Source organism: Prionailurus viverrinus, chromosome A1 (assembly GCF_022837055.1).
Source record: "Prionailurus viverrinus isolate Anna chromosome A1, UM_Priviv_1.0, whole genome shotgun sequence".
In the NCBI taxonomy this organism is placed as follows: domain Eukaryota; kingdom Metazoa; phylum Chordata; class Mammalia; order Carnivora; family Felidae; genus Prionailurus; species Prionailurus viverrinus.
The window spans coordinates 30,839,719-30,983,897 of record NC_062561.1 but is presented as its reverse complement, the minus strand read 5'-3'; positions in this window follow the sequence as shown (position 1 = coordinate 30,983,897).

The following is a 144,179-nucleotide window of genomic DNA, read 5'->3' as shown; positions in this document are numbered from 1 at the left end:
AAAATTCATTCAATTCCTTTGGATGTTATTGTTATTGTTTAATTTGGCAGGTCTTCTAATATATCCCATTTTGGAATATTAAGTTATAATACACATTGATATATACTGTTGTTAATTTAAAAATGTTTTTAAATGACAGTATGGTCTATGAAGTATAAACCTATGACTTATGAAAGTATAAGTTCAATGGCTACTTTGAAGTGATGGATTAGTTTTATCTTTTGACCTTTTGAAAAGGGTTGGCCAGTGAACACATAATATATATTCATTCTTTTATTTATTCATTAAAGTACCTATATACACCAGGCCTTTTTCTAGAAAAATGCAAGATATGGGATTAATTAGACAAACCCTATTATTCAAAATTAAAATCAAGTGTAGTGAGATTAATTACTAAATAAATGTAGTAGGTAGGAAATGGAAAAGAGGTTAAATAGAAAAAGCAGTGGGCTTAAGAGGCAAAAATGGATGGATAGCACAAGAAAAGCTTTAGAGACGAGGCTATTAAAATGTTTGAAAAAGAAATATTGGTAGGATAACAATGTATGTGTACATGTTGGGGGGTGGCTGGCAGGATAGAGCATGATGGTAGGTATTTAATACAACAACAAATGCGAACACTTACATTAAGTGTGAATGTAAGTTTCTTTGTTATGTTGGAGAATAGACAGTAAGATTGAGAAGAGTTTCATGCAACTTACAAGGTTAAAAATGCACCCAATGGGGGCCAAACCATGGAAGCATTTGTGGCCTTGATACATAGTTTGGGCTTTGCTGTGTGGAAATGTGGGGCCATTTAAGGGATTTTAGTTCAGGGAGAATTAGGATCAGATTTATACTATAGAAATATCTATGCAGATATATACTTCATGATAAAGTTGAGTCCCTTAAGGTGAGAATCAAAGAAGACTTCCACAAGAGTCTATGTATGATATAAAAAATAGCCCAAGAAGAGTCGATTATAGTAGGCTGGACAAAATGGAATTTAAAAGTCAATATGCTTGAACACTGACTATAATTGCTACTTACATTACGACGTTTGGAAAATGATTTAATCTGTCTATTCTTGGATCCCATTTGCAAAATGAGAATCACAGTATATATTCATAAGGTTATTGTGATGATTAAATGAAATAATGCCTATAAAGTCCTAGGATAGACCTGAAACATTATAAGTCTCAATAAGCGTTGATTTATTTTATTAGAAACACCCCAAACGAACAAAAGGGCAAAGCAGAAATAAAAATGGCAAGTTGAAAAATATTTCATCTTCAAAAGTTCTCAAAGATCTGCAAATAAATTGACACCAAGGGATAATTTACACCTGACAGATTAGCCAGCATTAAAAGAATGGTTAATACCCAGTGTGAACAGATAGATGAGACTATGAACCCTTAAGCTTCAGGTGAACAGTGTGGTTGTTCTGGAAGGTACATAGATCTAAAGCCTGAAAAATGTCAATTCTTTTACCAACAAGTTCCACATCTGGAATTCTATACTGTTAGAACTAAACAAATAAATATGAAAATATAAATAAAGATGTCATTTGTAGCATTGGTCATGGTAACAAAATACTGGAAACAACCTAAATATTCAACAACTAGGAAATGTTTAAATAATTTATGTTGTAATTTATGGAGTAAAATAATGTTTAGCCTTTTTTTTCAATGTTTATATATTTGGGGGGGGGGGCAAAGAGAGAGGGGAACAGAGGATCTGAAACAGGCTCCACACAGACAGCAGAGAGCCCAACTCTGGACTTGAACACAAGAACCATGAGATCATAATTTGAGCCAAAGTCAGATGCTTAACCAACTGAGTCACCCAGGAGGCCTGATGTTTAGCCTTTAAAACAATGAAATACATGGATATTTATTGCTGTGTGAATATCTAAGTGGTGTTTGGTTTTTTGAAAAGCAGGTACAGTGTAAGCTAATTTTATACTAAACTCATAAACTTACAATCACATATAGTAAATTGGATAGATTTGACTAAATTTATGGACTTATTAGAAGTTGGTAGAATAAAAGAATGAGGTTTAAAATGGAGAAATGTGAAGGGAAAATTGATTAATGAAATTCCCTTTGGAAACAAGAAATTCTTTTCATGGTATTTGTGTTATGAAAAAGGAAACAATTTTCTCAAAGATTGAAATAAGGTGAAGATATATCATGTGATCTAATAATTTCCTGACCCCAGGGAAAACAACATCAGAGTTTTTGTTTTTGGTTTTGTTTTGCTTTTCAATCATTGTTGTTTTCATTTTTTGCTATCCAGCCTGGACTACTGCATTCTTTTCCTCTCCAGTACTCTGGCTTTCTCTACTTTTCCCTTTGCCACACATACTCTACAGGCCTTAAACATGCATTTTTTTAATTAAATGTTGGGCCCAAGAGGTAAAGCATGACTTTCTTTGTTACCTCAGCTGTTTTTGCTAAATTGTTAATAAGATCCTTTACTAAGAGAAAGGAAGGCAGAAGTGTAGGAATGTTTTAAGAGCCTAGTAAAAAGATGCAAAACACACTGAAGAGGTCATCAATCTAACCCACATTCTCTCTTTGGGGCCCTCCTTTCCAGGTCCCTAGTGATATAACTCGTCTAGGTTGGCTGTAGTAAACCCAACTCCCTCCAGTTTATTTTCTGGGGTTTTATAAAAGTTATGGGGAAAGACAGGCTTTTTTTCCTCTGGGTGTATGAGTTAAAAAGGATATTCAATCCTGGAACTCTTGGTAACATTTTTTTCTGTCATGGGACTAGACATTACCTGAAAAATGAAGCCAACACAAAGGACCAATAAGGAAGAGAGAAAATAGATATATTCATATGGTATGTTTGAACACTTGTATCCCAACATGTTGAAAGATAATGCTGTTCCTTGACTAGTGGTTCTCAAAGTATGGTTCCCACTCTTGGCAACTTGGAAAGTCAAATTATTAGTTCCCATCTTAGACCTACTGAATCGAAACTCTTAAGTAGGCCCAGCAGTTTTAACAAGACCCTCAGGGGATTCTCAGGAATGCTAAAGGCTGAAAGTCACTGCCCAAATTTTCAAATACATGAGCCATTATATACCTTATTTATGTCTCTTTCAATTGAAAAGTGCCGATTAACACAGCCACTGGGATAAATTGACTAGGTGGGGTTGTCACAGCTGATTAGTATTATAGACCCAAAGAAAATTGAAATCATTTTTTAGCGGCATCAAAATGTATGGTTATGTGATTTCTATGGCAACTTTCACCTGTCTAGATGTATGAACAAAGATGGTAAATTATAAGACTTTTCAGAGAAGCTGTCTCAGAAAAGCAAGATCAAGGAGTGGGACCTTAGCTGAAGGTCCAAGAAAGAAATGAAACCATGGAGGAGGTGACAAATGAAGATATAAAGGTAAAATAAAGGGACAAGTTATCAGAATGACATCAATCAATGTATGTAGAAGGCTGTGGTTAATCATCTTTATGTCTGAATTTGAGTTAGAGCAGTTATAAGAGATAACAGTACCTATGGTAAGGCTTTAAGAACAGATGGCAAGAGTTGTTGGTGTTGATTCCTGGGATTCCTGGGTCAAACATGGAGGCATCCACAGAAGTTCAGCCAACTGAAAAATTTCAAAATGAGCAAGGGAATAGTTAGGACATAGGTAAAGAAGAGTAAAAGGTATTTTGAGGGTATCACAGCTGGATGAAATGAGCCTCAGAGGTGGAAATAGTTTTGTAAAAGTGGACAGTTTGGGTTAAGAAGTAACACAGGCAGAACTGTGACATGGTCCGTGGAAGATGTCACATGGAATGCAAGATTATAAACCTCTACCCAGAAGAACTAGGAGAAGCAATGCTTCAAGGTCGGGGAAAGGAGGCAGGGTTTCTTGAAGACCCAGAGTTGGAGGCAGCATCTTGGGATGCTCAGTAAGAAGTGACACACCCATTGTCTGGAGAGAGTGTTGTGATGTTAAAAGAGGAGAGAGAAGAGGCAGGAATAAGCATGCTCTTTTTAGCTTCCATTTTCTCTGCTAAAAATAATATTCAGGATGGAAGCAAGTCAAAGAGGAAATTGAAGATGAAGAACACTTCTGCTATGTTATCGTGCATTAACATTTACCTTAGTCAATCCATGATTGTAGTTGATCTATTTCTATAAATAATTTCACAGGAGGTTCAGTGTGTGTGTGTGTGTGTGTGTGTGTGTGTGTGTGTGTGTGTGTGTGTGAGAATAATGGGGCACATTTACTTGCCATTTAGACAAATTGGCTTTGGCATTTAGCGAGTGGTAAATGCTGGCTGCCATTTCTGTCAGTTCTACCTCTGAGGCTTGCAGGGGCAGTAGTCTCATGCCTCTTTACGGGTTTAGCACCTGTGGCCACCCTCACAATGGAGGGCTAAATTGTAAGTAGCTTGGTTTTTAAAGAGTGCTCGTTATGATAGACATCAGTGGATCACGATTCGTGTTGAGAAACTTGTTTCATGTTGTGAATGAAAATAACTCGTTCAAATATGGTGTAGATAGCACAAAGCCCTAAGTTTGTACATGTGTCAAACCATTCTCTGGGTTAATAGTAAGCGGTCATCTTTCTAGCCCTTTCCCCAGAAAATATTCTTAAAAATAATCCTGGGTCAATGACACGACAACCTTAGCCAAAAAGAGGCGTATTATTTTCACCAATTGATCGGACTTGTCTAGATTTTACACTCTTGAGAAAAGGATAAAAATAAAAGTCGAAGAAAGCACGAATCAGAAATGTGGCTTTCAATTTTTTTCTTCATAATATAATATATTCAGTAATGTTTGGTTTTTTTGTTTGTTTGTTTTGGCAGTAACCACTGCCAGGGTTTAGCTCCACAGACCCAGGCCAACAGAATAAACAAAATAATAAAGTGTATTCTATCCTGAAAGTTGTATTTAAGACGGATTCATTTCTGCTACATATTCATGGAAGTCTACTTGTCCTTAAGCTACAATGTTTTTCTTCCCATTTAGGCAAGCACCACATATGTAAATCTAGTCCCACCACATTAAAAAGCACATATATTAAGAATGTTAAACATTCTCTATACATCAAAAAATGTTTCTGAGTGGCTCCCAGCAGAGCATGTCTATCGGCAGCTAATGAGTTTTAATGTATGATTTTCTTGTACCTCGCTTTTCTTTACACATCAATCTGTTCATGGCATCTGTCATGCAAACAGTAACAGGGAAACCGCTGGGGCTGTCAAGGAAATGACACCTTTCTCCTTTACCAGAGTCTGAAAATGATGCCCAGATTTCTCTGAAATTCTCCAGGCAAACTATGTCTTTCTTTTAAAACCAATACCATCTGCCCAGGCAGATATTTGTGAGCCAATTGTCACATAAAAGATTTTAGCCGATTTCTAACGTTCAAGCTTGTTGCATTAGGTTATCAAGCTTTTGCTTAACTAGATGACTTACCTTACACATTTCAAATTGAACATAGGTATCAGAGAACATAATGTTATGGGTTCATCTTAGCCAAACTATAGAATGCTTACAGAAGGAGCCTTGGCTTATATTTAAAAATAAAATCACTCAGTATTTGTTTCAGCTTACATAGACACACACACACACACACATATATGCACACACATATATATGATTTTTGAATTTTTATGTTTTTTTTTTCAGAATGGAAGTTGACATTTAAAGTATTATGGTATATACTATCAATGAGTATAAATGAGTATTGTTCATTTCCATATTTCTTGATTAAATTTTTATTCAGATATACATTTAACCAATATAATATAATTAAGTACAATCTCAATAAAACACTCAGCTGCAGTGAAAAGATCCCCTCTTAATCATTTCCAATTACATAGCTAATTGTATTCAGCAGATAATTAATTCACAAGGGTATTCTTTTTTACCTGATTCAGCTAGCTAATTCAATTAACCTAATTACTTTCCCCCCAATCCAAAAAGTTCCTTAAGTATGTATCATTTTAGACAAAATAATATATATGTTTTCTACCAGCGTGTGTATGTATATATATGCCATATAAATACACATATACACACACACACACACATTATATATCATGTCATAACTTTTTTCAGTTAAAAATTGTATCATATTGCATAAATATATTTGTAGCACAAATTTTATCATTGCCTAGGAATTCCCTCTGTGCATGTATCACATAAGTAGCCTCCTTAAGGAAGTGTTTTTGAAGTTGGTGTTTTGCTGTTGCAAAAAGCATTCTGATGAGCATTGTAATAAACTTTTCCAATTCAGTTCATTTTTATAACTCCTCAAGGGTTATGACTGATCATTAAAAAGGTGTGACTAGTTTAAGAATTTTTATGTGTACTATCATATTCTAATAATTGCAAAATTAAAATCCATCACTGTATGAATGTTTCCATTTCATCACAAACTTGTCAACATTCGATATTTTAATTAGTTACTTCCTGATAATTGAAAAATGTTCTCATCATTTTGTTTCCTTAATAACTAGTAGGGTTTAATGTTTTCCTTAAGTTTCCAGAACAATTTATTTGAGTGTGTGTGTGTGTGTGTGACTATTGTCCTTGCCCATTACTCCATAAAAGTGTTGATCAATAACTGTGTACTTTTTAAAGATATACATATTTTATATATTATATAAATCACACAGATTTTCCTGATTTCCATTTTCATTTTAGTAAGGTTTATGGTCATATTTTACTTGCACAGTTGGTCAATCATTTCTATCAATATTGTCCTTCATGGTTTCTATTATTCTTTATAGCTTGTTATCACCCTTAGAAAATTTCTCTCTGCTCCACAATTATATAAATGTTCAACTATATCTTCCCTTAGAACTTTTATAGTTTTATTTTATACACCTGATTTTAATATCATTTAATAATAAATCTTTCAACTATTTATTTGAAATATCATATGTAGTATATGCCATATTTTTTATAAATCATGCAATATAAATCTCTGCATTATACCCCTTAGGCTATTTGTCTAACATATTCCTATTTTGACAACGTATTCTTTTGTTATTTCACATACTTAAGTCTTTATTTTTTTTTAGGAAAAATTCTTTCCCCAATATCCTCCCTAAATCTATTCCTTTTTGTTTGTAGGATTCTATAATTTTTCTCACATGTCTATTATGCCAGGTCAATTTTAGAATAATTTGATTAAATTCTCAAGAAACAAAAAAGGTTGTCAGTTTTTTACCTGGATGTCATGGAAACTTCTAACCATCTCCTATTACCTATTCTCCCTTCTTCCTTTTGTATTAGAAGACCCAAAATGTTAGCTTCAGACAGGCTGTCTAGCCTTACAACTAACTTTTTATGGCTATATGATTAAATCCATGCTTGTGAGAGGCAGCAATGAGTAGTGAGTGCAATTTCTGAGTCCCTTCATTACGATCTGTTTGTTGCCTTTGACCATTCATCCTATAATTGATACATGGGAGAAAAAAAAAAAAAACTTCTCTTTTATTTAAGACAGTAGATGATATTTCTTATACTACATTGGCCCAAAACCTAACCAACAGAATTGTATTCTCAGATGTAGGAGGCTAACAAAAAACACAGAATATGAAAGATTGCCTTAGCAATTGTTTAGGAACTAGAATGAACACATATGATGCTACAGGCCCTCTATCTGGTCACGCATTTTATGGCAAGGAAAAGCACTGGCAGAACATTTGCCTGTGATAACCTGGAAGCTAGTTTCATTACCTACCAAAGCCATACTAATAGGGGCACTGGTTAATAAAATGGAGAATGACAGCACCTTGTTATTTTTAGTAAAATACAGTGAAAGAGACACGTAGGCAAAAATTGGCCAATCTGTAAGCAGAGATGGAGAAAAAACAGGCTCTGTTTATGGGAGGCTCTGTCTGCCAGTGTGGACTGAAATTTAAATTGATTGAATGTTCAGAAATCTGAAGCCTTAATGGGCTGAAAGTTCCAACTGCTTCTGTATGGAAACAGCAGGAAGGAAGTTCAGGGCCCCCAAACAGACTGGAAGCAAACATCAGATTAAGGATATGGCCTTCAGACATGAAGTCATGGTTACAAATCCCTCAAGGGAGCCCCAATTATAGGACAGAGAGGGATGGCTGACTAAATTCCAAAGCCATCCGAAGTCAGAAGAGATTCAGCAAGCTTAGGAAATGGTACCAGAAGAGATCGTTGCAAATGGTTATTTCACATATTACTGACTAGAAGCAAGTAGACCAGAGACTACTACATTTTGGAGGGAATTGTATTGCCAAATAAATTACAAGACTAACCACAGAAGCCTATGATTGTGCTGGCTCCAAAGCAACTCTTAGGTCATCAAATTCCACATTCTCCAATAGCCACTGAAAGAATGGCTGCAGGGCATAATAAGTGAGAGAAAACCTGCAAAGGGAGTGCCATGTAGGGGCTATGAAGGACTGCTGAGAAGGAGGTTCCCTCTATAGAGATTGGCAAAATAGGATTAACCAAGGAAACTACTCCCTCCGGGGCGAAGAGTCTTCCTCCAAGCAGGATTTAATGACTGTGATAGACAGCTCAATGTCCCTATACCTTCTACTTTCCAAATAAAAGTTTATTTAAGCTTTCTTGCTCCTAATCTTTCATGAAAATTGGTGCGTCTGTCTTTGATAATATTAGTTTTCCAATTCTTAGTACTTCTTCATGGAATTAATGCAATGAAAAGAGCATTCAATTTCTAGCTGTGAGCTAGGTACAGAAAGTGTGTGGAACACTGGGTTAACTTTCTAAATAAAGTGTGTGCACGTGTGTGTGTGTGTGTGTGTGTGTGTGTGTGTGTGTGTGTGTGTTTATCTATGGGACACAAGCGCACTGACACAGACTAAAAAATATTTCTCTGCTTCTATTCTTCCATTCTTTTTAGTAAGCATGACAATTTTAAAATTTGGTCTCAGATTTTTGATACTTTTCCACTGAAAGTATGTTCCATATCTTCTCCTCTTGAATTTGGTGAGACTGGTCTGTGTTTACCAATAGCATACAATGGAGATGACACTAGGTGATTTCTTAAGGTTTCTTAAAGTGATTTATTAAGGCAATGAATTTTCTGCCACATTCACACACACACACACACACACACAAACACAAAGTCTCCCTAAGGAGCATCAGTTTGCCATGTAAGCCAGCCAAATGCCCAGAGGCTGCCATGTTGAGAGAAAGCACCAGCTGGTACATGTGAAGGGACCACATGGAAAAGTTCTGGGATAACAAGACAGGGGAATGTCTGAGCAGCCACCAGCTGCTCCATCACCCCACAGCTCTCTCTAACTCCCAATTTCTTATCACTCCAACTGCGAGAAAGATGCTAGGCCAAAACCACCCCGATCCATCTCATTTCCTGAGCCTCTGAAAGTTTGAGAAATAATAACATGACTGTTTTCTTTGAAGCCACTAAGTTCTTATTTGGTTTGTTACTAGAGATTCCACCCTATTTTGGAATAGCTACAGGCTACATTCACTCCCTAGTCTCCTTGGCAGTCAGATGTGGCGACATGACAAAGTTCCTGCCAATGAAATGTGGGCAAATTCTGGGGTATCTCTGTAAACATTACTTGCCCTAATGTCTGTATCTCTTTCTTCCAGCTGAGTGGAAAATAGGAGATGTAAAGCAAATTTGAAAGCCACATGCTAGGGATGACAGAACCATTCTAATACCCCCAGACCTCTCACCTCTGGATGGTAAGACTAAGGAGAAATCAATTTCTTTCTTACTCAAGTCACTATGTTTTGATGGCTGTTAGAGTACTTTAGCCTGTATTGAAATAAATGCAATGACACCACAGTAGAAGTAGACATCTGTCAACACTGAAAAAAGACATTAATACATATTTTCTCAAAAATGCAGACATCAACCTCCATTTATTCAATTTATCTTTTCTTTCTCAAGGGAAGTTTTATAGTTTGTTTTTTATGTAGTTATTATGCACATTTTGGTAACTTTGCCCTAGGGTGTTTTATATTTTTGGTGTTATGATGAGGGAGATCTTTTGACATTTTCATTATATTTTCTAAGTGGTTATTGGTATGCTATAAAAACAAAGATTTTTAGCTACTGGTATTTAGTCAATCAACTCTATTGTTCAACCTCAAATGATCAATTGTTTCTTTTTGTTTTTATCAGCATGATGAGATACTATTTACTCTTGCTCTCTGGATGACATTGTTATTGAAAACATATGATTGTATCTGCTAAGCCTTTTTTTCCTAATGGTAAAAAACACAATATTATACACACATCTATATTTTTAACTTCTTACTATATTTTTAAATATACACCACGGTATCATTAATTATGTACACATTGTTGTACAGATCTCTAGACTTTTTCACCTTGTATAACTAAAACTCTATATCCATTCAACAGCACATCCAGATCTCCCCCTCCCTCCAGCCTCTGGTAAACATCACTCTACTCTCTGCTTCTATAAGTTTAACTACTTTAAGAACCTCATAGAAGTGGAATTATGCAGTATTTGTCCTGTGTGACTTATTTCACTCAGTATAATGTCTTTAAGTTTCACCCATGTTGTCGCATATGACAGGCTTTCCTTCTCTTTTAAGGCTGAATATAATTCATTATATATATACTGCATTTCTATCTTGGTTATCGTGAATAGTGCTACAATTGACAGGGATGTGCTAGTAAGTCCTCAAGATTCTGTTTTTAATTATTTTGGAAAAATACCCAGAATCAGAATTGCTGGATCACGTGGAATTTCTATTTTTAATTTGTTTGAGTAACCTCCATTCTGTGTTCCTGACAAAGAAATTTATCCCAAATGAAAGAACGGGACAAGGTCACAGCCAGAGAACTAAGCAAAACATATGTAACTAAAATGAACTGATAATTTAAAGTAATGATCATAATGATGCTCAATGGACTTGAGAAAAGTGTGGAACACATGTATGTGACCCTTAACACAGAGGTAAGAGATAAGAGCAGAGATAAGGGATACAATAAAAGAAATGAGAAACATGCTTGATGGAATGAACAACAGGATGGAAGAAACAGAAGAACAAATTAGTGACCCAGAAGAAGAGTAGTGGAAAGTAATCAAGATGAACAAGAGAGAAAAAAGAATTATGCAAAATGAGAATAGACTTAGGGAACTCAGTGATTCCATCAAACATAAAAACATTTGTATTATAAGATTCCCAGAAGAAAAGAAAGAGAGAGGGGCACCTGGGTTGCTCAGTTGGTTGAGCATCCAACTTCAGTGCATGACTGGTCATGAGATCATCACTTTGATCATGGTCTTACGGTTCATGAATTCAAGTTCCACACCAGGCTCACTGCCTCACTGCTGTCAGCACAGAGACTGTTTCAGACCCTCAATCTCTCTCTCTCTCTCTGCCCCCCCACTCCCCACTTGCTCTCTTTCAAAAATAAACATTAAAAAAAGAGAGAGAGAGAAAAAAGGGGGCAAAACATTTATTTGAAGAAATAATAGTTGAAAACTTCCCTAACCTGAGGAAACAGATATCCAGATCCAGGAGGCAAAGTGAACCCAACAAAATCAACCAAGAGTGAGTTAAAACTTAAACAACAACCAACACAAGATACTGCTATATGTAGAAGTGGGTGTATACAAACACAATGGTAACCATATATCGAAAACCACTAATAAATATGCAGAGAATAAAGAGAAAAAAATCTAAATGTATCACTAAAGAAAATAAGCAAACCATGAAAGACAAAAAAGTATCAAAGAAAATCTTCAGAAATAATCATGAAAAAAATAATAAAATGACAGTAAATACATATCTGTAAATAATTACACTGAATATAAATGGACTAAATGCTCCAGTGAAAGCCAAAGCCAAAGCCCATCTTATAATGGGTTATAAGATCTTTCTCTATACTACCTATAAGAGACTAATTTTAGACCCAAATTCACCTTCAGATTCAAAGTGAGAGGATGTAAACTATGTTAGTTAACTTGACAATAAATTATATATTTTTTAAAAAAGGAATATAGTCAATAATATTGCAATAACTTGTATGGTGGCAGACAGTGGTTACATTTATTGTAGTGAGTACAGACTAACATACAAAATTGTTGAATCAATATGTTGTAACCTGAAACAAATATAAAATTGTATGATAATTATACTTGAATAAATGAAAATAAATTTTGAAAAATTAAAAAAAAGAAAACTGTCATGAAAACTGATGTTAAAAGAAAGCCAGAGTAGCAATATTTATATGAGACAAAATAGACTTTATAACAAAGACTATGCCTAGAGACAAAGAAGGACACTAACAATAAAGGGGACAATCCAAGAAAAAAAGCCAATGCAAATATTTATTCAACCAACATGGGAGCAGCCAAATACATAAAACGGTTAATAACAAACATAAAGGAACTAATCAATAATACAATAATAGTAAAGAACTTTAACACCCCACATACATCAATAGATAAATCACCTAAGGAGAAAATCTACCAGGAAACGACTTTGTATGACACATTGGAACAGATGGATTTAACGGATATATTCAGAACATTTCATCCTAAACAGAACACGTATTCTTTTCAAGTGCACATGGAACATTTCCCAGCATAGATCACAAAGTAGCCCACAAAACAAGCCTCAACAAATTCAAGAAGATCGAAGACATATCATGCATCTTGTCTGACCAGAGGACTATGAAACTAGAAGTCAACTATGAAATAAAATACATGGAGGTTAAATAACATGCTACTAAACATTTTTTTGGGTCAGCCAAAAAATAAAAGGAGAAATAAAAAAGTACGTGGAAACAAATAAAAATGAAAATACAACAGTGCAAAACCTTTGGGATGCAGCAAAAGAAGTTTTAAGAGGGAAGTTTATAGCAATTTAGGCATACCTCAAGAAGCAAGAAAAATCTCAAATAAATAACGTAACTTTACACTTAAAAGAACTAGAAAGAGAAGAACAAAAAAACCTAAACCAGTAGAAAGAAGGCAATAAAAAGATTAGAGCAGAAATAAATGATATAGAAACAAACAAACAAACAGAACAGATCAATGAAACCAGAAGCTGGTTCTTTGAAAAGTAAGTAAAATTGATCAACCTCTACCCAGACTTAAGAAGAAAAAAAGAAGGAACTCAAATAAAATCACAAATGAGAGATGAGAAATAACATCACAGAAATACATTTATACAATTAACATCACAGAAATACATTTATAAGAGATTATGAAAAACTACATGCCAACAAATTAGACAACGTAGAAGAAATGAATAAATTGCTAGAAACATATAAACTACTAAAACTGAAAGAGGAAGAAATAAAAATTTGAACAAACTGAAAACCAGCAAAGAATTTGAATCAGTAATCCAGAAAACGCTCAACAAACAAAAGCCCGGGGCCAGAGGGCTTCACAGGTGAACTGTACCAAACATTAAAGAAGAGTTAATAACAAAAAAGAGAGAGACAGAGAAGGAGAGAGAGACACTTAATAGCTATTCTTCTCAAGCTACTCCAAATAATAGAAAAGGAAGGAAAAGATCCAAATTCATTCTATGAGGACAGCATTATCGTGATATCAAAACCAGATACAGAAACCACTCAAAAAGAGAACTGTAGGCCAATATCCCTGATGAAAAGAGATGCAAAAATCCTCAACAAAATACTAGCAAACTGAATCCAATAATACATTTAAAAAATCATTCACAACGATCAAGTGGATTTTTTCCTGGGTTGCAAGGGTAGTTCAATATTCTCAGATCAATTAATGTGATACATCACATCAGTAAGAGAAAGGATAAGAATACTATGATCACTTCAGTAGATGCATAAAAAGCATTTTAAAAAGTACAACATCCATTCATGATCAAAACCCTCTGTAAAATAGGTTAACAGGTAACCTATTTCAATATAATAAAGCCATATATAAAAAACCCACAGCTAACATCATCCTTAGTGGGGAAAAACTGAGAGCTTTTCCCATAAGGTCAAAAACAAGACAAGGAGGTCCACTCACCACTTTTATTGAATATAGTACTAGAAGTCCTAGCCATAGCAATAAGAAAAGAAAAAGAAATAGAAGTAATCAAAATCAGTAAGTTAGAAGTAAAACTTTCACTATTTGCAAATGGCATGATCCTATATATAGAAAACCCAAAAGACTCCATGCAAAAAACTGCTAGAACTGATATCCAAATTTAATGAAGTCACAGGATACAAATCAATGTACAGAAATCTGTTGCATTTCTAAACACCCATAATAAAGCAGCTGAAAGAAAAATTCAGAAAACAATCCCACTTACAATTGTACCAAAAGAATAGGATACCTAGGAATAAACCTAACCAAAGAGCTAAAAGACCTATACTCTGAAAAGTACACAACACTGATGAAAGAAACTGAAGATGACACAGATGACTGGAAAGACATTTCAACCTCATGGATTGGAAGAACAAATATTGTTAACATGTCTGTATTACCCAAAGCAATCTACACACTTAATGTGAACCTTATCACAATACCAAAAACATTTTCACAGAATTAAAACAATCCTAAAATTTGCCTGGCATGAGAAAATACCCTGAAGAGCCAAAGTAATCTTGAAAATAAAAAAGCAAAGCTGGAGACATCTGGACTTCAAGTTATATTACAAACCTGTAGTGAGCAAAACCTTATGATACTACCAAAAATACAGGCACATAGATCAACAGAACAGAATAGAAAATCCAGAAATAAATCCACAACTATATGGTCAATTCATCTTTGACAAGCAGGAGGGAATATCCCATGGAAAAAAAAAACAGTCTCTTCAACAAATGCTATTGAGAAAACTGGACAGCACCAGACAAAAGAAAGAAACTGGGCCACTTCCTTACACCATACACAAATAAAATTCAAAGTAGATTGAAGACCTAAAGGTAAGACCTGAAATTTTAAAAATCCTAGAAGAGAACACAGGCGTAACTTTCTAGAAGTTACTTTCTAGAAGGCAAGGGAAACAGAAGCAAAAATAAACTATTGGGACTACATAAAAATTAAAAGGTTCTGTAAAGCCAGGGAAACAATTAACAAAACTAAAAAACAACCAAATGAATGGGATAAGGTATTTACAAATGACATATCTGATAAAGGGTTAGTATTCAATGTATATAAAGAACTTATAAAACCCAACATCCAAAAAACAAATAATCCAATTAAAAACGGCAGAAGATATAAATGTTTCTCCAAAGACAACATATAGATGGCCAACATACACATGTAGAGATGTTAATCATCACTTACCATCAAGGAAATACAAAGCAAAATTACAATAACCTATCACCTCACACCTGTCAAAATGGCTAAAAACAACAACACGAGAAACAACAGGGTTGACAAGGAAACAGAACACTTCTGTACTGTTGATGAGAATGCAAACTGGTGCATCCATTGTGGGAAACAGTAAGGAGCTTCCTCCAAAAGTTAAAAATAAAACAACCCTATGATCCAGCAATCACACTACTGGGTATTTACCCAAAGAATACTAGAACACTAATTTAAAGGGATACATGCATCCCTATGTTTATTGTAGCATTATTTGCAATAGCCAAATTATGAAAGCAGACCAAGTGTGCATCAACAGAAGAATGGATAAAGAAAAGGTGTTGTGTATGTACATATACGTGTGTGTGTGTGTGTGTGTGTGTGTGTATTATTCAGCCATAAAAAAGAATGAAATCTTGACATTTGCAAAGACAGGTGGAGGAAGAGAGTATAATGCTAAGCAAAATAAGTCAGGGAAAGAAACACCATATGATTTCTTTGGTATGTGGAATTTGAGAAGCAAAACAAATGAGCAAAGAGGAGAAAAAGAAGAGAGAGAGAGAGACAAATCAAGACTCTTAATTATGGAGAACAAACTGATGGTTACCAGAAGGGAGGTCGGGGGAGAGGGTATCAATGAAATAGGTGATGGGGATCAAGGAGTGCACTTCTCATGATGAGTACTGGGTGATGTATGAAATTGTTCAATCACTATATTGTATACCTGAAAATATTATAACACTGTATGCTAACTGGAATTAAAATAAAAACTGACAAAAATTTAAAAAATAAAATGAAACTAATTACACATCTATAGTAATCAAAACAATATGGCACTAAAATAAAATATATAGCATAAAATATAAGAAAATAGAGAACACAGAATTAAACTCATGCCTATATGGTCAAGTGACCTCTGACAAGAATGCCATAACTAAAAATTGGGAGAAGAGTCTCTAACAAATAGTGCTGGGAAAACTGGATATTCACATGCCAAATAATGAAATTGGATCTTTATACTATACCATACACAAAAATTAACTCAAAATGGACTAAAGAATTAAGGGCTAAAACTATAAAACCCCGAAAAGAAAAGTGTGGTAGTTGATTTATCAACTTGATTGGGTCAAGAGCCATCAAATCGTTGGTAAAACATTTCCGGGTGTGTGTCTGACACTGTCTCTCAAAGAGATCAGCATTTGAATCAGTAGACTGATTGGCCGAAAAGTGTGATCAGTCGAAAAAAGACTGTACTCACCAACCCAGGAAGGCATCATGCAAGCACTGAGGGCCTGATCAGAACAAAAAGATGGAGGAAGGGGGGATTTGTCCCTTTATTTCATCAAGCTCAGACATCCATCTTCTCCTACCCCCAGACATTGACGTTTCTGGTTCTCAAGTTTTCAGACTCAAACTGGAATTTACATTATTGGCCCCTGATCCTTAGGTCTTTGAACTCAGGCGGGCTTTCCTGGCTCAGTGGCTTGCAGATGGCGGATCTCGGGACCCTCTGGCCTCCATATCCCTGTTGGCCAATTTCTACCATGAATCTCCACTTCTACTTATTTAACTACCCACCTTATTGGTTCTACTTCTCTGGAGAACTAATACGAACACATAAGGGGAAAGCTTTATAACATTGATCTTGGCAATATTTTTTTTTAATATGACACCAAAAGCAAAGGCAACAAAGTAAATATAGACAAGTGGGACACCAAACTAAAAAGCTTCTGTGCAGCTAAGGAAACCATCAAGAGAGTAGAAAGGCAGCCGGCAGAAGGGGAGAAAACCAATCATATACCTGGTAAGAGGCTGATTTCCAAAATACATAAGGAAGTCCGATAATTCAATAGCAGAAAACCAACGCAATTTAAAAATGGACAAAAGACTTGAATAGACACTTCTCCAAAGAAGACAGAAAAGTGAATAACAGACATAGAAAAAATGTCAATCATCAGAGAAACATAAATCAAAACCACAGGAGACACCACCTCACACTTCTTAGGATGGCTATTAAAAAGGGAAAAAGAAAACAGAAAATACAAAGTGTGGAATGTGAAGGATGTGAAATTAGAACCTTGTGCACTGTTGGTGCCTTCTTTTGATTGTGATGCTGATATTGTGTCTCAGGTACGAGCATTTCTGTGATGATGGGGATAGTAGATGGCCTAGAAAATAGAGCAGATCTTCTAGCAAATTTGTTTGGAAGATAAGTAAACTAAATGAACTTAGGAAAATATGGATTTCAGAGAGTTTTCATGACCCATGGCCTGACTTGGGGTTTGGAACCAAGGCTCAGCTACAGATAAAATATTACATAGTCATTATTCCTTCCCCATATTACAGAGAGAACCTTGTGAAGAGGGGCTATGGATGATAATCACATTGAAATATCAACTCCCTTTCCCATGTTTCACTGAGGATTTTCGTATAAGCTTAGATTTGATTGACTAGTATTTTGCTTTGAATTTTTTCATCTTCATTCATGTCATATTTGTCCCTAGAAACTCCTTATATCTAAATAAGTTTTTGTACAAAATTAGGGCAATTTGGCAAAGGCAATCTTTTAAGTGCCAAAATATTCTGAAAGACCAATAAAAAAAAAATTTCAGATTCTGGAAGGTATGAAAGAACATATATATGGAATTTTCTGCACCAAGTACAATTCTTTAGATATAGAGGTTACTTTAGGTTTCCTCTATCTTCTTGAAGCTTTTTTTCAAAAAGCCCTCTTTCTTTGAAAAATTTTCATAAAAATTTTTTAAAATGGGAAACTATGGTCAATTTTTTTTTTTTTTTTTTTTTTTTTTTTTAAAGAATTTTATTTATTTGTGAGACAGAGAGAGACAGAGCATGAACGGGGGAGGGTCAGAGAGAGGGAGACACAGAATCTGAAACAGGCTCCAGGCTCTGAGCTGTCAGCACAGAGCCTGACGTGGGGCTCGAACTCACGGACCGCGAGATCATGACCTGAGCTGAAGTCGGCCGCTTAACCGACTGAGCCACCCAGGCGCCCCACTATGGTCAATTTTTAAATTCCCTTTTTTAGAAGAGAAAAAAAACGAAGAGAAATGACAAATCATAAAGAAAATGACATATTAAAACTTCTAGGAATGGCCAAAAACTGTAGAAAATTATTTAACTTTATATATTTATATATGTATAATGTTTAACAATTATGCAAGCATACTGACATTTCTAGGGAAAATAGAAGGCTTACTTATTTCGTATATGCCACAGTCTCTGATTTTCAGTATCTATATATCCTCAATTCACATGCTACCATTTTGTTGTCAATAGGATCATTTTTACTGTGTCACCTCAATTTGTTGTCATAGGGTATTTCTTTTTTTTTTCTTTTTTTTTTTTTACATTTATTTATTTTTGAGAAACAGAGTGAGACAAAGTGTGAATGGGCGAGGGGCAGAAAGAGTAGGAGACACAAAATCTGAAGCAGGATCCAGCCTCTGAGCAAGAGGTCAGCACAGAGCCTGATGTGGGGTTCGAACCCATGAACTGTGAGATCATGACCTGAGCCGAAGTCAGACACTCAACAGACTCAGCCACCCAGGTGCCCCATGTCATAGGGTATTTTAAACCCTAAGTGACCTAGGCCTTTGTTCTGGGCTCCACAATATTCCTGGCTAATGAATAGCCAATGCCTTGGTCACGTAGTTTAAAAGAAAGTGAGCGTGAGATATTCAAGATGAGAGCACAGAGTGGCCACAGCATTCTTAACGTATGTTTGTTTAAAGTCACCTGAGTGCCTTTTATTTTCTTCTCAAATGTGAAATCTTTGTGTTCTTCATGATATTTTCCATGCTTAGGGTTATAAATCATTAATCTTGCCCTTATAACTTTTCTACATCTTTAACCACTGCTAAGGTAATGGAATGCAGGGGACTTTTGAGTCAAGCCTTAGTATTATTCCCTCACAATTTCAAACTATAGGAGATAAATATTTTTTTAATTTACATTAATGTCTATTAGAAATATGAGAAATACCAGTGCCATAGTCACAAGGACAAAAATTTACCTAATGAGAATCATACTACTTTTCCCCCTTTTCTGTTTTCTGCAAGCAATTCTAATAACAATAAAAAGTCACAACCTTGTCAATCCCTTTAGAGGTTCCCCCCCTCCCAGTGAAACATTGATTAACTAGTATGAGACATTTAATTCACATTAATGTTTTGGCAATCTGCTTCTAAGACTCAGTACCATATTTGCAGAAAACAAACTGAAATTGAGGATTAACCAGGAGGAAAAAAAAAAAAAACCCAACACCCCCTGGAGCATATTCCAGAGTAAATATAGACTCATCCTAAGCATTTTCTACAAATGAAATCTAAGTTACTTTGCTCAAGACCACTGATGCAATTCCATCCCTGGAACTGTCAGACCAGTTTGGAGAGATGATTTTGCAGAAACTTTTTTAAAAGGGCAAGGAGGTAAGAGTGTAAGTAAGCAAAACCGGGGTCTGTGTTTCACCTTTTTGCATAGTTGAAATCACTACATGTAATCCACTTTCTTTGCAGGGAGGGGGTGTGTTACTCACAGTCTTGGCAATTATCTATCGAAAGTAGTTTGCTCATTTTAGAGCCCAACAGTTTGAATCCAAAGCAAAGAAAAGCAGCCCTAAATAAATGCACCATTTGTTTTCGTTGATTTTGCTTTTCCTTGAAACAATATTGAAGTTTACTTTAGTCCCCTAGATTTTTCCTAAGAACATCCGCTTTACATATGCAAAAGCATCTCCCTATAGCATTAATAGGGCTTATGAATCTTCAAAGAGACTATGCTTTTTTATGCACTGCAACAGCCAAGTCTAAAAAGAAAGCTTTCAAGTTTGTTGACTCCAGAGCTGTTTTGATTTTGTTTTTCTTTTTCCATGCTGCCATAAATGCCCTTTTCCTGATTCGACACTGGGAATAAAAAAAGAGAATTCTGTCAGCATAAGTCACCCAAGGAACAACATCTGGGCTCGTCTTGCTTATAGTTTTCTAGCACCCTAGATATTCAGAATAACTGAACTTACTGGACCCCTACCAAGTTATCTTTCTCTGATGGCGGCTGTGCTGTAAATTCATAGTGAAAACTATTATATTCTCCCGAATTGCTGCAGCTCCCCAGATAAAATGGGAACTATTCCACAGATTTTCCTGTCAACTTCAACCTGCAGGTAGGATTTAGGAAGGCCGCACGCCCTGGTCTACCGAGGGAGAGTGATTTCCTCACTGGCTTCAGAGCACCCTTCCTCAAGCCCATCGGTAAAAAAAAAAAAAAAAAAAAAAAAATAGCACACACATATTCCGGTAATAAGGCTTTGCTGTAACAGGTTCGGAAAGGTTGTCTTTAGGCACTTTCATTTTAAAAAGTCCTGATAAGGTGGCTCAGCAAGGACTCACAGGAGTTGCTTGTTAAGTAGCCTTACAGCACGCCGTCGAGCAATTTGGCAGTGATCTTGTCACAGACTCATTAGCTTATGCTCTCTGTTGCTCATTTGCAATTTTAAGCTGGAGTTTCTCAGTGTGGAAAATACCTGCCACGTTAGGCCTCAGAAAGGCCACCATCTCCTGGAACTGGTCCTTGAGAGGGTCTTGGCAAATGGTATCACAATTGTACTCTCAAAAATATTCAGGTTCTATCAAATACTTTACGTAGTGATTGACTTAAATGGAGTCTGTTTGGTTAGGGTGTTAAGAATTGTATAAAAAGAGGTAAAAGCAGGGTAGAGAAAGGCCAAGAGGAGTAGAATAGGCGGCCAACCTTCCTAGTTGGCCCACGACTCAGGGGTTCCCGGATGTGGGACTGCCAGTGCTAAAACGAGGAAAGTCCCGGGCAGACCAAATGAGCTGGTTACCCTGAGTATTTTATTTTATTTTGTTATTTTATTCTTTTCCAGGTTTACAGAGGTATGATGGACAACATTTGTGTATATTCAAGGTGTACAATGTTTTGATATACATGTATGTTATGAAAATATTTCCATAATCAAAGTAATTACTCCAGGTAATATTCATCACATCACATAGCTCCTCTGATTCTTTTATTTTTTAATTTTTTTACATTTATTTATTTTTTAAGAAACAGAGTGAGACAAAGCGTGAGTGGGGGAGGGGCAGAGAGAGGAGACACAGAATCTGAAGCAGGCTCTAGGCTCTGAGCAAGCGGTCAGCACAGAGCCCGATGTGGGGCTCAAACCCACGAACTGTGAGATCATGACCTGAGCTGAAGTCAGACGCTCAATCGACTGAGCCACCCAGGCGCCCCAAGTTACTCTAATTCTTAAGTCTTCTCCAAATTAAGTCTACCTCCTACTATTTAAAGTCTACTTACAGGAAAAATTGTCATTTGTCCTTTAGCAAATACGCTTCCCAGAATGGAATAAAATATCCTCTGCTACCGGGGTACCTGGGTGGTTCAGTCGGTTAAATATCTGACTTGAGCTCAGGTCAAGATCTCACCACTCACGAGTTCAAGCCCCGCATTGGGCTCTGCAATGGCAGCTCAGAACCTGGAGCCTGCTTCAGACTCTGTGTCTCCCTCTCTCTCTGCCCCTCCCCCTGCTTGCTCGCTTTCTCTCTCTCTCTCTCTCTCTCTCTCTCTCTCTCTCTCTCTCTGAAAAATACACATTAAAAATTCCCTTCTACCGATTGTGTTAGTTAACAAATATGGTGAAACCCTGTTTGTCTTTTTAAATTCAAATGTACTCAAAAAAATTTTTACAAATAAAATTCTTGCGAAGCACATAAAGGACATTCTAGTTAACACTGGTTTCAATTCTAGCTGTGCTCCACATGCCACGCCAATGAAGACCCATATTTCAGAATCCAGGTTGACTGAAAAAGCATTGGTCATCTCTGCCTGCTCTAACAAGTTCCTAACTCCCGGGTAGAGATACAGAGTTGTGTAAATATAATTTCAAGAGAAAAAAAAAAAGCCTGGATATTTTATAGGCTATCAGTTTTGACAGTGAAAAGTAAAGATTTAACCCTCCCTGTTGCTATTGCCTCAAGGAACACTTGTAGAAAATCAACAAAAATAGCTTCCACAGGTAAAGTTTAGGCAATAAAAGAATAAAGCAACATCTGTGTCAAAGGAAACTCTAAGAAAGTTAAGTCTGTATAGTTTGACCTAAAAACCACCACAGCTTGTCTGAATTACACGGCCACCTGTCACAACTGTGCCTGAGATTCTTCTAAAACAGTAGGGGTTTGTCACATAAATGGAATGTGCAGGATTTAAATTATTGGAGACCATGAGGCCACCCCAATGAACGTGAAAGTTTTCAAAACAGAAATGACAGGGCTTAGTGTCTCCTAAAGCCATGGGATACTCCCTGTTGACAGCTGCCCAGAATTCCTACAGTGAGATTAAACATTAAAATGACAATATCATCACTGGGTGTCTAACATACAACGTACACCAATTAATAAGATTAAATTCATAAGTGTCCCCTTTTCAGATATACAAATCATTTGCCAATGGTACCTAAGATCACTGAGTCATGGAATACTACATGGCAATGAGAAAGAATGAAATATGGCCTTTTGTAGCAATGCGGACGGAACTGGAGAGTGTGATGCTAAGTGAAATAAGTCCTACAGAGAAAGACAGATACCATATGTTTTCACTCTTATGTGGATCCTGAGAAACTTAACAGAAGACCATGGGGGAGGGGAAGGGAAAAAAAAGTTAGGTGGGGGGGAGCCAAACCGTAAGAGACTCTTAAAAACTGAGAACAAACTGAGGGTTGATGGGGGGTGGGAGGGAGGGGAAAGTGGGTGATGGGCATTGAGGAGGGCACCTTTTGGGATGAGCACTGGGTGTTGTATGGAAACCAATTTGACAATAAATTTCATGTTTAAAAAGAAAAGATTATTGAGTCAGTTTTCGGTGTGGGCAGAGCAAGTGATCTACTGGATGGTGTGATTGGAGGTGCTATCAAAGATAATTCTCTTAAATATATTAGTGGTCTTAACCATAACCACCGAATGGAGGCTGAAATGCCACAACATGGGCAAACAACCCTTGGTTGCTTCATCTCAGGTTCCTCAGAAAAGGTGCCAATCAAAGTCACTCACACTCAGGGTGCATGGGGTTAAGGAAGTGCTTGATTTTTGTTCTCCATTCTCCTTACTGCCTCACTGTTCCTGGAGACAAAAAACTAACACATGAGGAGGGGAGCGTGAGCAAGGAGGAGGAGCCACATAATCCAGGAACTGAGAAAAATCTTGGAAAACCCCCTATCACACTCTCCGCATCCCTACTGTGACTGCTTTTCCAAGACACGCTCCAAGGCCCTTATCAAGTCATAGTGTTGGTACTTTCCCATACTGGACATCTCTTACTCTACCATGTTTTGGCCACTAAACTTCTTCATTTGTCTTAACTACCACCCATTTCATGTCTTATTTTGGCCCAGATTTCTAGTCCCTCAAAGGCTCTTTTCTTTATTTCTTTACCAGCAAATCCATTTTCTTTTTTTCCCTTAAAGGGGCACCTGGGTGGCTCAGTGGGTTAAGCACCTAACTCTTGATTTTGGCCCAGGTCATGATCTCATGGTTTGTGAGATCAAGCCCCATGTTGGGCTCTGCGCTGACAGTGTGGAGCCTGCTGGAGATCCTCCCTACCCAACCTCCCCCCAAAATAAACATGACAAAATAAAAAAATCAAATTCAGTATTACCCGTGGTGCCTACTTCCTTTCCAATGTTTTCTTAGTTCTTTCATTACATTTATTGTTCCATTTCTGATTCCTAAATGCAATAAATTTTTAATTCAGAGTATTAAGAAAATGCAAAAAATATATATATAATTTTATTATGCACAAAATCTGTAGATGCCCACAAAATCTGAATTCTCCTGTAAGTTCACCACACAAGGAAAATCACTGTTTACATTTAGCTTATATCCTCCCAACACACATGTGATCCTTTTTCTCTCATGCTCCTTGACAGGCAGTGTTCAGGCTGATTGCAGACCCATTGTCAACACCCATCTAAGTGCTTTGAGATGCTCTGTGATTCACACAAGTTAAAGCTAGAAGGAGTCTTGGGAATCAAAGAATCCAACTACTGATTTCACAGGCAAGCACCTTACCCTAGATCATCCAGTTTGTAAGTAGCAGAGTTAGAACTCGATTCACCTAAGGCCAGCATGTTCAGTTGCATAGACTGTGCAGTATATAGGAGCCCGTATATTTACCAGGCTGTGCGCTAAGGCTCAGTCCTGCACCATCTGGAGAGAGAGGCAGAAAAGCACCATCCCCTTAGTGATTCTCTCTCTGTCCCTCTCTCTCTGCCCCTTCCCCCACAAGGGCCAGGGATTGCAGCAGGTGGCGAGGAAAATGCCAGTGATTGTTTATAATCCACTGACAGCACTGTGTAGGCTAGCAATGAGCCTGAATCCAGGTATATTATTTCCCAAGTGGATGCTTTTTCAGGGCTCTATGCTTCCGAATGCATCTTTCTTCCTAATATGACATGTTTTTTAAAACCACTCCCGGTGAGATACTACTCTGTAATTTTATGAAGTTTGTTCTATACACACACACACACACACACACACACACACACACACACACACACAAGAAATCCCCCAAATCTCACAATTCAAGAGGGTGTAAGCAATACACGATGCACTGAATTGATTGATGATTAGAGTGCGCATTTGGAAAGCCGACCTGACAGGTCAATAATGAGCTCTTAAAGTTATCAGATGACAACGATCTTCTCATCCCCTCCTGAATATCCAACAAATTGCCTTATACTCTGCAAAGATTTGCTTAAATTAATTCCTATACCATATAAAAGGAAATACCAGTGTTCAAGGAAACATAAAGGTAATAATAATTCGTTGTGCCTTCTATGAAGAATAATTTTGACCAACCAAACTAGAATATAAGGGAAACATTTATAAAAATTAGAGAAAATGATAGTTAAAAGCATAGAGCTTACAACAAGCAATTCCTTCTCCACATCTGGACTCTGTTATTGATATTTACTAATAGTGTGATCCTGAGAAAATTTATCTGTGAAAAGGAAATAATAACAGTACTTCTTGGCACTTTTCCGAATGTTAAAAAAATAATGCAGAGTGTCGATACAGCAAACACTCAACTGTTAGCTATGATTATTACTGAAGTTGTGCATTCATAATTTAGATGCAGTTTTTATTTGCCTTATCAAGTTGGAATCTACCAATAACTGGAACATTTGTTTAAGGAGACTTATAAATAACCAAGGAGAAATGGTCTCTGAGAGTTTTTCTGTAGGTTTCTTTTTACACAGATAATTGATAAAATAGTTGATTTTTTGAAACATGAACTACAACTTGATTCAGAAAGTAAGAGAAATAGATGTTTGCCTTCCAAATTAAAACTGGGATATCTAATTTGGAGTAATTCGAAGTGTTAAAATATAGGGGTGCCCGGGTGGCTCAGTTGGTTAAGCATCTGACTCTTGATTTCGGCTCAGGTCATGATCTGACGGTTTAGGAGCTGAGTCCCATTTTGGGCTCAGCGCTGACAGCACAGAGCCTGCTTGGGATTCTCTCCCTCGCTCTCTCTCTACCCCTCCCCCCAACTTGCACTGTCATTTCCTGTGTCAATATTAAAAAAAAAAACTTTAAAAAATAATATAATAAAGGGTAAAAATATAAATACCATGAAAAAGTTTTAACGACTTTCTGTGTCTCAAAATGGAATCGATTCTTCATTTTTTTCAGAAAACCAGTCTAGTCTGTTGAAACTGCCTTATGATCTCCTCTGTGGAAAGCAAAAAGATGTAATAACTCATGGGTGATTTCGTTTGGGTTTGGGGGACCTTCAACCCATCACCTTGGTGCCCTTACTTTGTGAACAGGCACAAGGGATCTGTAGCAAGTTTGTATTCCTGACGTAACTAGAGGAGGAAGAAGCTCCACATCATCTCTCCTCCCCAAACTTAGACCTTAGAGAAAAATGGTTTCAATGTGTGCTAGGTAGAGAACTGGCCTTCTTGGGCTGATCGGCTAATCAACAAATTATTATCCCTTCTGTTTTAAGAAGATGTGGTTTGAATGGTTACAAATAAAAACTAGAAGTATTCAATTTCCTAAGTAAATAAAATTACTGTACATTCATGGAATGGAATATGCTTCAGCCTTTGAAAAGAGAGGAGGGCACCCGGGTGGCTAAGTATCTGTCTTGATTTCTGCTCAGGTCACGATCTCACAGTTTCAGAGCTCGAGCACTCTGTCAGGCTCCATGCTAAGTGGGGAGCCTGCTTAAGATTCTCTCTGCCCGTCCCCTGCTTGCATGCACATGCTGTCTTGCTCTCTTTCTAAAAATAATAAAATAAAATAATAAATAAATAGATGATAGATGGATAATAAAGGGAGGAAACAGTGCAGGTAATGTTATGGAATGATTCTTGCTAAGTGAAAAAAACAAGGAGCACAACAGCATTAAGAAATGATACCATTTGTGTAAAACAGGAGGGATAAAAATAATAGAAGCATGTTTGATCACATAAGCATAAAATATCTCTGGAAGAGCATACAAGAAATTGGCAATATTGATTATTTCTGCAGACAGGGCATGAGTGGCCGGGCACATATATGGCAGGGAGATATTTCCCTGAATATCTTCTAAATTTTGAACAACGTGACAGTCCTGCTTACTCAAAAATAATTAAAATTAAAGTAAAAGTGAAAGATATTGTTATACTTTTTCTCAAACACCGTCTTCTTCTGATGCAGCTGCCACCTCTTGCTTGTTCTGTTTTCTTCTAAATATCTCAGTGAATCTCACAGGATTTTATAGCATTACCCTACATAACAGGAGACCCTTCTAATAAAAATGTCACATTTCATACTGAGGCCTTCAGAAACTGTATATATAATTCAACTGTTAAAGCTTCATCAACATTTCATAACAGATTCCTGATATTTACCTATACCTTTCAACCTGATGTTTTATGAAACTTCCTCCTTTTTTGAAGAAACGGAGCCAGGGTTTTCCTAGACCGTGAACTGTGATTTATTTTCTTTGTCCTAGTTTGACCCACTTCTGCATCTTGGAGACTGCTAACTCTATGCCCTTGAGGATGAGAAAAAATAAATCCTCGCAGGTTCTTGGAATATAAATTACAAGTAAGTGAACAAGATAAGTGTAGTGTAGGAAATTGACTTTCCTTTTCCTGGTGTAGACTTTCAGAAGTCTTCCCTTTGTTTATTTCTAATCCATGAATCAAAGAACTGTGGAACTGAAGCAGCTTTTCAACAAGAGTACTACTTGTGCAGTTTGTAACATTTTAGATAATTATTTTAAACATTTTTCACCAAGGTTCTATTCAGAATAGGAGAGAATAAATTCATACCCTAGGACATTTGGGAATGGGGGGAAAATTCCAGTTGTTTGTTATCTGCCCCCCAATCAAACCTTTATACATACATCTATGTATGTCTAAATTTTGCAATTTTGCAAATTTTGCAATTTACATCACAAGAATGTGTAGCAGGGGTCTATGACTCCCCTTGGTCTGTGTTCCACAACACTATACATTTTAGTGACAGGAATTCACACATACCAGTTTTGAAAGTATGGTATTACATCAGAAATAATAGATTGCATCAGAAATAATAGCTACTAACAAATTTATAAAGTCCTCAGACATAGTCTTCTCATCTCATGAAACCACACATGAAATAAATATGGGAAGTCAGGAACCATTCACTAAGTACTTACTCTAGGTTAGTTATTTGCCCTTCATTACCTAATCCTCACAACAAATATAATAAAGCATTACTAGTGTTTCCATTTTATAGGTGAAGAAATTAAAGCTACAATAAATAAGTCACAATTCCAATTTGGGGAATGGGGAATTGGGAGTCTACTCCTGACCCAATTAGCTGGAGGGAGTTTGGGGCAGGACTCTATAGTAAACACTTGCCTGCCACAATGGCTCAGCGTGAGAGAAAAGGTGAGAGGTCGCAGGATGGGTAAATCCCACAAAATGTGTAGTATGTTGTGTAAAGTCATCCAGTTGTGAAACTTGGCAATCAAGGCTACTCCTTGAACTCTATTTTGAAATCTAAGTGCATCATAGATTACTACACACCCTCTGCCTGGAGGTCAAGATGAGTATGAGGAACTAGTCACTAGGCAGGTGACATTTCAACTCAGGTTTAAAGAATTAGAGCAAACTTGTCAAATAGACAAAGGGACAACCACGTGTTGCAGGACGTAGAGCATATCAAGGACATAAAAGTTATTAGAGAATATGTTCAGTAAGTGTTGAGTGAATGAATGCACTGGATAGTATGGCCCTGTAGAAATACAGTGTGGCTAGAGGAAGGCTGTTGTGTAAAGGGAATCACAGGAAGGAGTTACGTGATACAGGTTTTATATGGCTATGCCACCATGTTTGGAGTAAAAGCTGAAGGCAATGGGAGCTGAAGACAATTGAACTTCAAGCAGGGAAAATAAACATCCAGATTTGTCCTTTCGAAAGGTTATTCTGAAAGAAGTGTGGAAATCATATTGCACGGGAGTAAAATAGAGACTAAAGGCCATTTGGGGACATATTAGAACACTTCATGCAAGAAGAATTGACGATGAGAAATGACAGGGACCACGTTGAGGAAGAGGGGGTGACTTGACCATTACAAAAGCAGAGTTGCTTTCGGGGAACTCGTATCTTCAGGGAAAGAGATCATTTGGCTAAGAAATAGCTATTTCCATCACTGTGTGCAGGGTAAAGGGGCATGATTATGCCTTCACAGAATGTATATCCTTAGTCCTACAAATGAATTATTAATTACAAAGTAGCCTCACTTACAAAGTAGCATCAAAGGCATTTGGAATTTGTATATTTGAAATTTATTTGCACTTGATTAGAATTACTGGATTTATCAATTCTGATCAACTTTAAACATGACAGCTTGGTCTTACTTTGCTTTCTCCAAAGACTGAAGCTAAAATTATATCTATATCCATTTGTGTAAAGAGTAGATTTTTCTAAGTTTAATGGTGAAAAGTACTAAGCAATGCACCTCCTTTTGTCCCACAGGATGGATTTTAAAAGCAGGGGAAAGTCTTTCCTAAGGTTATCTGAGACAAAAACAACTTCAGAGCTAATATCATTCCTTCATTTAGACCTGAGAGAAAAGTTAGGAGAATTTGTCTCAATGGAGGCAAAGAACATCTCCGTGACTAGTGCATTGTTAGCCTGTTTGCTGGACTTTTTTTGTTTTCCATCTGCTCTTTTGCTTTCCTTATTTTATTTATCTGTGAATAAATAATTATCTCTCCCACCCTTTTTGTCTCCTTTACTGTTGATGTTCTGTTTTTGTCTGATTTGTTTCCCCTTGATTGTTTTCTTACTGCAAGCATTCATGCAAGAGGGTGATACATTTTTTTCACTTAATTATAATTTTCTTTATCATGCAAATTTCCAGATTAATAACGGCACAAGCAGATAAGAGAAAGTCTCTTTAGAGTTTCTGTAGTTTTACCACATAATGACACATCATTTAGACCAAATCACTCAGTTCTTTTATAGATACATATTGAAATCATCAGAAAGAAGTTGAATTATCATTTGGGTTTTAAAAAAATCACTAGGGGTGAACATTAATACCCAAGTGCCAGGTAGCAGTAAAGTTAGGACCAAAATATTCACAATATTTCAATGAGATATACTTCTCTAGTGACTAAAGACCCAGAATTATTATTCAATTTCTTTTTTTCATGTCTGAAAAAATGCTCTTTGATTGTGGAGATATCAAATGCCGTTAAATCAATAACAACCCTAAAACCTACATTTCCTTTTGAAACATTTTCAATATTAAAATTGTAGCCCCCTGAAACTAACAGAAGATCTTTAGGTGTTTCTGAAAAAAAACCTAGTTTTTGAGTATCCAAAGATTCAAATGGAATGATTTAAGTCTGGTGATAGAATGATGAATGAACATTATTATTGAATTTTCATGGTAGAATATTCGGAGATCCAATGAAAGAGTTTCTCCATCATCAAAAGTGAGGAAGTTGATATAAAAACTTAATTCAGGCATGAAAGCAAACTGTCTATATGCTTATCTATATGCTATACTACCCATGCAGGAAATGTGTATTATCATCCTTGGAGATCTTCTTGCTACAGACAAATATAAAAATTATAGACATGAGGCATCCGGCTATATTTTATGAAGCATACTGTATGTTTTTTTAATGCTTATATACAAAATCAGTATAAATTTTGTGGTTAAAAAAACAAAAAAAATCTTCCTTTCTGGAAGCTCATCAGAATATGTTTCTTTGCCTTCTCCTCTAATACAATAGAAGCTGCCCACATTCCCTGGCTCATGGCCCCCTTTCTCCATCTTTGAAACCAACAGTGATAGTTTGATTCTTTCTCATCAAGCATCACTCTGACCACTTCTGCCACCCACTTCCACTTTAAAAGACCCCTGTGATGACCACGGGCCAACCTGGATAATCCAGGATATTCTCCCTACTTAAAGTCAGCAGATTTATAACCTTCCTTCCATTTGCCACCTTAATTCCCTTTTTCCATGTAATCTACTAAATTCACAGGTTATAGCTATTGGGACACAGGCATTTTTGGAGGACTGGTCATTATTCTATCTGAAACATACATTTTATGCATTTCTCTCATTGGGAAATCTGTAATATCATGTAAATTACATAAAAGGTAATTTAAGTTTTGTCAAGTTACAAAGGATTTCCAACTTATATAAATTTGGTTTTCTTTAAGTAAAATTGTATAAATGATTAATGGAAATTACCTGTGTTCTTAAAATAATTAAAAATAATAAGGTGTAATGCTTACATACCTATAACTAATGACTCTATATTTTAATAAATATGTATGGTGGAATCAAACTTTAAGGGCAACTTTTGCAACATTTCAACCAAGGTAAAAAATTTTATGTTAGCGAAAGCTTTAGTGTAGTTCTAAGATCTAATTAAAATTCTATATTCTATATGTATATATCTATATCTGAGATCTACATCTATGTCCTAAATTACCTCATACCCTTGGAGAAAATTATGTCATGCATATTAGCACCTTGTTAATTACCTTCTGATTTTAAGCACTCTGGTCTTAATATGAGAAATTTACACAGATGTGTGTGGGTGGGGGAGAGATGGGGAAATGTATGCGTGATAGGTAATTTGTTTTCTTCAAAATAACATTTGAAATGACATCCTTAGTGAATAGTATATTTGCAAACATTAAGCAGCATTACAGTTTAACTGGGTTATCATGGTCTAGTCTACATTGCCAGGGCAATGGAATCTGGAAAATTGTGACATGCTTTATATCTATAGTTGTATGGCTTTCTTTATAGAGATTTTGCTGAGTACATTTTTGAGGCTCTTAACGAGTATCATCATTGTGGAAAATCCCAGGTTTCATTCCTTTAATTCTCAGGGCCAAAAGAATGTTTTGCCTTTAATGAACCACTGGTATATTTTTGTTGCACTGACATTGAATCTTGTGCCCGCCCAGGTTTTCTTCTTTTCTGGGCTGCCAGGGATCAGAGAACCAAATATGATGTTGATCTCTAGCAACTGGATGACACATTGTGTCATAAATCCATCTAATTTTTCCTGGTTTAGTTAACTCTCATTTTCATTTTTCCTACTTCTTTATGTCATACTGTAAAGTATTTTTCTGTATAAATTGCATCAAAATTATTTGGATATATAATCTAAAAAAAGACAGTGTGTAGAATTGAGTATTTTGACAACTTAGATGAAAAACTGAGAATTAAAAGTGAAGTAAGCATCCAGATGCTAAAACATCAAGGCTTTTGTCTCAATTAGCTACCCAGATTTTCTAAATGATACCTTGGCAGTGGTGGGGGTAGGGGTGAGAATTTACAGGTCTGCAAGTAGAGTAGCGATGAAAACATGTAAGAATTCTCTTCCTATAGAACCTGAGACCTTGATGGTCATAACGTCTGTCTTAATATAGTACAAGCCATGGAAATATTATCTTAAACTAATACTTTGGATAAAATGGTCTAATGAATATAAAAATACTCATCTTTCATTTACTGTGACTCTTCGCCAAACTTACAACATTAATATTGGTGGAATATTTCATCTGGTATGTGAAAAATATATTTTATATTCTATTTCCCCATGACTTTTTATTGACTTGCTAGGAAGTTACACACCCTTTTGAAATAATAAGTAAAAATGTAGAATCTTCTGGGAATCAAAAAAATGGGTAACTTTGCACACATCCATGGCTTCTCACATATACACCCTTGTTACACAAATATTCATCCTGAAGAATGATTATTTCAAAATCCTGGCAAGTAGAGGATAATCACTAACCACAGAGCACTTAAGAACACTCTTTGGCTTAGTAGTTAAGCTCTTCCTTTTGGGAGACCTATATCTTACTCTCAACTCCATTATTGACTGGAAGATCCAGCATTAGCAATGAATCCTGAATAGCAGCCTCACTAGGCTCTTGTTGGACATCCACAGGGAAATTAATTCCCTCACTACATCTTGGCTTCTCAAATTTCTTAATATATATACTAGGCAGAAACTATGGACAGAATTTCAAGTTTTTCAAGGAAAGATGTTTGGTAAAGGCAAAACATGCTATGAAGCATATGATTAAACATCAAAACATACACTGATGCTGCCATGTGGTGAACATAAATAATCTTCAACTTCTCTGAAGACAAGTTGGTATGATTCCTCAAGGTCAATCAATGCCACATACACTATCTCTTTATAAACTGAAAGACGATCAGGGTTCTGCAGCACTGAATAGGCTAAGACCAGAATATCTGTTATTTTTCCTCTATTTTGTTCACTTTAATTGTATTTTATCAGAATGGATTTAAAAATGAAATTATTTCATATTTTTAAATCATATTCAATGAGCTATCTTTGAGAGCCTCACCAATTAAACCTCCTCCAAAAATTTCAAAGCCTCACCACAATAAACATGCAACAGAAAATCTTGCTTAGCACATTTTTCTCTTTTAATGTAAATTGAATGGGCCAAATTTTATGGTCTAATTTGATTTTTCCACGCTCTTATAGACACAGTCACAGTCTCAAAGGGGTTTCATCATACTGAATTAGTGCAAACCAAAGTGCATTAAATGATAGGCATTGCAGAAATCCTACGTCAGATAAAAACACAGCATTTTCAATAAAAGGGTATCTATTTTCCCGCCTGTATGTTCAGAGAGACAAATAGTAGGCTTTTGGCATTACACCTTAAGGTCCTAAAGTCAAAAGCTTTATTATTGTTCAGTGATAGCTTTTAAAATGAAAGAAGAGGGTTTTGGTTTTCATTGACAATTGTTATAGGATATTAGAGGTCCTTGAAAACGCAGAGATAGGCATCCTTACCTGTCTTATAACGTAATACAACTAGCATCAGATCTGATAACTCAGGCTTTATTTTTTTTTTAAATTTTTAATGCTTACTTAGTTTTGAGAGAGAGAGAGAGAGAGAGAGCACAGGGGTGGGGCAGAGAGAGAAAGGGAGACACAGATTCCCAAGCAGGCTCCAGAATCTAAGCTGTTAGCACTGAGCCCTACTTGGGGCTCGAACTCACGAACTGTCAGATCATGACCTGAGCCGTAGTCCAGTCAGACCCTCAACCCACTGAGCCACCCAAGTGCTCCTGATAACTCAGGCTTTAGATCAAGGTCTTGTGACTACAGTCACAAGGGCTTTTACTCAGATCATGAAAGCAAGAATACTTACAATGTGGTCAGTATACAGTAGAATTTTTTTAATCTACAACATTAAAACAATAAACAAAGTTTCATTTGAAAGCTGAAGCCAGGTACCAGTGACAGACAGCTAAGTGGAATCTATGGCAGGGATGGATCAGATGGATCCAAGATAAATAATCCCATGACTCATTACTTTTCTTTTTCCGTATTTCTATGGAAACTTTTTCACCATATGCGGTAGGGAACCAACTATTTTTCCAATACTGATAATTATGAGCTAACCATTTCCCAAACAATATAGGACTCATAACAGGTTCTTATTTACTTCAGCATGATCCTTTCTCACCATCTATTATTTCCAAATTCTTAATAAGGTCATAGAAGTATTACACGGTGTTATGTGCATACGCACACGTATCTTTAACTTAAATTTGCCAGAATGAATTTAAGTATAACTGACATACATTATATACGCTTTGGGTGTACAAAATAGTGATTTGGTATTTACATACATTATAAAATGATCACCACAATGTCTAGCTTCTGTCACCATACATAGCTTTTACTCAGAATGACTTACTGGTTCTTGCATCAACTAATTTATTTAGTTTTTAAATTTTTTTAAATGTTTATTTATTTTTGAGAGAGACAGAGACAGAATGCGAGTGGGTTAGGGGCAGAGAGAGAGGGAGACACAGAAGCAGAAGCAGGCTCCAGGCTCTGAGCTGTCAGCACAGAGCCCGATGCGGGGTTCGAACTCACGAGCTGCGAGATCATGACCTGAGCCGAAGTCAGACGCTCAACCGACTGACCCACCCAGGCGCCCCTATTTAGTTTTTAATTTTCTTAAAGAAGTGCATTTTTCAGTATTTTGTTAGGCAAAAGTCCATGATTGGTCAATTTTATGAATTTTTGTATGCCTAAAGGCATATTTATTTTATCTTCACTTTTGAATAGTAGTTGTGGATTATGAACCTCAAGTTAAAAGTCATTTTTCCTTAGCACTTTGGAGATATTATCTCTTGTGTCTTATTGCATCTATTGTTTCTGATATTATTCTGTTTCTCATTTCTTTATGGTGACTTACCTCCCCTTCTGATACCTCTTAGCATTTCATCTTTATCTTTGATTCATTAAAGTTTCATCAAGCTGTGGTTAGGGTGTGGGTTTGCTTTTATCGATCCTGGCATTGATCTCATGTCTTGCTTGTATCCTTAAAATTCTTGATAGCTATTTTGTCAAGTCTAGCATTTTCATCCTTTACCTCCTGCTTCCTCCTTTGGATTTCTTAAAAATTATTTGGGACATCTGGAACTATTTTCTATTCCCTGCACTTTTACTTCATATTTCTTTTTTATTTTTTAATGTTTTATTAATTTTTGAAAGAGAGACAGAGTGCAAGTGGGGAAGGGGCAGAGAGAGGGGGAGGCACAGAATCTGAAGCAGGCTCCAGGCTCTGAGCTGTCAGCATAGAGCCCAACGCAGGGCTCGAACTCACAAACCACAAGATCGTGTCCTGAGCTGAAGTCGGACGCTTAACCGACTAAGACACTCAGGTGCCCCTACTTCATATTTCTACCTGAAATCCTGGTCAGGAAGGTGGACTTAGCAGATGGCAAGATCTCCTCTTCTCCCTCAAACATATAACAATGCTAGATGGAATATTGTGAGATACAGAAGAAAAAGAGAATTCTTTGCAGTCTAGAAACAAAGAGTAAACATTCAGACAAACTGGTCAGGAGTTCTAGCCATATACATGTTGCACGACTCATGAGGCAGCTTACATATGCTGGTTCTAGCGTAAATGTTAATGCCTGTATCATGCTGCAATTGTAAAAACAGTAGAGCATTGAAAGTGGCTCCCCACATTAGTAGTCAGAAAAACACATATAACCCTTAAAACAATGACAGACAGTAGTAAGCACAACATAAATGCTTTGTGTGATAAAACTTATGTTCTAAGTTCAACTTACAGGTTATGTGTTAACCATAAGCATGAATTACACATTTTATTTCCAATAGTCTAATCTGAGCACACATATTAAAATAGAGAACTTTTCAAACTTAACACTGCACAGTGTAGTGAGGAAATCTGCAAATGTGTTATCTACAGGTCGTAAAACTCATGAACTGAGAAACAAACATATTACCCAGTGTCTACGCACTGAATAACCATGAAACCATCCACAATCAAGACTCTTTAAGCTGGGACTTGCATACGACCTCCTATGGATGATTCCCATCAATAGCAAGAGACAAATAATAAATCATTTCAAAAAGTAAAACGCTAAGAAAGGCACTGTATAGGTTTAACAACCTGTAAAATTTGAAAGCTAGTGTAGATGTAAAAGCAAAGCCTAAGTTTCTATCAAAAATACAATCTAAAACTGCAGTTCTGAATTTTAAATCCCATAGTTAGTGATCCATCTTAGCATGACCACATACTCATTGACATTCCCATGTTCCTCCCATCTTGTTACTCGAGGCTGACACCGAATCACGATTAGTTGGGGGCTCTGGTTTGGAGAGGGTCTTTCCTACTAAAGCACACTGGAGGGAGTGAAGTTGGCTCTGGGGATGAAACAATCACAGGCTTTGGCCATCCAGGCTTGTCACTTCATTAACAGTACAATTTCCTAAGATGGTCATAAATTACTGTTGCCTTGGCTTGACTTATCTCTCTTTCCATCACTGCAGTGAGGAATGGCTATCTTCCCACTCTGTGAAATAAGCATTTTGGAAAGCAATGTACCCTGAGTCTGATATCTGAACCAGGGTATATCCCTTTATTTGGCTGAGAAGTCTTAATAGAAGACTTCGAGAAAGCTGCTGAACAAGTTTTAGGAACTTGTTCCTAAATATTTACAGGAACAGGAGCAGCTGCATCTTCTAGTTCTAAGACAGCCCAAAAACTTAACCTCTAGATACTCTGATTTCTGCTTATGCCCCCCTCCAAGGTTTGACTGAGTTTATCTTGGTTGTAAAATATTCGGTGAGTTTAATTGTGGGTAAAGCAGAAAACTATACTTCCTGAGAGTAACAAACACCTCTCCATACAAATTACAGTACTAATACAATTTTCTTCCTTCTCTACTTTTCTCACTCCTCTTCAAACTCCTATGCCTTCTAAATGAGTTTTTCATAAGCATGGAACTTATTCTTCTCTTTCTGGTTTTTCTTCCTAGCCAATTTCAGCTACATTCAGCTGTCACTTTTATATAAATAATTGCCAAATATACATCTCTAGTCCTAATTTTATTATTGAGCTCCTGGTGTGATTTTAAACTTTTCTTCCATATTTTTGCATATATTTCCTCAATTAACATAAAATCCAGCATATTCCTTTCCTTAAGAAATACATTTAGTTGTGCAGTTCTCTGTCTTTCCATTAAGGGCCACATCACTCTTTAGTTAGCCAATCATGAAATCTTTCATTCACTCATTTTTTTTGCCAACTATATATTTAATAGCTACTGTAGGATATGTGCCAGTGATAACATGGAAAATGAGACAGTTAATATTCCTACCCAAGGAGCTTAACATCCGTACCTGATGAAACAGTACATTACATAATTCTAGACCGTGTGTATGTGACTGTGTGTGTGTGTATGCATCCTATGTAGAAACAAAAAGTCTGCTGTGATGGAGATTGCTAGGGACAACCATAGGGCTTGTCAGGATAATCTATCACTTAAGAGACCATTTAAACTGGTATGTAAGGCCAGATCATAAAAAGATCCCATGAAGCATGTTCTGAATACAGACATCCCAGAAGCCAAAGTGAGTACAATGGTCCTGACATGGGGGAGAACATTTTATTCAGTTCTAGGAAGAAAAAGAGTAACTTCAGTGAGAATGAAATATGTTGGAAAGTTTGCCTGAGTGTGGGACCTGGAAATCTTACAATCTGTATAGAATTCTTAGTACACAACCAAGTCTGCCCGGGAGATACAAATTTTTGAACTTTCATCACCGAAAGCTTGGTAATAAGTGGATATGCCTTGAGAGAGTCCAGATAAGACATAGCTTAGGACAAACACCCTGTTTACTTCAATATTTAGTGGTCAAAGTGGAGGATCTCCCATCGGGCAGGGAGGGAGGTAAATGAGCATTCAATAAAACAGAGTACCGGAGAATTTTACTTAAAAAAGTATTTCAAGGAGAAAGAGCTGAATCTAAGGCTATTGAAATCGGGGAGTAGGGTAAAGCTAAAGCGCTATTTACTGGAATTGACAAAATGAGAGGTCACTGATGACAGGCAAAACCACACGTGGCACAGAGAAGAAGATTTCATTCACTGTATCCAAATTTTATCTTTAGTAACAATTTATATGGAAATCTTTCTAAAATGTGTTCTTCACTATTTTCTTAAATTGAGAAATCTTAATAATTTAATCTACCCCTAAAGGCTCAATCATCATGAGGTACATTAACTTTTATTTTTATTGCTGGAATTTGATGCTATGGAATTGGAATTTTTATTGATGGAATTAGGTGCATGGAAATGTCTATCTCCACTCTATCTCTAGAAGGGGATGTGTGTGTGTAGGTGTATGATGTTTGTTTGGGTTTTGAAATTTACTGACATTTTCATTCTCCTCTCTTAATGTTAGGCTGTATAGCATGACTTCTTGCTTTGTTGGTCTAGTGAAATAAATACAGAATTGATTAAAAATAAAAACCAAAAATACCAAGGTCCTTGTTTCAGTTAATATGTATATAACTGTGTAATTTGTTGAAATAAGAGGTTAAGGCAAGGCATCTCAACAGTAAAGATCCCTTGTAAATTTTTCCCCCACAAAATGGCTCTGAGAAGCAAATAAAATCCATGAAAGCATTGCTAAAACTATAAAATGTTGTGTAATTATAGACACTGGTGTCATTAGATACTGAATATTGCTAATTCTAGAAAGTCCATCTCAGTGAATTTACTCTTTGTACTCTTCTCTGAACTAGAAAGTTTGGTGAAGATTTTTATTATGAGTAGTCTAAAATAGGAGAAATCATTTTAGGTCAGGGGAGCTCTTGCTTTTTTTTAACTACAAAGGTTATTTTGGTCCACATACTCTCTTCCCCTTTATGAAAGTATTGTCAGGTTGTTAAGGTTGCTTCTAAGTGATATCTGGACATGAGTGGTAACTGTACTCAGGCTTTACTGAATGTTATATAATAAGATTTATAAAATACAAATGGCATTTGGGCTTTTCATTGCACTGTAATGCCTTCCCTTTTAATTTCCAAGATGATAGCGTAATAAATAAAGAAATTAGCTTTATCAGTGGCAGCTATTGTTGAAGTACTGGTTTTCTAATTCTAAATACCAATCTCATGAGCCCACGAGCTTTGTAGTACAGTTAGCTACTCAAGAAGATAATTGTTCAATATGCTAAAAGAGTAAAATTGAATTATCTAAACAATTGTCAGAATGGTACGTATAATGGCAGATTTTGTTCTCTTGTTTATTAATTTGCATAAAACTTTGTCAGTGCTCATGTGAAATGGGTGTTTTAAGGTGTAGAAGCCTTCTTACGAGCCAGTATTTAAAGACAATTTTCAAGTTTAATTAAGTGGGGAAAATAAACACTTCTAAGAATGACCTCTTAAATATGAAAATAACAAAGTAGACCAGGGTTTAGAGTGTCACCAAGTCAAAGTGCCTTCTTTCTCAGTCTGCAACACTTCTTGACTTTACAATATAGAAATATCTTTAAAGATTTATATTCCAAAGAAAAGCAATCTAAGACTTTAGTTTTGTAAATTATGGAAGCCATTTGTTTACTGTTAATTCGGGCTGCAGACACAGAATAAACTCAAAAATACAGTAATAATTTTGAAATTATTATTATAAGTAATATTTTGTAGGTGAAGTGTATACACGACATTAAGAACTTTTCCTTCATCTAGGTAAGTAACAAGGTCTACAAAGGAATATTACGCTATTGTTAGAGAATTACTATGCTCCCCTAAGGGAAGGTTTTGTTTCTTGTTTTTGTTTTCTCTACACTATCAGAGGACTCACTAGAAATTAAGCTCGGTAAATTTCTACCACAACTGAATTAATATTTGGATATAGGCTACAGCCATATGGCAATCTATACAAACTAACAAGTCAAGTTTGTGAAGAAAATTGGAATGGTGGCCATTCTGATCTTAATACCTTTTGAAACCCTCACTGAGAAATGGGTGTTACAGGTGTGAAGAATTTTATCAAAATCACTGCCTAGATGAAACTGGACCCACTCTGCCTGTGCTTGTTTGATTTGTTAAACACAAGGAAAAGACACAACTGCTGAAGAATGGGTAAAGAGAGTCTTTGTTTTAAGAACACCTTAGGTGCCCTGAAATGAATCTATTTAGGAGTTAAGATAAAGATACTTTAGAAATAAATGGAGAAAAATTGTAGAGCAGTGACATTAAATGTTGATTTTTGTCTTTCTAGTGTTAAACGCTATGTTTGCCATGTACTATAAATTCACATGACTGATATGTCTTCTAAGGTTTTGGCATGTTGCCCATCTGTGCGACCTCAAAGCCACCAGTCTTCAGAAAATCTGGGGAAAGCACACACAATTGGTGCCATTTACCTGTAGTTCGCTGGGAAAGATGTGTACAAAAGAGTATTATAAAACATCCTAAAGTTTTCTTGTCTTCCTTTCAATCTGGACCTGATTAAATAAATTTGCAGATGTGGTTGTTGGTTGTTGTCATATTCAAGTGTTTCATAATCAGCAGTTTTATAGAGTATACAATGATTTTTTTTTAATTTTTTTTTCAACGTTTATTTATTTTTGGGACAGAGAGAGACAGAGCATGAGCGGGGGAGGGGCAGAGAGAGAGGGAGACACAGAATCGGAAACAGGCTCCAGGCTCCGAGCCATCAGCCCAGAGCCCGACGCGGGGCTCGAACTCACGGACCGCGAGATCATGACCTGGCTGAAGTCGGACACTTAGCCGACTGCGCCACCCAGGCGCCCCTACAATGATGTTTTCATAGAAATCAGAATGTGTGTCTGTATCCCCCATGAGGTTCAGTGGGGCTTAACAATTCTTGTGGGTTTTATACCAATACCTTCCCTCCCAATTCTAAATTTTACCAGTATGAAAAGATTCACTCCTTACTTTCATTACAGAAAGGGGGAAATTAAGTCACGGTAAACAGTAGTTACTTTTCCAAAATCCAGAGTGTGGCAGGTAGAAAATACTTGAAGGAAATTTCTAATGTAATTTATATTCAGCCATAGCTCTTTAGTTGCTCTAACACTTGAGCAAAAATTTCCCCTAAGCCCTATTTTTCTTCAAGGGGTGAAATGAAACATTCTACAATACTGAAACAGATTTGTAGTTATTTCCCAGATGGAAAGTAAGGTCAATGTCTAACAAGGCTATTTAGGCTGAAAAACAAAGACAAATAGCAAATAATTCATAATTTGTCGAATAATAGAAGAAATAAATCTAATAATAAATTTACTTCTTCTCTTAAGATTCTAAAATCCTATGAAATATAATTAAGGATGGAATTAAAATTAATTACTGGATGGATAACTTCAAGGTAAACAATATGTACATATTATTTTCCAGACTGTAATTATTTAAAACGTGTCAAAGCCTATATAGTCAAAATTCTGAGGCATTTTATAAATTATAATAAAACAAACTTGAAACAGATAATTTTATTCTCTAATTTATATTTAAATTCCAAAAAGCATCCTAGGTATCTATTTTGTCACTATTTACATAAAAGAAAATGGAGCCCTTAAATAGATTAAGTCATCCACTCAACACTTCAAATTTACTAATAATATCACCAGGGTAAGTATGTTCTGAGTCTTAATCCATTGCTCATTACAGCACATCAGATAGACTCTTCGCCACGGTAATTTTCTCCCTCAAAAACACATCCATTCAATATTGAAATCAACCAATCTATGGTGGAGGGAAAAGACTGGCAACTCCCCATTGCAGCAACAAAAGTATAAAATTTCACCAAATTGTCAAAAACAACCACTTTTGGGTTCTGGAAATTGAATAAAGGCAAACCACAAATTGAATAGGGCTCACAAACAAAAAGCTGCTAGAACATCAGATAAGGAAAGCAAGGGTCTGTGTCTTTTCTCTGTGATGACCCTCTAACCCGCCTCATTTGGAGCCAAGAATTGCAAAATACTCGGCAAAAAAACAACCCTAACCAAATCCCTGCACTGAGAATATGGACCAGACTCCACCATGACCTCTAGTAGCTTAGGGCCATGCTCCTAGGATGACCACAGTTTTACTTAAAATGCCTGCCTGAGAAAGTCTGCAATTCTAAGTCTCTGCCTCCCTCTTTGAGATGTGAATCTTCCACCATCCCAAATCCTCTTATGGACCAAGGGGCTATCTCATCAAAACGCAAACATCCGTAAAGATAACTCTTGTTCTCTTCCCTCCTAATCCCTGTAGGGGTGTAAGTGCCTAACTTCTGTAGGTGTCTTGCTCCAACTTGCACAACTGCCTCCTGTCATAAAGATACAAGAAATTTGTTTCTCCTCTGCACGGTGCCAATTAACGAACCCAGATGGCTTAATCATGTGGACCAATATCCACCGTAACCCTTAAAGCTCTTCACTTCTTCTCCTTTAGCACAATCTGATGTTTAAAAGATCTGCTGCTTTTTTACTCTGGTGGAATTGATCTCATTTCTGTACTGAAGTCTCTTTCCCCTACCATAGTAGAATTTGAATGAAATCGGTCTTTATACACTGTAACTAGGATCTGGCTTTGTTTCTAACAGCACAGTAGATTTATCAGGCTTTGTTTCTTTTTAACAGCAGAGTAGATTTATCCAAGTGGGGCTAACTTTGAAAATCAGCAGCTTTGCTACCAGAGGAGGGTGAGCCGACATGAAGCAAAGAACAAAATCCACAGCCAGCAGCATTGTTAGTAAAAGTAGCAAGCCCAGTAGGAAACACATAAGAGGTTCCAGTGGAGATGCATGATAGATAGCCCAGAAATTAAAAGATCGCCACTTAATAAGAGATCCAAAGAAGAGCTAGATAAGCTCTTACCTATACACAGATAACTAATAAATGACAGGTAGGCCCTGAGAAGAACCAAGAGACCCAGCACAAAGTGAAACCTAAGGCAGGCATTAAAATTGCCTGAACTTTAAATGCACTCCTCAACCCACACACTGATCTATAGTTAGAGAGTCAAAGTCTTACAAGACTGAAGTTATTATTCTGCCCAATCATTGGCTAAACACTAAGCTAGGCATAGACAGAAGCAATCCCTAGGAATTCGTGTTTAAAAATAAGACTAAAAAAAGTACAGATAAGAGACATCAACGGCTGTACATCACAGGAGGAAAGAATTTGCAAATTAAATACAAACACTTTTTTTTTTTTCTAACAAATTCAGGGAAAAAAATATTGGAATGTAGAGCTTCTACTTTATAATACCTAAGGATTCACTTATCCAAAAAAGAAGTCATGGGAGTGTAAAAGCCCAGAGAGGTGTGACCCATCCACAGAATAGTAAAAGCAAACTGACTCTAAGTGGGGCCAGATTTGGGGTTTAGTAAACAATGACTTCAAATCAGCTATAGTTATGGGCAAAGAATTAAAAGAAATCGTGTATGAAGTATTTAAAAATATGACTACATTCACAAAAAATATGGAATTTTAACAAAGAAATAGTAACCATAAAAAGAAAGCAAACGGAATTTCTAAAGTTGAAAACTAAAATAACCAAAATGGAAAATACAACAGATGAGCTGAACAGAAAATTGAGTGGACAGAAGAAAAAAAAATGAGTAAACTGGAAGATAGAGTATTACAAATTATCCAATTTGAAGAACCCAGAGGAAGAGGATAGATAATATAACAATTATAAACATATATATATATATACCTAACAAAAATGTACCAAAATACATGAGGCAAAAAATGACAGAACTGAAAAGAGAAAAAATATATTTGGAGATCGAAAAAAAAATTTTAATGTTGGTTTATTTTTGAGAGAGAGAGAGACAGAGTGCAAGTGGGGGAGAGGCAGAGAGAGCGGGAAACAAAGAATATGAAACAGGCTCCAGGCTCTGAGCTTTCAGCACAGAGCCCAAAGTGGGGCTTGAACCCATGAACCATGAGATCATGACCTGAACCGAAGTCGGACGCTTAACCAAGTGAGCCACCCAGGTGCCCCTGTATTTGGAGATTTTAATATCACCTTCTCAATAATGAAAGAAGAACAACCCAGTACATCAGTAAGGATAAAGATTTCATCAACACTATTAACAAACTTGATCTGATATCTAAAAAACATTCCACCCACTGACCATAGAATACACATTCATTAAAGTACACATGGACTATTCTAATGGATAGCCTCACAAATTATAAAAAAAATAAAAAATAAAAATACAACCTACTTGAAGGAATGCGGGTAAAATATGACTTAAAATGGAAATCAGAGCATTATACACCTATATATTCTCAAGTCAATAGCTAAGCTTTTATCTTAAACTAGAAAGACCAAATTAAACCCAAAGCAAACAGAAAGGAGAAAACATTAAGATCATAGTAGAAATCAAGGAAATAGAAAATATAAAAAAGAGAAAATTAAATCAAGATTTGGTTGAGAAGAATCAGCAGAACTGATTAAAAAAAAATTTGCTTGACAAACTTAAAAGATTTTAAAAAAGACAAAAATTTCCAAAGCCAGTATGAAAAAGAGAGCACCATTAGCAACCTTGAAAAATTAAAATTTTAAGGGAATATTATATACAATATTGCACCAAAAAACTTAGAAAACATAGATGAACAATTGCCTAGAGACACACAAACTTCCAAAACTAACCCAAGAAAAAACAGAAAATCTTAATAGACCTACTGTAAGTAAAGAAGTAGCACTGGTGATTGTAAAACTTGCTGGAAAGAACAGCTCAGGTCAGATAATTTTGCTGGTGAATTCTATTTCAAGAAGATATAATATTTCAAGAGGAAATAAAATTTTAGGAAGTATTATTTCAAGAAGATATACCACCGATCTTACACAAAAGTTTTCAGAAAATACAGGAGAAGGAACACTTCTTAAATGTGTCCCCCCAAAATCTGTATGTTGAAACCTAATCGCCAATATATATGATGGTATTAGGAAGTGGTACCTTTGGGAGGTAAATGGATTGTAAGAGTAAAACCCTTAGAAATGGGATTAATGGCCTTATAAAAGAGACCCCAGAGAGCTCTTTTGCTGCTTCTACCGCATGAGAACACACTGAGAAGACAGTTATCTATGAACCAGGAAGTTCAAATCTACTGGTACCTAGACAACAAGACTCGGCAGCCTCCAGAATTGTGAGAAATAAATGTCTGGTGTTTCTAATCCAGTCTATGGTATTCTAATAGTCCAAATAGACCAAGACACTTGCTGTGTGGTAGACAGAATTGTAACGATGGTCCCTCTCCCCAAATTCCCCACTCTATTATGTCAACTTATAACTTAAGTGCTAGAAATGAGATAATTTTAAAAATGGAATGCATGTCCCAAGTCAGCTGACCTTAAAATACTGAGAATATCCAGGTGGGCTGGATCTGTTCACGTGAACCCTCCCAAAGCACTTTTTTCCAGCTAGTAGAAGAATAACTCAAAGCAATGGCTCCCGTTGACCATAAAGAAGAAAGCAAACAGCTATGCTACAAACTGCAGATGAAAAGGGCAGATGCTTTGTTGAGATTCACCCTCAGCCGACAGCCAGCAAGACAGTAGGGAGTTCAGTATTGCAACATAGCAAAGGAGTGAATTCCACCAACAAAATGAGAGTTAGGAAGAGGACCCAAGCCTCACAAAGGAACCATACTACCAACAGACATCTTGATTTCAGCTTATGAGGCCTGAATAGAGGATTCAGCTAACTGGTCCCATAACCCATGAAAATGAGACAGTAAATGTGTATGGTATCAAGCCACTACATTTGTTGTCATTTACTATGGTAGTAATAGAAAACTAAAATACTCCAATGCAAAGCTAAAGATGCCAATAAAAACGAAATCTACAGACCAATATCCATCATGAACGTGTATCCTTAACAAAATATTATTAAATTCAACAACATATGGAATATCATGACCAAGTAAGATTTATTCTGGGAGTACAAAGTTGGCATGCCATCATTGGTCTCCTGTCAGGCCCCTGACTGGTACAGTATTTAAAGAGTTAGCCAAGATGATGACTTAGGAAAAATCTGATCTCTCCTTCTCCCACAGACACTATAAACGTATGGCTACACACAGAGCAATTCCCTCTGAAAGAGATCCAGAAACTAGCTGAGTGACTCCTAAACACCAGATGAATGAGAAAATACCCACTCGCGAACAGTAGAAAAGTGGTTGTCAGCAACTGAAGGCTGGGGAAAGGGGGAAGAGGTCAGTAGGGAGTACAAACTTTCGGTTACAAGATGATACAGGTTTGAGATCTAACACATAGCATGGTGACTAGAGCTGACAACACTGTGTTGTACCATTGAAATAGTCTAAGAAAGTAGAACTTAATTTTTTCAGCAAGGGACAAAAAGATAAACATGTGAAACAATGGAGGTGCTCATTAACCTGAGGGGGGGAATCCCTTTACAATGTATACATATATCAAATTACACCATTGTACACTTTAAATATCTTACAATTTTCAATTATACATCAATAAACACCAAAAAATCTTTTTTTAATGTTTATTTATTTGGGGGGGGGGGGTGGGGGGGGAGAGCAAGCATGCATGCACGAGCAGGGGATGGGCTTCAACAGAGGGAGACAGAGGATCCCAAGCAGGCTGCACACTGTCAACACAGAGCTTGAAGATCACAGAGCATGTGATCTCTCATTACATGGGGCTTGAACCCACAAACCACAAGATCTTGATCTAAGCCCAAACCAAGAAGTGGTTGCTCAACTGATGGAGCCACCCAGAAGCCCCAAGACCAAAAATTATTTTAAAGTTGATATAACAATCTGCAGATGCAATTTTTTAAAGGCCTATACGCTGAATGATATAACATATTGAGAGAAAATGGATGTCTAAACAAATGGTCCCAAATCCCATGCTCATCAATGGAAAAACTCAATATTAAGACAGCAATACTACCAACAAAACTAAAAGGCAACCAACGGAATGGGAAAAGATATTCGCAAATGACATATCGGACAAAGGGCTAGTATCCAAAATCTATAAAGAGCTCACCAAACTCCACACCCGAAAAACAAATAACCCAGTGAAGAAATGGGCAGAAAACATGAATAGACACTTCTCTAAAGAAGACATCCGGATGGCCAACAGGCACATGAAAAGATGTTCAGCGTCGCTCCTTATCAGGGAAATACAAATCAAAACCACACTCAGGTATCACCTCACGCCAGTCAGAGTGGCCAAAATGAACAAATCAGGAGACTATAGATGCTGGAGAGGATGTGGAGAAACGGGAACCCTCTTGCACTGTTGGTGGGAATGCAAACTGGTGCAGCTGCTCTGGAAAGCAGAGTGGAGGTTCCTCAGAAAATTAAAAATAGACCTACCCTATGACCCAGCAATAGCACTGCTAGGAATTTATCCAAGGGATACAGGAGTACTGATGCATAGGGCCACTTGTACCCCAATGTTCATAGAAGCACTCTCAACAATAGCCAAATTATGGAAAGAGCCTAAATGTCCATCAACTGATGAATGGATAAAGAAATTGTGGTTTATATACACAATGGAATACTATGTGGCAATGAGAAAAAATGAAATATGGCCTTTCGTAGCAACGTGGATGGAACTGGAGAGTGTGATGCTAAGTGAAATAAGCCATACAGAGAAAGACAGATACCATATGGTTTCACTCTTATGTGGATCCTGAGAAACTGAACAGGAACCCATGGGGGAGGGGAAGGAAAAAAAAAAAAGAGGTTAGAATAGGAGAGAGCCAAAGCATAAGAGACTGTTAAAAACTGAGAACAAACTGAGGGTTGATGGGGGGTGGGAGGGAGGAGAGGGTGGGTGATGGGTATTGAGGAGGGCACCTTTTGGGATGAGCACTGGGTGTTGTATGGAAACCAATTTGTCAATAAATTTCATAAAAAAAAAAAGACAGCAATACTTCCCAAAATGAGCTATAGATTTACCATCATGCTTATCAAAATTGTCAAACTTTACTTACAGAAATTAGTTAAGTCATTCCTAAAACATATAGGCTCTGTTTCCTGTTAATCTACCTGCTCTATCTGTGGCTGCCTTTTCCCAGACTCTGTACTCCTGCCATATTAGCTTTTTCAAGTCTCCCCTATGCTTTATCCTAAGGCAGGCTTTTTGCATCTGCTATTTCCTTACCCTTGAATGTTCACTCCCACATTCATCTAACTTTTTCTAGCTGTACTTCAGATTTCAGATGAGATGGCTTTTCCTTAGTGAAAGCTTCTTAGGCCAATCTCTTGTCTCTTCTGTGTGATCTCTCATTACCACTTATCTCTCCTTCAGAGTGCATAATGGAATCATACTTATTAATTGGATAACTTGTTATTTAATGTCAGTGTCTCCTAAAATGTAAACCTCGGAAAGTGTTAAAAATAACTTCAAAGTTTCCATTCCCATGTGCTGGGAATTTAATGATACCACTGGCTTTGAGGAGATGTTGATCAGGGATTTCACTTCAAGTTCGATGTTAGTTATGTGGTGTTTGTCCTCAAGACCCACAGTTCCATGGTACTTTTGGCCATGTTCCCATTCGTTAAAGTCCAAGAGTGTTACCTGGAGAATATACATAATTGTTTATGTGTTTGATAAGAAAAAGAACATAATCTAAAAATGATCTCAATGGGAAAAAACTAACAGCTTTACCCTTAGGGTCAGGAACACGATAGGGAGGTCCACTCTCAGCACTGTTGTTCAACATAGTACTGGAAGTCCTAGTCCCAGCAATCAGACAACAAAAGAAATAAAAGCCATACAAATTGGCAAGGAGGAAGTCAAACTTTCACTTTGCATAGATGACATGTTACTCTATGTGGAAAAAGCAAGATTCCACACACACACAAAAAAACTGCTAGAACTGATACATGAATTCAGTAAAGCCACAGGATAGAAAATCAACATACAGAAATCAGTTGTATTTCTATACACCAATAATGAAGCAGCAGAAAGAGAAACCAAGGAATAGATCCCATTTACAGCTGCACCGAAAACCATGAGATACCTAGGGAAAAACCGAACCAAAGAGGTAAAAGATCTGTATACTAAAACTATAGATAGCTTATGAAAGAAATTGAAGAAGACACAAAGAAGTAGAAAAATATTCTATGCTCATGGATTTGAAGAATATTGTTACATGTTGATACTACCCAAAACAAACTATACATTCATGGCAATTCCTATCAAAATAACACCAGCATTCTTTACCGAGATAGAACAATTCTAAAATTTGTATGGAACCAGAAAAGTTCCTGAATGGCCAAAGTAATTTGAAAATGAAAACCAAAGCTGGAAGCATCACAGTTCTGGACATCGAGCTGTATTACAAAGCTGTAATCATCAAGACAGTATGGTAATGGCACAAAAAGAGACACTCAGATCAATGGAACAGAAGTGAGAACCCAGAAATGGACCCACAAACATATGACCAATTAATGTTTGACAAAGCAGCAAAGAATATCCAATGGAAAAGAGACTGTCTCTTCAGCAAATGATGTTGGAAAACCTGGACAGACCATGCAGAAGAATGAAATTGGACCACTTTCTTTTTTTTAATTTGTTTTTACATTTATTTATTTTTGAGAGACAGAGGGAGACAGAGAACAAGTTGGGGAGGGGCAGAGAGAGAATGAGACACAGAATCTGGGGCACAAACCCAGAACAGTGAGGTCATGACCTGAGCCAAAGTCAGACACTTAACCGACTGAGCCACCCAGGTGCCCCCAAATTGGACCACTTTCTTATACCATACATAAAAATAAACTCCAAATGGAAGAAAGACCTAACTGTAAGACAGGAAGCCATCAAAATCCTACAGGAGAAAATAGGAAACAACCTCTTTGACCTTAGCCACAGCAACTTCTTACTTGACAGGTCTCCAGAGGCAAGGCAAACAAAAGCAAAAATGAACTGCTGGGACCTCATTAAGATAAAAAGCTTATGCATAGCAAAGGAAAGAATCAGCAAAACTAAAAGGCAGCTGACAGAATGGAAGAAGATTATTTGTAAATGATATATCAGTTAAAGGGTTAGTATCCAAAATGTATAAAGAACTTATCAACTCCACACCCAATAAATAAATAATCCAGTGAAGAAATTGGCAGAAGACATGAATAGACACTTCCAAAGAAGACATCCAGATGGCTAACAGATACATAAAAATATGCTCAACATCACTCATCATGAGGGAAATACAAATCAAAACTAGAATGAGATACCACCTCACACCTGCCAGAATGGCTACAATTAACAACTCAGGTAACAACAGATGTTGGCAAGGATGTGGAGAAAGGGGAGCCCTCTTGCACCACAGTGGGAATGCAAACTGGTACAGCCACTCTGGAAAACAGTGTGGAGGTTCCTCAAAATATTAAAAATAAAACTACCCTAAGACCCAGCAATTGCACTACTAGGTATTTATCCAAAAGATCCAAAATGCTGATTTGAAGGGGCACATGCACCCCAATGTTTACAGCAGCATTATCAACAATAGCCAATTTACAGAAAGAGCCCAAATGTCCATTGACTGATGAATGAATAAAGAAGATGTGGTTTATATATACAATGGAATATTACTCGGTGATCAAAAAGAATGAAATCTTACCATTTGCAACAACATGGATGGAACTAGAGTATATTATGCTAAGTGAAATAAGTCAGTCAGAAAAAGATATATTATATCAATCATATGTGGAATTTAAGAAACAAAACAGATGAACATAGGGAAAGGGAAGCAAAATTAAGATAAGAACAGAGAGGGAGATAAGAGATAAGAGATTCTTAAATACAGAGAACAAACTGAGGGTTGTTGGAGGGGGGGACAGGCCAAAAGGATGATGGGCATTATGGAGGGCACTTGTTGAGATGAGCAGTGGGTGTTATATGGGAATGATGAATTTCTAAATTCTACTCCTGAAATCATTATTACACTATATGTTGATTTGAATTTAAATTAAAAATAAATATAGATAAATAGATAAACAAATGATCTCAATTTATAGTTGACTACTTAGTATCAGGATGATTTTCATTGATACCAAATTTAAAATAATGGACAACACCATTACATATTTTTAACATAATAAATGCACATGGAAACCCAAGTGTCATTAGATCATGAACTTCAAAACATCCTAGAGCTAACTAAATATGATTAGTTTCTCACAGTGAAGAAAGCATGGATATGGAAACAAGAAACTTGGTACCTACTTCCTCTATCCCATCTGTCAAGTATGTATTATTTTTAAAAGTCCTTCATTCCAGGTTTAGAGTAAGGAATAAAAGAGATAACAGGTTTCAAATCTCTTTATAAACTCAAAAACCATGCAGATGTCAGTCACTGTGCGTCCATTACAGAGAGGAGATGAAATAATTTTATGTCTCTAATGGACACAGACTTGAAACACATTTATGAGACTGTCTATACCTTCCACAGGAATTCTCCTGGCCTAGGGCTGCTTTAGAAATGCATTATTAGACCCAGAGGAAACGTTGTCATTCCAAAGGTCACGTGCATGCAGCAACTACAAGTGTGTTGACTTGCCCGTGCACAAGGTGTGAATGTACACACCTACATCACAAATTTAAGTATTGTAATTATGAAATACAAATTAAACCTTTATATGACACACTGAAATTATACACACACACACACACACACACACACACACACACACTCACTTTCTCTCTAACTGAACCGACATTTTTTTCCTCTTCAAGCCAGAGAAAGGGTGCTGATTGGCCTACCTATAAACTTCAAGTTTCAGTTGTCCTGTGAGATATTTAAACTGCCTGGTTAATGAGGGAGTAACGCCTACTAGTGCAGAACCTAATGCTTATAACTATTAATATTGACTGCTGCATCAGATTAGAGATTACAGAAACAGCTAAATTCATCACCTATAGCATGTCCTTTGAGAGCCAGGAAAATGTGTTCTCCGGTCTACCCCGGGAGCATATTCCAGTGATGTGAGGAAAGGCATAAATTTAGAAGTATTATGTCCTCTTCCTCATAAAATGCCTGAGCTCGTTCATTTTCATCTGAGCTATGGTGCAAGATCAAGGCACTGGCCAGTCCCATGGCATACAGAATCACTGCAGGACAAATCTTTATTTCACGTACCTGCGCCCTGCCTCTGATTCTTTAAGAGGCATCCAGCCATTTTGTGTAAATGTTGATGATAAGCTAAGCTTCGGCAGTTATTTTGGGGAAAGAAGATGAAGGTTTGGAATAGCGCAGATGAATTTAATGAATATCTAACTTGTGAGCAGGAATATCGGAGCTGACAGCAGCAAAATTACAGAATCAGAGAAGCCAAAAACATTAAAGCGTAACTAGATGACATCCTTAGGACCACGATTTTAAAGGGTGGCCTGGAATCTTCCACATATCAAATTAGTCATCAGGTCAAATTGCAAGTGAATTCACCTTCTATGTAAAACTTTGGAATTCCCACAGAGAGGACTTGGAAGGCAAACGTATCCCTAGGTGAGCAGTCAGAGCACCTGATTCCTGTATAATTACATGGAATGAGAATTTGATACATGACAGTAATTACCCAGCTGAAGGTGCAATTAGCCATTTGTGACCTCATTCTGAGTGGCAACTAATTAACCCTTAATGTCAAAAATGTCAACCTTCATCAAGACACCAAAGAGAAGTACTACACGATCAGCTAATACTTGTTCCAACCTATTAATGGGAGAATCTGTCATTAGAAATGTGAATATATCATTTTTACATCAGCATTTATGTTAAGATGTGGAATATGCTTCATTTCTTTTCTTTTGTGGCTGCGTTTCCCTTCTTTATCCTTGTGTGGGTAAAAATCCTTTTCTAAAATAAGAATAAGTATTCATATGCATATAAAATAATCATCTCCCCACGAGAGAAAACACAATCAGGAGGTATACAGTGAACTATAACTGGTCAGCGGCATGTGATTTCTCATGATTTTATTTATTTTTTATTTTTGTAAATGTTTATTTATTGTTGAGAGAGACACAGCATGAGTTGGGGAGGGGCAGAGAGAGAGGCAGACACAAAATCTGAAGCAGGCTCCAGGCTCTGAGCGGTCAGCACAGAGCCCAATGCAGGGCTTGAACTCACAAAATGTGAGATCATGACCTGAGCCAAAGTTGGAGGCTTAACCGACTCAGCCACCCAGGCACCCTGATTTCCCATGGTTTTAGAAATGGCACAGTGTGTAAAGATATTTAAAACTATGCTATCATTATTATCATTCAACATCTCTCAAATATTGGCCTCACTGGGAACTGATTGTGGTACTTTGTTCTTGTAGTAAATGCTAGAGATTTAAGAAACTTCCTCTGGGATTAAACCTAAAACCATCGGGGAAGCCTAAAACCATCATCCTTTGTAAACCACCAGACACTGGTCCATGACTATTAGTACTCTATTCTTTCGTCTTGTTATTTACTACCCCATAAAAACACGAGACTGGAAAATCTACATAATGTATGAGTTTGCTTAAAATAAAAAAACTGCTATACGTTTTCTTCATACTCCTAAGGTTCATAAGAGTAACCTCAAAGACAATCTTTCCATTAATTAGCATGGACCTGTACCATTTGTTCTGAAATGAATCCAATTATTAAGTAAGACCAGCGTGGCAAACATTTGTATTAAAGATTGAAAACAAAATCTAGCACTGGTATTTCATTGTTTTCGATTCATCACTGGAAAAGTATGATATGTGCAGCTGAAATTTTGTAGGCTATTTGATTTGATTCTTCTTTCTCTTCAAGGTTGTTTCAAGGGTCTAAACTTAATCCAGGTTTTTTTTTTTTTCCTGCTCCTCCCTCCTTTGTGTTTTTTTTTTCTTTTTTTTTAACAGGGAACTGAACTGTTTTCCCTAGCACCTTACAAACCTGTGTTTTGGAGTACAAGACACAGAAAAAGTATGTAACAAGTCTAACATCATATTCTTTAACTTGTATAGTGGCAAAGAGTTTGAATTACTGAAGCTAGAAGTTCACAAAGAGTAACCGATTAAAACTTGATCCAAATAATACTGACAACTTTTATTATTATTTAAAATCATTCTAAACACCTATTTTAGGGGTGCCTCGGTGGCTCAGTCAGGTAAGCGTCAGACATCAGCTCAGGTCATGATGTTAGGGTTCATGAGTCTGAGCAAAGCATCAGGCTCTGTGCTGATAGCTCAAATTCTGTGTCTCCCTCACTCTCTGCCCCTCCCCCACTTGTGCTCGCTTGCTCTCTTTCAAAAATTAACAAAAACATTTTTTTAAAAAAGACCTATTTTATACCTGTAAGAGCAAAGACATAGCCCGTTAATCCCCTTTAATAAATTCTAAAATCAAGCATTTCTTACTATTTGGAAAGGTATTTTGTAGTGTTGCTAATCTCCTAAAGGTGCCAGGGGAAACTGCACTAATGGGCATTGCTATGTTCAAATCAAGATGAGAAACACCTCTATAGATTCAACCACCTCTCAAACCAGAAAAAACGTAAAGCCTTTTGTACACATATTGAAGCAAGGAGGAAAAACAAAGAACAAAAGCCAGCTGCCACTTAACTGACAAGTTAAATGGACAACAAAACTCTTGCTTGATAAGGAGATGCAAAGTCATGTGATTACAGCCAATGCTCTGCCTCCAAGGGCTTTTGTGTTCGTTCTAGTTTTCCATTTGTTCAGATTAAAAACTGAAACTGCAGAACGCAGATGGTAAACTTCCCAACCGCAGTGGCACCCTGAACCAGCCATTTCCATTGCTTGTTTAAGCTTTCTGCCCACACTTTGAAGGCCTGCACAAAGCAGGCCTGCCGCCTGACCACTCACCCTTCCTGCTCCTTCTCGATGGTGGAGGGCCCCTCTGAGCCAAACTCGGCTACCTACTGAGGGTGGCTGACTTCTTATTCTCAATTACTGTTGTTGGTTCAAAACTGTACACAGCATGCTGGACACGAGAGAAATGTATATGCCAAGTATGACTTCAAGTAGTTGATTTTGACTTTTCCGACTGAATCACACGTAACAAAATCCGTCAAGTCTGTCCACAGTCACACATTTTATATGTGCGAATAGAAGTCATTTTTTCATCAACAAGGTTTTTAATGTTAGTGCATTCTGTCTGGATTCTTTTTATAATTGCTAACTGGGTAAATATTTCAAAAACAAAAGATTTTTAAACATCTGGCTCAGTATTGCAAAACACTAGTTGTGAATTTGTTCTGCAGCTGAAAATAATTGGAAAAGATAAAACTTTGTTACTAGTTAGAAATTATAAAATATTTTAAGGTAACAGGTAATTAAAGAGCTTCCTAGGGTTACTGGATACTTCAAAAGCTTACAACTGAATCTCTGCATTATTCTAATGTTCAAAATGTTGAGTAATATTTTTAAATTGATGGTTTTGCTATCTCTACTCTTTCTTTTTAGAAATAATATTCACTCTTATGGGACTGAATTTTCTAATTCTAGAAATGTGATTTCAAATACACTATGATAGCACATATTTTAGTGAACAAGGGAACTGAATTTCAAATACAGGTGGCTGCAGCTAGCTCATTTACAAATAATAATAGCTACACTTTATTTTTTTAATTAAAAAAATTTTTAACATTTATTCGTTTTTGAGAGACAGAGCATGAGGGGGGACAGAGAGAGAGAGAGAGAGAGAGAGACAGAGAGAGAATCTGAAGCAGGTTCCAGGCTTTGAGCTGTCAGCACAGAGCCCAGTGTAAGGCTCAAACTCATGGACCACAAGATCATGACTTGAGCTGAAGTCTGACTCTTGGTTTCAGCTTAGGTCATGATCGCATGGTTCGTGAATTTGAGGCCCACATCAGGCTCTGTGCTGATGGTGCAGAGCCCGCTTGGGATTCTCTACTGCCCCCGTTCCTCTCCAGCTTTCTCCTGGCTCCCTCTCTCTCAAAAATAAACAGATAAAAAAAAATAAAATAAAAACAGATAAACTTAAAAAAATGAAAAGAATGAAAAACATCATGAATAGGAAACAAATCATCCCCATATTGAAATGGAGAATTTGTCACGTTGTTCTCCTTATGTGAAATGTCCCACAGTAATCTATTTTTACTATTACTTGTTAGAAAAATCAAAGGACCACAGACAGAATTATATGCAAAAATCCTATAGATACGTCCATCCTATAGAAATGTTATTATATTGCTATCTGAGACTTTATCTGTTACCATATCATTGTTGATCTTCACAAGGGTGAGAATATTTACTATTGGAAGATAAAACCATATTTCATTTTTTTTTTAATTTTTTTTTCTTCAACGTTTATTTATTTATTTGGGACAGAGAGAGACAGAGCATGAACGGGGGAGGGGCAGAGAGAGAGGGAGACACAGAATCGGAAACAGGCTCCAGGCTCTGAGCCATCAGCCCAGAGCCTGACGTGGGGCTCAAACTCCCGGACCGCGAGATCGTGACCCGGCTGAAGTCGGACGCTCAACCGACTGCGCCACCCAGGCGCCCCTAAAACCATATTTCAGATGGTCAGAGGGAAAGCTTCAAGGAGGAAGTTGGGTTTGAGAAAAATTTTGATTCTTAAGATCATACAGATGGCAACAGTATTATTTGCAATAGAGGAACAGAAAAAAAATTCTTCAAGGAAAACCGGTGTGCATGTGTGTGGGGGTGTATGTGCATATGTTTTTGTGTATGTTGTCATGGAAAGAGCAGGAGTACCAAGGTGAAGTTCAGTATAGGCAAATCCATAGGTACTTAAAATAAATTAGTGGATGCCAGGAAGAGGTGGCATGGGAGAATGGGGAGTTTTTGCTAATGGACAAGGAGCTTGCTTTGGGCAGGATGGAATTGTTATGTAATTCGGCAGTGGTGATGGTTGCATGACCTCATGAATATACTTAAAACTGCTTAATTATACACTTTAAAAGTAAAAATTTTATCATATGCGAATTGTATTTCAAGAAAAACCTACATATTTATGATTATGTGCTGATGTAAATATGTAATTATTTAACTAGCTTCATTAATGGAGGAAAAGAGAAAACTCTTCCCTACAGTATAATTCCAATTAATGTAGAAGAAATGGATGGAAATAGAGAATCACCATTTGGTAAACACCATGATAATAAAGTTGCAGGGAATATCATCAAAATATACTAAAAATAATGGCCAAAACTATGATTAGGAACATGATGGTTATACTGTCCAACAAATAAATCAACAACAAAACAAAATCTTTTCTGTGGGGCAGTAAATGCCCACCTCCTCCTATATATGTGTTTAAGGATCCTCTTTAGAGTATTTTAATTAACATTAAATCTTGGTCTATCATAAGCCATGGCTAAAGAGGTCATCAAATCTTAAAATGTATCATCTTCCATCAATTATAAAAATGTTCTTACATTATAATTCTTCCTGTCTTACTCAAATGTGATAGTGCAATTCAAATTTCAGTTTCATTAGTCTTAGTGGTGTTTCTTCATATTTCCAAACCACCACGAGACATGACGTTCTTTTGACTGGAGTCTTATATAGATTATATACACTGATTATACAGATAAGTAATCTGTTTATGCTGAAATGAAATCCAGTACCCCATCCTCTTAGTGACTTTGACATTAAAAGTCCTCAAGCACCAGTTTGAAGATTCTATCATATGCATATTTTTACATGGATATTTTTACAATTTATAATGTAAAAAGAACACACATTTAAAGTACTCTCTGTTATATCATCTGGTGTTTGTTTATAAAAGGAAAATAATATGAATAATTTACTTTTCATTCCCCATGATTTTTATGGAAGATAAGAATCTCATATCAAAAAAAAATATTTCTATTGGATATTTTATTTCATTTGTATGTTCTTTTAAATAATTTCTTCATTAGAATTTTTATTCCATTTTACAAATAAGCCAGTATACTAATATCTGAGATTTTGAATATGAAATTAATGTATAATATAAAACCGCAAAATTTGGATATGGTGATTAAATCATGTGGTTATGGTCACTTCTGCAATTAAATTTGATTCCATTAAATTTAACTCCATATATTATGCACTTATGATGTGTTTTACAATATATTAGATGATAGAGATAAGAGATGAATAGAATATTGTTCTTATTTTCAAGGATTTTGTAATCTAGTCAGGTGTAATATGAAATAACCAACCAAAATGCACTTACCCAAGAAGCACTCAAGATGGTGGGCACCATTAGTGATATGTAACTTTCAAACTGATTCATAAACAACAAAGACAATCTAGTTACTATATTATCACTGAAGATAGGCAACTACCTGGGTTTTGACTTGAAATTCGTTTTGATTATGACTGTCTGTTTAGCTGCATTGAAATTTGGATGGTGTACAATAGATTCAACACATTTTTAGGTAAAAAAAAAATATGATGAACCTTCTGATGAAGGCTCACATTTAATTGTGAGTAATAATAGCTTTCAAATGTCCAATAAGACACAAGTTTTTCTTGGAGCATACTCATCCAAATACTGCTCGTACTTAACAACACTTAGCTTATAAAATGTAACACTATCATAGCCCATGGCAGTATAGAACTCAAGGCAAAATGAAAAATATAGAAAATTGAAAATAAAAAGCAACCCAATTAGATTTCACATTTCCAGATTAAGTAGAAACTTTTAAGAACAAATTCACAGCACAACAAATGTTAGAATTTTATGTAAATATATATTAGATATATATTTATGTAGAATATATTATATAGGATATAAATAAATAATCACAATTTATGTAAAGGTTTATGGGGAGCCAATGGAAGCAAAATATATAAATTACTCAGGCTTTTGAAGTGTGTGTTGCAAATCACCTGGAAAACCATGTCTTCTCCTTCATAACAGGAGCCTCCATTCCAGTCTGCTTCCTTATTCACTCATTCCCCACCCAAACCTACTCTTTCCTACTCTTGTAATATTATGCACAGATTCTCCTGTTCATGCCTACGAACCTCCTCTCCCATTTCCTTTCTCTCTCCAACAGCTTTTGACCCTACCTCAAATATATTCCCACTACCTCCTGGAGTCATTCTCTAAGGATGCCAACCAAGAGTGGTTTCTTTAATTGTTGATCTCCTATGGAAATAATTACATGTAGTTTTAATTAATCAGCAAATTATATCTCTCTTTTACATTTATTTAATTCTTTAAGTATGTATGTCCCGTGTTCAAAAATATATTTTAATTCTTCTAGAACAACGAATGTGCCTTATTTTTTCATATTTCATACTAGAAGCATACTAAATAATAAAATGCAAAGATGTGAAAAATGAGTGAATGATGAATAAATGACTTTTTAAAAGTGGCTTCAGTGTGGGAGTTATGTCATGTGAAAGCTGATTTACTTATTTTATACCACATTCAAGAGCCACTAAGCCACTACCAAACCATGAAGAGAGATAACCAGCAGAAATTAGATGGAGACCTAACAATGCCCTACATTATCTCATGTGTCATATCAGTGCACTAGGGAATCCTATAACCTTAGAGCATGACACATGGCATCACTATAAGAAGTGAGTTTTCAGGACCAGTACTCATAATTTATTCAACAAGCTAACCTTTATGATAAATTATACTTGGGAAATGCATTGGTCTTGATGTTCAAATATTTATCTTGAACATGCAGCCAACAGCTATAGTTTAATGTCATAGATATTAGTTGTGATCAGTTCAACACTTCTCATATTGTGCTAAGTGACAAAAATACATAGCGACCTCATCATCAAGCATCATGCAGGCAATTATCGTGACGACAGTTTTTAGGCAGACGATGCTTTCTTGGTCATTAACAGTGCAGCAATAATGGAAGTAAAAGAATGGAAACAGGTTCAGCAGGCCATGAGGAAATGTAAAAGTTCAACAATAAGCAAACACATTATAAGGAAGAACTCTAGCTTACTTATTCTTTTATGTCTATGATACATTTAGTAAACTTCAACTTGCAACCATGCAGTTTCAAAAATAAATCAAATGGGTTGGAAGGCTAACATAATTTAAGTTTAAGGTTTTTCTTTTCGTTACTATAGAGTAACTTAGAATAAGAACATCTAAGCTACTACACACACACACACACACACACACACACACACACACACACACCCTTCCAAGGAATAAAGAAGTACCAATGATTTCCTAAAACTCTTGGAAAATAAAAAGCTTCTGTCATGAAACTGGGTCACTTGGTACCTGTGAGAGAAAGATTTTTAGAAAAAAACTGTCATCTCTTAATCTCTCTATATGAAACATTTTAATGTAGGTAACATTGCATGGTGATTAAGACCGCAGTCTCTGAAGCCAGAGCCTTCTGTCTCAAATAAATCCCGGCTCCACCATTCCTAAGTGTGGGACTGGTACATCAGTTTTTTCATCTGCAATATGGAACACCACCACCTACCGAGGCAAAATCTTCTGTTTCATAATATCCATTTTCCCTCTCTTTCAGTAGCAAGATCCTGTGAGTTCCAACTGGTCAAGCAACAGCCTGCAGAATTAAAACTCTTGGGCTCCCTGGCAACCAGGTATGGCCCTAAGTCTGAACTCTGGTCGACAATGTATGAGAAATAATGGATGTTATTTCCACATCTCCCCTTAAGGACAAGTAGCTTGCTGAGTTTTTCTGTTTTCCCCCATCACTGTTTAGTAATTGGCAATAACTATAGCAACTGCACTGCACTGGACCTCACTGGAAACTGCTTAACGAGGCTGACAGAGCCATTACACTAGACTGGATCTTCTGGATAATAACTCAAAAGAGTCCCTATCTCCACCATGAACAATTGAAAAGGAGAGAAGAAAACAACTTCTAACTTCTTTAGGCACTGTCATTTTTTTCTCTTTCTTCTAGAAGCTCAGCCTATCCTTTTACCATAACTAATACACTATTTCACAGTACAGTGATGAGAATTAAGTGACCCAGTAAGTGTAAAGCACATAGGACAGTGCCTGGCAAATACTAAATTCTATAAAATTATTTCCTATTATTATTTCAATGGTTGTTATCAATTGCTTAACCACCAAGACACCAGAAAATACCATTGTACTGAGAACTCAGAATGACTTATAAAATTAAATGGAATCCCAATATTCATGATTAGGTATTTACCCTTTACTCATTTAACATTTACACGGATTCACTTTCCACCTCACTGCAACACAAAAGACAGAGGAAGTAAGGTGTGACATTAGGAAGACAGCATTACCCTGATTCTGTTCTTTCTCCTTCCTAACTAATGCATCAAGTAAGAGAAAATGAAAATGAAGAGGGATCTGATTGCTAGTGTGGTCTTTGGAGTCAGTCTTCGTCTCATGTACCAGCTCGGAAACGTGTTGCCTGAGGAAATCCTTTGAATTTGCTGGTCTTCAGATCCCCACCCATAACATGATAAAAGTAATAGTACCTTACACACTCGGCACTTTGTTGCTTCCTTGCGTAAGCTTCTCTCCCATGTTTAGCAGCCACACAACGTGGACTGGATTGAGCCTCTCTTAGTCCCAACCGTGGGCTCTTGCCATGGTGACTGGTCCATAAAATCTAAGCCAATAAATGTATGGAAATGCGTGGTATCCCAGGCCACTGGTGTGTGTGTGTGCGTGTGTGTGTGTGTGTGTGTGTGTGTGTGTGTGTGTGTGTGACAGAGAGAGAGAGAGAAAGACAGAGAGAGACAGAGAGAGAGGGAGATCAATATGAAGCCTGACATTATATGATGGTGTACAGAGAACCATTGCCTCTCTTGCCTCATGTGGCTAAGGAACTTAGAGATCTAGCTGCTGCCTGAAACCATCTTTCAAAGCCAGAGCAAAGTGGGGCACCTGGGTGGCTCAGTCCACTAAGCATATGACTCTAGGTTTCAACTCAGGTCATGATCTCACAGTTTCTGAGTTTGAGCCCCTTGTTGGGCTCAGTGCTGACAGAGTGGAGCCTGCTTAGGATTCTCTCTCTCCCTGGCTCTCTCTCTTTTTCTCTCTCTCAAAATAAGTAAGTAAATAAACTTAAAAAAGACAAACAAGAAAGCCAGAGATAAGTTAAAATCCACTCAAAAGCAGAGTCTAGAGAAGCTTATGAGAACAAGGTGAGGGTTCTTACTGACTCAGTTAACCTCTAGATTTTTCAGCCGTATAAATTCCCTTTGTGGTGTTAACCAGTTTGGGCTGAGCATTTTTTGTCAGATGGAATCAGAAGCAGCTTAACTAACTGTCTTATGTTTATTGTGTATAAATAAATTGTTGTATGGAATACTGTGATTTGCATATGGTAGAAACCCAACAACTATTAGTTTTATTAGGAAAAACAAAAGTAGTCACATTTCTATGTAATTAAATATTTTTAGAATACTATTATTCTTTGAAAGAATGCTCACCAAGTATTTATAGAATGAAGTTGCTACGTGCTTTTAAAAATTAGTATATGTACTTCCTAAAATACATTATGTGACTGCCTAGGACACAGGAAGAGTTCACCTGGATAGTATTGTTCTGTTTTATATATCAAACACCGTTGAACCCTAAATCAAACTAAGTCTAATTTTAGTTCATCCATTTTTAGCCGTTAGTGGCAGTTATGTGTATCTCAGGAAACCTCCCGCCTATTCATGGAAGGCTTGAAAATGGCCAGTTATAAATTTTATTTTTAAAATCGCTCAAAAAAACTCAAACTGGGTACGCAAAGCACAGAATGATATTAAATGCATTTCATATAATGGTGAAGTACAAGAGGAAGAGCAGAGGAATACTGGGAAAAAGGAAGGTTGGCTTTAATTAAAATGGAGCCTTGGGAGTTAAAATGTAGCTATTTCTGAAAAGACAAATCCAGAGGGTGAAATTTCAATGAAGTATAATCGCAACCTGTGCTGAACAGCACACTAGGAGAGCACATGAGTAGACACAGTCTTCTGACTAACAGATACCTGCCACATACAAAGTACATCTGCGTCGCACATATTGCCTTCCTGGTACCACTTAAATATCCACAGAAGAAAAATGCAGGCACTGCATTGGCTCTGCTTTTGTTGCCTTTTCTTTTTGATGAATTGACCAACTCTCAGGCTACTGTGTAAAGGTAGCATTGCGTACAGATAGTAAGGTCTACTCTGAGGAACATGTCAGGTGGGGGGAATCCAAGTACAATGCATAGTAAGAGAAATACTACTCTGCTTAAGGAGTTAAAATTTTTAAATTATCTAAATACCATGTGATAATTTTGAAAAGTAGGGTTAGTATGACTAAACAACACATTAGAGAGGGAAAAAAAATTGTAGAAGAAGCTGAATCTTTTGAGAGAAAAGAAAATAGAATTTCCTTCCCATTCAATTTGAAATTTTGTTTTGTAGAATCAACTGCAGCTATGTTCAGAGCAATACTTAATGCGTCGGGGGGTTGGGATTCAAAGAGTTCTGATTTCACTTTTAGATCTGCCATTTTCTAGATCTGCGATAAAACTTGTTTTAGCTTTAGTGTATTCGCCATACAACAGAGATCTCTCTTTTAGGGTTAAAGAGAGATTAATGAGGATTAAGAAAATGTGAGTAAAATGGCTTGGAAATTAAAAAAAAACAGCCATCTAATTGCATGTAAAGTCCTCATTCATTGACTAAGAAAAAGAAGTCATAATAATTTGTTAGGGAAGTCATTATAATAATACTTGTTTGTCTACAGCAACAAATAATCTAAATATTGCAGTACTTTAACCCAGCAAATTTATCTCCTACTCATATACAGTCTAGAGCGGGTGTTCTGATAAACAGAACAGCTCTCCTTCATACAACTATTCAGGAACCACAGTCACAGCAGCAGTTGTGTTCAACTCAGTTTACAAGGAAATTCAGGTATCTACAACTCAGCGGGGTAGAAGATAAAAGGTAGGAGGGAGCTCCTTCATTGGAAGGATACTTTATGATCAGGCTGCTCTCATTCCATTGTGAAGTGGAGTATCTTCCACATCCACTTGCAAGGGATCTGAGAATAACTGCCCACGCTTGAACAAAGAGGGGCATGATGTTGGTAGATAACGGGCGATCTTTGCCAAGGGCAGCCCCTCCAGCTGCCCGGTATCTACCTTTACCTTTCTTTCTATAAAAAGAGCATAGTTAGTAGCACCTGGGTGGCTGAGTCAGTTAGGCATCCGACTCTTGGTTTTGGCCCAGGTCATGATCTTACAGTTTGTGAATTCGAGCCCCACGATTCTCTCTCTCCCTCTCTCTCTGCCCCTCCCCTGCTTGTCCTCATGCGCTCTCTCTCTCTCTCAAAATAAATAAATAAATTTTTAAATAAGAAAAAAGAGCACAGCTAGTCAGTCTCTTCTCAGGAGAGAAGAGCCAATGTCCCTTTCAGTGCCCACATCCATATAAACTTTAGAGTCTCTGGGTGACTCACTGTCTCTTCCATCAGGTCTGGTCATGTGTCCTTGTGGTCTAATAACTTATAAAATAAAAACAAGCTCTTTGCTTTCCCCTACATGTAATGTACACATCATAGAGGGGGAAGAAGGAGTAAAATAAAAGTAGTAAATACTCCTATTCTTAAAAAGAAAATCAGAAAAAAATAGCAGTTAGTAAACTTAGCATACATTGACTTCTACTGGGTAGGGACTGTGATAAACCCCTTCCTGGCAATGGTGGGGGCGGGGGGAGAGCGATTCTTTGATTAAATTCAGATTCTACTCCATGATCCATTATTGTTTCACTCTCTCATTCTCTCTCAATTTGTTCAACCATGGTTACCTTGTGGTTGTGTGAAGTTTGGATGTGAAAGAAACGAAACACCTTTGTGATTACCTATTCTTATGCTTACTACAAAACAGTCTCTTTTTTTTAACTGAGAGTTCCTCAGATACTTTTGCTTCTTCAAGCACTTTTTCACTTTTATTTTCTGAATTTGGGGGTCCATTAGTCAATGGCTTTTCCAGTGACTTGAGACTTTTAGTATCAAGAAAGTTGCATTCTCTTGAATCTCTGAAAACCAACAATTACTGCCTGATCCTAACTTTTTCTACAAGATCCTGCCAAAGGTTACAAGTTGTTGATACACAATAATCTCCTGGGTTTTTCCAACCTCCTTGCATAGAACTACAGTCTTGAAGAATAGTTACACCACCTTCCAAGTTGTCATAGGCACACTTTCACCAAATATTTTGCCACAGCATGATATGAATCATCAGATTTCCAGCCGGCTATATGTATTCACCACCCATGACCACCCTTGCATGACCACTAAGCTAATGCAATACAGGTTAATATTTTTACATTTTTAAATTACAACAGTGCCCTACTTCAAGTTACCAATAACATTATAATAGTTAGGGTTTGCTTGCCTCTTTCAGTAGACTCCAAAATCTCAGTGTCTAAATACAGTAGAAGTTTCTTTTTCAGTCATGGTGTTGATAGAGGGCAATAAGGCACTTTTCTTATTGTTGGGGAAAGAGATCAAAATGCACTTTGAACTCAACTCTGCTCAAACAAAAGGTGTTTTGAGAACTGGGTGAGTGGAGGAACATACACCATCTGTGTTTGCTAATTGGTTTTACCCAAAGGAAAAGTAAACTTTATCTTGTCCTCAGGACAGGAGGTAGTTTTACAACCTGGAGGAATGTACTTGGTGAAATTAGGCTCTTAACCTCCCACAGAAATTGGTAGATGGCAGCTCTATGTTCCTCTATGATTGCATTTCAGAAAGATGGCCCCTGGTCCTTGAGAAAGACAACCCTGGGTTGTAAAACTGTCAAAAAAAAAAATCTTTTAAAAGTTTACACTTCAAGGAGGCAAAGAAAAAAAAATTTACAATTATAAGTTTTCTAATGTAAATGCTCTGAAAAAAGGGTAGTAATGAATCTAGAGACCAGAAGAAGGCTGTCTAAAGTTTAGACAAGTTGAAGAGAAATTTAAAACTTTTTGGACAATTGCCATTCAGGTTACAAGGTTGATGGTCATTCTACCATCTTTAAAACTAGACTTCACGTCGGAAGGTGAGCAGAAAAGACAAAATGGCATAAAGGAGCTCAGTTAAGAGTTTTCCAGATTTTCCATTCACATGTCACTGAATGCTTATTACATATATATTTCATTAGAGAGAATTTAGAAACTTCCTATACCTGCCTGCAAAGGCGGCTGGGAAATGGAGCTGTGCACACGAGTCATAAATGGGGGTTTGATAGCTCACATTCTCTGCCACCAGAAAGAAAAGAACAAAGCTGTTAAAATATAGAAATATTTAAAAATCTTTCCTCTCCTCACATGAAGCAGCGGCCAAGCTGAGGGGGGTAATAAAGAACTCAGGCCAGTGAGAACTGCATGAGAGTGATTTAAACCACCATCAACAGGACACATCAAGTATGAAAGCCTTTACAGACATTAAACTTCAGGAGGATGCTGCAGAAAATTGTGCATCTGTAAGATTAAGCATCTTAACTTTTAAGAAAATAAATCAAGTTTAGATAATTAAACAGAAAGGGAAACTACTTGTTAAATGTTATGTGTGTAACTCGTTCAATCTATAAAAAATCTTGAAGAATACTCAATTAGGACTAATTCACTAACTCCAAACAAAAGTGATCCTAGGGAAAAAAAAAAAAAAACTCCCAAAATCAGTAGACAAAGGCCACGGTTTTCCCACTGATTCTGGAAATACTGGTCACAGGAGGCTACCACCAGAGCTATCACTGCTACTGAATACGGATATTGAATATCCCTGTTGCCTCTGTCACTCAATTCCTTAGTGTTTGCTTCTCTGTGTCACCAGGGGCACATTCAAAATCTGGAGTGGACATATCTTACTGATGGAGAGCAGGTCACAGATTCATATTTTAGTTGCAAGGTTAGTCTAGAAAATTAAGTATCTGGCATTTTTGAATTTCAGAAAAGAAGATGAGTTTTACCTGATAATATTAGGGATTTCACAAATATGACGGATGTATGTAGGTTCTGGTTATCAAAGATAAGTAAAAGAGAAAAATGGTATCAGCAGCAGCCTATTTTACTAGTTATAGGATCAGATCAAGACGAAAAAACAACCCCTGCCTAAAGGAAATAATTTGTGTTTTTTTTTTCATTTAAAAATTTTTAAGGAAATAGGTAAGAATTTACTTTTTATATAAAAATGCAATTATTTGATTTAAAGAGTCAAACTTCTATTGATACAAAAAAGAAAGAAACAAATTACTTCAATGGGACCTATCGTTGACAACAGACCCAATCTTTATTTATTACAAGGGCCCAGGAATAAAAATTCACATGAAAGTATCGTGTATTATCATTCAATAAAAGATATTTGTATATTAGTATTTACTTCATTATTTTAACGTAATAACATTTCAGGCATCAAACTGACAAATGCCAATGTTAGTCTCAGATTGTTGAAAAAATCTGACATCAACGCCTTTTGGGTAAACTTAATATGATTCATTTACCTGTTAGATGCAGAAGAAAGTCTGATCAGATCATCAACTTTCTTTCAGAAGGGGACCGTAGCAGCATCAGGACCCCAGGTGTCGCACCGGAGGCTGCACGGTGCAGGTAATGACTTCTGAGTCAATAAGAATCACCTGAGACTTTCTGACAGTGCAAATGCTACCCTCTAAGCCCAATATTTCCATAAAGGTGGGTCAGTCCTGGTCCCAAACTTGCGTGGGTAATGACTGAAGATTTCGGTCACAGGCAGGCTCATCAGTCCCAAGATCATGCAGTGCTTCATCCAATTACTAGAAAAACCTGCCACGAACAAACTTTCCTTCCATTACTTCCATGTTGAAACAACTTGAGCTAAGAAACTTCACAAATCCCCTCCGTTAGAATCAGAACAAGACTGACTTACACAGAAGCCTGAGAGTTATAGTAATGGGCGCTTCAACCAACAATTTTAGAGGGGAGTGGGAAGTGAGTTGGTGGGAACGTGAGCAGCTTCAATAAACCAAGCATTTAAATACCAAGATAAAGCAGGTATAAAATATACAAGCTGATTATAAACATCTAAACACTAAAAAAATGTAATAATATAGTGCTTTTGTGTGGTAATTTACATTTTTCAAAATATCTTTCCATAGCAAATGCCTGCAAGGGAATTTAAACTGTAGTACAAATTGAGACTTACTGAGATAAAATGATTTGTGCAAATGAAAAAAAAGACAGTGTTAGAAAAATATCAGAAATTGGGTTTTCTAATTCCTAACCTGGTGCACAATGCACTATAGTGTATGTCACTCAACATAGATTCTAGGCTGGCAATTCAGGGATTCTTAGGCAATTCCGAAAAACATTAGGATTACAAATTCCAGAATAGTCATTAAAATCACATTTAATTAATTTACTTTCTAGTATAACAAGTAGAAATATCATGTCTTTCCTCTGTGAATTAGGACAGCATTAGAACTACATCGTCTCAAAATGAACTTGTGTGTGTCATTAACTGGATGGCACAACTAGGTTCAAAAAATGTCATCCATCTAGACAGAGTGTATGGAAAATGTATGCAGGGCTGATTTTTCTTTTTTTAATATCAATTTGGATAGCTTTTAGTACAGATAGGAAATCCTGACTATAATTCTTTCCTGGTAGAACCACTATCTGGAAATTGATTAAAAAATAAACTTCAACAAACCAGCTACTAAATAATTGTCAAGCAAGTTTTCAAGTGAAGACCCAATGCAAGGATACTACAAGAAAATTAGTTATTGTTCCATAGTTCAAGATAATCAAGTTTATCCTTGGGGCCCTCCCACCTTCCTATTAAGTACCCTTTCCTCTGCCTCCTAAATCGTACCCAGATCAATATTCTTAAGTGTCTCTAAACTAATAAATAGTTAAGCAGTAACGCATAAATGTCTAAAACATTACCACTCTGATATTATTTGCATTTTAATAATTGGAGGCTATATAATAACTCAACAAAAAATTCCTAAATTTGCTCTTTCAGAGCTGGGTAAGTGTCATAGAAAATACTTCTGCTTAAAAGGTTGTATCTAGGGGCACCTGGGCAGCTCAGTCAGTTAAGCATGCACCTTTGGCTCAGGTCACGATCTCAAGGTTCGTGGGTTCGAGACCTGCATTGGACTCTGTGCTGAGCCTGGAGCCTGATTCAGAATCTGAAGCAGGTTCCCTCTCTCTCTACCCTTCCCTCACTTACTTTCTCTCCCTCCCTCTCTCTCTCTCTCTCAAAAATAAAACATTAAAAAATTTTTCATGAAAAATAAACGGTTTTATCTAGCATCCTTCATATTGAACAACCCAATAGCCTACTGCCAACTCATAAAACTATTTCAAATTTGGAAAACAAAGATTGAGCAAAGTACAGAAGTAGAACAATAAGACTTTAAACAATAAAATACACAGGCTACATCTTAACATGTTCCATTTAGATAGGTTTTATAACTCTATTAAATAATTTCACAAAGTGTACATGATTTCATCCTCATAACACTCTGTAAAGGGAATAAGAAAAAAACAAAGACAAATGCTAAGCATGGGCAGGTAGAAGCTCCAGAATAATTATTATTCCCACTTTATAGCTGATGAGACTGAGACTCAGGTTCATGCTGAATCAGCTCCTACTGGGAATTTATTAAATATCTCATATGGAGTATTTTCCAAGTATTGTCAGTGCAAACCTTCACAAGAATCTTTAAGCTAGACATTACTATCTCCATTTTATGGACACAGCAATTGAGGCACAGAGATAAAGGACCTCTTTAAGGACATACCTGGAGTATTGGCTCTGATTTCCATTAGCCAAATCCACTTTCTATAATCTGCTAGATACCCTCCTATACCATTTCAGGGGCCCACCATCATGCAGTTTGCAAATGAGTTAAAGACAATTTTTATATCTTCTGGCCTTACAAGTAACGTTCTTCTACAACAAGTTGTCAAAACAATGACAAACATCCCAGTGGAAAAGAGAAATTTAATGAGGCTGCTTGTCTGTAAGAGGTCAAACATCTGGACATTTTAAACCAACTGGATGGCTGAATGTATTTTTTATATCTTACTGAAATGTGAAAAGTGAGTGTATATCTATTATATATAGAACTGTAACAACAAATAAAAATATAACTAGAATAAAGAGCATAGTCAAGAGCCATTTTTGTTTTTCTAGCTAAGAGAGATGATAACTATCATATACCTAAGTTCTAACATATAGTACTTTTATGTTTAATATGTAAATAAACTAAAGGCCACATAAGCATCCTTCACACAAAATCAGAATCGGTAAACATTATTGCATACTCCAACCCCCTACATCCTTTATCCACAATCTCATTCCTACCAAACACAAAAGGGGAGACTCACTGAGGACTGAGCTACAAGGACAAAGATGAATGAACGAGGGAAATAACCCAGCCTTCACAACATAATCCCACCTAGTTCTCTCAAGGATTGTTTTCTCATTTTATTTTAATGACTACTTAATCAAGATGTATTAATTTTCCCTGGAATGGTCTAAAAAGTCAAGATTGAAGTTAAAGCAATTGGAGATCAACCGGAGAATATTTTAAGGGTAGGAAATCATAATAAATATGATTGATGAAATGACAAATTCTGCAGCAGTTACAGTAAAGCAAAATATGAGAACAATCTAAACGAAATCTGCATTTGGGCTTTCCAATGACAAATCCTCCACATATGCTCAGCTACGTATTAGACAATCCTCGGGTTTATGAGGCCTGCTCACTGTGGCTCCAGGGAGCTGTGGCTCCAGGGAGCTGTAAGTTTTCCCAAAGGATGTAAGGAAATCCTCAAAATATTCTGAAGATACAATTCATGTTAACAGATCTATGCGTGGGGATATGAAATCACCAAACTAAACAAAGAAACCGTTAGTTATAGAATACACATTCTATTACGTGGCACAGTACTATTATATAGCAGTTGTCAGTTTAAATAATTATTGATGAAGAAGGTATTGAAATTCCAAAAACTCCTGGGTACATCTAGCCAATGTCAGAAATACCACATTCCGATTCATTTAGTATTTATAAGAAAACTCTGTTAAAATACTTAAAAATATTTAAAAATAATTTTCATGACCATCTGTTTACAATATATTATAATGTTGAAAAAGTTGCTCCTTTTTCAGGAAATATACAGAATAAGAGCTAAGGTGCCGGGAAATGAACGGTCTATGTAACATGACAGTTAAGCAGAGTAAACTGGCAGGAAACACACCACAAAGGTCCTAAGCTCACGTGTCAGACAGTCCTGAGTGCATATCCTACATACATCTCATGTCCATGACCACCCCACCACCACCAGATAAAGTCTCAAAGAGAAGCAATTTTCTTTTCTAAAATACATTTGGCAACAAAACCTAGTCTGAAATGATGTGAGTCCTTCTTGTACGCCATTTGCTGTGTGTATTCAGCCATGTGTTTAATGGTAGAGTTTATCCAGACTATCTTAGGGGTGTTCCATATTATAAAGCATATATACTGTAGCAGATTTTTGAGAGCTGGGTGAGTTTGATTTCCTAAACATATTGATCCAGAAGGGTTTAGAGGAAGGGCAGGACCTCTCTCTGTATACTTGTATTTATGAACACCCTGACCTTGGATAAGCAGCTCCACTTGCCTCCAGGATAATGATACCGTACAGATGTGTGGAGAGTAAACAAGGTCACGTTGAAAAGTGCTTGGGACATACTGTGTACTCATTACATGGATGCTATTATCACTAACGCGATGCTAGAAAGTATGGAGGCCAAGAGTACTACTTTTCCTCCAAGGACAGAAATTCTTTACTTTATTTACAAACTGTATTTCCTGAACTCCTAAATGACACTTTGAGGAACAATATGGACCTTGCAGTCAAGAAGCTTACAATCCATGCCTTGCAAGTATATGGAAAGCACATTTTATACCAAATGATTTAAGAGCTCAGACACAAATTCCTGGAGGTTCTGCCTAAGCTGTGTCAAAAGAAGAGTGGGAAGAATGAGGAGGCTACATGAAGAAAAGCCACCTTATTTTTCAAACCATGACCAGATATTAGCAGTGGCAGGGAGAGAGAAGGTAGGGTAGAAGCAGCATGATCCACATTCCTCATTTCAAGGGACCACTCTAGGAAATATACATTCTCCGGACAAATGGAGGTGGTCAGTCATCTTAGGTAGGAGCAGAATATGATGCTTGACAGTGAAAGATTACGCTGGAGCAGTAGCATGAGGTAGACAAGTGTTTACATTTTTATGCAAGCTTGTTTTGATACAGGTATACAGCCAGAGAAAGGATGTATTCTCTGAGAACCTAAAACAAGAGAGCTTAAGTACCATAATTAGAGAGATCAGTGTTACTATCTCAGAGCATCCCAGTTGTTAATCAGAAACGAAGCTGTATATAACTGTGATGGGGTGGAGAGAAAAGAAGGTAAACGTTCCAGTAACTACTGACTCAGAGGGAAGGGGTGAGAGAAAATTTTTGCCCTAAGCAAAAGAAAAGATTTGAAAGGTAAGAAAACATGCTACCAGTCAGAGCTTGGCTATACCCTGGATTTCTCATCTAAAATGAAGGGTTTTAAGATAATGCCACAGGTTTTTTGTTTTGTTTTGCTTTTTTAAGTTCACTTGGCCTATGAATTTCTGGTCAGAAATTGTTGTATGTTGAATACTTGTGCCTTATTTTCAATTATGCTATGTAAAAATTTGATCGCTGACACAATCGGGAAATAAAAACCACACTTACTTAGATATATCAAGAGATATTGGGGTCAGGATTAGGAAAGAAGAATTCCAGGCTACATCTGAGAAAACTATGACATTCTGCAGAAATATAGCCCAAGTTTGCATCCAGTGGAAGGGCATCGGCACCCAATCACAAGGTCATAGATGAACTTGGCAGATTTCGCAAAATGTACTTGCCAGATTTAATCTGTTCTACTGTTGGAAATATCTCTGAGATTACACATATTCAATATACTTAGATAGAATTTATGATGGAAAATGCTGTTGACCTGGTCTAGGTTCAACCCAGGATGAGTCCCTGATGCGGAAGGGACAAAGTGTTGGAGGCCCCATACATAGAACTGCTTTTCTCTATCTCCTCCTCATAGGAGAAAATCCTACTCTTCCTATATAAATTTAAATAATTCCTACATCACATTTTCTCTCACAGTCCTCAGGAATGTCTCTTATGCTAGTACCCATGCACAATTTAGACCAAAATCTAACAGAAAAATAAAACAAGAAAAGAATCAGCTTAGCGTGCCATGCTGAGGTGACATGAATACTCAGAGACAGAGCTAATGAGAAACACTGGGCCGAAACTACTAAGGACCCCTCGGCCAAGCTAAAGTATATGGATTTTCTTATCTGCACAGGGAAATCAAAAGGGTCAAAGCAGAACTATAATGATCACCGCAGTTAGGACAGCATTAGTGGAAAACAGAAGGGAATGGACTGATATGGAAGACATTAGGACAATAGAATCAGTAGGAACGAGGGGCTGCCTGCATGTGAAGGGGAAAGCAAAGGCTTATTCTGGATTCTAAGGCTGGGCACCTAGAGAAATGTCTACCTTCTTTTGAAAAAAAAAAAAGTAAAAAAGACTTGGATTATTTTAAAGTATATTGAGAGGGTTTTTTTGTTGTTGGATTTTATTTACTTTTCTAAACGTTTATTTTGAGAAAGAGAGAGACAGCAAGTGGGGGAGGGAGGAAGAGGGCGAGAGAGAATCTTAAAAAGGCTCCACTCCACACTCACTGCAGAGGCCAACGCAGTGCTTGATCTCACAACCATAAGATCATGACCTGAGCCAAAAATCAAGAGTTGGAGGCTTGCCTACTGAGCCACCCAAGTGCCACTTTTGTCGGATTTTAAATTGTTAATAACTATGGGACTCTATTCATTGAATCTTTTTTTTTAAATAATAATAAATGTAATCATTTTCAAATTACAATGAATTAGAAATCCCTGGGGAACTTATGGAAAAAAAAATACAGATTCCTGTGCCCCAATGGCAGGGATTGTAATTTAGAAATTAAGTGAGGGCTCTGGAAACCTGTATTTGAAACAGAACAAAACAAATCCTCAGATGATTCTGATATGCATTGAGGGGTGGGAAACACAATTAGAATATCTCTGCCTTTGGTTGGTTAAGCATCTCAAAACTTTAGGGGAAGTTTTAGAGAATAAGAATGTTGAATGATGTGAAATAAATATAAGAGCAAAGCTTCAAAATGTCAGGATTAAAACATAATTTTGGAAGAAAAGTAAACAGATTTATTTTGACATACAGGGAGGTTTAATTCAATTTAGTTTTCATTACTTTTTATTTTTAATTTGGACGAAAAATCTATTTTTCCTTAATTTCCTTTGTAGTCTTAAATACTTGTTCTGCAAATGAATACAGGCTCTTTATTCAAAATTGAATGAAATAGCTGGAGGCAATTTTTCTTGTTTTTTTTCTTTTTGTATGTTCCATAAACATATTGGTTCATTACACTGTCGTTTTGGTAAATGTTAATATTTAATATTTATTGAGTACAAACAATATGTTAGGTGTGGTAAACTCTAGTCATTTTACAGCAGGTATAATATAGTTCTTTCATTTCTTATTCTCATGCTCCAATTTATTTATTTTTTTTTTAATTTTTTTTTTCAACGTTTATTTTTATTTTTGGGACAGAGAGAGACAGAGCATGAACAGGGGAGGGGCAGAGAGAGAGGGATACACGGAATCGGAAACAGGCTCCAGGCTCTGAGCCATCAGCCCACAGCCTGACGCGGGGCTCGAACTCACGGACCGCGAGATCGTGACCTGGCTGAAGTCGGACGCTTAACCGACTGCGCCACCCAGTCGCCCCTCATGCTCCAATTTAAATATCCTCATCCCTTCTCTGATGAGCCACAGAATTCTCCTGTTTGTGTTTACTCTACATTTTTCAGGCCTTGTATACTATTTATGTTTGCCATGAAAAACTTTACACTGAAAAATAAGATGATATGTAAATGGAATAAAACAACCTCTTAATTTCTTGAAACATGGAATAAAATATTAAGGAAACCAGGGCAATTAGAAAAGGCATTAAGAACAAATTATATTCATTAAATCCCTTGGCATTATTCCAAATGGAAATTCTTTTGATAAGAGAAATCAACGTGATTATAACCCAAGAATGAAGAATGGTAGGATGAATCCAGGGGAAATACTAAGCTACAGAATGCTGAGACATGCATAAAGAGGTTGGTTTAAGAATTACTTTTTATGTCCACTGACCATATCCAGTTAGATGTCCAAATTTACCCATGTTCTTAGCTCTGGAAATTAACCAAGGTTCTATCAGGCACTGTCCTGTTCAGCTAACACATATGAGTCTATGGAACAAGAAACTTGCAAAGGCTCTCAGCTTTCAGCAGAAACTGACAGGAATGTGACAAGAGCAGTTAAATGCATGAAAGTAGAAAATGACCCACACTCACCTCAGAGCTATTTCAAGCTTTCCAAGTATACATCCAAAATTACCTCTATTGATCTTTATTTTCAGGGATAGAAGACACTAGTTTTCAGGAACTCCTTAAAATGTGTACAGCTACAGTCAACAACATGTTCTAGACAGAATTTCTTTTTGAATAGAGTTCCTAAAGTGGACAAGGAGGTCTCTTCCCCTCTGACAATATGGACAGGCAGATAGGCACCGTATTACATGGTTGCCACTGGTCATTAGTTTTCCAGTCAGGATGACCAAGTGGACAGAGTCCAGTCCGAAGGCCAGGCCACAGTCAAGTCTAAATTTAGCATCTCCTTTCACTTGCCTATTAACCTTAGATTTGGAAGTTGACGCATAGCACAGTGGGCTAGCTGAGCATATCAAGCAGAGCCCCTGCCCATTTCCAGGTACATTGAAGGCTTAGGGCTTATTATTTTTTTGGATAAAGGAAGGTCAAAAGTATCCCAAATTGAATCAGAGGAATGGAATGGTATGAGTTTACTAGTTAGACTACCAAACCAGATCTGACATTCTATGGAGAAGAAAGGGCAGTGACGGAACCATGTTTACGGCGGATACCAAAGAACAGCAAGGAGTGAGTGAGAGGAGCCTTCTCTTAATACCTGCAGAGTGCAGCAGCACTGATCCCTGGGCCTTTAGAGACCCAGACTTCCATCAGAAACTGCATCAGTGGCAGAGACAGGGGACTCCTTCCGAAACTTGGACGGCAAGAGCTCATGAGCTGCCAGGATGGACAACATGAGTCAAGAATGTGTGCGATCACTTGTACATCACCCCTGAGTATTTCTACACACAGCCAGATAGATTCAGTGGGGGAACAGTGGTATTTAATAAAAGATAAGATCAGAAACTTGCAACGTGTTTCATTTCTAGCTAGAGCAGGTGAGGCGCAGGACCATTCGGATTGTGGAATTTTGTGGATGCAATCTGACGATACAGTAGTAGCAGTAAGAATAGTTGTAGTAGTTGTTGTTATTATTATTCCCATATTTTTAAATAAACTTTTTTTTAGTTTAGATACATTATCCTTGTCATGCAGCTTTCCCTAATGTTAGCATCTTGTTCAACTGTTATATTTATCAAAATTAAGAAAAAAAACATTGACACAGTATTAACTCAACTTTATTATTAATGGATTTTATTCAAACATCAGTTTTTCTACTAATGCCCTTTTACTGTTCACAGATTAAGTCTACAAAAGCACGTGGCATTTAGCATGGCTTTTGTTTAATTACAGAGTAACTAATTCAAAAACACATATTGTGGATCTAAATGGTATACAAGACATCCTTGCCTTCATGAATATTATGGTCTAATAGAAAAAGCAAAAAATAAAGTGGCAATGGTAGCATCTCATGGTAAATGCTATGATAGTAGGAGGCACAGTGGACTCTGGAAGCTGGGAAGAAGGCTAAGATAGTTTGGGGAAGGGGAGATTTTCTCTGAGATGCCCAAAGGGAGCTAAGAATTAGAAGGCAGTTGGCTGAAGGTGGGTGGAGGGAGAGGCTCCAGGGAGAGGAAACGTATTTCAGGTGAATAAGTGTTTTTAAAATTCACTAAACTGTATACACAAATGGCTTTCAAAGACTGAATGTATTCAATTTTCCATAGAGAATTATCTGTTTCATCTTATAATTCTGAAAACACTTAAAAAATCAATCATTAAATGTGGCATAAGTGGTTATTGGTAAATCCAAAGGCATTGACAGTCTCCAGCCTAATTCATCTTAGTCATTCTTAGTGTCGGATGCATAATGAGTGATAATGACTCTCAACTCTCTGTTTTAATATGTTAGTATATTCTTTTAATGCTAATAATTTATCACAACTTCTTTAGATTGTAAACCCCTAGGAGATAATAACCTATTATATTATTTCCAAGTGACTGATTTAATTGCATATACCAATGCTCTTTCAATAAATACTGTTTAAGTGACTGTTATTCCTTTGGTAGATCTAGGATACAGGAAATCTCAATGCATGTATACATGTATAAGTTCTGGAGAGAGATTAAGTTCTTTTTTCTTTTGAGAAAGTGCTGAGCTGATAATGATACAGTGAAAGAAGACAGAATCTGAGCTACTGAAACTATAATTGAATATTAAATAGAACCATGACATTTTTAGTTTAAGAAGGTACCCAGCTAATAATACCTTAATTTCTTCAACTCCACATTAAAATGCCAATGAAGATACCCATGTAATGCTTATAAAGCTCTGAACTGAATCATTCCTGAAATGTTCTTGTAGTTCAAAAAAAACACATACACATAGATCTACACATATATATCATGCCTCCAGAGGTAGCCCCAAAATAACTAAAACCCTTTACATGTATTTCTTGGTGACTACAAAGTAAACACAGACCTCAGTATTTCTCATTTCTCCTTTTTGCCTTCACACACTACACCTGTTCTTTCATCTCCTCAACCAAAAGAATTTTATTTAACTGTCAACAACTGTAAAGCATCTCAGATTTTATCCTACTTTCAAGCTAAAAAGTTAGCCTTCACAGTTTCATGGAGGCTGGCAGAAGATGGGAGACTCTTGGGTCAGAGATAAAGAATAATTTATCACTCACAGCTAAAGTAATAGCCAGAGTGTCCACATTGCACACATTTCTCCAATCCCGATTCCAAGCAAGTGATGCAAAGAATGCCAGATAACAAGCCAGAGGATTGCATCATAGGAGAGGAACACTGAACTTAGGGAACTAAAAGAGTTTATAATGCACACCTGTCCTTTGCTCCAGAGAAAGACATTATCTTACTTTAATGGACATTAAACACACCTTCCCTTTGCTCTAGAGGGAGACACTATGTCCACCAAGGCTATACACTATCTAAACATTTCAAACATAGTCTAGAGCAAATAACATTGAGTGCCTCATTCAGAAGACATGCGAAAATGTGAGATCCATGGAGAATTGTCTTCCTATAATAACCTTTGTCAAAGCTGGATCCTACTGTTCTCTCCTTTCCCTTCGATACTTTTGTTCCCTACCTGGCAAGGCCAGACTCTATGAAAAGCCATGGAAGAGAAGATACAGAAAAGGGTCAAAGATGTCTCCATGCATGTATGGGTGCACGTGTGTTACGGTAAGATGGGGTAGTCTAAGAATACCCATAAACTACATCTGTTTATGTAACACGAAGAAAGAATACATATCACAATTGAAAAGTGGATATGAGTCCAAAAAACAACATCTAAGGAAAATTTTTATTTTTTTAGTACTTTTAATATTTATTTTTGAGAGAGAGAGAGAGAGAGAGAGAGAGAGGGATGGAGGGAGAGGGAGAGAGAATGAGTGGGGAAAGGGTAGAGAGAGAGGGAGACACAGAACCTGAGGCAGGCTCCAGGCTCTGAGACATCAGTACAGAGCCCAACATGGGGCTCAAACTCACAAACTGCAAGATCATGACTTGAGCCGAAGTTGGATGCTTAACTGACTGAGCCATTCAGGTGCCCCAGGAGAATTTTTATTCACTATAATTTTGAAGACAGTATGTTTACAAAAAAAAATTGTAAAAGCACACACATTATCTACCAAAACACAAAAATAAGGAGTGTATATAAAATCTTTTAGGTAATCATATCTTCACCCTAAACTCCAAGACCAAGACAATGTATTAGAAGATGCATCAAACAACAAATGCAGACTACATCTTCCTAGTACTATGATCCAAGAGAGGCAGGACCAGATCATGCTTAAGAATAAAAAAATGGGGGGAAGCTAAGATGGCAGCATAGGAGGAGGACCCTAGGCTTGCTTCATACCTTGAACACAGCCAGAAAACTATCAACTCATCTGAATACCCAAGAAATAGACCTGAGGACTGACAGAACAAACTGTACAACTAGAGAGAAGAGGCCACATTGAAGAAGGTAGGAGGTATGGAGACAGAGTATGGGGGAGAAATGGATCACAAGTGCAATGGAGGCCTCAAAGACTGGAATTTCAGAGGTCCATGGGCTTGGCTGGGATAGGACCCTAAGAGCTCTTCCCTATTGCTGGAGAGAAGGCACCTAAGCAACCCTGGAACAAACAGCATGATCTGAGGATCACCTAAGGCACATGGGGAGAGACTGTTCCCTCTTCTTAGAGCATATCTGTGAGAGCTACCATTGCGTCTCCATGGACAAAAGAACCCACAGTGTCCATTTCCCTCCCTTGCCCTTCAGCGTAGGTGCGAAGGCACCTGCTGATGGCTGCTAACCCAGACATGGACTCCTTAGCCAGCTTTGCTCCAAATCCCTTCACCCTGTGCTCTCTTGCACCAGTCCCAGCACAATGAGACCCTCCACCAGAAGACCAGTACAGGTCCTCACCATACCAGGTCTTTGAAGTTTAGATTTTGAAAAGTCAGCTGGCCTGACTAGGATAGACCTCAATGTGTGCTGTGCTGCCCAAGGTAGGCAAGCAACATGGAGAAAGAAAATGGGAAAACAGCGATCTGAAAAAATGCCTAGGATGCATGAGGGGAAATAATTTGCTCTTATGGGAGGGCTTTCCTGAGAGTAGCAAAAACGAACTCCCTCTCTGGGGTAAACGGAGCTGGTTGGTGCCATTTCCTTCCCCTGCCCCTCAGCACCAACTAACTTCAGAAAAGCAGCACAGAGCCAAAACTGGCTGCCTAACCTGCCCAAGTCCCTCCCCACTGAGCTCTGCTGTAACTGCTTTTCTCAGGCAAGTGTGCCTAAGGACCAGTGCAGCAGGGCCTTTCCCCAGAAGACCAGGACAAACTCCTATATACACCATGCCTACTGATCATAGAGTTCTGCAAAACTTCTATTCTAGTGGAAGTAGCATCAGGTCTCATTTAATAAGTCGACCAGAGCACACTTGGTTAAAACTCACCACACTAAGTCCAAGGTCCAAACACTGCCCACTACAGGCAAGGATAACCTCTGCAGACTATTGACCTAAGGGACACAGCAGCTAAAACACAGCAGCAGAGTGCATGCAGCACACACCAGAGATACTTCCTGAAGTGCCAGGCCTTGGGACCTATAGGATCTCGTCTTCATAAAGCCATTATTCTCAGGAGCAGGAAACATAATAGGATTTTGTAACACAGAGAAGAAGACAGAAACCTAGACAAAATTCCAAGACAGAGAAATTCATTCCCCCAAAAAGAATAAGAAAACATCATGGCCAGGGATCTAACTGAAAAAGATGTAAGTAATGTGCCTGATGTAGAATTTAAAGCAACTATCATAAGGATACTCATTGGGCTTGAAAAAAGCATGGAAGATAGCAGGGAGACCTTTACCACAGAGATAATCAAGCTAAAGAACAATCAGGCAGAATAAAACAATGCAATAACTGAGGTTTAAAACTGACTGGATGTAATGACTGAAATGACAGAAGAAGCAGAGGAATGAATAAGTGATACAGATGATAGGAATTATGGAAAACAATTGAACTGAACAAAAGAGAGAAGGAAGAATGATGGATCAGAGAGTAGACTTAAGGAACATGGTGACTCCATCCAACATAATAACATTCATATCATAAGAGTCCCAGAAGAAGAGAGAGAAAAGAGGGCAAAAGTTTTATTTTAGGAAATAATAGCTAAAAACTTCCCTAATCTGAAGAAGGAAACGTATATCCAAATCCAGGAGCAACAGAGAACTCGCACTAAAATCAACAAAAGCAGGCCAACACCAAGATATATCATAGTAAAATTTACAAAATATGGACATAAGGAAAAAAATCCTAAAAGCAACAAGACAAAAGAATTCCCTAACTTACAAGCAAAAACAAATAAGTTTAGCAGTAGATCTCTCCACAGCAACGTGGCAAGCCAGATGAAGTGGCATATTTAATGTGCTGAACGGGAAAAATATGCAGCCAAGAATACTATATCCAGCAAGGGTATCATTAACAATACAAAGAGAGATAAAGAGTTTCCCAGACAAATAAAAACTAAAGGAATTCACGACCACTAAATGAGCCCCACAAGAAATATTAAAGCTATTTTGTTTTGGTTTTGGGTGGGAAGGAATGAACAGAAGTAACAGACTAGGAAAAAAAAATCTCCAGAAATGACAAAACAGGTAATAAAATGGCACTAAATATATATCTATCAATAATTATTGTGATGTAAAGGGACTAAATGCTCCAATTGAAAGACATAGGGTTTCAGAATGGATAAAAAAAAAAAGACCCATCTATATGCTGCCTACGAGAGACTCATTTTAGACCTAAAGACACATGCAGATGAAAGTGAGGGGGTGGATAATCATTTAGCATGCAAATGTATGTCAGAAGAAAGAGTATCCTACTTATATCAGAAAAACTAGATTTTAAACCAGACTGTAACAACGGATTAAGGCCACTAAATCAGAATAAAGGGGACTATCCAAAAAGAAGATCTAACAATTGTAAATATTCATGCCTCCAACTTGAAAGCACCCAGTTACATAAAATGATTAATAACAAACATAAAGGAACTCATTGATAATAATATGATACTAGTAGGGGACTGTAACACCCCGTTTACAGCAATAGACAGAACATCTTAGCAGAAAATCAACAAGGAAACAATGGCTTTGAATGACACACAGAACTGGATGGACTTAAAAGATACATTCAGATTATTTCATCCTAAAACAGAATACACATTCTTTTCAAGTATACATGGGATATTCTGCAGAACAGATCACAAATGGGGTCACAAATTAGGCCTCAACAAATACAACAAGACAGAGATCATACCATGCATTTTTTCTGATCACAATGCCAGAAACTTGAAGTCAACAACAAGAAAAAATTTGGAAAGAACACAAATACATGGAGGTTAAAGAACATGCTACTAAAGAATGAATGGGTCAACCAGGAAATTAAGTAAAACAACAAAAAAACAGGCAAACAAACATGGAAACAAATGAAAATTAAAACATGACAGTCCCCAAACCAATGGGATGCAGCAAAAGGAGTCATAAGAGCCAAGTATATAGTAACACAGGCCTACCTCAAGAAGAAAAGTCTCAAATACACAACCTAAACTTACACATAAAGGAGCCTGACAAAAAACAACAAATGTAACCTAAAGCCAACAAAAGAAGGGAAATGAAGATTACAGCAGAAATAAATGACATAAAAACAAAACAAAAACAAAAACAAACAAAAAAAAACAGTAGAACAGATCAATGAAATAAAGAGCTGGTTCTCTGAAAAAAAAATAAAATTGATCGGAATGTATTAGCAGGATTAATAAAGAAAAAAAAAAGAAAGGATCCAAATAAAGTCACAAATGTGAGAGGAGAAAGAACCAATACCACATAAATATAAAAAATTATAAAAGAAAATTATGAAAAACTATATGCCACCAAACTGGACAATCTAGAAGAAATGGATAAATTTCTAGAATCATATAAGCTACCAAAATTGAAACAGGAAGAAATAGAAAACTTGAACAGATAACTGGCCGAGAAATTGAATCAGTAATCCAAATACTCCCAACAAACAAAAGTCCCGGGCCAGATGGCTTCCCAGGAGAATTCTACCAAACATTTAAAGAAGAGTTAATAACAACTCTCTCAAAGTATTCCAAATATAAAAATGGAAGGAAAATTTCCAAACTCATTCTAGGAGGCCAGCATTACCCTGAGGTCAAAACCAAAGACTACAGTAAAAAAGAGATCTACAGGCCAATGTCCTTAATGAACATGGATGCAAAACTCTCAACTAGCAAATCAAATCCAACAGTACATTGAAAGATTCATTCATGACAATCAAGTGGGATTTATTTCTGGACTGCAAGGATGGTTCAATATTCACAAATCAATACTGTCAGTGTGATACACCACTTTAATAAAAGAAAGAATAACACATAGATCAATGGAACAGAACAGAAAACCAAAAAATGGATTCACAAATGTCTGGTCAACTATTCTTTGACAAAGCAGAAAAGAATATCCAATGGAAAAAGGACAATGTCTTCAACAAATGGTGCTGAGAAAACTGGACAGTAACATGCTGAAGAATGAACCTGTACCACTTTCTTACATCATACATAAAAATAAACTCAAAATGGGGGCACCTGCGTGGCTCAGTCAGTAAAGCGTCTGACTTTGGCTCAGGTCATGAAGTCTGTCTGTGAGTTCAAGCCCCGCATCAGGCTCTGTGCTGGCAGTTCAGAGTCTGGAGCCTGCTTCAGATTCTGTGTCTCCCTCTCTCTCTCTGTGCTCACCCTCTTGCTCCCAAAAATAAATACACACTAAAAAAAACCCCTCAAAATGAACAAAGACCTAAATGTGGGACAGGAAACCATCAAAATCCTAGAGGAGAGAATAGGCAACAACCTCTTTGACTTCGGCCGCAGCAACTTCTTACTTGACATGTATCTGGAGGCAAGAGAAACAAAAGTAAAAAATGAACTATTGGGTCCTCATCAAGATAAAAAGCTTCTGCACAACAAAGGAAACAATCAAGAAAAATAAAAGGCAACCTATGCAATGGGAGAGGGTATTTGCAAATGACAAATCAGATAAAGGGTTAGAATCCAAAATCTGTAAAGAACTTATCAAACCCAACACCCAAAAAACAAATAATCCAGTGAAAAAATGGGCAAAAGGGATGAATAGACACTTTCCAAAATAAGACATCCAGATAGCTAACAGACACATGAAAAGAGGCTCAACATCACTCATCATCAGAGAAATACAAATCAAAACCACAATGATTTGCGTGAGAAAAACAAATCAAAACTACATTCTCACGCCTGTCAGAATGGCTAAAATTAACAACACAGGCTACAACAGATATTGGTAAGGATGCAGAGAAAGGGGAACCCTTTTGCACTGCTGGTGGGAGTGCAAACTGGTGCAGCCACTCTGGAAAATAATGTGGAGGTTCCTCAAAAAATTAAAAATAGAACTACCCTAAGACCTAGCAATTACACTAATAGGTATTTAGCCAAAGGATACAAAAATGCTGATTCAAAGGGGCACATGCACCTTGATGTTTACAGCAGTACTATCAATAATAGCCAAAGTATTGAGAGTCCAAATGTCCATTGACTGATGAGTGGATAAAGAAGATGTGGTATGTATATACAATGGAATGTTACTTGGTAGTCAAAAAGAATGAAATCTTGTCATTTTCAACAACATGAATGGAACTAGATTATATTATGCTAAGTGAAATAACGTCAGAGAAAGATAAATCATAGGATTTCACTCATATGTGGAATTTAAGAAACAAAACAGATGAATATAAAAGGGGGGGAGGAAAATTAAGATAAAAACACAGAGGGATGCAAACCATAAGAGACTCTCAAAACAGAGAACTGAGGGTTGCTGGAGGCATATTGGGTGGGCAAATGGGTCAAATGGGTGATGGGTATTAAGCAGGGCACTTTTTGGAATGAGCACTGGGTGTTAAACATGAATGATGAGTCACTAAATTCTACTTTTGAACAAACAGAATAACCATATGACCCTCTCAATAAATGCAAGAAAGCATTTTACAAAATACAGCACCCATGCTGACAAAAACCCTCAACAAATAGGGGCACATGGAACACACCTCAATACCATAAAGGTCATGTAGGAAAAACCCACAGCTAATATCATCCTCAATGGGAAGAAACAGAGATTTTGTTTATGGCCAGAAAAAAGACCGGGATGTCCACTCTCACCATTGTTATTTAACATAGGAGAAGTCCTAGCCTCAGCAATCAGACAACAAAAAGAAATAAAAGGCATCCAAATCAGCAAGGAAAGTAAAACTTTCACTATTTGTAGACATGATACTCTATCTAGATATTCCACCAAAAAATTGCTAGAGCTAATACATGAGTTTGGTAAAGTCACAGGACACAAAATCAATGTACGATAACCTGTTGCATTTCTATACACCAATAATGAAGCAGCAGAAAGAGAAATCAAGGAATCTATTGTGTCTCCAATTGTACTAAAATCTTAAAATACCTAGGAATAAACCTAACCAAAGAGATAAAGGATATGTACACTGAAAACTATACAACACAGAGGAAAGAAATCAAAGATGGCACAAAGAAATGGAAACCATGCCATGCTCATGGACTGGAAGAATATTGTTAAAATGTTTTACTAGCCAAAGAAATCTACGCAGCTAATGCAATCCCTATCAAAATACCACCAGCATTTTTCACAGAGCTACAATAATGCAAAATGTATGGAACCACAAAAGACCCTGAATATTCAACGCAATCTTGAAAAAGAAAAGCAAAGCTGGGGGTCTCACAATTCCGGACTCCAAGTTATATTACAAAGCTGTAGTGATCATTATACTATGGTACTGGCACAAAAACAGACACATGGATCAATGGAACAGAATAGAAAACGCAGAAATGAACCCACAACAATATGGTAAACTAACCTTTGACAAAGCAGGAAAGAATATCCAATGGAAAAGAGACAGTCTCTTCAACAAACAGTGTTAGGAAAATTGGACAGCAATATGCTAAAGGATGAAATTGGACCACTTCCTTACACCATACACAAAAATAAATTCATAATGGATTAAAGACCTAAATGTAAGACAGGAAACCATCAAAATTCTAGAGAAGAAAATAGGCCTCTATGACATCAGCTATACGAACTTCTTACTGGATACATCTTCTGAGGCAAGGGAAACAAAAGCAAACCTGAAGTATTAGGACCTCATCAAGGGGCATAGGCATAAAAAGCCTATGCACAGTGAAGGAAACAATCAACAAAACTAAAAGGCAACCTTTGGAATGGGAGAAGATATTTGTAAATAACCTATCTAATAAAGGGTTAGTATCCAATATCTGCAAAGAACTTATCAAACGCAACACCCAAAAAACAAATAATCCAGGAAGAAATGGGAAGAAGCCATGAACAGACATTTTTCCAAAGAAGACATCTAGAAGGGTAACGTATGTATGAAAGGATGCCAAACGTCACTCATCATTGGGGAAATACAAATCCAAACTACAATGAGATACCACCTCACACCTGTCAGAATGGCTAAAATAAACAACAGAGGAAAGAACAGGTGTTGGTGAAGATACACAGACGGGGAACACTTTTACACTGTTGGTTAGAATGCAAACTGGTGGAGCCACCCTGGAAAACAGTGTGGAGGTTCCTCAAAAAGTGAAAAATAGAACTACCCTACAACCTAGCAATTACACTCCTAGGTATTCACCCAAAGAATACAAAAGTACTGATTCAAAGGGGCACATGGACCTCAATGTTTATAGCAGTGTTATGTACAATAGCCAAACTATGGAAAGAGCCCAAATGTCCATCGACAGATAAATGGATCAAGAAGGGTTGGTATAGATTTTGGAGGGAGCTTACATTGTTGGAGGGATTGAGATCTTCTGGGAGCAGGGCCATCTCAGGTGAGAGCTGGGGAGTGGGGATCCATGGATGTGGCTCTGGAGCTGGGGGCCACCCCTTTTGGGGTGGAGAGCACTATTCCTGCCAACACTGTTGTTTCCAGGGCTAACTTAGGGTGCACTGAGACAGAGGTGTGTGTTTGTGAAATGGGAGAGAAAAAGCAACAGGTGGTGTAAGCACGGAGGGGAAGGGGCCCCTTTTGTGGAGAGACAGAAAAAGGAACAGAAAGAGAGGCTGTGGATGTCCCATGGTGGGACTTCAGGGACAGGAAAGCAGACTCCCAGTGGAAGTGGGACCCCCTTACACCAAACCTTGCCCCTCCATACCTGGTAACTGCTTATCTATTGGAGCGAGATTGACATTGACCGAATCAGGTGACGTCTCCTCCAGACCAGCACAGCCACCTGTCCCAGGCATCAACAGACAAACGTCCTGTGTTTTTTTTTTAATTATGATGATGATACTGATGATGATTATCTCTTTCCTTTTCTTCTCTTTTCCCTTCTTCTTCTCTCAACCTTTTTTCTTCTTCCCTTTGGAATCAGACTCAGTTTCTGATTTGATTTTTGGTCAGTTCTTAAAATATATATATATGATATATATCGTATATGTATATAAAATATCTTTTTTCTTTCTTTCTCTGTTCTGTTTAATCAGGCATTTTTACTCTATTCTTTTTACACTTTTTCTGTACCTCTTTTTTATTTTCCTCTCTCTCTTTCTCTCTCTCTCTCTCTCTGGATTAAGCATTATAGTTTCTTTGATTCCATGGTTTTTGTTTTGTTTTGTTTTAGGGTTGTTTTTTTTTGTTTCCCCCCCTTTAATTTCTTTGTATTGGATAAAGTTCCCTCTCCCTTTTTTCTTTTTTGCAGGATTACTTCAACACACAAATCAAGGCACACCTGGTGGAAGGTCCAAACAATCCACCACTATGAGCAGTGGGACAGAACAAAGATGCAACTACAGAGTGCATGCAACACGCTACACAAACCTTTCCTGAAGTGATAGGCCCTGGACAGTGTATCACCCTTTTTTAATATAGTAGCACTCACAGGTATAAGACACATAACAAGCCATTGAAACACACAAAAGACAGAAACCTAGCCAAAATGACAAAATGAAAGAATTCTCCTTAAAAGAAATTCCAGGAAGAATGACAGCCAGAGAATTGCTCAAACAGATATGAAAAATTTATCTGAACAATAATTTAGAATAATAGTCAAAAGACTAATAGCTGGGATTGGGGGGGATTAGGGATGTCCGGGTGGCTCAGTTGGTTAAGCATCCAACTTCAGCTCGGGTCATGATCTTGAGGTTTTTGAGTTTGAGCCTGCATCAGGCTCCATGCTGAAAGCTCAGAGCCTGGAGTCTGCTTTGGATTCTGTGTCTCCCTCTCTCTCTCTGCCCCTCTCTTAATGAAGACTAATAGCTGGGCTTCAAAAAATCATAGGAGACAGCAGAGAATCTATTGCTGCAGAGATCAAAGATCTAAGAAATGGTTGTAAATGAGATGCAAAATAAACTAGATGCAGTGACAACAAGGGTGGCAGAAGCAGAGGACAGACAAGATGAAATAGAAGATAAAATTATGGAAAATGATGAAGCTTAAATAAAAGAAGGAAAAGAAACTACTAGGCCATGAGGGGAAAATTAGAGACCAAAGTGATTCAATGAAACAAAATAGTATCTGTATCATAGGAGTTCCAGAAGAAGAAGAGTGAGATAGAGAGGCAGAAGGTTAATGTGAACAAATTATAGTTGAGAGCTTCCGTATCTGGGGAAGGAAACAGACATCCAAGTCCAGGAGGCACAGGGAACTCCCTTCAAAATCAACAAAAACAGGTCATCACCATGACATATCATAATGAAACCGGAAAAATACAAAGATAAAGAGAGAATTCTGAAAGCAGCTAGGGACAAATGGTCCTTAACCTACAAGGGTACATATATAAGGGTAGTAGCAGACCTGTCCACTCAAACTTGTCAGGCCAGAAGGGAATACTCCATGTGCTGACTAGGAAAAACATGCAGCCAAGAATCCTTTATCCAGCAAGGCTGTCATTAAGAATAGAAGGAGAGATAAAGGCTTTCCCAGGCAAACAAAAACTAGAGGAGTTCATGACGACTAAACCAGCCCTGCAAGAGATCCTAAGGGGCACTCTGTGAGTGGAAAGCAGCAAAGATTACAAAGGACCAGAGACATCACCACAAACATGAAACCTACAGATAACACAACGGCACTAAATTCATATCTTTCAATAATCCCTCTAAATGTAAATGGACCAAATGCCCCAATCAAAAGACATAGGGTATCAGAATGAATAAAAAAACAAGATCCATCTATATGCTGCCTACAAGAGATTCATTTTAGATGTGAGGACACGTGCAGACTGAAAGTGAGGGGATGGAGAACTATCTATCATGTTACTGGAAGTCAAAAGAAAGCTGGAGTAGCCATACTTATATCAGACAAATTAGATTTTATTTTTTTAATATGAAATTTATTGTCAAATTTGTTTCCATACAACACCCAGTGCTCATCCCAACAGGTGCCCTCCTTAATGTCCATCTCCCACCCCCCATCAACCCTCTGTTTATTCTCAGCTTTTAAGAGTCTTTTATGATTTGCCTCCCTCCCTAACTTTCTTTTTCCCCTTCCCCTCCCCCATGGTCTTATGTTAAGTTTCTCAGGATCCACATAAGAGTGGAAACATATGGTATCTGTCTTTCCCTGTATGACTTATTTCACTTAGCATAACACTCTCCAGTTCCATTACATTGCCACCAAAGGCCATATTTCATTCTTTCTCATTGCCAAGTAGTATTCCATTGTATATATAAACCATAACTTCTTTATCCATTCATCAGTTGATGTACACTTAGGCTCTTTCCATGATTTGGCTATTCATGAAAGTGCTGCTATAAACATTGGGGTACAAATGCCCCTATGCATCAGTACTCCTGCATCCCTTGGGTAAATTCCTAGCAGTGCTATTGCTAGGTCATAGGGTAGATCTATTTTTTAATTTTTTGAGGACCCTCCACACTGTTTTCCAGAGTGGCTGCACCAGTTTGCATTCCCACCAACAGTGCAAGAGAGTTCCCATTTCTCCACATGCTCTCCAGCATCTATAGTCTCCTGATTTTTTTTTCATTTTAGCCACTCTGACTGGTGTGAGGTGATATCTCAGTGTGGTTTTGATTGTATTCCCCTGATGAGGAGTGACGTTGAGCATCTTTTCATGTGCCTGTTGGCCATCTGGATGTCTTCTTTAGTGAACTGGCTATTCATGTCTTCTACCCATTTATTCACTGGATTAGTTGTTTTTCAGGTGTGCAGCAGACAAACTAGATTTTAAAACAAAACCTGTACCAAGAGATGAAGAAGGGCATTATATCATAATTAAGGCATCTCTCCATCAGGAAGAGCTAACAATTATAAATGTTTATGCCTCCAATGTGGAAAAACCCAAATATATAAATCAACTAATTATAAACATAAATACAGGTATAGTTAATAATACCATGATTGTAGGCAACTTTAATACTCCACTTACAACAATAGACAGATCATCTAGGCAGAATATCAATAAGGAAACAACGACTCTGAATGACACATTGGACCAGATGAACTTAACAGATATATTCACAACTTTTATTCCAAAAGCAGCATAATACACATTCTTCTCAAGTGCACATGGAACATTCTCCAAAACAGATCACATACTGGGTCACAAAACAGCCCTCAACAAATATAAAAGCATGGACATGATACCATGCATATTTTCAAATCACAACACTATGAAACCTGTAATCAACCACAAGAAAAAATTTAGAAAGCCCCCAAATACATGGAGATTAAAGAATGAATGGGTCCTACTAAAGAATGAATGGGTCAACCAAGAAATTGAAGAAAAAAATTTAAAAAATATATATAAAAGCAAATGATGGGGCATCTGGGTGGTCCAGCCAGTTAAGGTCCAGCTCAAGTCATGATCTCACAGTTCGGGAGTTCGAGCTCTACATCAGACTCTGTTGACAGTTCAGAGACTGGATCCTGCTTTGGATACTGTATCTCCCTCACTCTCTTCCCCTCCCCCATTTGTGCTGACTCAAAAATAAACATTAAAAAATTATTTAAAAAATATGAAAGCAAATGAAAATGAAAACAAGACAGTCCAAACCCTTTGGGATACAGCAAAGGCAGTCCTAAGAGGAAAATACATTGCAATCCAGGCCTATCTCAAGAAGCAAAAAAGGTACCAAATACAGAACCTAAACTCACACCTGAAGGAACTAGAAGCAGAGCATCAAAGAAACCCCAAAGCCAGCAGAAGAAGAGAAATAATAAAGAATAGGGCAGAAATAAATAAAATAGAAACCAAAAAACAGTAGAACAGATCAATGAATCTAAGAGCTGGATTTTGAAAGAATAAACAAAACTGATAACCCCCGAGGCAGACTTCCCAAAAAGAAAAAAAAAAGGACCCAAATAGATAAAATCACAAATTGAAAGAGGAGAGATCACAACCAACACCACAGAAATGCAATTATTAGGGAATACTATTAAAAATTATATGCCAACCAACTGGACAATCTGGAAGAAATGGACAAATTCCTAGAGACCTACACACTACCAAAACTCAAAAGGGAAGAAAGAGAAAACTTGAACAGACCCATAACCAGTGAATAAATTGAATCAGTTATCAAATATCTCCCAACAAGTAAGAGTTCTTGTCCAGATAGATTCCTAAGGGAATATAACCAGACATCTAATGCAGAGTTAATACCTATTCTTCTCAAGCTGTTCCAAAAAAATAGAAATGGAAGGGAAGTTTCTACACTCGTTCTATGAAGCCAGCATTACCTTGACTCCCAAACAAAGACCCTACTAAAAAGGAGACCTACAGGCCAATATCCCTGATGAAGACAGATGTAAAAATTCTCAACAAGATACTAACAAATCAAATTCAACAGTATATTAAAAGAATTATTCACCATGATCAAGTGTGATTCATTCTTGGACTGTAGTGCTGGTTCAATATTTGCAAATCAATCAATGTGACAAATCACATCAATTGAAGAAAGGATAAGAACCATATTATCCTGTCAACAGAGGCAGAAAAAGCATTTGACAAAATACAATATCCTTTCCTAATAAAAACCCTCAAGAAAGTCAGGATAGAAGGAATATACCTTAACTTCATAAAAGCCATAAATGAAAGGCCCTCAGCTAATATCATCCTCAATGGGGAAAACTTTCCCCAAGCTTTTCCTGAAATTAAGAACACGACAGAGATGTCTATTCTCACCACTGTTTTCTAACATAGTGTTTGAAGTCCCAGCTTCAGAAATCAGAACACTAAATGAAATAAAAGGCATACAAATTGGCAAAGAAGTCAAACTTTCACTTTTTGCAGATGACATGATACTCTACACAGAAAACCCAAAATACTTCTCCAAAACTTGCTAGAACTAATTCATGAATTCAGCAAAGTCATAGAGTATATAACCAATGTACAGAAATCAGTTGCAGGCATCACAATCCAGGACTTTAGCCTATATTACAAAGCTATAATCAACACAGTAGGTATTGGCACAAAAACAGGCACATAGACCAAGGGAATAGAATAGAGAACCCAGAAATGGGCCCACAGATGTATGGCCAAATAGTCCTCGACAAAGCAGGGGAGAGTATCCAATGGGAAAAAAAGACCATCTCTTTAGCAAATGGTGCTGGGAGAACTGGATAGCAACCTGCAGAAAAATGAAACTGATCCACTTTCTTATACCATACACAGAAATAAATTCAAAATGGATGAAAAACCTAAATGTGTAAGAGGAAACTATCAAAATCCTAGAAGAGAAAACAGGTAGCAACCTCTTTGGCCTTGGCTGCAGCAACTTCTTGCTTGACACATCTCCAGAGTCAAGGGAAACAAAAGCAAAAATGAACTATGGGGACTTCATCAAGATAAAAGGCTTCTGCACAGTGAAGGAAACATCATCAAAACTAAAAGTCGACTGATGGAATGGGAGAAGATAGTTGCAAATGACGTATCAGATAAAGGGTTAGTATCCAAAATCTGTAAAGAAGTTAACAAATTCAACACCCAAATAATAAATAATCCAGTGAATGGGCAGAAGACATGAATAGACACTTCTCCAAAGAAGACATCCAGATGGCCAACTGACTGACACATGAAAAGATGTTCAACATTATTCATCATCAGGGAAATACAAATCAAAACCACACTGAGATACCACCTCACACTTGTCAGAATGGCTAACATTAACAACTCAAGCAACAACAGATGTTGGCGAGGATGCAGAGAAAGAGCATCTCTTTTCCATTGCTGGTGGGAATGCAAACTGGTGCAGCCACTCTGGAAAACATTTAGAGGTTCCTCAAAAAATTAAAAATAAAATAACTCTGACCCAGCAATAGCACTACTGGGAATTTATCCAAAGGATATCAGAGTGCTTATTTGTAGGGGCACATGTACCCCAACGTTTATAGCAGCATTATCAACAATAGCCAAATTATGGAAAGAGCCCAAATGTCCATCAACTAATGAATGGATAATAAAGATGTGGTATATATACACAATGGAATGCTACTCGACAAAGAAAAAGAATGAAATTTTGCCATTTGTAACAGTGTGGATGGAACTGGAATGTATTATGCTAAGTGAAATAAGATAGTCAGAGAAAGACAGATACCATATGATTTCACTCATATGTAGAATTTGAGAAACTTAACAAAAGACCAGACAGGAAGGGAAGGAAAAATAAGTTACAAACATAGAGGGAGGCAAACAATAAGAGACTCTCAAACACAGAGGACAAACTGAGGGTTGATGGGGGAGGGGAAGGTGATGGGTATTGAGGAGGGCACACGTTGGGATGAGCACTGGGTGTTGTATGTAAGTGATGAATCATAGGAATCTACTCCTGAAGCCAAGACTACACTTTATATTACTTAACTTGACAATAAACTAAAAAAAAAGTGGGGGGGTGGTCTATATATGGAATGTTACTCAGCGATCAAAAGAATGAAATCTTGCCATTTACAATGACATGGATTGGGCTAGAGAGTATTATGCCAAGTGAAATAAATCAGTCAGAAAAAAGACAAATATCATATGATTTCATTCATATGCGGAATTTAAGAAACACAACATGAACATATGATAAAATAAAAAATAGAGGCGAACCAGGAAACAGCCTCTTAACTACAGAGAACAAACTGAGGGTGGCTGCAGGGGATTTGGGTAGTGGGATGGGCTAAATGGGTAACGAGTTAAGGAGGACACTAGTAGTGATGAACACTGGGTGTTGTATGTAACTGATGAATCACAATATTGTACACCTGAAATGAATATTACCCTGTATGTTTACCAACTGGAATTTAAATAAAAACTTGGAAAGATGGGGAGGAAAAAAGAATAAAAAGCAGAGCCAGCTCTCTTGTTTTAGTCCAAAATTTTGCCGTTAATTAAACCATGTTGTTTTCATGTCATCATATATAAAATGGCAATAATAGCACATGCCTCACTGGAATCTTGGGAAGATAAAATGGGCCAATAAATATAATGTGTTTAAAACACACTGCAGAATACATACTCAAGCCATATGAGCTGATTCTCTTCTGAGCCAGGAGGTGTGATCACAGCAGATCTTCATTATCCCTACTTTATCCCAACCATTCTACCCCTGCCTTCCAAGGACAACTTTACTATATCTAGTATTATATATATATATATATATATATATATATATATATAATATCCATATTATATATATAAATATATGTATATATTATATATTATTGTATGCATATTATATATATATATATATTTATTTACTTATTTATTTATCCTGAAATGACAAATTCTCAGTAGATTTATGTCTTGTGACTCAATAATCCTGGGAACTTTGTATTTGGAGAGCATCAGACACATTTTTTACAGGGTAAAATAATATTTGTGATATATTGTGGATTTTAAAGCAATATAACCCCACCAAACTTAAAAGAAATGTAATTTGTTTTAATTTAAAAACTCAAGCCCACTTTCCCATTAATCTGAGTTATATTTCTTAATTTGTATTTTAAACTTTTTAAGATAGAAAATTTCAGCCATATAGAAAACTATAGTGGATGATATAAGGAACCCCCTCACCTGGCTTGAATGAGTATTAACAGGGCCAAACTCCATTCCCAACTGTTTCAGCTACTCCCAGTCTCCAGTATCTCAGCTGTATCCCAAGCTACTTCCCATACTCTCAATTGTTTTGAAAGAAATTCCAGACATCCTAATTATATATATATATATATATATATATATATATATATATATATACTTAAGCATGATAATCACGCCTAACTTGATTAATTTCTTTTATGAACTGATACATGCTATTCTGTGTCTCTAGAAAAATGCTTCAGTGTTTAAATTTTTTACTTCAAAAATAGTTTATTTGTGGGGTGCCTGGGTGGCTCAGTCGGTTGGGCATCCGACTTCGGCTCAGGTCATGATCTCACAGCTTGTGAGTTCGAGCCCCGCGTCAGGCTCTGTGCTGACAGCTCAGAGCCTGGAGCCTGTTTCAGATTCTGTGTCTCCCTCTCTCTCTGACCTTCCCCCATTCATGCTCTGTCTCTCTCTGTCTCAAAAATGAATAAACGTTAAAAAAAATTAAAAAAAATAGTTTATTTGTATAATTTTTTTCATTCCATATTTCTCTATTATATTTTCCATTCTAATGTCATTGTACTTTTTCAAACAGCTTTATTGAGGTGTAACCAATATACAAACACTGAACTTATTTAACATATTTTAATTTGATGAATTTGTACATACAAGTAGATATGACCCTTTATGAAAATCAAGGTAATAATCCTATCCATTACCTCCAAAAGCTTCCTTGTGCCCCCCCTCCCCAGGCCTTTCTGCTCATAGTAAAGAATAGATGAGATCTCCTCCTTTTCAATTTTTTAAGTGTACAATATAGTATTAATAACTACAGACACCATGTTATACAACAGAGGTCTAGAACTTATTCATCATGTGGAACTAAAACTTTATACCCACTGAACGACTTCTTATATCCCCCCAGCAACTATTATTACTGTCTATTTATATGAGTTTATTTTAGATATCTCATACAAGTGGAATCATGCAGTATTTGTCTTACTGCGACTTGCTCACTTCACTTAGCATAGTGCCCTCCAGGTTTATCCATATTGTCAGCTGCCATTGTCACCTTTTTTTAAGGCTGAGTAATATTCCATTTATGTATATACCACATTTTCCTTATCCATGCATCCATTGTTAGGATTAAGGTTGTTTCTGTATCTTTTCTATTGTGAATAGCACCACAATGAACATGGGAATGCAGATACCTGCTCACGATCCTGATTTCAATTCCTTCTAATAAATGACCAGAAGTAGAACTGTTGCAACATACAATAGTTTTATTTTTGATTTCTTGAGGAATCCTCCACACTGTTTTTTATGGCTGCTGCACCATTTTATGTGCCACCAACAATGTACAGGTTTCCATTATTCACTTCCAAAAATAGATTTCAGAAAAACTGTGAGCACACAAAAAAGATGTAACAAGGATGTTGACTTCCACACGTGGTGCAAAAAACACATCTTAGAAGAAAATGGAATTACGAGTAAACATTATACTTTCTCTACCGACTAAAGTATATTCTAGTAAAAGTAAAGCCATAGATGATATATGAAAACTATCAAAGTAAAAATGTCATGATGGCGTAATGGTAAGAAGGATTTCTTACCTGGTTTGAGAAAGGCTTTCTGTAGAAAAACAAATACAAACAAACGCCATTTACATGAGAGTGAAAACACAAAGAGTATTCTGAATAGCGGATGCTGAGAATTACAGTCTTTCACATTCTCTGCTATGAACAAAGAAGAATTAGATTCTGGCGACAGTACCAAAGCAAAAGGAAATAACGTGACATCCAAAGAGACTCAACCCAAGACAACAGGAAAAAATAACTGAGAAGTCCAAGGAATTGAACAAAGCCTATCTATTCTTGGAAAGGTAATCTGTCAGGATCCAGGTGCACCGTCAGAAGAGGGAAGTGCAAATGGAAATTTTAAAAAAAGAAATCTATTTGCAAATGTCAACCAGAACACATGGCTTAATTTTGAATAATTAAAAATTACCCAGCTCTTTATAAACTATCCCACAAAAGAGACAACAATTACCTAGAATAGAAGAGTGTGTGTGTGTGTGTGTGTGTGTGTGCACGTGTGCGCACGCACACGTATATACGGGGATTATACATAAAACAGAACATTTTAGGACATATATTTGTTGGCATCAGATATATCATTTCTATGGCCTTTAGAAATAAGAGCAGAGAGCCATACTGAGTGAACTCACTACCAAAAAGGCAAACAGAAGAGAGAAATAAATGGGAGAAGGAAATAAAACCAACAGTGAAAAAATCTCCATTCGTGCCAGCTGAGAGATCAGATGTTGTCAAGCACAACCTCAGTTATGGGTAGTACACAATTAAACACTTCATCCAGAACATAGTAGAAAAGACGAAAGGAAGAAGAACCTTGAGAAAAAAAGAAAGTGACCGTTCTGACAGACTTTGAATGGTGTTCCAAATTATAAAGTATGTGTATTCTCAAAGGAAAAATAAGAGAAAATGGAACAGAAGTCATAATCAATCATGCAACAGGAAACAAAGACAAAAACTTCTCTTAATCTGAAGAAGTTCAAGTTGACAAGATAAAAAATGTCAATATGATTAAAGCAACATGTACAATAACCAAGTAGAGCATGTCCTTATTAAAATTTCTAAATTAAGAAAAATATATAGAGTTAAACAAGCAGAAAAACCAAACTCATACAAGGGTAAAAAATAAAGTTTTAATAATAATTATTTTCTAGAGTATTAAGTTTTTAAAAGGAAAGCATTGTTTCCATAATTTGCTTGATATTTCTTTTATGTTTTTTCTTAAAGTATTTTAAAGGTAACTAACATGTGCAAAGTTAAAAATTCACACTGTATATTAAGGCATAAAATGAAAATTAAGTTCCTTTATTCTCTGGTTCCCTAGTCCTTGACCTAAAGTTAACCAATATTAGCAGTTACTTGTTTATATTCCACTAAAAATAGTATGATAGACAAATTTCATACTTTAAAACATGTTTTTTATAGCATTTACTGTGTACAGAGCACTGTTCTAAAGACTTTAAAATTAGCATCTCAATTTATGTCATTATGTGCTATTGAGCATTTTTAAAATATAAATTCAGAAATATATGGTAGCAGTTTGTTTTACGATATTAGAACACACAAAATTGTGCCATTCTTTTTAACAGTTGTATAGTATGCCAGGCCTACAGCCCCAAATGTTCTGCCCAGCCAGTTTATTTTCATTTATTTCTTAAGTCAACAGAGGACCTTCTTAAATATGCAGCTCAAACAATGTGGAAATTGTGTAAATTCTTGAGAAAATTACTCACATCCACAGCCAAAAACATTTCAAAATCAAGAATGTAACGAGAAGGCCATGTTAACAAGGACTGAAGAAAATATTGGTGTCAATTAAATTAATGGGACCAGTAAGTTTACAACATGATTACCTAATAAGTAATCGTTGTTCCTATTGCCATTTATAGTAATCATCTGCATCAATCTCCTTCATAAATTTTTTTTCTTTTCATTTTTTATTTTTTATTTTTATTTATTTATTTTTTCAATATATGAAATTTATTGTCAAATTGGTTTCCATACAACACCCAGTGCTCATCCCAAAAGGTGCCGTCCTCACTGTTTTTATTTATTTTTGAGACAGAGCATGAGCAGGGGAGGAGCAGAGAGAGAGAGGGAGACACAGAATCGGAAGCAGACTCCAGGCTCTGAGCTGTCAGCACAGAGCCAGATGCGGGGCTCGAACTCATGGACTGTGAGGTCATGACCTGAGCCGAAGTCAGACGTTCAACAGACTGAGCCACCCAGGCGCCCCTGTATCAATCTCCTTTAGAAGGACCATGCCATGACCATAACACTGCCTTCTGGTAAGTGGTCACTCTGTTCACATCTTCTTCAATCCTGAACAACCTTGAAACCAAGATGTCCCTGTACAGTCACTGGGAGGGAATTCTATAAGATAGGTGGAAGCATTTCTCACCAAATAGGGATATTGCTCAGGAAATTTAAGAATTAAACAGAGTAGAACCAGATAACCTTTAATGTCCATTCCACCTCTCTGATTATATGATAAGCTATCTGTCGTGTAAAACAATAAAAATTTTACCCTTGGGCATGCTTGAAAATATATCTACATATATCACTGCCATAATTTTACAGGAAATAGCAACTGCACAAGCTGTGACCAACTCTACATGCCAAGGGATTTAATGTGATATATGACCAGACTCATTGGACTAGACTGCTTTATTGCATTCCCCAGTATCAGCAGGCCAGTTGTCAAGAATCGAAAGTATGTTAAAGCGACTTTAAGCACAAAGCATTAAAGCAGCACAAGTATGTTAAATACCTTTTCACAACCTCTTTCTCTATTTTTTCTACTTGCCCCCTGACATATGTCTACGTTCCCCAATGCATTCCACCATTTACAAGCCTTGTTTATTCTACCTTAATTTGGGTACTTGTTAACACCCCTTTTAGCTTTACTTTGTTGTGAGAATTTCTACTCTTACCACACAGAGTATTCTCTCTTCCTTCTAATATAATTTTTATATCTATCAAAGATATAGATACATATGGTTTTAGATAAATCAAATAGTTCTCCAAGGTTGGAAATAAAACGTAGTTGTTCTCTCTCTTACCGTCCCAAAGCTGATCTGCATTCCCCAGAGGTAACTACTCTCAGCTCCTTTGACTATTTCTTCTGGGGTCAACTTTTATGTTTCTAAATAACATGGTTTGCTGTTTCTCATCGCTGCCCCCCACCCCCCTTATAGGTAGTATCTACTGACTTCCTACTATGGAAATTGAAGGCTTAACCCTTTTTCCCTCCTCCCTCCCACACACAAAATTCTTATACCTTATCCTTTAATATAGTTGCAGCTGAGTTTATAATATCATTATTCATATCGTGATTGCCCTTCTTTTATAAATTTCTTTTTGCTTTTCTTCAAAAGATTTTATTATTGCATTAATTAGTCTACATCAGATATAGATATAAACTCTGTCTAAATATACTGAAATATGTAAAGTAGTTCAGAGATCGACTTCCACATAACCTCCTTGTACCTTCACTTTCTGAAATAATCAGTGGTTCTGATTCTCGTGCTTTCTGGTATTCTGTAGAGGGACCAGCTTGCTTCTGAATCTCCTGTACCTCCTACCCTATCCCCCACTCACCCACACTGCGGGCTTTGTTTCTCATTTCTACAATGTTGTGGCTGTCATCTCTCTTTCCTTTTTCCTTGCCCTTCTTGATTTAAGCCCTTTAAAAATCCTTTTTAAGTAGAAATATCAAAGTTTATTCTTTATCTTTTGGAGGCTTGTGTTTTTTTGGTTTTTGGGTTTTTCTTTTCAAATTTCAAATCTTCTACCAGGAATAGGCCATGCCTCTCATATGAAATAATTGTCCATTTTTTATGGCAAGTCTTTGGGCATCTTAGAGTCCCATTGTCTTAGAGCAGAATTTCCTTTACTGTCTCTTGATTTTTCACAAGCATAGGGTATTAGAGTAGGGAAAAAAAATTCTCCACATCCACAATAACTAAAGGTCCTGTTTTTGAAAAAAAAAGATGGATGAAATTCAATACTGAAAAAAAAAAAACCTGCTCTATTGCAGGTTCCGTTCTAAATACTTTACTGATATTAATTAACTCTATTTTCATGGCAATCCCAAGATCTTAGGGTTTTCATTCCCTTGTCTTCTCTGTTTAATAAAAATTGTTTATAGTCACTAATTAACAGAACTCTGATGCAGCCTCATGTTTGCATATGTGATTTCCAACATCCACTATTCTCCTTCCTCTGGGAAGTGTGGGACCTGATTCTCACTCCATTGTGGTCAGCCTTGTCCCCTCCGCTGGACCATTAAAAACAGCAGCCCAAGGCTCTGACCTCACCCAACCACTCAAAGATTTGCTAATGTGCCCCAAGTTATTTCTGTAAGTGATATGCAAAATAGCTGACCAGCCCAGCCAATAGATTGCTTGTTTAAAATATATAAGCATCAATAAAATGCACAAATTAAATTTACAGATACTGGATACCTTGGATAAGAAACAATGTGTCATTATTATTCGACCGTGTGTCAGAGGTAGTATAGTATGGTGGTTCCTGTCCCAGCTCTGCCATTTACCGCCTGTATCATCTGCAGTAATTTATGGACCCTCTCTGTGTTTCAGTTCACCTAGCTGTAATATGGATTAATAACTCCTACCCCATAGTGGTGTAGTAGGGATAAAAGAAGTCAATCTTACACAAATAGCATTTGGAACAGCATTTGCCATATAATAAGTGTTGGCCATTACCTAAACTATTGGCAAACCTCATAAAAACTCTGAAAGGAAGGCATTATTTTACATTTCTTACAGATAAAGTAACAGGCCCCAAGAGAGTCAGTGTCTCCTACATCCATAGTTTCTAAAGTAATAGTCTTTGCAGAGCTCCCAAAATGTCTGTTAGATGAACTGAGTAAGATATCATTTGAGAAAGGAAAGTGTCTTCTCATCATAGTCGAAATCAAAGAAGGAATATGGAAATGCTGGGTTGTCAGAGTTTAGCTGACCATGAGCCTTTATGTTTTGAACAAATATTCTTCAATAAGAATATTTAAGAGAATAAGAGTAATTTACATGACAATTTTTATTATTCAGAATTATTTTCACATATGAAGGCTTAAGGGTATTTTCTGAAATTGAAATACTATGCTTTTTGGTCACACCAAGTCATGCTTAAAGATACATTTTGTCACTGCAAGGTCATGTGTGATCTTACTCCTCCAGTCTCTCTTAGCCTCCTACCTTGCTATGCATTCATGGGCTGTGTATTCCAGTCATACAGGACTTGTCTGTTTCTGCAGCAGGTCTTGCTGACTTCAACCTCAGAGCGTTAACATATGCTGTTCCCTCAAACTAGAATGTCTTCCCTTTTATTCCTTTTAGCAAATATCTGCAGACCTTGCAGGTCCTTCAGGTCTAAATTTTTTTTTTAATCTTTTTTTAACGGTTATTCATTTTTTGAGAGAGAGAGAGAGAGACAGAGCATCAGTGGGGGAGGGGCAGAGAGAGAAGGAGACACAGAATCCAAAGCAGGCTCCAGGCTCAGAACTGACAGCACGAAGCCTGACGCAGGGCTCGAACTCACAGACTGTGAGATCATGCATGACCTGAGTCGAAGTCGGATGCTTAACTGACTGAGCCACCCAGGTGCCCCTAAAATTTTTATCTAACTTGTTAAGAAAAGTTGAGTCCCCAGACTTAGGTAAGCACCCATAGTATACTTGCATAATTCCTATATTTCTGCTTCTGAGTCCTTTACGTGTTTTCAGTTGTTCAATTGATTATGTATCAGCATTTGTCTTTTCTGCTAACCTATAACCTCCATGAATTCATCAAACATATCTGCTTCCTTTTCCCACTTTTAAAAATTTTTTTAGGTTTACTTTGAGAGAGAGAGCATGCATGCACAAGTAAGCAGGGAAGGAACAGAGAGAGATGGAGAGAGATGCTATCAAGCAGGCTCCATGATGTCAGTACAAAGCCCTATGCAGGGCTTGAACTCAAGAACTGTGAGATCATGACCTGAATCAAAACCAAGAGTCGGACACTTAATAGACTGAGCCACCCAGGTGCTCCTCTTTCCCCTCTTTAACTCCTCTCTTATCCCCTTTAATACTGTACCTTTTAGCTAAGTAGACCCCAATAAATGTTTGTTGAAATGACCAACAGTCATTTCAACAGGAAATGACCAAATACTTTGTACAATCAGTTACTTCCAGTGCTTAGCTATTTTCTAAAGACGGAAGAACTATGTTTTAAGAAAATAGGCCTGGTAAAGTGAGACTAATTTAGTAAAAGAAAATTCTTCTTTCCTCTTCACTATATTTTCATATTAAGTCTCCTAGAAATTTTGTCTGTTATAAATCTAAGTTTAAATCTTTCCCTCCACTCATTGTCTTGATTTTATAGGAAGAGAAAAAAAAATCTTTTACCATTTAAGAAGTCAAGGTGTTCTTCTGAAATTATTTTGATCTGTTCTCTAAAATTCTTGAAGTAAAGGCAAAGTGAAGAGAAAAAAAAAGATCTTATTTTACGGAAACATGACGGAGAAGAGCTTTGTACTCTGCAAAAGTTATTCAAAGTTCCAAGTAGCTCTTCCATAACAAAAACCCAACAGGCAAATGACCCCTTTTCCTGTGAGCCAATCTGACTGTATAAGAGCAAAATTTCTTCCTTACTAATGTTTAAGGAAAAAAGTCATCCTCCCTCAGCTTTCATGGTTAACCAATTGTCATTGTTCTATAGTCTTGTAAACAAGCAGATGAGACAAGTGGGATTCATTTTAGAGATCATTAGGAAAGAACTGAGATGGACTTAGTGAAATTTTAAGTCAATACTTAACCAAGAGAACACGTGCCAGAATAGAGACCCATATTTTCATCTGACAAACTAAATATCAGCTCCAAGACTATTATTGAAAAGCGGAGTTGACTCTCTAACTCCCAGCACACTCAGACAAAAATTTACCACTAAAGCCTAATTTATTTCCTTATCAGGCAATTAGTATATTATTAAAAATTCACGGCAGGGTCAATCTCCTGTTCATTTACATAATTAAGTTACCTTCTCTCATAAATTAAGGGAGTTTTTATTCATTTCTTGAGCAGATTTTTGAGGATGGAAAATATTTTTTTCACATCATAAACCAAGGTTTCCATGGCTGGCTCACTTACTCTTGTGTGTGCGTTCTCTCTCTCTCTCTCTCTCTCTCTCTCACACACACACACACACACACACACACACACACACATATATATAGCTTTTAATCTTTCATAAAGTTCAAGCTGTCAGATTCTGGGAAGAGATGCCCAATTCTTCCTATTCCCTTTTTCGTTCACTCACTGAGAAGTATCTGTAAATAAACAGTTATTTCTTAATACATGCTGAAAGCATACTTAGTGCTTCCTGAGGAGGGACTTGCACCTGTCACCAAGGAAAAGGAATAAACATTAGTGAACGCCAAACCTCATGAGGTTTATAGGGTTGGTTTAGACAAGAAAGCAAAAAAGTGTTTTTCAGATTATATTCAAATCTCTTGAGCCCACAAAGTTTGCCTGAAGGATTCCTCTTTAGGTTTTCTGTTAATACTTTTGCAAGTAAAGAACAGTTTCTGTGGGAATCTGATACTCCTGATTTGGATCTTAGATCCAGAAAGTCTAGAAGTGTAAATCAATGTTTTAAAAGGTTAAATTTAGTGATTATAGAAGAGAATAGAGGAGGGGAAGAAAAAAAAAAGTTTTCCTGGATCCTGTTAGGGTCTCTGGCTGGATCTGAAAATGAAGCTGAAAAAGACGGATTAACAGGAGAAAAGCATACAGATTTTATTGAATTTTTATATGTACATGGGAGCCTTCACAAGAGAATAAAGACCTGAAGTGACCAGAGCAGGAAGCTTTTCTGCCTTTTAGACAAAGAAACAATACCTTTGTGAAGAATTGACAAGACAAGGAGATCTAGGCTTAGGGTAGTAAATGATGAAGAGGTAAAACTTAAAAAGATAAGAGTCAGTTTAACCAGCCTTTGGGGCTCTAAATTCCCTATCTCTAGTGATAAGGATATCTTCTATCCTCATGGTACTGGGTGGGCATCTTTCACAGAAGAGAGTTTGTTCCTCCTTTCAGGGAAGAAGGGCAAGGGTGGGGAGGTCAGGGTGACCTCTCTGCTTCTGCCTTTCTCTCAAACTCCCTCCACTTTAAGATAATCTGGCGAGGCGCCATATTTGGGGTAGCATGTCCTCAACATCATCAATAGGTTGTTTCAGTTTATTCTTCTTGTTATCCAGTATTTACTAACAGCCAGGCAATATAAAAAGCAGTGAGGCAAACAAGTTTATTGCCTAGTGAGCCAACTCAAATGAAAGAGATTCTATATTTAATAAAGAGCACCCAGGAGGGTGCATTTGTAAGGGAACGATTGTTAATTCTGTGTTACTGGGTAGAACATTTCTTCTTCTTCTTCTTCTTTTTTTTTTAAATGTTTGATTTGTCCAAATCACCTTCAATTCACCTCCAGGAAAGAAAAAGATACAAGCAAAGCTATTAACAACAGGGCTCAGTATTTAATATTATTTGTGTTTAAATCTGTATCTCTGCAAAGACCTACAGCAAGAGTCCATGCATTTCTGGTACGGAGCACAGAGTAGGCATTGAATCTGTTTGCGGAAGGAAGAAAGGAGGTCAGTATGTTACTGGTTTCAAAACTATTTACTTTGTTTAGGATTCATAAAATTAGTGTATAACTTATTCATTATTTTAAATGAAAAATATTTGCCTGATACTAGTCAAATTAAGGGAAAGAATAAAATCATGTTTTCTTAAAACTATACTGTGCTTCCTTTTTTAAGTAACCATCTCCAGAACAAGTTTTCTAAAATTAATACCTACTTTCCCAATCAAAGTCCAGTTCAGACTCCAGTAACCATCACCAGCATGCCATGTAATATTGACTACATATAGTCATGGCTGTTGGTCATCTAATTTGTTTCAGAATCCTGGTAAACCAAATAGTTTTTCAGGGCTTCTAAGTAAGATGCACTTTTAACCTCTGTTTATTTCTGTTTTTTATATATGTGCTCCCATTCTTAAATGTAAAAGTGAAACTTTCTCAATTTGGTAGAGGCTCTCGTTGTAAACAATTGTCCAAATTTTATAGAATATTTAGAAAGAAGTACATGTTGGAGGGGACAGTGGGGGTAAAGACAAGATAATAAGCAATGTGCTCAAAGGACAGAACAAAGAATATGGAACATTAGTGTTAAAAATGCTTCATTATTACTCAAAATTGGTCATTTTTGTCCTTTCACATTTCCATTATGGGAGAGATTTTCCACGAGATAAAATAAGGACAGAAAGAATTTTTGATGAAAAGTCAGGGCACACATCCTTAAAGGTGCTCTTGGAAGAATGCTCATTTGAAGAGGCAGAGAGTAAATGATTGACACTCTGCATAAGGGCTTTGAAAGTCAAGGCTTTGACGTGTCATTTGTTAGAAACCCTATTATAATAACTGACAGCCATACCCAGCAGATGCGCCATAGAGATGTTGTGCCAATTTCTTCCCTAAGAAACATTAAATATTGTGAATTTTAATATGAAATATTCAGCAGCAGAAACCAGTACTGCTATTTCTTGTTGACAAGGTAAGGACTAAGCATCATGCACAAAATTCTAAAAGGTATAAAGGTTACAAGTGGTGAAAATCATATCAAAGAGTTACAAGAGCTCCACTAAACCAGATGAGTTGAAAAGTGGACAGAATGAAAGATTTAAAAGCACAGAGACTCCTTTTATGCATAAGAACTTCTGTTTGAGGGACAAATCTTGAAATCAGCATTTAGAATTTACCTAAGACAGCTAGCTAATATAAAATATTTTGTGACACAAGAGGAGGGGTTCTGAGGAATGGGCACATGTTAAATATCTTCACTGTTTAACCTGAGAAATTTGTTTATCATTCAAACTCAAGATGGTAGCAGCCAAGGGGTGCCTTGCTTGGGGTCTCAGTCGGTTAAGCGTCTTGATTTCCGCTCAGGTCATGATCTCTCAGTTCTCATGAGATTTAGCCCTGAATCAGGGTCTGCAAGCCCTGTGCTGACAGTGTGGAGTCTGCTTAGGACTCTCACTCTCCCCGCCCCCTGCACCCCCCCCCCCGCTTGTTCTCGCTCTCTCTCTCCTAAAATAAATAAATTTAAACTTAAAAAGAAAAAATATGGTAGCAGCCAAGAAAAAATATTTCATTTCTCTCCTACTTGCTCAAGCGGAAAAAAAAAAAAAAATGACCATGGAGAAGAAAATGAGACCAAATGTTTGTAAAGGAGAACTGGGCAGCCGCCCCAATGACTCTCTATCACTTCTTCCCAGTCCAAAACTGATGCTCTCTCCATATACAGTTTTTGCAGCTTTGAAAGGGAAGCATCTGAGAAAGCAGTTTATAAAATGCTGCTGACCACCAATCTTATCTTTGAAAGGGGAAGCATAGGCAAGCTGGCAGGAGCAGAAGCCAGGTCAGAAGACAGCTGTGATTTTCCACATGTACTGGGCACAATCTAAAGGTAAGCTTATTAGACCACACACCTGCCATCCTCTTCCTTGCTCTATTTGCTCTAAGGAGGGGGTCAAGAACAGCATTTGGCATAAGCAAATGTACTACTTTGCTACAAAACGACATTACTGCCTTCCATGGATATTTCAGCGATACTTCTGCTTTGTTAATTTGGAAACTGAGTCACATGATACCTGGGTGAGTGCTGGGACACACTGGGTTAACATATCTTGCTAGGCCTTGCCCCGGAGCAGATCTTTTTCTTTATCTAGAAGACTTCCTTACTCCACAGCTTGGTTTATATTTGAGAACATAAACAGCTGATTTACCATTAATTTCCTTTTGTTAATATCAACGCATTGAATGACTACTTGGGAGGCGAGCACTTGCGTTTTATAAGACCACAAGAATGCTAAAAGGTAGAAATAATTCTTGCCCATCTGATAGCAGCAATTTAAATTGATACCTCGGATATTGGGAGGAGGGAAATTTCCTAAGGATGACAGCTAGCCTCTGATCTAATTTCAAAACCTTTTTAAATGCTTCGCTGTGGTTTCCACCTAATGGCTTCTTGAAGCCATTATGCTCGGCCTAAGAGTCCTTAGACATTGGTACCCTCTAAAAGGCAGGTCTCTTATTGATTAACTAATGAATTAATTAATCCAAAGAGCCTGTGTTCCTTACCAAAGATCTATGTGTCTCAGGCTCAGATGGCATGGGGACAAGGAGACAGACGGTAAGTGTCTGCAAACATATGACCAGTATAAAAATTCAACTTTTTTTTTTTTTGAAAAGCCTATACCTACTAAGACAGGAGCATAACCTCTTTGCTGTGAAAGTGTTAGAGGTGATTTTGAGAACTTTATTAGTAGTCCTTGTGCCCCTCCCATGTGCATGTAACTTCTCGATTAGGGAATTACCTTACAATACCCCTAATTAATGCTAATTTATGCCCGTTTAGTGACCATAAAAATGTGTCACCAAATTTTAATTGCATGGGGAGGGTAGATAGATGAAAGGACTAAAGAATTAGTGTGTCATTTACTAAAGAGACCTTTAGGAACAATAAAGACCATCTGCCCTGTCAATCTTCACACTCTGGAGACAATACTCCACCTTACAATCCAATGATAAATAAAATTGCCTGCCGTAGCTATGAGGGTAAATGTTGCCCTTCTTCATTATTTGTGTCAAACCAGGATAGGTGGAACTTTTAGAGAGACAGCTTGTTGCAAATGCTGACTGTTCATTTTAAAATTAAGTTTTACGGGTAGCAAAGCATTTTTATAGAACAAAGGTGACATCTATTATCCACTTAGGTCTCAAGAGTATATTTTTCATAGGTTGTTAATTAAATAGTTCAGAAGGCAGTTTTTGAAATGTATCAGGTGAATTCTTTATTTATGTATGCCCCAGATTCCCCATATTCATGTACTTAAATGAGAATTTCATGTCAGTAGGTTTTGCAGACGACAGCAATGCTATTTCTAGATCTATCCTAAACTTTCCTTTATATTTAACACTCAGCTTCACTAGCAACTGACTTCGATATGTAACAAAACCCACTTGCCGTTCCAAGTTTCAAGGAGGTTCAGCAGGCAATACGACTCATCGTTGATTCCCTGTGCCTAGTAAAGAGACTGCCACGTGGTACAGGCTAAGTATTTGCTGAGTGAGTGAATGAAAGGATGGATGATTTCAATCATCTGCTGATGTGGCCTCTACGCTCCAAAAGCAGTTCTGACAGCGTGACCATTCTTCCTGCCAGATTCCTCTAAATGGAGAAAGAAAAATCAATGAATATGTTCAAAGTAATGATAACTACTCCTGAGACGTTGGCATGGACTCCCATTAAGTTATGCCAGGTTAATAATATAATTGCTAAGCCCTTTGCCACTCTCACACCCCAGCCTTTTTAATTGGAAGGATTCCAGATGACTCAGAAGCTCTTCTAGCTTTAGCTAGTCACAGAGAACCACGCATCTCTCCGCTCACTGCCACACGGGCTACCCTCCCGCATGCAACTGTTCCCGAAGCACTCTTTTTTGTGTTTCCCTTATGCAACCACTACCCACAGCGCTTGGATTCAGAGCCCTGGGCTGGGATGCTCCTTTCCATGGTCAGACTAAGAGCTAACATTTCTGCCCCATCCAGGATGACCAGAGGTAAGCTGGTGAGTCCCCAGATCTTGGATATAGCTCTGAAAGGCAGAACTGCCTTAATGATGCATGGGGAAGAACTGTTCTAAGCTAGGGCTTGTTGGCACTAAGTCTGGTCACAGTATCAAAGCAGCTGGTAAGGAAAGAGACTTTCACCGAGTGTGACCCGGTATGGAATCCCAGAGAAATGGGACCGGGGTCAGGCCGGCAGGGGCACTGTATTTCTCTGATGGGAAATTCTGCCAAGAGTGATTCAGAAAGACAATATATTAAAAAAAAAAAATCAGCTAAAAGAGCATGCTTAGCATGAGCACAGTTTTGTCAAAAATAATATACATGGGTGCAAATGTAAATACTTTCCTATCTATCCACCTACCTAGCTATGACACTTACAACAATATGCAACCAAATTATAAAATGGTTATTTCTGGGTCTAAGAAATACAGATGAATTTTACTTCTTAACATAGTTCTGAATTTTTATTTTTATAAGTAGCAAGTATAACATTATTCCTCCAAAGAAGTTATTACCACCGGGCATAGTCACAACAAAAAAGAAAACCTACTGGGTGACAAAGAGGGTCAGAGATTCTTGACAGCAATTGTTTTAAATTTCTCATTCAGAAAATGCAAAACTTTACTCGGAAGATAAGGAAAATAAAACTTTTCTCTCCCTGTGATAATCTTAACCTGTCAGAAAACACAAATATCTTAAATGATACAAGTAAGCAAAATGGCACTGAATTTCCGTAGGTACGTAGTTTCTTTATAACACTTTCCGGCAAAATTTTATCAAATCGCTCATCCAATATGCAGTTACATTCATGTTATTTCTAGGACTGTTCTGGTTTGGAAGACATTAAAAGTTGCAACATTAAAAGCTTTGTTAACCTGGAACATGGAACACCAGCTCTCCCTGGGAGCACTGCTGAAACAGGGATGCAGTGAACGACTGATGGCAAATTCTGCCATTTCCCCCAAGTTTCCAAACCCAGTGTGTGTGCCTCAAGTTTGCAAATGACTGGGCATTTACAAAATGGGCTCTCTTTCCCCAGCATTAAATTCTTTAAACAAACGGGCACCATCCACACTGTAGAGGAATGAGATTAGAACTATTTTCTCCTTATTTTAAAGGCAGTCTTTTTTTTAACTTATGAGTTGAAGTTATAAAATGGCACAACTTGCCATCAGGAATTTTAAGGCCATTTAGTTCATTGTATTGATTCCCATGCGACTCTAGGGCTGTATCAAAGATATGACAGAAACAGAAAATGGAAAAGGCGAAACAAAACATGAGCAAGGTAATCTCAAAAATAGAAAAGGGGAAGAAAACAAAAGGAAGATTTTCTTCCTCCTTTTAACCCAATTCTCTTGGGTACAGTCTTTAATGCTCTAGAAGGTCTTAGGAAGGAAGAAAGGTTATCTTATTGGCATCAGGAATGCTATCCTGGGGATTTTATTACCGGGGAAGTGAAAAGGAAGCCCCAATTCTCTGTCTGGCTCAGGGTCACCTCTGTCTGTGATGTTCCTTATGACTGGGCAGAATGATAAACATATGGCACCTCAAACTATTTGTATTAGATAAGGACACAGCTAAAACTGAGAGTTCGAAAAAATAAATGTTACACTTTATTAAGAGGAATATTTAGAGGACATTTCACTGATTGGTCTCTCTCATAAAAAATGTTTTCCTTTTGCCCATAAAAATTGTCTGTTTGCGTTCACTATGCTTACTTTCATTCTTTCTCTTCCAGCACAAGGTCAGTTTTATACAGACAATATATTGTTTCTCATAAAAACGAAACGGCCCTTCGTCATATATGCCAGCCATAATTAAAATACATCCAGACCCACAGCAGCGAACTTTAAGACCCTCAAACACTGCAGGTAGCAACTTTCATCAACCTGCGTAGAGACTGACGACCAGTATCCTACGGTTGCTGGCAGACTGAGATTGTGCTGAGATATGTGTGCAAATATATGTCATAATGGAGTGATTGGGAATCTGAGCTGTGGAGCGGAGATATCCAACTACATTTTAGTTATTTGGGCAGGAACCACATTCACGAAAATTGTTTATGGCTCTTAAAGGAGAATTTAGGCGTTTGGTGTCTAATGATAACATTGATTATCACACAGAGTCAATTAGGGACAGATTGCTGAAATAACATCACAAAATGGCCTGATAAGCACTGGAGATATTTAGGATTGTGAATACGTTGAAATTTGCTTTTTGGCTTGGTTGGAATGAAAGGAAACACCACTAAAGATGTGATGCTGGGGAAATTCAGCTTGAGATAAGGAAGCTTGAAAAAGGAGGGGTGCCTGGGTGGCTCAGTCAGTTGAGCGTCTGACTTCGGTTCAGCTCATGATCTCACAGCTCATGAGTTCGAGCCCCACGTCAGGCTCTGTGCTGACAGCTCGGAGCCTGGAGCCTGCAGCCTGCTTCGGATTCTGTGCCTCCCTCTCTCTCTGCCCCAACCCACTCGCATTCTGTCTCTGTCTCTCTCAAAAATAAATAAACATTAAAAAAAAATTTAAAAAGAAAGAAGAAAAGAAATAACTTGATTCAAGTACAAGGAAAAAAACAAGGGCATACATATGTAAACATGGGCTTTTATCTAGTCCTGTATTTCATTCTTTATGGAGGAAAGACTGTTGAAGGAAAATTAGGAGACAGTTCAATAGAAACCCTTAATTGATTGGAATGCCAACTGCAGAAATAGACAACTGGAAGAATCTAGTAGGATGAGCTGTATGCTATTGCAAACAATGAATAAATAAATAATCGTAAATAATGCAACACAGGCAGCTATCAGAAAATAAAATGGTAACAGCTAAGAGCCTGTTGTTAAGAGAAGTATGTATAGTTAGCTATTCTGTGCATTCTCTTCCTCTCTCTCTCTCTCTTTCTCATACACACACACACACACACACACACACACACACACACACACATACACACACCAAAATTAATTACCATCTTGTCCTTCAAGAAGCTGCTGTTGTGAATAGTGAATGTCAGCCCTAGCAAATAAAGAAGAAAAGAAAGCAATAAAGTCCTAAAAATGTATTAAAGCTCCTATCATAGACACTTTCTAAATAAAAGTTTTGAAAGTGTTAAAAGTTTATTTCTTTTATTTCATTTTTAAAAATGTATTTAATCTATCATGAGAGAGAGACAGAGAGTGCAAGGTGGGGGGGTGGTGCAGAGAGAGAGAATTCTAAGCAGGATTCACACTGCTAACATAGAGCCCAGTGGAGGACTGGAACTCACAAATGGACAGATCATGACCTGAACCGAAATCTAGAGTTAGACCCTTAACTGACTGAGCCACCCAGGGGCCCCAAGTTTATTCTTAGTTACCATAATAATTTCAACTCCTGTCCCCGCACCTGGTAGAAGTATGGGATAGTCCAAAATATCAATTTTAATTTTTCGAATTCGATTTTAGCATGCAGTCTGTGTTTAGGTCTGAAAAACCAGGAAAAAAAATCCTGATAACAAATATGCTTCAATAACCAGTAATACTAGACTTGGAAGGAGCATGGGAAGTATTTATTTTTATTGCCAAACCTTCCTACAACTTAATCTACATGAGCAAACAAAATATCACCTCTCAGATTACTATCAATCATCAGCTTAAGAGGACTTGGTTTTTTCTTTCTCTAGCTTTTTGTGGGAACGGCGTAACATGCTTGTGTTTCAAAGATTTTTTTTTTTCCTATTAGGAAATAGGCCAATAAAGAGTAAAGGTGTGATAGGTGAACAATGATTTAGGCAGAATACTTGATAATGTCAATCCAAAAAGTATTTTTATTTTTTAATTTTTATTTATTTATTTTGAGAGAGAGAAAACGGGAGCTAGAGAGTGTGAGTGAGGGAGGTGGAAAGAGAGAATCCCAAGCAGGCTCCGCGCTATCAGCACAGAGCCAGAAAGGCGGGTCATGATCTCACAAATCCTCAGGAGCCTTGAGATCATGACCTAATCTCAAATAAAGAATCAGAAGCTTAACTGACTAAGCCACCCATGCACCCTATCCAAAAAGTTGGATTTATCTAAATTTTTTTTAATGTTTATTTTTGATAGAGAGAGAAACAGAGTGTGAGTAGGGGAAGGGCAGAGAGAGAGGTTAGACACAGAATGTGAAGCAGGCTCCAGGCTCTGAGCTGTCAGCACAGAGCCTGACACAGGCCTCTGACACACAAATGGGGAGCATGACCTGAGGCTCAGTTGGACCCTTAACCAGGTGCTTCCCAAAAGTATTTTTGAATGCTTACTCAGTACCAGCAATAGAAGAGACACAACAACAACAACAACAATAACAACAACAACAAATATCATCTGGGTTCTCAAAAAAAAACCAAAAAACAAAAAAACGAAACCTAGTAAAGGGATAAGAAACATATGTAAATCATACAGAAAAGTAAAAAAAAATTAAAAAGCACACAAAGTAAGTTCAGAGAGCAGATCTGGGATGTGTCTTGCAACATAAAGTTGATTTCAATCGGTCAAACCTGAAAGAGCAGAATTACAAACACAGGGAAAGCTAAAGTTGCAAGAAGCATGGAAATGATAAGGTAATCGTTGGAAGAACATTGGAATACACACAGGAAAGAAATATAAAGAGGAAAAAGAAGATAGAAAAAACAGTCTCAAATCTACAGAAGATTTGGTCACACTGAAGATGTGCACGGTAAAAAGAGTCTTTGCTTTTTCCATTCTTCTCTGATTCTTTTCGGGGTCCTTACTGGGCTGTTATTTTTCTGATATTCTCCAGGGTTATATCCTTGACCCAATATTCAAGACATTCTTTATGGTTGCTGGGACTAGCCACCTTTATATATAGTGACAACCGTCCCTGACACTTTGATGACTCTCAAATATGTTTGTCCAGTTCCAATGTCCGAACCCCACTTCTAAGCCTCCAATCCACATTTCTAGATAGCTTATGGGTTATTCATCTCAAATAGCCCTAAAGCACCTCAAAATCAACATGTTTCCACTTGCTCATACTCTATACTTTGTTAATAACACCATCATTTTCCTTTGATGAAAAGCTGTTCTCTATTAAGCATACCATTTGTACATTAAAGGAAAAAAAAAAAAGAACCTGCTAAGGGAGGAGACTGGGGTAATTTATTAAATAGAGAAGACCATTTGGTGAACCCTGAAACCCCCTCCTGTTTTAATGGGGGATTAAACCAGTGGTCATCTGCCAAAGGGCAGCTCTTCTGTACGCTGGGCAGTGGCCTAAGAGGGAGGCTGGTGCAAAGCACTCAGCGAGTAGAGGAAGTACTGACCAGATCAGTTAGACAATCTCTAACAGAAATGGAATTTGAGATGTGGGACAGTATTAGAGCATTAAGCAAGGGACAATGTTAGCGTAAGTGTAAGAGGCACTAAAAGGCAATAAAAATAGGGTGGTTGAGTTAACTTGATGATGATGCGCTAAAGACAAAGCAACTCTTATGGTCCACCCTCATCTAAGTCCAGCACAGTGCATGGTACTCCATGGATATTCAATAAATACATGTTGACTTTTTCATTTTGCTTGAGAATATAGAGCCACTAGAACTTTGTAGATCTATTAATCTGACTCTCTAGATCCATTAATCTGAGAGAGAGTAGGAAAAATAAGAAGGCATTGATGCAAGATATAAGAGGTCATTAGGATCTGGGATGGTGGGAGAATCAAAAAAGAAGGATACATGAGAGGTAAATAGGGAAACAGCATCCCCAAGACTTACCTAATATAGTTAAAGGACAATGAAAAGTTGGCTCCAGGTGATTAGCTTGAATATTCTGAGAAAATGCTAAATCTTCACTAGCTTTATGAAAATTTAGAGGAGCTGGTTTCGAGATGATGTGGATAAGTCGGGTTTTGGAAGTCAAGAGTGGAGACAAGGCTCGGGGGAGAATTTCTCGTGAAGGAAAGAAGTAGGAGTTGAGTGATACTATTCTTTATGATATTCAATTCTTAACTATCTTATACACAGTATGAAAAATACTATTATTAACAATAATGGTATGTCATTTTTACTTAACAAGGTATTTATTTTTTAATTTAATTTTTCAAGTTTATTTATTTACTTATTTTGAGAGAAAGAGAGAGGGAGAGGCAGACAGAGAATCACAAGCAGGCTCCACTCTGTCAGCACAGAGTCTTCCATGGGCTCCATCCCATGAATCATGAGATCATGACCTGAGCCGAAATCAAGAGTCAGATGCTTAACCAACTGAGCCACCCAGGTGCCCCTTTATTTAACAAGGCAAAAAACTGTATATTGCCTTTCGTGTCATCTCCTATATATTCCCAAGCAGAGAATCTGGGATTATCATTTGTCAAATAAAACACTGTTATAAATTCCATAACACAGAACTATCTTCTCTGGTAAATTTACAGTTTCCTGATTGACTCCTATATCGCAATGCCCTACCACTCAGCAGATTCCTTCTCTAGATTAACATTATCAATTATGAATTTTTCAGCTTAGTTGATCACAGTTAGTAGTATTTATTTCCTAAAATAAATAGCTGAATTTATTTTATGATCTGCTGAAACAATTCATATTTACGTTTTATTAATTGGCTACCATATTAGAAAGATTTTCAATAATTGTGAGAATGAATCATCTTATCAATTATTCTCCCCTCTCACACACACCCCCCCCAGGCTCCCTATTTTACTGCTATTTAGATTAGAGTGCTATTTGCAAGCATTTTTTATCATCTATATAAAATATGATATGATTATATATTTTTAATTTCTCTCATTTATTAGAATAGACTTCTTTTAGGCCGCTGGTTCTTTGCTGTGAAGTACGTTTCTGAAATTAGCCCCTTGCCTTCATGTTTCTAATTATTTCTTGTTTAAATTGGATTCCAGTTTCTTAACCTATGAAATGAGGCAGTGGGGCTAGGTGTTCTTAAGTCTCTTCAGGACTAATGTCAATGAATCCTCTGACTCTTATAGAAGACATTAGTCTACATCTAATCACAAGGCTGCATGATGACACAATTCTCCTGGTTCATTCTATCACATATGTAATGTCATTAATATTAAATATTGAGGCAGCTTGTGTAAATAACACAGTGCTATGACCTACAGCGCATGCACTGAAAACATTTGTGATGAATATTTCTATTTCCTCTTTTTTAATATGTGCAATACTTGTACATATGGAAGATATTGCAGATAAGAAAGAGGGTAGGTAGAAAAGGGCCACAGGCATTGCTTGAACTAATGATGATATTCCTTATGAAGATGCAATAAATATGTAATAATTTTATTTTTATTGCATTTTCATCTATTTTCCATCATAGAAAAAATCATGAAATTTTGTTGGCAACTATTGCCCTCTTGAATGATTTATATACTGCAGAAAGAATGGCATTCTTTTCATGGGTATTTATTATGTTTTACTTTTACTTTATACTTTACTTTATTCAGCTTAAGCAGCTGAATGATGCTGCACTATAAGGTTATTAGGGGGTTATATCTAGAGTCCAACTAAAGATAAAACTAACTCAAGTCTTCATTTTCAGTCAATATTATAAAAGGCTTTTAGATTCATCTGGAAGCTTATTGTACTGCCAACCTTTGCCATTTTTATTCCCTTTCCATTACCCAAAATAATGTATTTTTCATTTGTAGTAGATTTATAAATTTGATCCACGTTCCAGGCAATGAAATGACGTGGTTTTTTTTATTTCTTTTTTATAATGCCCACTCTGCAGGATTAGAAGATGGGAATAGGATGAGAGAATAAGAGGTTATAAGTGGCAGAAGTTGGTAACCTGAATTAGGGAAATTAAAATGGAATAAAAAGATTTAAATGCATTTAAAATTGGGGGTCCTGGGTGAGCGCCAGACTTTGGCTCAGGTCATGATCTCGGGTTTGTGGGTTTGAGCCCCATGTCGGGCTCGGTGCTGACAGCTCAGAGCCTGGAGCTTGGTTCAGATTTTATGTCTCCCTCTCTCTGTATCTCCCCTGTTCATGCTCTGTCTCTCAAAAAAATAAATAAACATTAAAAAATTAATAAAAATTATTTAGATGATATATCAGTAGAATGGAGGGAAGAACAAATTAAAGGTAATTCCAAATTTCTCGCTTTAGTAACAGTGTGGATGGTGGTGTCATTAACTAAGACTGAGACTATCAGAGGAGTAAATGATGGTAGTTTTGATATAAAAAGTTTGAGTGAGACTATAATAGGTTTGTTTATACCTACTGAGTTTGAGGTACCTATTATAATTAAATAAACACACTCATGAAATTTGAACCTTATGGGAGCCAGGCTCCAGAATGTTCCACAATGGTTCCTGCTACCATACCCTTTCACAATCTCTCCTCACACTGTATCAACATCAGTCTGTGTGACCAACAGAATATGGCAGATTATATGACACTTCAGAAGTTAGATCATCAAAAGCATCATGGCCTCTCTCCTTGCTCTGTCTTCTTACTTACTCCAAAAGAAAACAGCAGCCATGTTTTAAGAAAACTTGGGTGGCACAGAAGACAGCTCCATACGACAAGGAACGGACACCTGACAACAGTCACGTGAGCCATCTTGGAAGACGACCGTCCAGCCCCAGTCAAGTCTTCTGATAACTAAAGCCCCATCAACAAATTTCCTATAATATATTTTTAAATGTTTATTTTTGAGAGAGAGCAATCAGGGGAGGGGTAGTAAGACAGAGGGGACAGAGGATCTGAAGCAGGCTCTGTGCTGACAGCACAAGCCCCATGCAGGGCTCAAACTCACGAACTACAAGGTCATGACCTAAGCCGAAGTTGGAAGCTCAATGGAATGAGCCACCCAGGAGCCCCAGTGTCCTATAACATTTTAAGACACTTTGAGCCTTAGCATCCAGTTAAGCTGTTCCTAGATTCCTGATCCTCGGAAACTATGTGAGACTATAAATTCTTGCTGTTTTAAGCTGCTAAATTTGGGGCTAATTTGTCATGAAACAATAATTAACTAATACAGACCTCAATAAAGAGATTGAAACCAGAAATAAAGGTAAGAAATACCAGCATCAACTTCATATTTTTGGATGAGTTTCACTTCGATATTGTGTCTAGGAAGAATAAAGGAGAGGATCTTAAATACAGCAATATTTAAGGACCAGGAATCAGATGGAAAAGATCCAAATGAGACTGGGAAGTGGCTAGAAAGGCATGAGGAAAATTAAAATGGGCAATGTCATAGAAGCCACAAAAACAAGTATTTTGAGAGAGAAGTGGAGGAGGGGTAGCCAAACTAACAAATTCTAAGAGGTTAACTCAAAGAAAGACAAATACAGTGACAGTCAGGAGGTCATCTGGATTGAAAGCAGTTTCAGAGAAGTGTTAAAAATGGAAACAAACAAAAAAGTAAACCGAAACTAGACCTTGAATTATTCTGAGGACAAATGCCTATTACGATGACTACCACAAGTCTATGCTAAGTTTTGGTACAGCTGCACATTTTAAGTTTGGAAGGGAACTCAGAGCCTGGAGCCTGCTTTGGATTCTGTGTCTCCCTCTCTCTCTGCCCCTCCCCAACTCATGCTCACACTCTTTCTCTGTCAAAAATAAAAATATATTATTTTCATCTATAAAAGTATTTTTATATAATACAAAATATTATATGAAATATTATTTATAAAAGTTTTTTTATAAAAATAAAACTTTATATTAAAAAAAAGTTTGGAAGGGAACTAAAAGTGGTCTCTCGTGTGCAATACATTCTTCACTTGCAACAGAAGAAATAACTAGGTCTTCAGATTTGCAATGGGAAAGGTACACTAGCTACGAGTTCAAGTGAAAGAATCAACAAATACACAAGGATACAAATTGCTCTGAATGAGCATCAAGAGATGAAAATAATTAAGATTCTCCAGAACTTCAGATAGTAACATTTTTAGAAAGAATATAAGATGAACCCTAAAAGCATAAAAATGTGAGTTCACAAAATGACGATGATCAAGCATCATAATAATTTCAGAAATGAATTGGCATAATTGGAAAAGAATATAATAGAACTTTAAACATAACATCATGAGGGGCACCTAGGTGGTTCAGTGGGTTAAGCTTTCAGCTCTTGATTTCAGCTCAGGTCATTATCTCATAGTTATGAGTTTGAGCCCCACATCAGGTTCCATATTGGGCGTGGGGCCTGCTTGGAACTCTCCCTCTTTCCTTCTGCCTCTCCCCCACTCATGCTTGCGTTCTCTGTCTCTGTATCTCTCTCTCTCTCTCAAAAAAAGAAAAAAAGAAAAGAAAAAAGAAAATAATTGAAATTAGATACTCAATGAACAAGTTAAACAGCAGACTGGATATGGATAACAAAAGAATTAATTAATTGCATAGACTATTTCAGTAAAATATTGAAAATGGTGACCAAAACGCTGAGGAAGAAGCTGAAATGAAGACAGGTTAAAAAAAAATGAGAAAGATCTTCAGAAGTGACTCAGAGTTTGGCCCATAGAAACACAAATATGGAAAATATGTCTTTTTTTCAAAAAAAAAAAAAAAGGTTAAGAGACATGGAGAACAGAATGAGACCAGTGAAAAGGAATTCAAAGGAGACCAACCTATATATGAAGGAAAATAATATATGACACAAATGACTTTGCAGATCACTTGGGACAATTCCATAAATAATACCGGGACAAATTATGTTCACATGGGAAAAAATAAAGTTATACCGCTACCTCAAGCAAGATACCGTCAACAAACTGTTATTGGGCAGTTATGTGCCAGGCACTGCATCTCTTATCTGGCATTCAGCAATTATAGGTATAGTATTTCCATTCAGAAATAGAGTGTACCCACGCTTTTCTCCTTTCCTCTTTCTCCCTTCCACTCTCCCTCCCTCTTTGGAGTATTGAGCCATCCTTCTCGATGGTATTTCTCTTTCCACTGTGGCTTTAATCTCGACATTTCTTCAGAACAATCTTTCTATAATGCAAATCTGAGTATATGCTTCTTGCTTTAATGACTTCTACTCTCTTTGGAATAAAATAAACACTCCATGGCATGGCATGCCAAGAGCTTCTTCCTCTCTCCCCAGCTTCCCGATGTTATCAGTAAAATGCATACACAAGGTCTTAAGTGTTCTAATAGTTTCAAGCTCCCTAAAACGTTCTCCTGTTTTTTCATCCCTCTATGCACCCATCTATGCCACTTCCCTGTCAAGAGATGTACCACTACAGAGAGCTTTGTTCCCAAGCAGAAGTTTTTCTCATCTTTATGAGATTCAGAGTAAGCACTGTCTCTTCTGTGGGGTAAGTGGGGACTCCTTCCCCTCACTTTCTGGACAGCTTTCTATCAACATTTAAAACATCAATTGCCAGTGTTTGCTTACTTTTCCAACTCTCCACTAAAATATAAGCTCACTGAGGGAAGGAACTGATTACACCCTTAAGGTTCTGAACAACGCTTACCCACTTTAAGATGGAATTTAAAGGCAAGTAAAAAAATCACCAAAACCAAACACAACATTAACATATGATTTGATTCTTTCTGAAATGATTCTAAGGCCTAGACATTCGGGACTCATTAAATAGTACAGCATCAGAGAAAACGAGAGAAACGGAAAGGACCAGAATACCAGAATAGTAATATGTAAGAAATTATTGTAATGAGAGTCTTTCACTTTGGTTTTGGTCATGTGATTTGCTTTGCCAACAGGATGTGAGCAGAGAAACTTCACACAAGGACCAAAAATGTGCTGGAATGTCAGGTATGCATTCGTATACTCAGTCTGTAACCACTAGAAGAAAATACCCCGTCTGGTTCACTGGTGGTTTATTTTCCTGTTCTTGTCCTTTGAAAATGCAAGTGCATAGGTAATAATTCCTTTGCAGGTAATAGGATTCTGATTAAAAGGCTCTACTGAACTGTGACTTATCTCTCTACTTGGAATTTGCAAATGCTAATGAACTTACATATTTTTCTTATGTGCAGTACAGACATCCAGTTCACTTGCTCCCACCTGATTTCCTGAAAAAGTAGCAGTCTAGATCCATAATTGTCCCAACGTAGGGCTTATTTACTTAGCCAAAAATGTTCACCTCTGACAGTCACATATAAATCCCAGACTGAAGCCATGCCAATCAAGATTCCAACTCAGAGGTAGACTATGCCTGCAAGACTGCCGCCAGATTTGCTTTTTTTTTTTTTGAGCAGAGTTCTATAGACAGGCAGAACTTGTACTGAAGCCATTCACATCAGCCTGTAAAAAGAAAAAAAAAAAAAAACTGGAAAAGTTCACTCACAAGAGCAACGTAAAGAAAAAGACAGCCCTGGGGCGGGGGGGGGGGGGGGCGGAAATGAGGTCAAGGCAAAAAAGGAGTTACTCAGGTTACTCAAAAATCTCAAACACCATCCAAAGTAAATCAAAAAGCCATACCAGGATTTCTGGAGACACCAGTGCTTCAGGAACTTGGCAGCTTGGTTTATTAGAGGACAATGGTAATGAGGCCATGCTTTAGGATCCTGAGTGGACACTTCCTCTGGTTGTGTTCCAAGACCAAGGACTTCACCTCTAACTCAAATAGGAAGCCGTGAAACATTGGCTGTCAGTTACAATGGGACATAAGTGAAAGAGTTTTGATGGAACAGTGCAAATCTATCACTCCCCACTGAAAAGGCAGGTCAAGGTACAGGTTCTATTGATGGAGCGTGTGAACAGACTCATCTTAGGAAAGAAATATAAAATTACAGAGCTAAAGATTGATCAGTTGTCAGTTTGTCCTCATGTTCTTTGTTAATGCTGTTATCTTTTATAACTCATTAGCTAAAAATGGGCAGAGAGTGAGTTATGGTGTCTTTATTCCAGTTCAGATGATGCCTCAGGCCTGACTAGCCCACAGGAAGAAAATGAGCCTCTCTCATATAAAATAAGTATACATTCTTGGAAACAATTCTAGCAACACTGTCACAACTCTATTTGGGGCTACCAGCCGAATAAAAAGAAATTACATGGAAGAAGCACAGGAAAATAGTTATTTTAAATTTAATTTATTTTTAAAAGTTGGGTCTTATTATTGATATCTCACTGTTGGTTTCAATGTGGCCATAATAACTTTCCAAGAAAGGTGCTCATTCATATTCCATACGAAAGTTCTCAAAAATGGCTATTTAGGGGCCCCTGGGTGGCTCAGTCAGTTAATCATCTGACTTCAGCTCAGGTCATGATCTCCCAATTCATGGGTTTGAGCCCCGCACTGGACTCTGTGCTGACAGCTCACAGCCAGGAGCCTGCTTCAGATTCTGTGTCTCCCCCTCTCTCTGCCCCTACCCTTGCTCATGCTCTGTCTCTGTCTCTCAATAATAAATAAATGTTTAAAAAAAAAATTTAATGTCTATTTAACAGAAAATACTTTATTGGTAGGGAAGTTATGGTAGAAATGTCATTAACAATGAGATATTCATTTCATATGTCAATTAAATATTTACACACACATGCTAAGTATTCTTCTACTTTGCTAATTTTATGCATAATCCCATAAATAAATTATTACCTATGGTAAAATATAGCCCTTCATTTTAACAAAGGGGGTACCACTAAATGTGAAGAAAATATGATATAACCAGGTAATACCACTTGATAACTTTTGGAAATGTTGGCTGATCCTTACAGAACTGGAAGTTCTGTGACTGAGACTTCAGTGGAAAAAAAAAAAGAATGTACACTAGGAATTCATGATTCTGTATTTAAAAAAAATAATAATGGTATTGAACAGAACAGTACTATAAAAAAGAAGATGGGGGGAGGGAAAGGGAGAAATTATAAGAGTTTTAACAGCAGTGAGGAAAAAGAACTCAAACTGCTTCCTCAAACAGTTTTCTGCCAAAGTGATACTAATCTATCACCCAAGTCTAGAATGAATCCCCACGCCCACATACAACTATTCAAGGGGACAACACACATTTTCAAGCCTTCAGTGAACAAAATGCCCCAAGTGAAGTGGGCCAGTAAGAAGGAAAATAAATTTGACACAAACGAGCATTATCAAGCTTCATAATTATGAGTAGTTGTGAAATCAAAAATTATTAACTCATGACTATAAATTAGGAAATGGAGATGAATTCTAGAATAATACAGAAACAAGTAATGGTTATCAAAGAATGAGTAAATGTTATCATGAGCAACAAATATCTCAAATACATGAAAGGCATTTGTTTACATCCAAGAGACCTATCCCAGAAGAATATACAATTGATAAACATTAGAAACACATTTGTGTGTCAGAGCCAGACTCACCTTATTCTTTACCATCCTAACTCTGCTTTCAGTTAGAGCCAAGTGAAAGCAAGAGAATAAGGCAGAAAACATTCTTATCATTAGAAACTTAAAAAACTCCCAAACTACAGTAAAAAATGAAAACAAAAATTACATAAAATTAAAAAATGTAAAAATGACAACTTGTATACCAGTGTAGACATGTAAAGAACATAAATGCCTGAAAAAGAAAGGGGATTTTTAAAAAATCCACAAATATAAAAAGACATGCAATTTTTATTTAACATAAAAAGAAGAAATGATCAAGTCGACTGAAGAATCGAATTGCCTGGGTAATTTTCTCCATAGACTGGTAACTTACATGCAAATAAGTTAATGACAATATACAAGCCTAATTTAGAACACATTCAAAACAATAAGAGAAAGAAAATAAAAGCTGTAACATGAAAAGTAGCTTCTCAATAAAAACAAACAAAATAAAACAAACAAACAAACAAACAAACAAAAAAACCAGGGGCACCTGGGTGGCTCAGTTGGTTGAGCTTCTGACTTTGGCTCAGGTCATGAACTCATGATTTGTGAGTTCGAGCCCCACGTCAGGCTCTGTGCCGACAGCTCGGGAGCCTGGAGCCTGCTTCGGATTCTGTGTCTCCCTCTCTCTGCCCCTCCCCCGCTCATGCTCTGTCTCCCTCTCTGTCAAAAGTAAACATTAAAAAATAAATAAATAAAATAAAAACAATAGTGGTAGACAATTCATGGTAAAACGCATACACTAGAGTACTTACAACTCAGAAAGCAAATGGGAATTCCCAGAAAGCGTATTGGAAGTTAGAGACATGATAATGGAAATCTACAATAATTGTAGGGGCACCTGGGTGGCTCAGTTGGTTAAGCGTCCAACTTCAGCTCAGGTCATGATCTTGTGGTTCGCCGGTTTGAGCCTCACACTGGGCTCTGTGCTGACAGCTCGGAGCCTGGAGCCTGCTTCAGATTCTGATTCTCCCTCTCTCTCTCTGCCTCTCCCACACTCATGCTCTGTCGCTCTATATCTTTCAAAAACCAGTAAATGTTTAAAAAAAAAGAATTGTATAAATAGGAAATATATAGGGGTGGAATTATAGTGTCAACGTCTACGCATATTTTAGTGGAAAAGTTTCACTCGCATTGTAAGAATATATTTTCATAAGAATATAAAGTCAGTTCATTAAATATTCCGTGGAAGATTTGAAAAGGTATAACTTTCTATTTTAAAATGGTTCAGCATCTGGTTAATAGAAAAGAAGAAGAAAAGGATAAAAAGGAACAATTTTGGGAATTGTTCTCTTCTCTCATTGATCCATGAAGCCAAGCAATGACTCGGGCAGAGTTTTTTCTTCTTTACATTATTTCTCTCATTTCTGTAGAGAGATGAATGGTGCCTTGACCCTCTTCACAAGACTTTTGTGTAGACAAAGTAGGAGCATCGTTTATCGCGGTTGTTCTCAAAGGTTCTGAGGTCACCGTCGGGGCTGTGAGGTCTCCCTGTCAGGCTTTTCGACCCCTAGGACTGTGCTCTGCCTCCTCACCCACAAATATTCCCCATGTGCCGCTCTCACAAAGTAGTGCATGAATCTAGCCATACACTGCTCCGATCTGAATGATCCTCCCACAAACAGAGGTGAGTGTTATTCCGGAGGTTCAAATATCTAAGTCAGGGCCAGAGCCTGTGTGCATCGAATAGCCTTTAATAAATCTGGAGAGAAGGATTCAAACCAGATGGGCGCTGCTAAAAACAGGTGAAAGAGAGGTGCTCAGTCAGCAGTTTTTGGATAGAAGAATCACCTGCCTAGGGCTGTCACAGCAGCATTTTTAGAAAAAAACATCTACACAAATTCAGAAAACTGTATTGTTTGGCTTCGTCATACACACTTTCTTTGCCCATCAAGTGAAAGCGACCACTCTGCTTTATTCTCTGCTTTCTAATTCTTCTCCTCACTCTGTCCTTTCAGAGAATATTAAAACACAATTCACTCTCCTTCAATTTGTGTGGAGATACGACTGGATAGAAGTGCCACAGAGCTGACAGGTCATACTTTAAATTAAGTTTCCCAAATAAGAATTTAATCTAGTTTCAATAAAAGAGTTATTAACCACTTTTAATTAGGAAAAGCAGGCCTGAATCTGGGGTACTTTCTTCAGCTCCCAATGCAAGGACTGATCATTAGTCGCTGATGATATCGGGGCCTGTCTTCAAAGGGCTGTGGTACAGAGGACCACCAAACAAACCCCAGGAGAAATGAGAGGGCTGAAACTGGGGATATTCCACAGTCTGACTTGATTTGCAAAGCCTTTATCTTGGTGTCGATACAGAGTCTCTAAATTGACTAAAATTTTGGCAGCCACTTAAGACCAACCAGGGCGAATCACTGCTAACAGAACACTATGAGTTCATCACCACTGCCAGAAAGCAAACTGTCACTTGTCTACGTATGTCCACATACATGAGCAGGTTAGAAATTTTGTGACTGCTTAATTCTAGTTCTCATCACACCTGATCGATATCCCAAACCGGGAGTTTTGTGCTGGCTGGTCAGTTTACAAATCAATGGCAGATTTAGGCACAAATGGGGTCATGTGACCAGAGGCAAGCGACCTTTGCTCACCCACCATACATGTCTCTCAAATCCTATAGGTGTGAGCAATGAAATACACAAATGGGAGAGGGCATGTATCAGTGCTGGAAGTTAGAAGGTTATCTACCATTCACATTTCATACACCTGAAGGCATTTCTGCCAGATTAGGTACAGGCTGAATTGAAGTCAGGATAAAAGAGCCAACTTGTTTCATTAAAGAGCTTAGAAAGCAAGCAGAAGGAATCTTGATAAAGCCTCATAGCTACTTCTCAACTTGAAAGGGAGACAGCAGACCATGAATGAATGCCAGTACGAAGTTAAGACTTTCTATTATGGAGGTTGCATAAAATGAGCAGAAAGTCACATATCAAAACTTCTTCTTAAAGTGACAGAACAGCAGTTCAGTAGGGTATCCTTCGCATCAGATGAATAACAAAAAGTCTACACTGTCAAAATTCATTTTGTCTGGGGCTACAAGCCTGCAGAGTCCTGATGCCTTTCTGGCATGGGTGATTGCAACAGGAAGAAATGAGCAAGCAGTAAAAATCATCAGACCTGTGAAAAGATACAAGGTAGAAGAGGCCACTATGCACAATCAGAAGAATCAAGAGAAATGTCACTCTCTGAAATAGATGTACTGCAAAATGTTCCAGAAACTACTGCTTTGGGGCTTCAAAACTTTCGCACAGTCACCGTGAAGGACTGATCTAAAATCAGGAAAGAATACTGAAGATGAAAACCATGGTTGTGATTTAAACTATGTTACAGACAATGGAAAACTGCAGCACTGAAATAGTGAACTAAATCACACATTCAAGGAATTCACCCAGAACTAAGGAGATGCGTGAACACGTGAAAAAGAAGATGAATAGACACAACAGGCTCAGGATATCCAATATACTTATAATTGGGATTCTACAGTTTGAAAACCAAAAACAAAGGAAAATATAATTAAAGAAAATACAGGAGAAACCTGCCCCACCCCCACACACACTACTTTCCAGAGTTGAAGAAATAACTGAATCTACAAATTGAATGAGTTCCCTAAGTATTAGGACAAAGTGATAAAGAGACTAATATGTATCAAAAAAAAAAAAAATAAGAAGAAGAAAGTTAAACTATAGATGAACATACAAATCCAGGGAGAAGAGAAATTTAAAGATACATCAAAAGTTTTATTTTATTTTATGTTTATCTACTTTGGGGGAGTGAGAGACAGAGAGAGAGACACAGAGAGACAGAGCATGAGCAGGGGAGGGCCAGAGACAGAGAGATACAGAACTGGAAGCAGGCTTCAGGCTCCGCAGTGTCCACACAGAGCCTGACATGGGGCTCGAACTCATGAACTGTGACATCATGACCTGAGCTGAAGTCGGTGGCCCAACCGACTGAGCCACCCAGGCGCCCATCAAAAATTGTATTTTTAAAGCTTTTTTTTTTAAGTTTACTTATTTTTTGAGAGAGAAAGAGAGTGGGCAGAGAGAGAGGGAGACACAGAATCCGAAGCAGGCTCCAGGCACCCCTAAAGATACATCACAATTTTCAAATATTACTTTAAATATTTCAAGATGTTGGGGCACCTGGGTGACTAAGTCAGTTAAGCATCCTACTTTGGCTCAGGTCACGGTCTCGCAGTCCATGAGTATGAGCCCTGCACCAGGCCCTATGCTGACAGCTCAGAGCCTGGAGCCTGCTTCGTATTCTGTCTCTCTGTCTCTCTCTCTCTCTCTCTCTCTCTCTCTCTGTCCCTACCCTGCTCGTGCTCTGTCTCTCTGTGTCTCAAAAATAAATTTAAAAAATGTTTTAAAAATTTAAAAAAATTTAAAAAATATATGCTTTAGAGATTGAAGAATTAAAACAAAGACTACAAAAACAGGAAGGTACATACATAAAACCAGGATCATGGTCAACAAAGAATCCCTGGAAATATTGGAGTTGTATTTTTTTTCCCAATATATGAAGTTTATTGTCAAACTGGTTTCCATACAATACCCACTGCTCATCCCAAAAGGTGCCCTCCTCAATACCCATCACCCACCCTCCCCTCCCTCCCACCCCGCATCAACCCTCAGTTTGTTCTCAGTTTTATTTAAGAGTCTCTTATGCTTTGGCTCCCTCCCTCTCTAACCTTTTTTTTTTTTTCCTTCCCCTCCCCCATGGTCTTCTGTTAAGTTTCTCAGGATCCACATAAGAGTGAAAACATAAGGTATCTGTCTTTCTCTGTATGGCTTATTTCACTTAGCATAACACTCTCCAGTTCCATCCATGTTGCTACAAAGGGCCACATTTCATTCTTTCTCATTGCCACGTAGTACTCTATTGTGTACAATTTCTTTATCCATTCATCAGTTGATGGACATTTAGGCTCTTTCCATAATTTGGCTATTGTTGAGAGTGCTGCTATAAACATTGGGGTACAAGTGCCCCTATGCATCAGTACTCCTGTGTCCCTTGGGTAATGGAGTTGTATTTTTAAAGTATTGCTAGTTTGATTATAACTTAATACAAATTAGAAAGAAAAATTGCCTTAGAACATGTAATAAAAATATGCCTTATAAAATAATAAAATATTATAACAGTCTGGGTCTAAGTGTAAATTATATCACTACAAACTATGAATTGAGGGAGTTGGAAGAAATTAAACAGGTAAAATCTTAAACAAGAGAATATATGCTGTTGTTTATAATTAGGAAAACAAGGATGTGTTTTTCTAAACATTTGAAGGCAACCACTAATAGAAAAAAAACGTATATATTTACCTTTCAAATCAATACATTAAAAGGAGGAAAATAGGAAATAAGAGAAAGCATAAAGCAAACTTAATGGCCAAGCATATCCATTTCCCTGATAACCCTCAGTTAATTGTAAAAATGATAATAAAAGCGCAGACCCTTCAAATGGGGGGAAGAATCAAAATTCCATGATATACTCTTGTTAACATGCATACCTAAAATAAAAGGCAAGGAACGGCTAACTTGCTGACCCTATTATGTGTTTAAATGCTTATCACCATGTAATATGACAACAGCAAAACCCTCAATACAAGTTTAATCAGTCTATATGACCTTGGTGAATAACTTAAGGCATTTACATCCGAAAGGATATCATTTGCAGCATGCAAGTGAGATGTAAGAGAGTGTTAAAAAATAATGTCAGAAAAGCAGATTACAAAAATGTCATTCCGGATGCTCTTAGCACAGGTTTCTGCATCTCCATACTTTTATCTGAATGATGGGACTATGGGTCATTTTATTGCTTTTGGCGTTTTTTTGGGGTTTTTTTTGTTGTTTTTTTTTTTTTATATTCTACGTTTTCTAAAACAGATTTAGGACATAGCTTATCTTAATAAGAAGGAAAAAAAAAAAAGAGTAAAGATGAACAGATGAATCAATGAACTTTGCCCATCCCAGGAAGTGTGGAAGTTTCCGGTTAAGGTTTCTGTGGTGCATCAAAGCTGTGGTGCAGCTTCAAACAAAACAAATATTAAGGTTTTATTTAGAGGTAAGTTCTAGTCTCATTTTCTCTCTTTCATTAATGTTATATTCAGCCACTAAAAGTGAAGGAAATTGAATAAAGGCAAATTTGAAATATGCAATAGCGCACACAAAATAGTTTAAGAACCACCTTAGAAATTGCTTTACATAAATATAACACCTAACACTTAATTGTCTTCTGCCTCTTAATGTGCAGCTTGAGCTATTAAAGCCAATTGGTTCCTATATCCCTTATAAAACAGACATGTCGCTTTCTCCTCTCTGGAGACTAACCTGACCAAAAAAAAAAAAACCCCAAAAAAACAACAACAACAGACAACTTTCTAACTTCAAAGGTCTGTTTACGCCCTTCCTTAAAAAGAAATCCCTCTCCTTTAAACAGTAGATCACACTTACCACATAAGCCGAATAATAAGAATCAAAAACACTAAATCTAAACTGGGTCCTTAACAGGGGTGCCTGGGTGGCTTAGTGGCTTAAGTGTCTATTTCACTCCGGTCATGATCTCATCGTTTTTGAGTTCTAGCCCTACATTGGGCTCACTGCTGTCAGCACAGATCTCGCTTTGGATCTTTGTCTCCCTCTCTCTCTGCCCCTCCCTGCCCATTCTCTCTCTCAACAATAAACCAACATTAAAAACAAATAAATAACTAAACTATGTCCACACCTACTAATATCGCTCTGCATATTATTCAAAACACACAGATGGTAATGTGAAGAGACAATGCAGATAAATCACACAGTGATGTCATTGAAAAACGTTTTCTTTTGCCTAATGAATTCTGGGTATTAAAATCATTTCTGTGAATTCTCAGAATAACATAATAAGATAATTAATAACACAATTTTCTAGGAAGTTAGCATTTCTATGACAGTCTTGAGTGAAATTTAGAACTATCAGCAACATTTGTATGGATTGTGATTTTCTCCAAATTTTATAACCATGTATATGCAGATAACTGTGTTCTCAGTTCACAGCATACGCTTGCCACCTCTTGGTGCCATGCCTCAGTTTTTGTTTATTTTCTAGTTTCATCCCATTTTCTCCTACTTGATGAAGACCAGTCTAATGTATTTAAGTTACTACTTTAAATATGTATGCATCTTTATATAGCATGTAGACTTGTTATTGTTCTTAACACATTGTTTCATTTACAGCATTCTTTTTCTAATTCATTTGTTTCTTATATTCCTCCTTCTCTTTTTTATAGTGGTTTCATTGCACACTCTATTTCTAAGCTCTTTCCAAATTGCTGTGCTTTTAACTGCCACATATTATTCCACATTTTACCAGTATTTGACTTAGTGGTAGACATCTCTAATTCGTAACTCTTAGCGCTCAGAGAAAATACAAAGATGAATATAATTTATCTTTTTAGAGACTTGTGGGATAATTAGAAATATATAATGAATTATAAGGGTATACAGATGATTATAATTATGTGTGCATATGCACATTCCCAGGAAAGGAGCTGCTGTCCCATAAGGAATAGACATTCTTCATTTCGGTAAATACTGCCATATCACTTAGAAGCATGTGGACATTATTTGCATTTACAAAGAGAGCTACTGAGCATCTTTCTCTGTACATCCTTGACAATAAATTGAGAACTCTCATTGCAATTTTTGTGACTGATGGATTTAAGTGACTGCTTAATTTGCATTTCTCTGATTATTAGCAAGTTTGAGCATATGTCCATGCTGTTACTAGCCTTTGAGCACCCGTTCTGCAGATTCACACCCCTGTTCCAAGCCTTTTTCATGCTTTACTGGTACTCGAGTTACCGGATTTTTGATTCGCCAGAGTTCCCTAGGTATGCTAGATATTGCCCGTTTTTGACACGGAAATATTTTATCCCAGTATATTATCCAACTGTAAATTTGATGAAGCAACACATTTTTAGTTTGGATGTAGTAAAATGCATTATCTTAAAATCAAGTCTGTGCTTTCTGAGTCTTGCGAGAGTCTTTCAACCCCTAGCTCCTTAAGATATTCTTCACCATTTTCTTCAATTAGCTTTACTGTCTTCCTTTAATCCATTTGATGCTTACCTTTATATGTGGTACAATAGGGATTAAGCTTTATTCTCCATGGAAAAAGGTTTTTCAGACATCAAATAAATAAGCTGCCTTTCCTCCATTGCTCTGTTGTGTCACCATATTTCCACTTCCTGTGTTTATGCAGCTCTATTTTGGAGCCCTATATTCTGTAATATTGGATTGTTAATCTGTAACTGTGCTGATGCTAATTTTATGGCAACGACTTTGTACTATGTCTTAAAATATGGTAGGATAAGTCCTACTCCCTTTGTTCTTTTAATGACCTGCTCTGGTTCATTGTGTACCTTCTGTAAGCCCAAAATTTTAGAATGATTTTGCTGGATACCTCTGAAAAACCAGTTGGAATATCTACACCATGTTCTTTGTGAACCTCCTCCTTTATTTTAATCTTTCAAAATTAGCAATAAACAATTTTTTCGATGAATAATTTTGGCATTCTCAAAGAGTTCTTAGATAACTTCTGCTTTGTTTTTAGGAATGTTATTTCATTTCATTTCATTTCATTTTGTTGTTACTGGTGTTATTTGTGGGTGAAAGCTTATTTTTTTTATTCAACAAGGGTACTGAAATATATTATTCTAATGGTTTGTTGAATCTCCTAGGTTTTCTATGTAGACGAATACGTGGTCTACATAGTATGTAGTGAGGTGAAGTGAAATTCTTTTTTGATTATTAGAATATTTATTCTCCCTCCAATTCTAGTATTTTTTTTCAGAAACGAATCCATTTTTTTCTAGATGGTAGCCTGTAATTTCTTGCTTTATTACATATTAACTGTCTATGGTATCTATAGTTGTTCTCCACAATTACTGGTTTCTATTTGGTGCCATAGTGAACTCATAGGGGGAAAAATCATTAATTCTCTATCTTCTTTCAAAAGACATAATAGATATTAGCTGCTCTGTTTTTATTTCCATAAATCAAGATTTAATTATTAGAAGCATACGTTCCAAGCTAGTAATTGTGCAAGGCATCCAATGTTTAGGCATGACACAATTATAAAAAAAATGGCTGTATTATTTGATGTAATCAAAATGACATGCAACTAACTGGTTAAATAGTATTTATGTGTCCCTCACTTCATATTAAAATATCATCTATTCTTCGTAAAAGTTTTGGAGAAAGCATTTTAAAAATTATATTAATGGAAGATCAGAAAACCCTAAAGTCCCATTTCAAATATCATACTGCCTCTATGTCCTGGAATTAGGATTGTAACACATTCCTAACTGGTTCTAAGCCAGCTCCTTTAATGACCCAAATATATCCCCCATTGGATTCTATTAGATATTAATAGGTGTGACATGAAAAGGTCACAGGTTTCTCTGGTCCTTCTTTTTTTCTAAAAATTTTTTTTAATGTTTATTATTTTTGAGAGAGAGAGAGAGAGAGAGAGAGCGAGAGCGCAAACAGGGGAGGGGCAGAGAGAGAGAGGGAGACACAGAATCCCAAGCAGGCTCCAGGCTCTGAGCTGTCAGCACAGAGCCCAATGTGGGGCTCGAACTCAGAGACCACGAGATCATGACCTGAGCTGAAGTTAGCCGCTTAACTGACTGAGCCACCCAGGTGCCCCTCTCTTGTCCTTGTTCTTGAGCATGGTCCACTCTTCATTACAGTTTCCTTTTTCTTGGCTTCAACTTTTCTTTATCTCTCAGTTCAAGATCATACAATATGGTAAAAAAAATATCCGTTTTTCACTTCAATTTTAAATAGAATAATTCACTTAGCCCAACTTAGGGCTAACTTATTCTTAGATCATATTCCATGTAATTCCCATCCCAGATTTAATACCAGTCAATTTAGGCCTAGAGAGTAAAGCCAGGATAAGTTATCAATGAACTTCAACTGATCCAAAACAATGTGACACATCATACCTAGCTGCCTGCGATGCACCATCACTCCCTATCCAGACAGTTATAAATATTTTTCTTATATATATATTTTCTTACATATATATATCTATCTATATATATATATGTATATATCTATATATATATATACACTTCTTATATATATCATATGTATATTATTCATAAAGGTGTGTGTGCATAGCAAACATCCATAGTCTTCTCCAAAAAGGGTATAAATGTTTGAATCAGTTGTTATATTCAGAGTGATGGTATAGGGCCAATTAAAAAGCTGTTTGTCAGTTGATCGTATTTAGTTGCATCAAGATTTTGCCAATCTGTCATCAAGAACAGCAAACAGTATACCTAATCTCCACCAAGAATATTAGCACATATGCTAGTGAGGAAATGGCAATGAAGTTGAAATTTTAGGTAAGTTAACAAGTAATATATCCTCATCTTTAACAGAGGTAAAAATAAGTGTATTATAGAAGAGAGATACACATGGGAGAGAGGGAGAGTTTATGGTTGTGCTAATCTATTTAATCAAAACCTACACTGATGCGAAGGCAAAAGAATACCTTAGCCTTGGAATGTGAACTTGTTGACAGGTAGGAAAAAACAAGTCACTTGCGGACATCAAGGTATAAAAATAGATGTAGTGCCTTTATTCTCTGAATTAGCAATGAAGTTTGTTCTCTGGTGAGATCTGATTGCTGTAAGTTCCACCCCCTTTAGGGAAAAAAATATCTTTCACCTTTCCTTTCAGAGACATCCCTGGAGGAAATGTATAATTTCTAGGAGAGAGAGAAATGGAAATGGCTCCTTTATACTTAAAGAAGGTAGGAGAGCTGCCTAAAATAGTTTTTTGCTTCTAAGGATACTATCAAAAAGTGAAAAGTCAACCCACAAAATCGATAAAATATTTGTAAATAATGCATACAGTAAAGATCCAATGTTCGGAATATATAAAGAACTAGCACAACAGTAAAAAAAAATAATAATTAAAAATAGACAAAGGATTTGAATATATATTTCTTCAAAGAAGATATTCAAATGGCAAATAAGCACCTGATGGTCTCAGTATCATTAGACATTAGTCAAATGCAGATCTAAACCACAAAGGTACTTCACACACACTAGGATGGCGATAATAACAATAACAAGAAATGTTGGTGTAGAGTAAATGAGTAAGAGTAATGAGTAAAAGAGCTAGAGTAAATGAGACCCTCATAAATTGCTAGAGTGTATGTGAACTGGTGCTGACACTTTGGAAAATACTTTGGCAGCTACTGTCTGACCCAACATTTGCATTCCTAGATATATACTCAATATACTTGAAAACATATGCCCGTACAGAACTTATGCACGGATGTCAATAGCAGCATTATTAAAAATCACTGAAGAGTAGAAAATCAAATGCCTATGAATGGAGGAGCGGATAAACAAATTGCGATACATAATATGCATACAATGCATATTATCCGACCCTAAAAAATAAAGAAGTACAAATACACGCTATAAGCATGTATGAATCTCAGAAACATTATGCTAAGTGAAAGAAGCCAGCTATAAAAGGTCACATATTGTATGAATCTATTCGTATGAAATGTCCAGAATAAGCACATTTTTAAAGACAGATTAGCTATTGTTGGATATGTCAGTTGGGAGGAATGAGGAGTTTTCTTTTTGTGGTGATGAAAATATTCTGGAGCTATATGGTTGTGACTTTGCACAACATTGTGAATACAATAAAACCACTGAATTGTACACGTTAAGACGGTGAATTTTATGATATGTGTATTAAATTACAATAGAAGAAAGGAAAAAAAAACATTCAACCATTTTAAGATGTGCAATTTGATGTTCGTTTTATTGCTGGGTAGCATTCCATTGTATGAATATATCACAATTTGTCCATTCACTCCTTGATGAGCATTTAAATTATTTTCAGCTTTTGGCAACTATCTATGATGTCGCTATAAATACACGTGCAAGTCTGTGTGTATGCAGGTTTCACTTTCTCGAGTAAATATCAAGAAACACAATTTTTGGATCATACAGGAATTGTATATTGCACTTATAAAAACCCATCAAATAATTTCAGAAGTGATTGAACTATTCTGCTTTCTTACCATCAATATGTGGCATTACTGTTCTAATTCTGTGTCAACAACTGGAATCATCAGACTTTTAAATTCCAGCTGTTCTAGTGAGTGTGCAGCACTATCTTATTGTGATTTCAATGTGCATCCATGGTTATGGTCTCAGTTTGGACTACTCTAACAACTACTATATACTCAGTAGCTTCAACAACAAATATCTATTTCTCACAGTTCTGGGCAAGTCTCAGGTGAAGGTACCAGCCTATTTAATGTCTGGTGTAAGAGTCCTGTTCCTGGTTTGCAAACCGTTGCTTTCTAGCTGTGTCCTCAAATGGCAGAGAAAGCGACGGTCTCCTTCACATCTCTTCCTACAAGTGCTCTAATCCTGCCCACGAGGGCTCTGTCCCTTCATAACCTAACAGCCTTCCAAAGACCCCACTTTCAAAAACCATCACCTTTAGGATTAGGACTTCAGCACACATATTTTCAGAAGACACGTTCAATGTGGCGAGAGCACTAATAATATTGAACCTGATGCAATAATACTTTCTATTCATATATTTTGATAAACTGTCTAAATCATCTGCCATTTTCTTTTTAGTTAGGTTATTTGCATTCTTCTAAATAAGATGAAAGAGTAGTTTATGTATCCTCTGGATGGATATATGTATATATATACATACATATATGTATATACACATATACATATATATATATGTGCATATGTATATATATACGTATATGTGTATATATGTATATGTGTATATATATGTATATGTGTATATACGTATATGTATACATATATATATATTTATATGTATACATATATATTAATGTTTATTTACCTTTGGGAGAGAGAGAGAGACAGAATGCGAGCAGGGGAGGGGCAGAGAGAAAGGGACACAAAATCCGAAGCAGGCTCCAGGCTCTGAGCTTTCAGCACAGAACCCCGCACAGGGCTCAAACTCACAAACTGTGAGATCAGGACCTGAGCCAAAGTCGGAGGCTTAACCAATGACTGAGCCACCCAGGTACCCCTGGATATGTCTCTTTCTGATATGTTTTGCTAAATATTCTCCCTGTCTGTGGTTTGAATTGTCTTTTTATTAACTGTGTGTTTTTTGAATATAAAAAGTATTTAATTCAAATAAAATTCAATTAATCCATTTTTTCTTTCATGATTGGTTTGTCCTCTTTCTAGAGAAATCTTGGCCTACAAGTTATATAATTGTATCTCTCTCATTTAAGTCTATGACCCACCTTGAATTAGTATTTTTATATGTATTTGTAAGAATCAAGCTTCACTGACACACTATCAGCTGAAAGTATGTGTGGGTCTATTTCCTGATTATCTGTTTCACTGAACAATGTATCAAATCTTACACCAAAGCTTTGTGGTCTTACTATAGATGTATATCAAGTCTTGAAACCAGGTAACATACGTTCTCTAATATTTTGTTTTTCAGTATTCATTTTGGTATTTTAGGTTCTTTGCATTTATACTTGAATTTTATAATAACTGTCAATTTTTATAAAAATGCCTATTGAGATTTTGAGACTGCATTGACTCTACAGATCAACTGAGACAGTCATGACAACTTATCCAAAGTGAGTCATCCTGGATTGCATTTTCTTTCAGTGATTATTCAGTATATTTATCTTGCAATTTTTTTTGGTAAAATTTATCCTTATGTATTTAATATTTTATGTTATTGTAAATGGCATTTTTAATTTATTTGCTTGACAATAACAATTTTTGAATACTGATCTGATTCCTACCACCTCGCTAAACACATTTATAATTTCTATTACTCTGTTATATTTTATAGTATTTCTGAAGATTTGTCTCTATCATTTGTCAGCAGAGATTTTCTTTTTCCTGTTCCATCTATGTATCTCTTTTTCTTTCCTTATTGCACGGACTAGAACTTCCAGTACAATGTTAATTGGAAATACAGAGATTAGCTATCCTGTGTTGGTCCTGAATTTCAGTGGACGCATTTAGTCTTCCACTGTTAAATGTGACATCAGCTGTGGGGTTTTCATAGCTACACTTCATTAGCTTCAGGAAGTTCCCTTCTCAGGTAAGTTCGCTGGAGATTTTTATCATGGGTTGCTGTTGAATTGTGTAGGTTTCTCCACAGCTACTGAGATGGTTGTACATATCGTTTTTTTTTTTATACTGTGTGTATTGGGAACTACAGTGATTGACGATGGAATGTTAAACTGCCTTTGTGTTTCTGGAATGAAGTTCATTTGGTTGTGGTATCTTATCCATTTGGTTAATCACGAGATTCAATTTGCGAAAATTGTAAATGAATCTTGTCTATGTTTATACTGTATTTGTGTGTATTTTCCTTTCCTTGTAACAGATCTCTCTGATCTCTGATTTTGTGTGCTGACCCTAGGAAATGTGTGAGTACACATGCCTTTCTCTTCTAATTTTTTGGATGAGTTCATGTATAAATGGTATTGTGTCTTCTTTAAATGTATGCTAGAAGTCACCAGTAAAAGCTGTGTTTTTGTGCTTGGTTATTAAAAATGACTTCAGTTCATCTTAAAGCTACATGGCTACTCGTGTTACCTATTCATTCTAGAGTGAGCATTTAAAGTTTGTACATTCAAAAGCTTTTAGTTACTGGCAAGTTTTTCACAATGCTTCCACACATACTTTTTATTTGTTTTCAGAGACAGAGTGAGCGTGAGTGAGCAGGGTGCTGGGGGGCGGGGGGAGGTAGGGGGAGGGTCAGGGTGGCCAGAGAGAGAGAATCCCAAGCAGGCTCCATGCTGTCAGCTGCATCTCACATAGCAGAGATCATGACCTGAGCCAAAATCAAGAGTCAGACACTTAACTGACTGAGCCACCCAGTTGCCCCTCATTATTTTATTTTTAATGGATGTAGGTTCCATACTGGTCATCCCTATTTCATTCCTAACGTCCTGATATTAGTCACCTGTGCTCTCTCTCATATCTTTTTCTTGTTAAGTCTGTTTGGACGTTTTTTTTTAATTCTACTGATCTTTTCACGTAACGAGATGTTATTTGCTGTTTTATTTTGTTCTGCTTTTATCTACAGTATTTCCTTTCCTTTGTTTCATTTGGATTTTATTTGCTTTTCTATTTTTTATTTTCTATTCCTAGTTTCAGATACGAGACTAGATCACTGATTTGAGATCTTCCAGGCTTTCTTATGTATATTTGATTGTACAAATTTCCCATTAAAGAAGCTTCAACTACATCCCATGTGTTTTGAGTTTTCATTAGCTATAATTTCAAAATATTATTAATTTTATTATTTTTTTACCCACACACTATTTAGAGTGTAACTTTTCAAGTATTTCATATTTTTCTAGCTTGAGTGTGTGTGTGTGTGTGTGTGTGAGAGAGAGAGAGAGAGACAGAGAACGTGTGCATGTGTGTGCACATAAGAGGGGTTTCTGAATTCTGTAAGCTTTTAGTCTTCTGAAATCCACTGTGAATTGTTTTATGGCATACTGTATTGTGTAACTTGGTTCCATATGTTCTAAAGATAATTTGTGAAAAAAATAATGTATATACTACAGCTGTTGGGTACAGTTGAGTATAGCAGTTAAGAAGGTCACTCAGATTTTCTGCAGGCTTATTATTTTTATTTGGTCAATTACTGAGTGAAATATGTTCAAATCTCCAAAACTGACTTAAAATGTGCCCATTTCTCCCTTATTTACCAAGAGTTTTTGTTTCATATATTTTGAAACTGTTAATCATGTGAATAAATATTTACAACCGTTTTGTATTTTGGCGTAGTGTCTCTCATCAGGATACGGCTCTGTGCAGTGCTATTTTTCAATCATCAAATGTTTTCCGACCCCTCTCTGATCTTTAGATGTGTCTCACACACATGAGTAGTGAAGCCCCAACTACTCACTTGTAGTTTAGCTGTCAGTCATGGATTTGGGGCAGCTTCTGCACTGAATTTAGATCTCATTCCTTCTTCAGGTCTCCTGCTGCCTTGATTTCACTTCAATTTCCAGAAGCTACCACTGCCCTGTTTTTTGCACGTTGTAACTGTAGCTGGTAAGACTGTAGCTCTTCTGAATGCCCTGTTTGGTAAGGTATACCCAGAGCTTAGCCAGCATTCAGCCAGCAATTTCACCTTCCCATCAGAAAGTCACAATTCTCCTTTTCTTATGTTGCAGTATTTTGGAATTAAATTCCTCTGGCTCTACCTCCCTTCTTGATGTTTTTCATCCTTCAAATGGCTCTTTTTATTATTCTAGTGTTTTGGTTTTTTTTTTTTTTTAATTTTTTTTTCAACGTTTATTTATTTTTGGGACAGAGAGAGACAGAGCATGAACAGGGGAGGGGCAGAGAGAGAGAGAGGGAGACACAGAATCGGAAACAGGCTCCAGGCTCTGAGCCATCAGCCGAGAGCCCGACGCGGGGCTCGAACTCACGGACCCCGAGATCGTGACCTGGCTGAAGTCGGACGCTCAACCGACTGCGCCACCCAGGCGCCCCTATTCTAGTGTTTTTAATAAGTCGTATCTATATTGGATTCTTATAATTACTTAACTGTTGTTTTATTAAAGTAAATTCTCCCCTAGTCAAGTTTTGAGGGAATCATAGGTTCCCTTAATATAGTTCTAGGGTTGGAAAAGGGCTGTGGCAAAATGCAAGGGTGGGGAAGTTGCTGCTGGAAAGGGTTACAGAGTAACTGATATGATCCTTGGAATCATGCATATATTACAACTTTGCAACAAAGTATCTTCTCTCCAAAACACCACTTGGGAAAATGAACATGAACTGAATAGCAACTCTAGTCCTGCATCATAGGAGAAGAGACCACCCTATTTCTTGACTAATGGTTGTTGATTGGGGTTGGCAGTAATTGGAGGGTGCCATGCAATTCTTCAAATCATCCTTTTCATCCAAACACTGACATTCTAATTATCAGAGTGTCTAGTTTTGCCAAAAAAGCAAAAGCACTAATTAAAAACACCTGGTATGTCAGCAAATTTGGATTAGGCACAGAAACTGACCGTAAGTACAAAAGGGCTTCACTGCGGAGTTTATATATAAATTTTGTCCTTGTCTGTGTTTCCTTCAAGCATGCCTGGCAACATGGAATTGGAATCCCCCGATCAGGTACGCAGTGTGAGTTCTAAGAGCTACAGGATATCATGAGCTGTCTCACTTCTGTACATCACAGACTCTCAGATTTAGATCCCAAGCAGAAGAATTCTCATTGGCCCTCTTGCTATTTCCTATCTAATTCTGCAAAATTTTTTTTCTAATGTTGCTTACTATCTCATACTCCTATACATTTCAGTTTGAGTTAAAGTTTCTAAAGTTGCAAGGTTAAAAAATATCCATCCACAGAACTCAGTTAAAAAGGGAAGGACAATCCTACCTTCTAGGTGTCACGGCAAGAAACCAGAAAGGTAGGTAGTTAGACTAGGTATCTTGTGGATACCTAATCTCTGAGTTTCTCACTCATCCTAAGGCATTCCATTTATTTTCTCCATTACTTCTTTTTCCAAGTATGATCTGTCTGCATTAGTCTTCGAAAAAACAAGACTATCTTAGGATAAATTCTCTATGGCATAGATTTTTTTGGAGAAACTCTTAAGAATCTAACTCTAAATTAGACCAAATAATATGGAAGGCGGGGGAGCCTTTTCTAATAATCTGAGCAGAGATGATGTTTGTCTTGACAGAGAAGTGGGCTAACAAGTCTGGCCATTCACATCAAAAATAATAAATGGCAAAAAATAAAAGAGAGAGAGAGAGAGAGAGAGAGAGAGAAATGGTAACAGCCCCAGGAATAGGAAATTGCTTTGAAATAAAACATTGATATTTTCTTATTGAGATCATGATTACAAATATCTTTTCAATAATTCTAATTGTATGGGGTGCCTGGGTGGCTCAGTCGGTTAAGCGTCCGACTTCTGCTCAGGTCGTGATCTCGCGGTCTGTGAGTTCGAGCCCCGCATCGGGCTCTGTGCTGACAGCTCAGAGCCTGGAGCCTGTTTAAGATTCTGTGTTTCCCTCTCTCTGACCCTCCCCCGTTCATGTTCTGTCTCTCTCTGTCTCAAAAATAAATAAACGTTAAAAAAAAGCATTCAATTATTCTAATTGTAAAATTGTCCTAAAATATAAAATAATTCCATTTCATTGTTTTCAATTTACTTTTCTACTCCTTCCTTTATAGTTGTATATACCATGCTCTATCTATTGTGTAGTACTTTGTAAAACAAAGGCACATTATATAAATGTGAGAAGTCATTATCATGTACTTACTATGCAAGACTGTACAATGCCCAGAGCAGTAAAGGGAAGGGAATTCTCTGAACAGAGCAATTTTTTGCATGTTGCCGATACATTTCTCAAATCACAATCATTTCCATGGTAACAGTCTGTGATATTGAAAAGACAGCCGCTGTCTTCTAAGATCCAGCAGAAAAATAATTTTGTCTCTGAATGCAAAAGCTTCTTAGTCAATCACAAATATTGTCAATAATTAGCAATAACAGCAAGGGGAATTCAATTACAGGCAAAGCAAATTGCTTTTTATTTAAATGTTCTCTTTTTAATGCATCCCAGTGTGAAAGTCCCTCTTTAAATTAGCGAAAGCATGTGTAATCTCAATACCTCCACTGGGGGTTATAGGAATATATGGAGTCTCGCTCTTTTGTTGAGTGTTTAGAGGCTTAGGACAAAATTACACTGCTGTTGCTACTTTGCAATGATAGATATCGATAGCAATTTAGATAATTAAGTGTATTCCGGCTTTATTTCAATTTTCTCTAGTTGTAAAGTTCTTGTCTGCTAGCTTAATATATTCATGTTTATGTAAATTTAAATACAATCATAACCATTCTATAGCCATTATCAAAACAGGTTGGGCCATCTTCATTTCATTCTCTGATGCTTTTTAACCTTATAGAAAGGCCCAACAAATGTTCTACTAGAAAAGAACAATGAGGACTCATCTAACCTCGGTTCCTGGCAGTTGGGTTTAATTTTTGCAGTAGGTTTCATTTTAGCCAATAGTAGAAATGTGAAAAATTTATGAACAGGAACCATGGCATCTGGAGGAAGAACCTGAGATGTCTACCCTTCAGTAACTTCATTAAAGAGACAAGAATAAAAGAATGCAATTTTGGCATCCTGGGGAAATTTGCCTCGAGGTCAAAGTTTGTCAACTACTTAGGACTCTTGATTATACATCCCTTTGCTTTTCCTCTCTAAAAAGGTGTCATATTCCTAAAAATGACTATTCTGCTCACTGAATTGTCACATGGCACAGAAGCATGGGATATGCAAATCAGAGCATTACTAGAACTGAGAAATTTAAAGTACAGGAAAATATAAACTCTAAGTAAGTTTCTCTTCTGAGGGGTAAACACCAGAATTATCATCTCTTCCATTTCAGGGTAACATATTTCTAGTTGATTCATCAATACAAATATTAGAAATTTGTTTGTGGTCATAATGCAGGCAATCTTAGTGATGTTAATTGTAAGTGCCTAGGTGATTTTTGTGTATTTGGCCTTTTTTTGGTTTTTGCCTTATATGTTGTGCCCATCTCAACAATTAAAACTGTATCAGGGCTAGACACTGTTGCTGACAAATAATCCATTACCTAATTTAGAGTACATAGCATAGAGCAAAAGAATGAAGGTCACAGATTAAAGATGGCTAAAAATACTTGGACTCTCCTCCCATTGAGCCAATCCCTCTTGGCTTGGATCTGGGCTGAAATGTGTGACTTATTTAATAAAACACTACAGAAGGAATGTTCTGGGATTTATGAAGCTAAATCAAAAGAAGTCTTGCAGCTTTTGCCCAAGTCTTTTGCAACGAACTCTTGGGGATTCCTGAGCTTCCAAGTAAGACGTTATTTACCTTGAAAGCACAGCACTAGAAAGACCATTGCTGAGACCTTCGGGTGCCTGGCCAGCTGAGCCTGGCCTTCAGAGTGCATTCCTGCCAAGATGTCATATATATCCGAGTGCAGCCATCCTGGACCCTCCACAAATCAGTTCACCCACCAGATGAATACAATCAAGTTACCCTGGCTGGTGCCATGTAGAGTAGAAAACTCCAACGGCAGACTCCTGAACTCGTTCTTGACCACAAAATCTGGAGACATGATAAAATGGCTGATATTCCAAGGGTCTAAGTTTTGGGATAGTTGGCTATGCATCAATAGGTAAACCAAAATAAGAAAACAATGTGCCCATGTTTTGGTTTGTTCTCTTAATTTTTTTAGAGACTGCAAAAATTTTGTTCTATTGTTCAGCTATAAATCTGTTTTTGCCAATTTATCTCTACTAATAAATATAAATGTAAATTTCATCCATCTAAGGACTACCCACCATTTTTTCCCTCT